General features: G+C 43.3%; 2 protein-coding genes and 1 long non-coding RNA gene across 3 annotated transcripts in view; 1 reads left to right on the forward strand and 2 right to left on the reverse strand.

The window, feature by feature from the left end:
* The first annotated feature begins 15,409 nt into the window (after positions 1–15,409).
* LOC106096632 (uncharacterized) lies at positions 15,410–117,617 on the forward strand. The gene is made up of 10 exons (XM_025905224.1): positions 15,410–15,490; positions 24,299–24,646; positions 28,121–28,456; positions 28,538–28,636; positions 29,961–29,968; positions 108,223–108,478; positions 113,463–113,517; positions 114,472–114,605; positions 116,925–117,034; positions 117,537–117,617. The coding sequence occupies exons 1-10, from the start codon at positions 15,457–15,459 to the stop codon at positions 117,615–117,617; spliced, it is 1,461 nt and encodes a 486-aa protein (XP_025761009.1). The 5' UTR covers positions 15,410–15,456.
* LOC106096633 (uncharacterized) lies at positions 24,714–25,373 on the reverse strand. Its single transcript, XR_001223026.1, has 2 exons — positions 25,033–25,373; positions 24,714–24,873 (listed from the first exon to the last, which is right to left on the reverse strand). It is a non-coding gene; the product is annotated as an uncharacterized LOC106096633 (long non-coding RNA).
* Positions 117,618–141,895: 24,278 nt separating the features above from the next.
* Positions 141,896–144,179, reverse strand: part of LOC109196960 (zinc finger MYM-type protein 1-like) — a 2,521-nt gene continuing 237 nt past the window's right edge. Inside the window, exons 1-3 of the mRNA XM_019351660.2 lie at positions 143,497–144,179; positions 142,958–143,072; positions 141,896–142,750 (exon numbers count right to left, since the gene is read on the reverse strand). The exon at positions 143,497–144,179 is cut by the window's right edge and continues 237 nt beyond it. Coding sequence (XP_019207205.1) covers positions 142,223–142,750; positions 142,958–143,072; positions 143,497–144,179 — 1,326 coding nt within the window. The 3' untranslated portion in view covers positions 141,896–142,222. The remainder of the gene's footprint in view (positions 142,751–142,957; positions 143,073–143,496) is intronic.

Below are 144,179 nucleotides of genomic sequence, written 5' to 3' on the forward strand. Positions count from 1 at the left end.
AGCTGTTAATCGAATTTATTTCCTCTCTCTCCTCCTTAAACATGTTTTTAATGTTAGTTATAATTCAGAATTGGCGACTGAAACACGTAGGACACATACGAACATCAGGAAATAACACCCCGATAAATATAACCTCAGAAAAAGAAGTCAGTGTCAGCGGGGGTTATTGCAGCTGTGTACCGGGGCCTGCGCTTTGTCGGCGGTAACAACAGCTCGATTGCTTGCGAGGCGAGCGGGTCTATCCCACGCTTTGCCGTGAGACTGGGCAGACATCTCCGAAATCATCGAAGCACTTTTGCAAAGAGGCTGTATCTTGACAAACCGATCAGACATATGAAGATTAAACCACTACATTCTCGGCTAAAAAAATATTAAAACGGTATTTGGTGACACACAAACAGGGTTTTTCAAAGTTCAGTTCTGCCGGTTGTTGTGGGCTAAAAACAATGGCCACCAGGCCAAAGCAATGGTTTTGAGTCGATCAGCGTTAACCCCGCCCCCTGAGTTTGATGGGTGAGGCTGACAGATAAAATTAATTCATGATGAGAGCCAGGCGCCAGGACTGCCAAAATGAAATAAATAAATATATCATGAAATAATTAATTAAATGTGTCAATAATTAATTAAAATGTGAAATACATAAATAATTAATTAAATGTGTCAATAATTAATTAATTAAATGTGTCAATAATTAATTAAAATATGAAATACATAAATAATTAATTAAATGTGTCAATAATTAATTAATTACATGTGTCATAACTATTTATTTAATTAATTAATTCCCATTTTAATTAATTATTGCCACATTTAATTAATTATTTAATGGTGTATTTAAGTAATTCATTATGGCAGTCCTGGCGTTCCATACACCTAAGGATTTACATCCCTGATAAGCAAAGGGAGTCTCACTATCTGTGTAATGTCTCCCACTACAATGGCCTCACTGTGTTAACATTACACATGCATGTAAACTAGTAACAGGAGTGCTCTTACTATAGTAAAGTGAGAAAGTGATATAACTATAACTAATGTGATATGATTAAATATGTGATTAATACATGAGAAAAGAAATCTGCCACCACAGCAGACAAAAAATACATATATCGATGACCTGGATCACCTGTTGAGAAAGAAAAAAGAAAACAAGCAGAAGAAAACGAGAGTAATAGAATAAACAACATCACAATGATATATGGGAATATGACAGTAAATACTAAATATTAAACATTATTGTGCAGCACGTAAGATTGACAGCGCACAGTCTGCTTTGAGGTAGGAGCCAAAAAGGGTGTAGTTTGTGTGTGTTATCACCCATGTGTACACCTGTGAGCATGGACGCGCTTGTTTTTAAAAGGTTCCTTCATGTAATGATCTGCTAGAGGGTGTGGGGAGCCACTGCCCTGTCCTCCAGGGCATGAAGCAGGTATGGAGGAGATCAAAACTCCAGACATCCAGAGGTCCCCAGAACACAAGAGACCAAGGAAGACCAACAGAGGGGTAGCCGCGCCACTATCCCAGAAAGAGCTGAGGAGAGTCCCAGATGAGGGGTCACTCAGCAGCCGCGGAGCAGAAGCCAGGGGGGGTTGCAGTGACGTGCCCGTGAGCTCCGCCGGCAGCCAGCTGTGCCAGAGTGACCGAGCCCCAGGCCGAGAGGCCGAGGGCACCCCACCCCCGAAGTGGCCCAAGAAAGCCCCAGGCTCCAGGCCCCGGCAAGCAGCCACCAAGGAGTGAGCCGGTGTGTACCTGGACGCCCATCCCCGGACACACAGAACCACCAACGCACCGATGTCTGAGGGCGTCCGCCACCGGCAGGGGAAGTGGTGGGGGGAGATAGACCTCCAAACCTTGGAGGGCCTGAGATGTCCCCAGAGAGGTAGCGCCTGATACCCAACCTGACATATAGACTCAGACATACAGGCACACACAGATATACAAACATCCATTCCCACCCTCATGCTCTCATAAGCAATTACTCCACACTCAACCAATGTGGAGACAGACATAAAGAGACACTGTACACACAATCACACTCCCGAAGCGTACTCTAAGAACCGGGTCTAGGTACCCTTGCCCCTGGAGGGGGAAACTGCACCCAGACCCTGGCAGTGTTACCCTTTTCCCTGCGGTGGGGAGAAGCAGACCGCCCCGACTCCGCATCAGCAGGGAGGCCCAGACCCGAGTCGGACGGCCAACTCCTTCTCCTAGCCCCCCCGCTCCAGCAGGCCGCAGAGAATGGGGGTGTGAGAAGACTCCAAACCTCCCTCCACCCGCTCATATGTAGTGTTGATGCATGTGTGTTCTAAGGTGCATTTAAAACCTAGGAGGGCATGGAGCTACCTGCCAGAGAGCAGCAGGTAAGTGCATAGCCCCTCCTGCTAGCCCTCAATATCTACGTGTATTTAAAATTGAGAGGTGGGCAACGACGCCAGGGGTGAGGTTGTACACCCTGATGGTAATTTGGAGTCCGTGTTGCGTGCCCACCCCCAAGATCCTATATGTATGTGTTATGAGAGTGTGAGTAATGTGAATGTCTAAGTTGTGAGATAAAATTGAGGCACAGGCAGCAAGAAGGGGACAGAGGGGGGGGATGCCTCCTCTGCACCCTGGTGACACACCCCTACCCCAAGGCCCTGCATGTGTGGGTGATTGTGGTGGAGCGGGAAGAGGGAGGCAGCTGGAGATGGGGAGGGGCAAGTGACCCCTCCCTGGGGCCAGCTCCCCCGCTGACCCCAGTAGGCACCCCCATACTCTGCAACCCGCCAGGGAAAGGGGGCCCAGGCCCACCCGGACCGGGGCCCAGTGCAGCAGCGCCGCCCAGCCCCACAGAGCCCGGGACAGCCCACCCGACCCCACCGCAGAGAAAACTGCACCCACCCCATCATCCACTCATCTTCCAGACTACACAAGACAATAGACGCCCAGGCTGAGAATCTTCCTCCACCTCTCCTGTATCTCCCCCTCCTGCAGAGAGAGTTCCTGAAGAGAGGAGAGCTCCTGCAAGATGTAACAACCTCCCCCACCAGTTGAAGAGCATCCCAGGTGGCTCGATGCCACCTGGGATGCTGGCGGCACCCTGCGCCAGGGCTGGGCCCCCATACACCCACCCGCCCACAACCCCGGCAACACACCAACCAAGACCGAAGCCCCCGAGGCCCGGCCAGGGTCCCAGCCCAGAGACGGAGCGCCCCCAGAACCTCACGCCCGTCCCGGACCCACCCAGGGGCAGCCAGGCTACCAGGTCAGTAACCCACGTCCGTCAGCACAGACCCTCCCCTAGCCCTGCTGCACGCAGCCACGAGGAAACCGTCACCTAAGAGCCAACAGAGCCCTTAATTGGCCATGATCGCTACCCCGGGTTGAGCCCCCCAAGGAAGATGCTCCCGGGGAACCCCCGACGCCCTAAGCCTGTCCCTACCCCCACACCAATCACAACAGTGAAGGCGGGACCAAACTATGACCCCCCACCCCCACTAGGTGATAGAGCTGATTAAAGGAGCCCAGAGCAATTGATCTGATGTAGTGGCAGAGGCTGTATCAAGACTAATGTAATCTAATAGATAATTTCTATATTGGTTAGAATTAAGATTATTTTTATTTTTCCAGTTCATGAGGACTGTTTTCTTGGCTATGCATAGGGCAATGAAAACCATATGGACTATATTCTTTTCTGTAGTGACATAATCTAAGCTGCCCAACAAACACACTAAAGGGGAAGTTGGAATGTTACATTTCAGACACTTTGATAAGTCTTCACATATCTCGCGCCAAAACTTCTGAACTGGTGGACAGAACCAAAGAGCGTGGATATAATTGTCCAGTGAATTGGTTTGGCAGTGTGAGCAGTTGTTGGTAGACGTAAAGCCCATCTTGAACATCCGATGACCTGTATAGTGCACTCTATGTAGTATTTTGTATTGAATTAATTGAAGACTGGGATTTCTAATTAGATGAAAGGTTTTTAAGCAAATCTGAGACCAGAAGTTTTGGTCTAAGTTAACTGATAAATCCGCTTCCCATTTTGCAATAGGAAGTGATATTGATTCATCTGTTTTAGAAAGCATTCTGTAAATTTTGGAAAGCAATTTGGGGGTTTTAAGAGTAAGAAATTGAACCACACTTGGTGGTGTTTGTAGTTCAACTTGACCCGGTTTAAATTTCTTTTTTACTATGGATTTAATTTGTTGATATTCTAAAAATCTTTTCTTGTTGATCCCATATTGTGTAACTAGTCTATCAAATGAAATAAATTCTATTCCTTCTAGTATATGTTCTAAATATTTGATTCCTTTACCACTCCAATCTGAAAAGTTTATCATATTATTGTTTTGTAATATGTCAGGGTTGTTCCAGATAGGTGTACGTTTGCATGGGATTAATGAAGACTCTGTCAACTTCAGAAACTCCCACCATGCTGTCAGAGAAGAGCTAATGTTGACGCTTTTGAAGCATTCATGTCGTTGGATGTTTGAGCTGATAAATGGTAGATCTGAAATCTCTAGATTATTGCCAAGTGCTTGTTCTACATCTAGCCAAGGTTCATCTAAGAGGGTATGTTTTAGCCATCCTGAGATAAACTGAAGCCTGTTGGCTAAGAAGCAGTGCTGAAAGTTAGGTAGTTCTAATCCTCCTTTATCCTTGGTCTTTTGTAGTGTTTTTAAGCTTATACGTGGGGGCTTATTTTTCCAAAGGAATTTGGACATATATGAATCAAGAGATCTGAACCAATCTTGTGGCGGTTTAGTTGGGATCATTGAGAATAAATAATTTATTTTTGGTAATACCATCATTTTTATAGCGGCAACCCTTCCCATGAGTGATAGTGTTCTGACACAAGCTGTTGGGGAATTATATAATATTTTTAACCAGTTGATGAAAGAAGATCCAAAACCAAATTTGTGTAAAGTTGCAAATAGAAATTTCCAGTTAACTCTGTCAAACGCTTTTTCTGCATCTAAAGAAAATATTATAGTTTCAAGGTTTTTACTGTATGAGTAGTCTATCAAATTAAGTAATCTATGTGTATTTGTTGATGAGTGCCTACCTTTTATGAAACCAGTTTGGTCAGGATGAATTAAAAGGGGGGTTATTTTCTCTAGTCTCTTTGAGAGAGCTTTGCAGATTATTTTAAGGTCTACATTTATAAGGGATATTGGACGATAGCTTGAGGGATATACAGGGTCTTTGCCTGATTTTAGCAGGAGATTAATGTTTGCAGAATTCATATTTGATGGAAGTCTGCCCTTTTCTTTGATTTCCAACAACGTTCTGTAAAAAACTGGTGCTAGAATCGTCCAGAATTCTTTGTAGAATTCTGCAGGAAAGCTGTCTGGACCTGGAGCCTTATTATTGGGCATACTTATCAGGGCTTCCTGGAGTTCACCTGATGTCAGTGGCGAATCCAGTGCCATTGCTTGAGAGTCTAATAATTTTGGGAGAGTTATGTTGTCTAAAAACTGATCAATTTCCTTTTTAGATGGGTTTATTTGTGGTGAATACAACGTTTTATAGGAATCCCTAAAAATGTTGTTCATTCTTTCAGGGTCATATATTGTGTTCCCAGATGAATCTTGAACAGCACATATAGTTGTTTTTTCTTTATTTATTTTTAGCTGTTTTGCTAGAAATTGACCGGATTTATTGCTATGTTCATAATTTTGTAAGCGTAGTCTTTGTACTAAGAATTTTGTTTTTTTTATCAATTATCTCATTTAATTCTAGTTTTGGGGACGCGTAGGCTTCTTCTAGTGATTTGATGGTTTTTTCTAATTCCTGAATATTTTTGTTTTCTTTTTTCTTTTTATGTGATGAGAAAGAAATTATTTTACCTCTCATCACAGCTTTCCCTGCTTCCCATAGAACAGAAGTTGATGTTCCGGGAGTGTCATTAAAGTCTAAATATGAAGTCCACTCTTTTTTAAAATATTTAATAAAGTCTTCATCTTTAAGCAGTGATGTATTAAATCTCCAGTTTTTACTTGGCGTAGATAGTTTAATGATTAAGAATCTGCCCTCTGGATCTATAACTGTATCGAGTACTGTGAAATTAATTTTTTTATGGATTAAAATTGCTACTCCCCTTTGCCTAGAATTATAACAAGCTGAGAACACATTAGGAAATTCAGGTGTTTTAAGTTCATTCGAACCTCTAAGAGGTCTGTGGGTCTCTTGTAAAAGGACAACATCTGCCTGTAGTTTTTTGAGTTGGTTAAATATTTTTAACCTCTTTTCTCTGGAGCCAGCTCCATTTACATTCCATGTAACGAATCTTAGTGCACCCATAGATGTCTGTGTATAACTAGGGATGTATGCTGTGTGTGTTGCTTAGACAGGTGGAGAGAATACATCACTTGTTCGTAAATAAAGAGAGGTTCAATTGATCTTTCTGAGTTCACTTCAGTAATTACTTCCTCCAAACCATCAACGTGTCTTTTAGCAGCGTTCTAGACTAACTTTTTGCCATGGTTGCACTGGTGCAGCTAACTTTTTTTTCATAGGTGCACCAGCACAAACGTTCGGCACATGCAAATTGATGTTCATACAGACAATACTAATTTGTAAATGATTAACTAACAATCTTGTGTTTGTGCTTAAAGTGCTTTGGCACTCTTTGGCAATATTGTAGACAATGTTAAACTTAATCATCATCTCGGCCTCCTCTGACGACCTGTTTGCTGCTGCCTGCCGCTGAAAGGCAGTGGGGAGAGGATACACTTGGGCATTACATGTTATCACAACATATAATGTGTTTTCTGGATGCACTGTGCTTTTTCAGTTTTCAGAGGTTGATGGCTCGGTGTCAGAGCACTGGCTATTAATTTCAGATGGATCAGGCCTTAACTTAACAAAAATGTTATCAATCATTCTTTTCATCTTTTCTCATTACCCACAGCAACATTCACTTCTGTCGTGCCTAGGCTACTCACTAGGGCTGGGTATTGTCACTGATTTCTATAATCCATTCAATTCCAATTTACAAGGTCTCGATTCAATTCAATTTTGACTCAGGCAGTCAGAAATATTCCAATTCTGATCAATTATGAGTAATTTGGCATAATAGTTTGCATTTCTTTTGCATAGGACTACAGGAATATCTAGACCACGGGCAATCAGAGAGGTCCCGCCCCATGTCATATGGGCATAATATATGTCTGTTGTTGACCATACGGCGACTTTCAGTGTTGCTTAGACTTTTTTGTAGTGAATGGCTGGTCGCACTGGTGAGACCTAGGATTTTTTTTAGTTGCACCATTGAGAAACTAAGTCGCTTATGCGACCAAATTGGTTGAACTCTAGAGACCTGTTTAGTGCCCATTCCTACAAAAACTGCTGTAAGAAGTCCTGCCATTAATTAATCCTCTTAAATATGATCAACCTATCTCTAATAATCAGTTTTGTACCACAAGCCTTCAAGCAGGCAGTACTTAAACCATTACTTAAAAAGCTACCTCTAGACCAGCGGTCCCCAACCTTTTTTGCGCCATGGTTTATGCCCGACAATATTTTCACGGACCGGCCTTGAAGGTGTCACGGATAAATACAACAAAATAAAACTAGTACCGGTACCGAAAAAAAGAAGATTTATTCATAACACACGTGAAAACACCCAGGAAAACCGAGTTAACGATAAAAACAATAACAAAATAACGCTGAAAACCGATAAAAACACCTGAGCCTCAACTCTCGCGGCCCGGTACCAAACGACTCACGGACCGGTACCGGTCCGAGGCCCGGGGGTTGGGGACCGCTGCTCTAGACCCAGCGGGCTTAGTTAATTATAGCTAACTGATCACCTGCAGAGGAATGGCTTATTTGAAGAGTTTCAGTCAGGTTTCAGAGCTCATCACAGCACAGAAACAGCTTTAGTGAAGGATACAAATGATCTTCTTATGGCCTCTGACAGTGGACTCAACTCTGTGCTTGTCCTGCTAGACCTCAGTGCAGCGTTCGATACTGTTGACCATAATATCCTATTAGAGCGATTAGAGCATGCTAAAAGTATTACAGGTACTGCACTGCAGTGGTTCATATCATATCTACCTAATAAACTCCAATTTGTTCATGTAAATGGAGAGTCCTCTTCACACACTATGGCTAATTATGGAGTTCCACAGGGTTCAGTGCTAGGACCTATTCAACGCGCATGCGCCAACCAGCATGCTGCATGCTGCACCTGCTTTTTCTTTTTAGTTTAGTTTTTTTTCTTACTTATTCTTTTTTTCTTTCTTTACTTGGACTTTTGTCTGTTTTATATCTTTCTTCAATTATGTGGATTAAGAGAGTTTTTCTTCTGCTTATGGACATGGATTTTTTACTTTTTATTGAGGAATGGGACCGGAGCACAACTGCTACATACTGCATGGGCTGTTTACTCGAGAAATCAGCTGATTGTTCTGATGCCAGCTGTCACATTGGTCAGACCCACAGACATACCTGCTGAAATTTGGAGGAAAACACATTGAAGATGCAGAGATGGAGGACAGACGAGGAGAAGGAACGAGACAGTGAGATAGCAGAGGCTCAAAGTAAGGAGGAGGTACAAATCGTGTCTGCCTTCTCTTATAATGGGAAATGTTTGGTTGTTAGCAAATAAAATAGAGGAGCTGACAGCGCACCGAGTCAGAGGAAATACCGGGAGTGTAGCTTGATGTGTTTCAACAAATCATGGATGCACCAGGATATTGCTGACGACAATGCATCTATAATTAGAAATATGAGCGTGGTGAAAGTTGGGCAGCACACTAACGTCTTTTGTCCACTCTGTGTGCTCGTAAGGGTCTAACCCTTTCACTTTTTTCCTCGTATCTTTTCTTTGACTTTTCATCAAGTCTGTCTTTGTACGGACCGGCATTGTTCTCCTTCGTTTTGTACATAACTTTTTGGGGGGGCAAAGAAAAAGCAAGAAGGTATTGATGCATTGCTTTGATTGTTTTGCCACGAGTACCCGGCATGCAATGCGTGAAAGTCACGTGGTCTGTCAATCTCTATTGTGAGGAGGGAACTTGTGACCACGAGGAGCATTATGAGATTGTCAAAGGAGGCATTAGCAGAACTACAGGGCTGTTTTGAGGTGACTGACTGGGAGACACTCTGTAAGCCTCATGCAAAAGACATCAATGGGCTTACTGAGTGTATCACTGACTACATAACCTTCTGCACCGACACCATTGCTCCAGCTCAGACTGTCCATTGTTACCCAAATAACAAGCTGTGGGTGACTAAGGACATCAAAGCTCTCCTCAATGACAATAAGAGGGCTTTCAGTGGGGGCAATAAAGAGGAGGTAAGAAGTGTTCAGGTGTTACTGAAGGACAAGATCAGAGAGGTGAAGGACAATTACAGCAGGAAGCTGAAGTGGAAACTCCAGCAGAACAGCATGAGAGAGGTGTGGAACGGCATGAAGACCATCACTGGATTCAGGCCAACCAACAGCAGGGGAGCTGGGGGCAGTGAGGATAGAGCTAACGAGTTGAATTTGTTTTTCAACAGATTTGACACTGCAGTGAATGCTCACACCCCTACAACCTCACCTGCAGTCAGCCTGAAATCCAGAACCACTCCACTGTCTCTCCCTTCCTCTCCACATAGCACCGTTGCCTCCGGTGAGAATCCTGACACCCGTCCCGCACCTATCACTTCCACGCATGACCAGGTTCAGAGGCAAATTAGGAGACTCTATTAAGGCAAGTCTGCTGGGCCACTGCACAGAGATCTGCCATCTTCAGAAGTTTTCTGATGACTCCACAGTGGTTGGATGCATCAGTAGGGGTGATGAGTGAGAGTACCAGGCTGTAGTTGACTCCTTTGTCACATGGTGCAAGCAGAATCATTGCGGCTCAGTGTGGCAAAGACCAAGGAATTGAATGTGGACTTTAGAAAGACCAAGAAAACCTTGACCCCTGTTTTGATCCAGTGGGTCAACATGGACATTGTGGAGGACTATGAATACCTTGGAGTACATATTAACAATAAAGTGGACTGGGTTAAAAACACTACTGCACTTTACAGGAAGGGCCAGAGTCGTCTCTATTTTCTGAGGCAGCTGAGGTCCTTCAACATCTGTGAGACAATGCTCAGGATTTTCTATGAGTCTGTTGTGGCCAGTGCTATCCTCTATGGTGTTGCATGCTGGGGAAGCAGGCTGAGGGTTGCTGATGCCAACAGACTTAATAAACTGATCTGCAAGGCCAGTAATGTGGGGATGGAGCTGGACTCCCTTAAGGTGGTGTCGGAGAGGCGCATGTTGTCCAAGACAAAGACAATGTTGGATAACACCTCTCAAGCACTCCATGAAATGCTGGCTAGCCACAGGAGCACGTTCAGTGAGAGACTGAGATTACCAAAAAGCACCACTGAATGACACAGAAAATCATTCCTGCCTGTGGCCATCTCCCTGTAAAACTCCTCCATCTAATACACTGTAAACACAGCAATAGTTACACCCTTTTTGGGCACACTCTTTTCTACTCAGTAATGTTGAGGTTTACATTCTTGATATTTATTTCTAATCACCTCTGTCAATCCTCGATATTTATTATTGAGTTATATATTAGTTGTATATTTTCAACACGTTCTCACTCCTAACTCGTCAAATGTGCGACGCATAGTCAGGCTCCCTCTGCTTCAGTTATCGATTTGCCGGGTACCACCCTCGCGTCAAGAATTGACATGGGGGCAATGTTCCCTCTAATTTTTCATGTGTCTGAGCGATCGCACAAACTCCCTGAGCGATCCCTTGGACCACTGTGAGCAACAGCAGATGTGTGCACTGTGGTCACGCCAGCATCGAATCCATCCAAGTTACATGGTTTATTAAAGTAATCAAATTACAGCATTTACATTTATGTTACACTACTTTTAATTATCTGCTTTAGCCACTTACAATGAAAATTTAAATAAATGTTGTTCATGACCTGTGTAGTATCTCAACACTATTGGAAGTAAAAATAACTTGAACTCCAATCTTGAAAACACCTTTTTTTTTTTTTTTTTAAATAAAGCTCTGACTTATATCATGAGTATGAGTCTGTGGTCTGGGAGACAGTCCTGTAACTCTGTCTGCAAAATACAGTATATAATGACCAATGCTGGGCAATAAATATATAGTTACTTCCAGTGGCGGTCCTAGCCTGTTTGGAACCCTGGGCGAACACTCCCTCTGCCCCCCCCCCCCCCCCCCCCCCCACACACACACACACACATATGAAGAGAGAGAGAGTATGCATAGTATGCAAACGGCTACCAAACAGACACCATAATTCGTCATACAATGAGAACAGGACAAATCAACAATTGACAACGACTAATTAATATTATATTATTGTATATATTGTTTGGAGTTTAGTCTGTTACTGTAACTATTTTTACCATTTCTTCTTGGAGGAACTGTAACCCACATATTTTCCTCAGGGATTAATAAAGTATTCTGATTCTTAATGTTTTAGGATACATGACCTGCCATTATCCAGTGACACATGTGCTTACCTGTACCTTTTGCTCATTTCTCCTTGTAGGAGCCATAATTAAATGTTTTGAATTTTAATGATCACTGGGTTTTCATTTGTTTGGTTGCTATGGTGATGTGTAACTGGAGTCACTTGGGTGCTAGCGGCGACATTAAGAGGGCGTTGTCAGTGAGTCTTTCACTGGTTTGATTTTGACAGAGAGCAGGGCTGGGTAGCCGTAGTTTTTGTTGACCGCAGCCAATGAGTTTCCCCTTGTTGCATTAGAGCCTGTGACGTTTTAAGAGTTTGAATCGCGAGCCGATCACAATACTCTGTAAACTTTTCAAGCACTTTAATAAACAAGCAAGCAATTCCACCTCTCGCATTATTGCGTAAAGTTGACAGCGCGTCAGGCAAATAGGCAGGCTCAGTCCCCGGCCTCTAGCGACTGTGGAAGTCGCTGCACTCCTCCTCTTTTCTCTTTTTTTTAAACTTTAAAAACGGGTTGTGTGTGAGACTTTAAATCAACAAAATATAAAATATACATTTTAAATTGTTATTGATCCCTTTACCCCGAGTCCTAAAGTGTATATTTATTTTTTTACTCTTAAATATTTATTGTTCGTTTACTTGCACTGCTGTAACTGGAGCCTCGTCATCTCGTCTCTCTATATGCTGGACTGTATGTAGCGCAGATGACAATAAAGTTTACTTTGACTTCAGCAGCGAGCAGGCACACCGAGGGCTCTCGCGCTCAGTTTTCACGTATAGAATTTTGAAAAAACATCGGTGCAAATTGTAAGTCTGTATTATAATGTCTGGTGTTTTCGTGTTTGTTGGTTTGTTTTTATTTTGTTTTATTTTGCGAGTTGGTTATTAGATGCTGCTCCAGCCAGCCAGAGAATCCCCCGCCGCCCCACCCTCTCCTCCCTGTCCCGCAAGCAGCAGGCGCACCTCGCAAACGCCCTTACTCACAGCAAATGGGAATAGAAAACCGATCGTTGCCTATGATATTCCCAATATGCGCTGGCATGATGTCGGGGCAGCATGAGTACGAGCAATTTTTTTTTGCTGATGCCCGTGATGCTGCCCCCCACCACGATGCCGCCCCGGGCATCCGCCCGTGTCGCCCGTATCTAAAACCGCTACTGGTTACTTCTTCAAAAAAGTAACTGAGTTATGCAAACAACAAAGATTTTTGCAGCTGTTTACCTAAAAATGCAGCCAAGGCGTTTTTTTAAATAAATATTTCAAACTATTTACAGAACAATCAGCTGTTCTGCATCAAATTTGATGCAACACAAATTATTTGTGCCACTCCAAAAAATAATTTCTGTCCACTATGAGATAAAGCAGAACAACAGCCTGATACCTGCAGGCCTGACAACGGGAGATGTATCACTCCTGTAACACCTGTAACATTCAGCAGTCGCCTCATTGTTCTGACACACACAACAAAACTATTGACTACACTACACACTAACTACACAAGATTTGCGCTAAACGTCTCAAATCTCTCACATCTCAAAACACCGCCGTCACTCCTAAAACTTCCCCCTTCCTAAACAACTAAATGCCTTGTTGCCATATCCTTTTGTGATTGGTCGACATGGTACATTTTTCGACCAATAGGAAAGGGTGGGGTTTTTTTGGTGTTGTTTTTGCTCACAGGCGGAGAGTGCTTTTGAGCGTTTTCCTTATAAAACGCCATTTTTACCGTTTCTTCCCACAGTAAATATAAACAACGATAGTATTCAGGAAGAAAACCAAACATTGCAGATATTTTTATCATAACTCTGGTTTTACGTGGCCTATCAACACACTTTAAAAACTGGTATAAAGTCCACACTTTTTCCGTCAATTGTTCCGTCTGTCCTGCTCACATCTCCAATGGTTGTACACGTTGTCATTAACGTGGCTTCACTCCACATCAGCCACGCTGCTTTGCTAGCTAAAACACCGGTGTTGGCACATAAGGACGCTGTCATAGCCTGTCAATGACGTTGATTGGCTGCGTATATACGAATGTGAATCGCATCATTGGCTGGACTATGGGATAAGGTGGCATCGTTCTAATCCCATACGGGAGCAGCCAGTCACTTACTGACTAACACTGCAAAACAGAATTGCTAAAGTTTTAATTTTAATTTCAATTCAGGTTAGTTTTTTTTTTCTGTGTGCAACACAGATTTTCTGTGCGCAGAGACCGTGCCAGCAGTGCGCAATTATGCACGCGCAACTTAGAGGGAACGTTGCATCGGGGGGTACTCCAACAGAATACTATAGCGCTCCCTAAACTATGTTTATTAACGACAAGAGATTCCCGTGGAAGAGCCTGTTGTCCGTATATTTATATATTTCTGAAATCACATTGTAGTGACATATACTGAACACAATATATTATATAATGTAAACAACTACCTGAAAAACAGCAGATAAATTAAATACAGGCTATTACTGTTGTATCGCTTACACGTTTATGGTGGGAGTGATGTATGCTGGGGAATGTCACAGCTAGCGACTGGGTGACTTTATTCACCCGCTTCGGATGTTATCAGTCCATTCAATGGGCGTTATTAGGAGAAATCAGTCCCATAGATAAGGGCTGTCTCCACCTGCTAGATTGTTCAGAAGGTTGTTATCATCCATCCAGATGGAGGATCACTAACAGGAGTGTGGGAAGACTCCAGTGTCATGGTCCTGGGTCGGTGACCCAGTGTTTTTGGTTATGTATTTTTACTTTTGATAGTTTTGTATTATGACTGTTGTTTTGGGTTTCCTTGGGTTTAGTGGTGTTCCCTCTGTTTGGTGTCTTCCCTGCTTGTGCATCCCCTTAATGTAGTAGGTCTCTGTGTTTAGTCCGCGTCTCTGAGTCTGTGTCATTATGTGTGTGTCTTTCCTGTTTTACTTTGAAGGTCTCTGTCTTATGTCAGTGTGTTCTGTTTACGTTTCCCCTGCCTCGTCAGCTGTTATGTCTCCCAGGTGTGTTTCCCTCCTGTTTCCCATTCCCCGATTACTGGTGTGTAGTTATAGTGTGTGTTCACTCGTCCTCGTTGCTGGTTCGTCTGCGTTATTCCCCTCCGTCATTCTGTGTTTGTTCCTCCGTCTTCCTGGTCATTCTCCCTGCAAGGTACCCTCATTCGTGTTCTGGTTTTGTGTTAAGTTTTAGTTTTCCCAGTTTAGAGTATTTTCGGTTCTGTTCCTCGCCCCCCTTTTCTGTTGTGTTGTATTTCACCATCTGTTAATAAAGCTCACTCACTTCCGTAGCAGTCTGCATCTTGGGTCCATTTATATTCACACAGCCTGCCTCGGCACCCCATGACACGAAGCAGGTGATTAAAGTCACCCAGTCGCTAGCTGTGCCATTACCCAGCATACACCACTCCCTCCATAAATGCAATAAACGATACAAAAGTAATGGCCTATAATTAATGTATCTGCTGCATCTGCTGTTTCTCAGGTAGTTGCTTACATTATATAATATATTGTGTTCAGTACACGTCACTACAATGTGATTTCGAAAATGTATAAATATACGGACAACAGGCTCTTCCGCGGAAATCTCTTGTCGTCAATAAACAACGTTTAGGGAGCTTTAAAGTATTCAATAGGAGGACCCTGCACGTCAATTCTCGATGCAAGTGGGGTACCCTGCGCGTCAATAAGTGAAGCAGAGGGAGCCTGACCATGCGTCACACATTTGACGAGTTGGGAGTGAGAACGTGTTGTGCATTCACACAAGAAAGCAGTGCAGTGTAAAGCATCAGTGAGTGATCCATGCATTATAAGGTGCAGTGTGATCAGTGATATTACACCTTGAGTAAGGGAGGGGGGGGGTATGTGAGTTCCACAATCGTTAACAGCCGACACACACCATTAGCATCACTGATTGTGTGACTCACACCGACACTCCCGGTGAAACCGAAACTACGCTGCTGTCAGAGTCACAGCTGGAGGAGGAGCAAGAGTGTGTGGGAGCGCCTCTGTGGGGATTTCACGGGACTAAAGGAGGATGAAGATGCTCCGGCTACTGCTCCTCATCAGCGGTAAGAACCTCTCTGTTTAACCCGCAGTTTGAGCCTCATCACACGGATACATGTCGTTTTTGATATGGGCGGCATCGTGGGCATTTTTATTTTTTACTGCCCGACATATATGCGGGTGAGTGCTGCTGCTGTGCTGAAGTCTCACACACACCCTGTCGGGGGGGGGGGGGGCAGGTTTTCCTGGGTTGTGTGAAATCGCTGAAAAAACGTGGAGGTCTGTTAATTTATGGTGATTCTCAGGTGGGTGCATGGGTGTTCATACATAAGTCCAAAATGAACATTGATGGAAGATGGATAAGTAAAGGTCAAAGCCATCAGGTGCTCAGTTTAGAAAAAAAGAGAGAAGAAGAGAAGGAGAAACGAGCAAAAAGCTGACGAATCCACAGGGAAACATTTGGCATCCATGATTTTAAACAGGCTGGAAGAGCTGAAAATTTCCTTTTGAGATCTGCAGAGGTCAGTCATATGACAAAGAGACCAGCATGAAGGGAACAAACAAGGGCATTCATGCTCGGCTTCTGGAACTGAATCCTAGAGTTTTCTTTGTTCCCTGTGGAGCTCATACTATGAATCTGGTTGTGGCTGATGCTGCAAAGGGATCTATTGATGCCACAAGTTACTTTGGGATTTTGCAGAAACTCTAAAATTTGTTTTCATCCTCCAATCAGAGATGGGCCATCCTGAAAAAACATGCTAACATTACAGTGAAGAGGTGGTCTGAAACAAGGGGGAAAAATAAGATCAGCAGCGTTGAGCCCCTGAGGTACCCATCTGCAGTGAGAGACCACACCAAAGACTCAGTCATAAAGACTGAGGCCCAGTCTTTGTCTGAGGAGGTGGGATCATACAGGTTCAGCATTTGTACAGTGGTGTGGTAGGACATCCTGAACCAAAACCGCCATGTGAGCAAGCTCATGCAGTCTCCCAACATGCACGTGGATGTAGCGGTCAGTCTCCAACTACAGGGAAACAGGCTTTGAATCTGCACAAATGTCACCCAAGGATATGTGTGAGGACATGAATGGACAGACTGTTCTGCAACAGAAAAGACTGAGATCAACAAAGAAGCACTTCTCTTACGAATCAATGAGCCATTGAGTGATGCCCTAAAGAAGCTGGAGGTTGTTGATGCTGCAGTGTCTTCCATCCAAGAGAGATTCACCACACTGAAAAATGTGGGAGAGAAATTTGGAGTAATGAGACAATGACAGTGTTATGTTTGACGTGCACTCAATAAAGATAAGGATCAATTCAAATAATAAATAATAAAATTTTAAGAAATAATAATGTATCCCAAAAGTTCTGAAATCCCTGTGTTACGGTATCAAAGCATTGAACACAACTGATAAGAGCATAATTTGAATAAAATAGAAAATAACATTAATTGTGTACCAGCTGCTTTCAAACATGCTGTTGTGCAATCCATTATTAAAAAGACAAATCTCAATCCAAATGTTCTTTCTAAGTACAGGCCAATTTCTAAACTCTCTTTTATGTCCAAAATGTTGGAAAAGATGTTTTTAAACAACTTCAGACCTTTTTAGACACTTGGGGCATTTGTGAAGAGTTCCAGTCTGGTTTTAAATCTCTTCACAGTACTGAGACACCACTTTTAAGAGTTTTTAATAATCTTCTTTTCACTAGCTGGGACCACATCCTCAGTAACGATGAGGGATGAAGGATGAGGAACTATGGGGAAGGCCTCGAAGGGGATTGGTGACTGCTCCCGGGCCAAGCAGATCCCCATGTACTAACGAGAAGTGAATGAAGGAAAGGAAAAGAGGAGAAGAGAAGGAAAAAATTGGGTAATACTCCTCTTCCTCTCCCCCTATTTGCTGTGGTGTGCCTCACGGGTCTGTTTTGGTCCCATTGGGTTCTCCTTAAACATGCTGCCTTTGGGATCTATTTTCAGGAAATACAACATTTCCTTTCACTGTTATGTTGATGACATCTGTTGCGACTTTCATCCATAAATAAAGCCGCGGCCGGCTGAGTTGGTTGTGTCCCTGTGACGCGCCTCCAATAATCCATAATGAGTCGTACTTGTACTTTGCGCATTTATTTTAAGAACAAAACAAAAACAAACGTTTGTGCTTTCAATCAATTTACAAATAGCGCATGGATTAACTGGTGTGCCAAAAAATGATGGTCAACAGAAAAGTTTGCCTACAAACCACTCACCCAACACACCTGCTGCGAACACCGACATCAGGTAAATAGACTGTGACCACACCCACATGCCATCACCTGAGATGCAGGTAAAGCTATACACCTGTGCCACCATAACAAATAAGCAAAACATAAACATTGACTTTGGCTCTTACAACATCCAAATTGACTTCCTTTTAAAACTGGATGTCTCTGTCCCACTGCAGCCTCTGCATAACTGTCTATAATATGTTAAAGACTGGTTAATACAGAATTATCTCACCCTAAACGAAAATAAGACTGAAGTTATTGTTAACTGTTAACTGTTAACCTTGGTCCTCTAGCTTGTCATCATTCCCCACTTTAAGAAATCTCTGTCTGTTTTTAGATAGCTCTTTTAAATTAGAGAAATGTCCACAGTTGTAAAAACCAGTTTTTATCAGTTACGTGAATTTGCCAGAGCAAAGCCTGATCTTCCTCCTAAAGACCTACAAAACTTATTCTTAGAATAGAATAGATCTTTGTTGTCAATGTTACAAGAACAAAGAAAGAAAGTTTGGTATCTCTCCATTAGCAGCATGTAGATTTTTTACTTTAAAATTACTTAACAAAAAACAAGAGAAACCAAAAAATAGAATTAAAGTTAAAGATGTAGCTGCACAGGAAATGTATGTAATAAAGTAAGTATCTACACAGTAATATAAAAGTTATATACAAGTTATATATGGTATAAGGTGCAATATAAGGAGCAAGTGATCAGTGCAATATCAGTGGTAGTGCACATTAAGTAAGAGGTAGAGACTAGAGGTAGGAATGTTGGTTTCATTATACTATAATAAAGACGGTTTATAAATACAGTGAAAGTATCCATAAATGTTAACAGCACAGTTATTCTTCAATCAGGGTGGAATTAGGGCATGTGTGACAGCCTGTGGGTAGAAACTTTTATTGAGTCTGTTTGTCTTGATGCCTTCATCACCTCTAGAATGGACTACTACGTCTTTTAACAGATGTTAGAAGGTATGAACACATTTATGGGATTAGATTTATGTCATAACAAATGCACCAGCAAATAAATAATCCAAGCAAGTAATTTCCATTTATGTTTCTGCTAGTGAGTGTGCGTCACTCAGTGAACAGCTGTACACATCTGGCTGCAGAGCTCCACTGTAATAGTTCATCTAGATAATATTTTTTTTATTAGATTCAGCGTTTTCTACAGGGAGTGCAGAATTATTAGGCAAGTTGTATTTTTGAGGAATAATTTTATTATTGAACAACAACCATGTTCTCAATGAACCCAAAAAACTCATTAATATCAAAGCTGAATGTTTGTGGAAGTAGTTTTTAGTTTGTTTTTAGTTTTAGCTATTTTAGGGGGATATCTGTGTGTGCAGGTGACTATTACTGTGTATAATTATTAGGCAACTTAACAAAAAACAAATATATACCCATTTCAATTATTTATTTTTACCAGTGAAACCAATATAACATCTCCACATTCACAAATATACATTTCTGACATTCAAAAACAAAACAAAAACAAATCAGCGACCAATATAGCCACCTTTCTTTGCAAGGACACTCAAAAGCCTGCCATCCATGGATTCTGTCAGTGTTTTGATCTGTTCACCATCAACATTGCGTGCAGCAGCAACCACAGCCTCCCAGACACTGTTCAGAGAGGTGTACTGTTTTCCCTCCTTGTAAATCTCACATTTGATGATGGACCACAGGTTCTCAATGGGGTTCAGATCAGGTGAACAAGGAGGCCATGTCATTAGTTTTTCTTCTTTTATACCCTTTCTTGCCAGCCACGCTGTGGAGTACTTGGACGCGTGTGATGGAGCATTGTCCTGCATGAAAATCATGTTTTTCTTGAAGGATGCAGACTTCTTCCTGTACCACTGCTTGGAGAAGGTGTCTTCCAGAAACTGGCAGTAGGACTGGGAGTTGAGCTTGACTCCATCCTCAACCCGAAAAGGCCCCACAAGCTCATCTTTGATGATACCAGCCCAAACCAGTACTCCACCTCCACCTTGCTGGCGTCTGAGTGGGACTGGAGCTCTCTGCCCTTTACCAATCCAGCCACGGGCCCATCCATCTGGCCCATCAAGACTCACTCTCATTTCATCAGTCCATAAAACCTTAGAAAAATCAGTCTTGAGGTATTTCTTGGGCCCAGTCTTGACGTTTCAGCTTGTGTGTCTTGTTCAGTGGTGGTCGTCTTTCAGCCTTTCTTACCTTGGCCATGTCTCTGAGTATTGCACACCTTGTGCTTTTGGGCACTCCAGTGATGTTGCAGCTCTGAAATATGGCCAAACTGGTGGCAAGTGGCATCTTGGCAGCTGCACGCTTGACTTTTCTCAGTTCATGGGCAGTTATTTTGCGCCTTGGTTTTTTCACACGCTTCTTGCGACCCTGTTGACTATTTTGAATGAAACGCTTGATTGTTCAATGATCACGCTTCAGAAGCTTTGCAATTTTAAGACTGCTGCATCCCTCTGCAAGATATCTCACTATTTTTGACTTTTCTGAGCCTGTCAAGTCCTTCTTTTGACCCATTTTGCCAAAGGAAAGGAAGTTGCCTAATAATTATGCACACCTGATATAGGGTGTTGATGTCATTAGACCGCACCCCTTCTCATTACAGAGATGCACATCACCTAATATGCTTCATTGGTAGTAGGCTTTCGAGCCTATACAGCTTGGAGTAAGACAACATGCATGAAGAGGATGATGGGGACAAAATACTCATTTGCCTAATAATTCTGCACTCCCTGTATTCATTATCACTGCGACCCCTTGGTAGTGTGCTATACCTGGGCAATGGGTTTCTTATACTCCCTGACAGGAAGAGGGTACAGCTTACTCCCCCGGTCTGCCCAGCCTCTGCTGCAATGTCTGCCTACACCTCAGACACCCCTGCATACCCACCAGCTGAGCAGTGAGGAGCCTCTGGTCCAAGAACAGTGAGGGGCTGATTCCTCAGCAGCAAGACAGTTTATGGCAGGTACTGAAGGAGTTTAATGAAATTTTTGCCCTTAAAGAAAGATGTCCCACCAGGAGGAGGCCCCGGGGCAGACCCAGAACACACTGGAGAGATTATATCTCTGCTGGCCTGAGAACGCCTTGGTGTTCCCCCGGACAAGCTAGAGGGGGATGCCGGGGAGAGGGAGGTCTGGGCTTCTTTGCTTAGGGTGCTGCCCCCGCGAACCAGCCCCAGATAAGATGGATGGATAGATGGATATAAGCTGTATTATTTACGCTTTATGTGGAAGAGTTTGGAATCCATACAAATGTGTGTTTAATGTATGTAATGTGTGTTGGTTAGGCTCACAGGCTTCTTATTACAGTTTTTTCTGATGGCTTGATTGACATTTTTTGTAACTATTGGCTATTTTTGCAAAACTCTACACACAAATAAGAAAACTCTTCACCCAATCAGCAAAACATTGTAGTTTTCTTGTAAAAGCGAATAACTCTTGCTTAACTCTCCACACCTTTGTAAAAATGGTATTTTTGTATCAGACAGTAAACACAAGCCATCATATTAATAAGCACACAATGCACCAACTGCACACTGATGGTATGAATGAAAAACACATCTGGCTTTTGCTTTCTCTGTGCACAAGGTAGGCTATGTCAGTTTGAGCTCATACTTTTGTCATAGATCCGTAAGCATAGAGGGATCCAAACTTCAAGTACTGGTGTTTATTCACACACATCAAAACAAACACAAGTGTTTATTTCCAAGTCAAAACGAAATAGTAATTTCACTGAGGAAAAAAAAGAAATCAGTCTACATTGTGTCATCTCTGTGGATCTGGCCATAAAATTTCGTCTACATCACATGAAATGTCCTCTAGTCCAGCGGTCCCCAACCTTTTTTGTGCCACGGACCGGTTTATGCCCGACAATATTTCCACGGACCGGCCTTTAAGGTGTCGCGGATAAACACAACAAAATAAAACTAGTACCGGTACCAAAAAAAAGAAGATTTATTCATAACACACGTGAAAAGACCCAGGAAAAACGAGTTAACGATAAAAACGATAACAAAATAACGCTGAAAACCGATAAAAACCCTGAAAACCATACATTTCACACCTGAGCCTCAACTCTCGCGGCCCGGTACCAAACGACTCACGGACCGGTACCGGTCCGAGGCCCGGGGGTTGGGGAGCGCTGCTCTAGTCCAAGGCACAGGGGAAAATATCTTCTGGAATTTTACATCTATGGTACTGTTGTGTTTCTCATTAGCATGGCAGTGCTACAAATCTTAGTGCAGAGTGACTGTACTAACCGACTCTCATTTCAAAATGTCCTTATGATGCTTGCTACAGTGTAGCGGCTCAAGTTAGGCTGGACCCGTTGGCCAGCTTCCCTCAGGGTCACTCCATGGTTGATTACATGGTCCACTATTGTAGCTCTGATGTCATCAGCAATTCTATTTCTTACTCTTCTTACCCTTCCTCTCCCCCCTCCTCGTCTTCCTCTCCCCCCTCCTCGTCCTCCTCTTGCTCCTCCTTGTCCTTGTTGTCCTCTTCGTCCTACTTCTTCACCTCCACGTCCTCTTCCTCTGCCTCCTCTACTTCTCACTCTTCCTGCTCCCTCCACTGTACTCCACACACACAGCTTACCTCTATTATAGTGCTTAGGCTGATTGCAAAGTGAACTAATTATCTAAAAAAGTTTTCACATATGACAGTGTGCCAGACAGTTGGCAAAATAGTGTAAATAATGGCCATAAATGTGTATAGTTTTGCTAGGAGTGTGTTGATCCTTTGCAAATTGAGTGTAAAGCCGTGAGTTGTGTTTACAGTTCTGCAAAAAGAGTGCTGTGCAGTGGATTGTAGCTACAGGTTTGCAAAGTGTGTGTTACAAAATGGCAAACTGAGTGCAAAGCAATGTTTGTGCTTTTAGTTTTGCAAACTCAGTGAGTGGTTTTGCTATAAATATTAATAGTTTTAGAAATTTTGCTATAAGAATCACAGTTAGGGTTTAAGCATTCAGAAAAAACTGTAACGTTTTGAAGTGTCCTTCATTCTTTTCTTTAATCTAATTGTCATGTACTAAAGCTCTGGTGGCTCCAGCCAATCCAGTGATAGTTTCAAGTAGAGGTGTGAGCTGTGTACTTTATTTGACCCGGTGGACTGTATGTGTGACACCCTGCTGGCGTCCTTGACGCCTTTTCTGTCACCTGTCCCTTTGAACTATCCGGATCCATGAGTACTGATATTTGCATGTGGCTTTTATTTAATTGCATGTTTACAAGGGAAGTGGCCACTTGGTTTTAGGCCACAGCACACCTTAGCCACAACCCAGGCAGGCAACGGGGGGTTTATTTTCAGACCTTTAGAGACTGTTGCAATTAAACTGTGTCTGTGAAAGTGTGTGGGCCCACAGTAGTGTTTAATTTTTTATTCATTTGGTATTAGAAACCGTAGTGAATGAACAGTAATGAATACCACTTTATCAGGGCTACATATTAATTTACCACTAAAACCAAGTGAATTTATTTACATTCTTTATTTTTTCCTGAAAATCACCAACTAGAGTCAAACTGTTACATTTCAGATGAAGTAACCTAAACTGTAGAGACCCAGGCCTCACTCACAGGTACATTAGACAGGTGTTACATTTATTAAATAGATTGGAACCACTTTAATTATGGTTGCCATGCAGATATGACTGGGTCAAGTCTCTCAGTGAAGAATTATCCTGAGCAGAATAGACTGTTTGGAGTGCACCTACAGACTGGACAGTGTGGAGTCACCTGACAGCACACACAGTACTCTGCTTTAAAGGGAACAGTACATACTGGGGAAGTATTAACAGAATTAAAACACTAAAATAAAATAATTGACAGACCTTTCTGCTCCCGGTTCAACAGCTTTGCAGTTGCAGCGTTTTAGCCTTCCTCTCTTATTAAATCTGTCTCAGAATAAGAGAATATTTTAGAAGAACGGTGCTCATCCCTCCTCACACAAGCAGTGCTGAGGAGCACTGAAGCTGAGCTGGAGGCTCACAGAGTCCCAACACCTTACTGAAACACGTCATGTTGGTTTTTAAGTTAATTTATCACCAGTCTGTGTTTTCTCTTTTAAATGGTTCATGTTAGCCACAGTTATTTATGTTTTTTGCATTTGTCCTGAAAAACATGTTGGCTGTGTTCATGTGACTCATTCTGGCAGTTGGTGGTTTAGTTTGGTCTGTCTCAGAGAGATGGACCATGAGAGTGCAATCAGTTCAAGTGAACATGAGGTTTCAGTACAATTCATCATGAAGGCAGACAGTCACAGTAAACAATACAGAGAGACCAGGAAACCTTCAGGTCTTCAAACATTTAACAAACAGCAAAAGATACAGTAGGGTTTAAAGGAAGTGCTTAGAAAATAAAGCAAAGACCAGGAAGAGTCACATTTTCCAACATTTACTGTAAACTCAGTAAAATACACTAAACTTAGGCTGTTTCATGAACTCAGACACACTCAGTTTAATCTGTCAGGTCTTCACAGATTAAATGTTCACATTTAATAAATAAATACATTAAATTTGAGTGCCTGACCGTAAAACTGGTCTCTGTGTCCTGCTGATAAATGTGGACTCTAAGACAAACACACTGCATGCAGTTAATTTGTGTTTATGTGTCCTCAGTTTCCCAGCATGCCCTGGCTGTGGTGGTGGAGGTGAATGAGGGGGAAACATCTGTACTGTTGCCCTGTCAGCACTCAAGTATTATACCTGATGACCTCACAGTGATGTGGAGTCGCTGTGATCTTCATCCCAAATCTGTCCACCTACAACAAGAAAAAAGAGATAACCTTACAGGACAGAACCAGCATTACAGAGGGCGCACATCAATGAGGCCTGATGCTCTGGACACTTTAGACTTCAGCCTCACTCTGAGAAAACCACAACTGACTGACAGCGGCAACTACACCTGCTCCATCAGTGATGGGAGAGAGGAACAGAGACTGACAGATATACAGCTGCAGGTCAAAGGTCAGTCAGACCTTTGGGTGGGTTAGAATGCTCTATGTGGAGTTTCAGAGTAAGAGGTCAAACTGAGAGTGTGCTGCCCTCACGACACGTGACCATGTGAAGCTAGACAGCCAGCGAACAAAATAGATGAGATCTTCCACACAAGGCTTGCTTTTCTTGCTTTTAATGAAGATCTTTTGAAGCCTTATCCTCTCTCAAGGCTTCTCCTTTCTATTTCTTATTTGTAACTGGAATATACAAAAGGTGAAAATAAATTGCTAGCTAATACACATCTTAATAGAAGAAACATAAAGATTAGCCTAGCTTAACACGTGCGTTACATTAGCATCACAGTTAACTCCAGGTAAACACATATAAAAGTCATTTCTGAACACATTAATACTTACAAAGACGAACGTTTCCCAAGGTACAAGCGTGTAGGGCACTTATAGCGTGTACATGAACTTATTCACTGTTTTAATACTGCCGAAGCACTTTTCACAGCGTTCACGGAGAAAAAACGTCAAAGATAGGCAAAAGATCAGAGCGCTCCCTCGCTCCCATTTCCGCACATACAATACAAAGATAGCTTGCGACTAAGACGTCTCACTCTGAGCAAATTTCAAACACACACATCTTAACTGTTTTAGCATGAATTACTTATATTTCTTAACTTTGAACTTATTTATCACCTTAGTTACGTAACTTAATCAGATTATGCACTAACTACTGACTTTTGACCAAAAGGCATAACAGAGAGGTATGTTTGCTAAAATTTTGTGGCTCACCTGAAGAAACCAGCAGCAACATGTAGCTCAGAGCTAACCTCAGTGGAAACAGGATCTCACTGCTACAACAGCTGCAGTCTTTACTGCACGTAGAGCTTTACGTTCACAACATTTACACACTATAAACAGTGGAGAACATGAGCTCTCTAAGCCTCACAGCTCACAGAGCACCAGGAAGTCTCCTGATCTTGTACAGACTCAGAGGAGGAGCTGCTATGAAACAGAGACAGAGCTTTGTGCAGCAGAGATGGACTATCATGTTTCATCCAGCTGGTCCTGATGGCAGGGAGACTCTCAGCTTAATAACTTCTGTGTCAAGATATGTAGTCTGAATCATAGTGTGGTTCAGGTAGTGAGGGGACTGGAGAGCTAGTTACACAGAAACAGTAAGATTGATGTTTGTATTTTGATATTTTTCTGCTGTGGTGAATTTAAGTTTGTTACATTTGTCAAACACCATCTCAGACAGCTGCTGCCTGACAGAAAGACTTGAATTTGCTTTCATAGACTAGACTTTCTGTCACAACCGGGCGGCTAACACAGGGAAAAAAGACTCAAATGCAGACACCACACAGAGGCTTGGAGGTACAGTGAAAAGTAAGATTTTATTTTGGCACGTGAAAGTGACACGGGGAAAAAGGTAAATGCAAAAAAAACACTAAAAATGAACTAAAGGCGAGAGGAAATAAACCTAACTTCTGGAGTTGCTCAAACTGAAACACTAAAGCAATGCACGAAACTCAGGGGGCAAAGAAACTTTAAATTAACTCATTATATGGCTGGCGAGAACTTCAATATTACTAGATACTATACCAGAGGATTACTATTGCATACTGTGAACAAAAGCAGAAATATAAAGCACTAATCTCGACTAGTCCCAAAAAGTTGATTCTGTTCATCTGGACATAGCGTTTTCAGTAAGAGAAATGTTTCATCACTCATCCAAGTGAGTTCTTCAGTCTCAGCTGACTGCAGGTTTCCCCAATCTTATAAACAGTACATTTGCATAATGACTGAAACCAGCCCACTGAATGAAAAACAGCCTGGGAGGTCAGTTCCTTGATCATTAGTATGCAAATTCTAGAAGTCCCTTGGACGAGTGACGAAACATTTCTCCCACTGAAAACTCTACGTCCAGATGAACAAAATCAACTTACTTACAAAATTACTTACCTGGATAATTGAGCATGCATCAAGACGTTTTACCGACTTTGGCAAGGACTGGCTAAAGCTTGTACGTCAGTATGAGCAAACAGCATGTAAGATGGCCGATTACAGGAACCACCTGAGATTCAGCCTCAGATGCTGACGAAACAGGATTACTCCTAAAAGTATACAAATGAGCTCTTCATTTAAGGGCTTCCGGTCAACAAAAATCCTCCAGAAGGTACAGCACCAGCTGATTAATGAACAGGTGAGGCAACCAAATTTACCATCGATAACAATGGTTAGCTCATGTTTTGAAAGAGGAGTATTTGAGAGCCCTGGTCTTAAGAGCATGTCAGCTGATTACACACAGGTGCAGCGAATGAGAGGAGGTGTTGCAACTCTGCTCAGTGGGGGATTCACTGGCACGCTGGAAAACCCAGCACTCACCTGGACCATGACACTTTCCTGTAACACGACAAAGTATTTACTCCTTTGAGAGACATTTGTCAGAAAAAAAATAAAAAAATAAATAAATAGAAAGCATGTTTTTCAGTGGACTGGCAGTGCCAGAGAAAGATGTAGTGAATGTTTTATAAAACCATTCAGGAAGATGAGCAAAAGATCCCAGACACAATCTCTATTTCTAAGATTAGACTCCAAACTTTCCTTTTTGGATAGAGATGATAGTTTTTAGCCTTATAGGGCTGGATTAGGAGACCCTGGTGACCCATCCTATAACTTCTTATAGGACTTCTTTTTCACTCATGTGTTCATACAGCACTGCTGCACATTCTCTGTGTGCTATCCTGTTTCTCTTCTATCTCCTGTTCACCTCCAGCCAGTCTCTCAGACGACTGCTCCTCCCTGATCCTGGTTCTGTTGGATGTCTCTTAAGTTCTGGTCATGAAGGTTATTTGATTGTTTAGGTTCTCTCTAATATTGTTGGGTGTCTACCTGAGACTGAAATAATTTAGATTTCTTCATATGCGTGCCATATAGATAAATAATAATACTGACGTTCAATGTAGTCTCAAATGCTGTGTGTTATTGCAACTAAAGAGAGTGATTATTATTATTACTATCATTAATAGAAGCTTTATTATTGATCGTCTTGTGCTGCTCTGACAAAGAATCTCATCGGTAATGATTTTATGTCAATAACCTATCCACATGCTTCTGAGTGTCCACAGGTGGTGCATGTGCTATGTTATCCCACCTGTTAGTTCATTTAGAAGAAGCAAGGCATTCTTGCTTCATTCAGGTCCTTCATGTTTGCCAGGTGGCTGTCTGGTTTTTCCTTTTTACACAGAATGAATGTGCAGACGTGCGTGTATGTGCTCCACGGCGAGGCTCAGTAGTTTGTAACCATAGCAACATCTCATTAGTTCCACTTCAGTTACCAAAGAAACACAAAGAGCCAGAGAACATTATAATATATGATGACTGTTACAGGACAGAGTCAGAGGTCAGGACTGTAGATACTCAGCTGTGCTTCAGTTACCATCAGTGTGACTGCTGCTGCTTCTACACCTGATATTGTCGTTTATTGTCACCTCAGACCAACAGGTGGAGGTGAAGGTGGAGGAAGGCTCAGAGTCTGTCATCCTGCCCTGCAAAACAACACCTAGCCTGCCTGAGGACACCACAGTGAAGTGGACTCACTCTGACCGAGAACTGATGGTGGTCCATATGTATTCAAACAGAAGTGACCACCTTAATGACCAGGATGGTTTTTACAGAAACCGAACGATGATGAACAAAGACCTGCTGAGAACTGGAGACCTCAGTCTGACCCTGAAACACCCCACAGAGAGAGACAGTGGAGGATACATCTGCACCATCTACAGGGACAAAGACATCCTGAGACAGAAAGTAGTGCTGCACCATGTCAGAAGTCAGTGCTGTAGATTTAGGTCAGAGTTCAGAGGTCATGTTGTTGTTTTTTTTATACTTTTTGCACTTTGTTTCTCCACAGAACCATTTCCATCCTGGGCCACAGCTCTCCTCGTTCTCCTGCTTCTTCTGTTGTTTTCTGGAGGTCTTTTGTTTCATTTCCGGCACTATTTCATGTCAGGTGAGTGTCTCCTACTACACTACCCATAATGCCGATGGTTAGCAGGTGTCCTCTGGTGGCTCCTTGACTGTGGCTCACACAAACTTGTTCCAGAAGCTGAAAGAGTTGAGAGTTACAAACAGCTGATACAGAGAGCTGAAGAGAAACTTCCAGGTTTGTTCCAGAAGTCAGAAAACCTCCTTCAGACTCAGTCATTGATCAGTGAAACAGCTCCACAACATGACTTTACTAAACAGTGTGTGTGCTTCACTGCATTGATCTGACACAGAGGCTGCATGTGCACTTTATTTATCCCCATAAAAGTCTCACTGAGATTAAAATCTCTTTTCCAAGAGAGACCAGCACTCCACATTGTAGAAAACCAAGTATTGTTTTGGCATCTTACTGTTTTCTAATATTATTACAAGTATAATGTCAGCAGAAATGGTCCCAACAACAAACTCTGTGGAAATCCATGCCTCGCCAGTCCAGAAACCTATCCCCATGAACGAAGCAAGACAATCAGAGCTCAATCGGTTTTACTTGCGCAAGGGAAGCCCAGTCGGATCAGGATCTTGGATCTACAAGCCCCTCACCTGATCCCAGACAACTCCAAAAAAACAGCGTCCCCTCGCAGCCTTTTATTCAGTGACAATGGTACACAAGCACCCATTGTAAAACCCATATGGTGTGTCGTAAAAGCTAAGACACTGTGAGTGTGTATGTATGTGCAAGCACGTGAGTGAATGTGTGTGTGTATGTGTGTGCGTGTGTCTGTGTGTGTGTGTGTGTATGTGTGTGCGTGTGTGTGTGTGTGTGTGTGTGTGTGTGTGTGTGTGTGTGTGTGTGTGTGTATGTCTGTATATGTGACTTCCTGGTTACAATCGTTTAACAACATCTCTGGTCATAAAAGGGTAATCTCCCCTCACCCCCGTAAATGGCTCAACTCCTTTAACGGTCCACCATATACAAGCACAGGTGAGCCCATGAATGGCAGGAAGGAAACATTCTTTACTAAATATGCAATCCAGAACCTTACATGGAATGTGCCTGCAGTTAAACACTATAGCTATAGCACCCCCACCATCCTAGATGTGTAGGGGAGGGACAGAAAAATATCTGAACATGCAGTTCAGGACAAGGTTTACAGTTTTAAGCACAACAATGACAACTTTTAACAGAATCACTCTAACAGTTATGTTGTGTTCTAGTGTTTGTAGTAAATGTTGTGGTCTACACTGAGGTCTAAAAGGAAAGGCACAGAAATAAGTCCTCTGTAACAGGTCATAAGGAGACCATTAGTAACCTTCTCTACAGCTCATGTTGTGCTTTGTTGTCCTCTCAGTCCCCTGGGTGGGGGTGGATTCAGGGGTGGAGTCTGTCCAGCTGATCTGCAAAAACATAGATTGCCTGCCTAAAGATGCTAAAGTGGAGTGGAAGGACAAAAACAACAGGAAGGTCCACGTGTATGAGAACGGCTCTGATCAGCCTGAAGAACAGGACAATAAATACAAGAACCGAACAAAGATGAAGAGAAACTTACTGGAACCTGGAGACCTCAGTCTGACCCTGAAACACCCCACAGATGGAGACAACTCCACCTACACCTGCACCGTCTACAGCAGGGAGGGAAACATCCTGCTGAAGAAACAAGTGGAGCTAAAAGTCAGAGGTCAGTGCACTAGATACAGGTCAGAGGTCAGAGGTCAGACTCATAATGGTGGTTCAGCCTCAGTCGGCTCCATCCAATAATGTTGAAGTGTTAGCATGTCTGATGTTTGTGGCTGTTTTGGTTTTTATTTGATTTCCACCCAAATGTAAAAGCTTCAGCAGATGAACTGTAGGAGCAAAGTTCATGTGTGAGACTTCATCTGAAAGGTAACATCTTCTAGTTTCTGAACATGTGTTTGTTTAGCATGTGGCTAAAACACAGGCTAAGCTAAGTCAGTTCAAATGTCAGTAAAAACCTTCTTTGGTCCTCATCTACTGTATTTTCCGAACTATAAGGTGCACTTAAAATCCTTGAATTTTCTCAAAAATCGTCAGTGCACCTTATAATCCGGTGCTCCTTATGCATGAATTTTGATTGTGCTTACTGACCTCGAGACAATTTTTTGTGGTGCACGGCACTCAAAAATCTGTCAAAAAATGTTTTAGTACGACTTCGGTAAGCAGTAGCTGTTTTTGATATGGGCGACATGGGCGGTTGCCCAGGGCAGCGTCGTGGTGGGGGCGGCATCACGGGCATCGGCAAATAAGTTGTTCGTACTCATGCTGCCCCGACATCATGCCAGTGCATTTTGGGGATGGCATAGGCACCTATCGGTTTTCTATCGGCCATCTGCTGGAACTAAGGGTGCCCTCTATTTGCGAGGTGCGCCTGCTGCTTGCAGCACAGGGAGGAGATGGCGGGGCGGCGGGGGATTCTCTGGCTGGCTGGAGCAGCATCTAATAACCAGCTCACAAAATAAAAACAAACCAACAAACACAAAAACACCAGACATCATGATACAGACTTATAATCTGCACCGATTTTTTTTCTAAAGCCTATCCATGAAAAGTGACCACGAGAGCCCTCGGTGCGCCTGCTTGCTGCTGTGCTGATGTCAAAGTGAACTTTATTGTCATCTCCACTATATACAGTCCAGTATATAGAGAGACGAGACGACGAGACTCCAGTTACAGCTGTGCAAGTAAAAAAAACAATAAATATAAGAAGAGTAAGAAAATAAATATACACTTTAGGACTCGGGGTAAAGGGATCAATAACAATTTAAAATTTATAATTTACAGTTTGATGATTTAAAGTCTCACACACAACTCGTCGAAAGGGGAGGGAGACATGCTGCTTCCAAATAGAGCACATTTCATTCATAATGTTGTAAATCCAAGCCCATTATGTGTTCATGATTTGTTCCTGGGTTGTGCGAAATCCCAGAAATAAACCCTAGACAAAGCGAATCTGTGAACTAAGGTGTAGGTCTATTAGGTTATGTTGTGGTGATCCTCGGGTTGGGGGATGGGTGTTCATACTGGAGTGCAATAAATTAAAACCAATGGAAGATGGACAAGAAAAGTTCAAAGACATCAGGTGCTCAGTTTAGAAAAAAGAGAAAAGAAAAAGAGGAGAAACAAGCAAAATATACAGGTAAGCAGATGTGTCATTGGATAATGGCAGGTCATGTATCCTGAAAGAATCAGAATCAGAATACTTTATCAATCCCTAAGGAAATTATGTGGGTTACAGTTGCTCCAAAATAAATTGTAAAAATGGTAACAGTAACAGACTAAACCCCAAACAATACATCGTGTTACAGATTTTACACATTTAAGACATAGCACCAATATATACAGATCACTCAATTATAAATATCAAGGATTAACAGAGGAGCTTATAAATAAATATCAAGGAAATTGAAAAGAATATTACAGAGTAGAAAAGAGCGTGTGTATGTAAGGTAGTGACTTGAATATGTCACAGGGTGTCGCTGTTGAGCTGCATATACCTTGTAGGTTTAAGCAATTTTGACCATTTGTCCTCTACAGGACACCGTAGTTCAGGTTTCTCATTCACGCGGGCGCCATCTTGGCTCAGGGTTTACTTTAACTTGCAAAGGGCCAGCAGCAGAGTTGGAGTGGTTTATGCCCCAGCACCTAAATAAACGGCGCGGTCCGAGCCACAAATTGAACGCCTGTGTCCGACTGTTCTCTCTACTGTGCACCCCAATTCAACATAAAATTATACAATGCAAAGTCCGGGGTGTAGGGAGGCCCCTGCACTGGCTGGGTTACATCTTTGGTGCCGTGACCCGGATTTGTGGCGCTTTGAGACTGATGAAAAAGCAATGCCGACATCCCCCAGCTACGCTGCTGCAGTAAGAGGTTTCGCCATCTGACGGGGTACTGAACTAAGTTACAATTGCCTGTGCAGCTGTATGACTGGGACATTCAACTCCCCAGGCATATCCTTTGAAAGTGGAATCTGGGGGTGTTTTCATTTGAGGGTTTTCTGTCATTAAAAAAACAAAACTTAGGAACTTGAATTTTAGCTAGAATGTTAAATGATGTTCCCTGTCTGTAATGATAATCATTCAATACGGTGAAGCAATTGCTGCTGGTTTGTCTCATTCATAACCTCTGTGCTGAAGATAGAGTTATTTATCTGCACTCTGAGTTTAATGCCGGTTTTACGTGAATTTTTTTTGCATTATGAGATGATAGTTGTCATGCATTTGTACTGTGTTATATTTGACTAGAAATAGGTTGTACTTACTTACAGTTAAGCATACTACAAGTAACACACACACATTTTCTGGTGCGGCTAAATTAGAGGCACAGGACAGTGAAAATGATGAGAGACTATGCAGACACTCCAAAGAGGGCACAGCCTCACCCTCTGAATGAAGGGGCAACAGCTACCACCAGTACAGTGGACCAACAGTCATCAGTGAGGTCGAAGCTAGTCACCCAGTTTCCCAGCTTCACTGGCCAGCAGTTACAGTACCATACCCAAATCAGAAATCTCACTGACTCTGGGCTGAGCATACAACAGACCCCACCACCACCCATGCTTTCACCCCAGACTGATCTTGGTGCTGCTCCGGCTCATGCGCCACCACTGCCAGTCTATGGAGTCCAAATGCAGGTGCCCTCACACCTATCTGAAATTGGCCCAAGTACAGTGCCGACCAATCAGGCAAGGCAGTCCAACCACAGCCCTCTAACTACAGCCCCTCCAGTGTTTCAGCCAGATGTACAGATAACTATGCTCCCTGCTCTACCCCCCCAGGCCAGTGTCCATGGGCCCACTGCTACACAGGCACCCCAGGTTGCCTCACGTCCCAACTACCCAGAGGTGCAAATTACACAACAGCCCACCATGAACCAATCAGTCAACACTCCTTACCCAATGATAACTGCTCCACCTAGCTCCCAAGCATACACCAGCTATCTGTATTCCACACCTGCCCCCCAAGCCACCATGGCGAGCCCCCTAATGCTGCAGGGAATGAGCATAATGAATGATCCCTCTGCAGCCAAGCAGACCCTTGACAGTTCAAAGCATGGGCTGACCCTCCATTTGCCCCACATGCCACTAGCTGCTGTCCATGACCCTCGAGCTCCCCTCCACTCATCTGCTATATGCCCTAACACTGTCACACCCCCCATCTTGAATATGACCCATGGAGGTTTTACAGCCCCACCCGGCACCCATGCCTCAATGCATGTACTGACCTCTGCTTCAGATCCCCAAGTTAGCGGATACCCAGGTACACCCCCCCCCCCCCCCCCCCAACAGGTGCATACCTCTTTAAGTGCCCCTGGTGGGGCTGCAGCCAACCCTAACCCCCCACTGGCTGCCTATCGTGGTTTTATACAGACTCACCAAGTGAAAAATGTCCAAGCCTTCACTGGCAGTGCTGACAGCAAGGTGCTCGTAGAGAACTGGATTCATGACATGCAGTATCTTCTTGAGGCAATAGAGCTTCCCATTCACCTTCGCTTTTCCACTGTGGTGCGTCACCTAACTGGTGAGGCTCGAAAGCTGGTCCTGAATCTACCTCCCCATGACCAAACACCTGAAAAGGCATTTGAAGAACTGAGAGCAGAGTACGGCCTCCAATGGAGGGAAACACTCACTCAGCTCAGCCTTTAAACAGATAAAGCCCATGGTCACCGGGGCAACCATGGGCGAGCAGCAAGTCCCCACACTGCAGGTGAACAAAACTAGTGACAAAGGAGAGCACACTCCCCTAGTGGGTCCCAGGAATAAGGGGGAGGTGGAAGTCAACGGAATGAAGTGGAGGGCACTCATCAACTCTGGCTCCCAGATAACCAGTATTACGCACCAGTACTGGCGCAGCCACCCCACCCTCCATAAACAAAAGCTACAGCCCTCTAAGTCTGTGAAGGTTCTCAGTCATCCAGGTCATCATAGTCAAAGGAGTTTGCAAAGAAAAGAACTGAAGAAGCTTCTCGGATGAGAGGTGAAATGTCTTCAAGCAACTTAAAGAAGTCCAGACGCTTTTCTTTGCAAACTCCTTTGACAGCCCTCTAAGATACCCACAGAAGGTGCAGGTGGGGACTTCCGGTTTTGACAAGCATGGAGTAGTCACACTTTCCCTTAGCTCCCACAACTTTTAGTTATTTGAGTGAGCCCAACTAACTTATCTTTTGAGGCAAATATCTTGGTGGTTTGGTGAAGCCGTCGGAACATTTGATGCCCTGTCATGTCGCCTAAACCTGCGAAGTCGAATGGCAAAACAACCGAATGCGCGGCTGCTAGCGTTCATGCGAATGTTAGCAAAGCCGACATAACAGCACTGCTAGCGGAGCACCGTTCGACTTTACTGGCGGAGCTAAAAGTCAGCTTTTTTGATGACGTGAATAAAAAGCTGGACGGACTACAGAAGGCATCGGACAACCATGGTGAGCGCCTAGAATCTTTGGAGGAAAGTGCCAAAACACTCGACCAGCGCCTTGCTAAAGTGGAGGATAGCTGTGAGACACTACGGGTCGCTAATGAAAAGCTGAAGGCTAAGCTATCTGACATGGAGTCGAGAAACAGACGCTGCAATGCCCGCCTTATCGGCCTGGAGGAAGGGATTGAGGGTCCACAACCCTCTAAGTTTTTCTCACGGTTGTTGCAAGACATTTTTGGGAGAGACATTTTCCCCTCTCCCCTCCCCGAACTGGATTGTGCACACCGTATTTCGGCCCCCGAACCGGCCCCCGGAGGCAGACCGCGGCCCATCATTGTCTGTTTTCACCGCTACCAAATCAAGGAGCTGCTAATACGAGAGGCTAGGAGGAGGAACGACCTGAAGTATATAGATAAACCATTCCGGGTCTACGAGGACTACAGCCCTGAGGTGGTGAGCCAGCGGAGAGAATACAGGTCGGTGATATTGATATTGATTGATATTGATATTGATATACCTTTATTAGTCCCACAAGGGGGAAATTTCATAAGGCTGCCGACCTATTGCACGCAATGGCGGCGCCATCTTACCCTCCGACCATACATACATTACACAAAACATCACATGGGGAAGACAGGTCAGAGGGGTATAACATGGAAAAGCACAACATGAGGAAAGATAAGGAGAAAAAAAATAACTCCCCCCAGACTGCGCTCCAACAGGGAGATCAGTTTGGGAACAGAAAAAAAACACCTCTGCACATAGCACATGAAAAACCTCTTAATACACCAAAGAAACACATGACAAGCAACAGGGGCGGGTAAAGGGTGAGAGACAGCCGATTTAGACAGTACATCCGGGCCTGCAGCCTATGCGCTGGTCTCCATGATCCACCGTCAGCATCGGAAGGGAATAAGCGTCGAAGGCATTTGGAAAGGGAGGGGGGATGAGTGTGTGCATATCAGTGTATATGTATGTGTGTGCGTGTCCAGAGTTCAGCTGAGACAGTGTCCTTCGCCCTGCAAGGCTAAGTAAACAGTCTACCAGCCAACACAGGTGGCCTTGCATAGAATAGGAAGGAACAGACTAAACACAGTCTGTAATCAGGGTGTTGTTGTACAGCTCCAGCCTTGCAACCGCAGCTGGCGCCGAGAAGGTATCCGCATGAAGTGAAGGTGCTTTTTACTTTAGTGCGAACAGCTTATATGAATTTCAAAGCAGTTCTACAGTCCAACACTGGTCTCTCAATCTCCCGATGGAGAGCCGCGAGCTTCGCCATACCTGCGTTCTGTGATGTTGTCATTCTTGTGCTCAAGGAGCCGATTCTGAAAAACTCACGACAGTGTGCCTCCCCGAGATGTCATCCAATTTACGCTCAGAGATGTTATGCCGAGCGAGCCCTTCCGAGATGTAATCCAGTCTGCACTCAGAGATCTTATTCTGAGTATTCACAGCAGCCGTAGCCTTTCCAAGATCTTATCTGTGCTGCACTCAATGAGCCCATTTTGAGAAACTCACGCCTCGTCCCATCGTTTCAATTCCAGCGGGCAGCCTTGTGGAGGTTTGAACAGCCAGTTCCGCTTTCTTAATTCTTCGATTAGCCAGGGCCAAGTCAGCTCCGATCAGCCAGAACCCTGTTATCATGGTTCCGAATAGGTAGAAATCCTCAGCAGTCAGGCTCACCCAAGCCCAGACTTCTCGTTGAGAAAGGGGTGTCAATTGCATTCAGAGACCAGTTGATCAAATCCATAATTCCTCTTTTAGGTTTTAGAAAACAGACTGTGAGAGATTGTTCCAGGGAAAAGTCATACAAAAAACACGAGACTAGACAAGGACATAAGAGGCTAAGCAGGGAAGCTAAGGGAGAGGAGGAGGAGGAGAGGAGAAAAATGCGACCGCCTTCGTCAAGAGCAAGAGCATGTATGAGACCTAATGATCATTTTCTTCATAAACTCCCACCCTTACCTCCACTGATGCTTCTTTTTTTTTTTTTTAAACTTTAGTATTACTGTCTGGTTAGTGTTTCCTTCATCAGAAAGAATAAATGTCACGCTTGTATGAGATAGGCCTGAAACCATCACTGCTATACCCGGCGCGACTACGCATTGTTAAAACAGATGGTGTACGCCTCACATTTGGCTCTGTGGCTGAGGCCGAAAGGTTTGTGCAAGACTCCATGGAAGACTGAACTGTTTTGAGGCGCGTGGAACACGGGTGTCAGGGTCCTGGGTCCCCTGACCCAGCATGTTTAGTTCTTTGTGATTTTGTATTATTGTACTCGTGTGAGTTATTCTATCGTTTCTAGTTTCGATCCCTTGCCCTTCGTGTTTCTCTGTGTCCCCTCTGTTCTGTGTAAGTCTGTCTGCATGTTTGAGTTTCCCTCTGTGTCTTTCGGTTGTTAGAGTCCTCTGTCTCATGGTTTGTCTCTGTGTTTCTTAGTTGCTATCTCCACCGTGTCAAGTTCGCGTCTCTGTGTCATACTTCCTGTTTTACTTTGAAGGTCCGTGTCTTATGTGAATGTGTCCTGCTTTGCTTCCTTGTCTCGTCAGTCCTGATTTCTCCCAGCTGTGCCCTCCTTCTGTGTCTCATTCCCCTCATTACTTCCCAGTGTATTTAAACCCTGTGTTTCTCTGAGTCAGTGTCGCGTCGTCCCTCATGCTGTGTGGATCTCCTGGTGTCTCCCTTAAGTTTAGTGTGTTATTCCCCAGTTTAGTTTACTTTGTATGCTTTCCCAGCCCGTGAATAAAGCTGTGGTTTTGAGTTCATCCCTTGTGTCTAAGAGCCTGCATTTTGGGTCCAATTCCTGCCTGCCACACAGCGATTCATGACAACGGGACTGCTTCGGACAACTGTTACGGCATATTCATGCTTCCTATGTTGATTTTCAGACATTTAACTTCATTTCTTTTTCTTTATTATTTTTTGGCGTGACAGTGCAATTATTTGCACATATTTTGAATGGTGGACTTCACCAGTGTACACCTGGCGGGTCTTATTCCAACCTTTACACTATGCGGGCTTAAGGAGCTTTAGGTAGGATAGTTATGGAAGTTTTTCAGTTAGTTGGGTAGGTGTGCTGTTTGTTCTGACAGCTAGTGTCACCTGGGGGTTCAGGGGGTTTCTGGGAGGGTTTCTGTGTTTGACTGTCCAAGTTAAGAACCAAGTGTTTTATGTTTCTTGTCTGAGCAACCAGCTAAAAGTTTTGATATATTTTCAATAGTTACCTCTATTGACTTAGTGACCTGGAATGTTAAAGCCCTGAACCATCCTATTAAAAGAAAGAAGGTTCTCACTCACTTGAAAAATATGGGTGCTGATATAGCCTTTATCCAAGAAACCCATCTTAAAATGTCAGGTAATACTCGTTTAAAATGTAGGTGGGTGGGGCAGCTCTTCCGCTCACATTTCACAGCGAAGGGAAGAGGTGTAGCAATATTGGTAAATAAAAGGGTTCCTTTTACCCCTTCTTCGACTCTGGCTGATTCAAACGGACGATACGTAATAGTGACCGGATCAAATTTTAATATTAACGTTACATTAGCAAATATATATGCCCCAAACTGCGACGACCCCAATTTTCTTTCACGCGTCCTCGGCCTCCTGCCTTCTTTGACTACCCATTTACTTATTATGGGTGGGGACTTTAATTTGTGCTTGGACCCTGGGATGGATAGATCGTCTGTAAGAACTGGATACTCGACAACAAAGTCAGCTTCTTATTTACAGTCCTTTTTTTCAACCTACGGCATCTCGGACATTTGGCGTTTTTTACACCAACAAGACAGACAATATTCCTTTTTTTCAAATGCTCATCAAACCTACAGTAGAATTGACTATTTATTTACTGATAACAAACTAACCTCTCTTGTTAAGTCATGTGATTATCAGCCTATTGTAATATCTGACCATGCGCCCTTAATATTGACACTGCATACACCCGGTATGGAGTCTCCTAAACGGATGTGGAGATTTAACTCTCTTTTGTTAAGTGATGAAAAGTTTATAGAATTTATTTCGGATCAAATTACCTACTTTTTGGAATTTAATTTAACTCCAGATATTTCCATCTCGTCGGTCTGGGAGGCTCTTAAGGCTTATCTTCGCGGCCAGGTTATATCGTTTACAGCTAATAAGAAAGGCACTTCTACTTCTAAACTAAAGGATTTGGAAAAGCAAATAGCAGACTTGGATACTAGGAATTCTCAGAACCCCTCACCAAAATTATATAAAGAACATTTGAAACTGGGTGCAGAATATGATGTGCTCGCCTCACATTCTATAGAATATTTATTGTTAAAGAACTGCAGTGATACCTATGAGCACGGAGATAAGGCGGGAGAGATTCTAGCAAGACAGTTGAAATGCGCAAGAGCCAGGCAAACTATTAATGGGGTCGCAACCTGAGATGGTGGAACTGTTACAGATCAACAGGGGATAAATGATGCTTTTCAGCATTATTAGTATAAGTTGTATAGTTCCGATAATACCAATGATTCTAACCTCCTCTTTGATTTTTTTAGAGACCTAGAGATTCCAACATTGTCCCCAGACGAGGTTTCCACCCTGGATGCACCTCTGCAGCAGCAGGAGATCATAGCGGCAATAAAATTGTTACTGTCTCGCCGATCACCAGGCCCTGATGGCTTACCAACTGAGTTTTATGACGCCTTTGCTGGAAAACTAGCCCCTGTGTCAGCTACGTTATATACTGACTCTCTTGCCAAAGGTGTTTCGCCTGATAGCCTAAATCAAGCTTGTATAACATTACTTCCCAAAAAAGATAAGAACCCTTTGGAATGTGGATCCTACAGGCCGATTTCACTCCTGAATTCAGACTAAAATACTAGCGAAGGTTTTGGCCAACCGATTGGAAAAAGTTTTACCCAACATAATCTCTTCAGATCAGACTGGTTTTATTAAAAACAGGCACTCCTTTTTTAGTATTCGTAGACTACTCAATATACAGGGAGTGCAGAATTATTAGGCAAGTTGTATTTTTGAGGAATAATTTTATTATTGAACAACAACCATGTTCTCAATGAACCCAAAAAACTCATTAATATCAAAGCTGAATGTTTTTGGAAGTAGTTTTTAGTTTGTTCAGTTTGAGCTATTTTAGGGGGATATCTGTGTGTGCAGGTGACTATTACTGTGCATAATTATTGGGCAACTTAACAAAAAACAAATATATACCCATTTCAATTATTTATTTTTACCAGTGAAACCAATATAACATCTCCACATTCACAAATATACATTTCTGACATTCAAAAACAAAACAAAAACAAATCAGCGACCAATATAGCCACCTTTCTTTGCAAGGACACTCAAAAGCCTGCCATCCATGGATCCTGTCAGTGTTTTGATCTGTTCACCATCAACATTGCGTGCAGCAGCAACCACAGCCTCCCAGACACTGTTCAGAGAGGTGTACTGTTTTCCCTCCTTGTAAATCTCACATTTGATGATGGACCACAGGTTCTCAATGGGGTTCAGATCAGGTGAACAAGGAGGCCATGTCATTAGTTTTTCTTCTTTTATACCCTTTCTTGCCAGCCACGCTGTGGAGTACTTGGACGCGTGTGATGGAGCATTGTGTGGTCGCAAATTTTGAAGCCATTCTGATAACCTTCTTCCACCAACGATGTGGAGATCCAAATCCAATTAAAACCAAGACAGTCAAAAAGATGCTCTGTAAAAGAGTAGAATTCTTGGAACAGAGTTTAATACACTGAATCATATGAACAGCAGGAAAAATACATACAGACATTTAGCAAGAAAATTACAAAGCAGAAAGCAAGCAAAGCAAAACCCCGGGGTGTACAGCCTTAAGCACAGACAGCAGAGCAACACGGAGACGGACAGGTAGCAGCAGCAGGAGGAAAAGAACCCTGGGGGCGTCCTCTGGTCCCCTAATATAGGGACCAGTGTCGCCGCCCCCTGCTGCTGGGTAACTTTCCCACACGCCCAGCACAGCTGCTGGGGTCAGATAGCGGCCAGAGTTCACACCTGGCGCTGGCTGAGGGCCCGGTCCAAAGTGACACCAATAGGTTAACCCTTTGCTTTACCCTCTGACAATAGGTCACAACATGGTCAAAGGTCACACATTAATCCTAATTATTAAATCTTATACAGCAAGTGGCACAATCTTATAACATATAATACACAGGTTACATGCTTAAAAACACTTCAGTGTGGGTTCAGAGTGTGTGTGTGTGTGTGTGTGTGTGTGTGTGTGTGTGTGTGTGTGTGTATTTTGTATGATATTTTATCGTGATGTGTTCAGGATCTCTATTACAATGTTACTGTTTTGGTTGTGCTGCATTAAAGACGTTAAATTAATTAATTATTAAGTAAATTATTCAAGAGAACTCTCACCCTACATTAACTGCCCTGTTACAGTACCAACTTAATAAACCTCGGTGAAGCAAAAATGTCTTGTGCTTAAGACTCCACATGAAAGTTAAAATATATATGTTCAGTGCACATAGATATATGGTGTATATAGTTACATAGTTATACATATCACACAAAAATCCACCACATTCCCCCCTGTGGTACCTAGAGGTACCACCTAAAAAGACCCCATAACTAAAGAAGAACAAAAATTGTGAAAACTAATGCGTGCGCTGTTTTTTTGCTAACATATTTTAAAGCAAGCTCTAAATAGAACATAAGAATTTGTATAAAGATCCCACACAGTTATTGCTCAAATGAATAAGCCCTTCCTTCCACCAAAACCCTCATAGTCATCAACATAACATTCTCCCAACATTCCATTTCTCTTAGTCAATTAATTTAAGACAAATTGATTCATCTTCATTTGCAAATCATACTCCACAGTATCCTAAACAGAATACTCAAGAAACTTAAAAATCAGCCTAATTACAGGAAAATGAAAGTAAGGCATAAAACACATCAGCAGAGACACATAATACATACATGGCTTACACAACACCATAAATGACATGAAAAATAATACAATTAAACAATTAATTCCCAATTTTGGATTTCATCTTGGTCAGGTGCAACTTCTTCTGAACAGACTTCTCAGTGTGGGCTTTGAAATGTCCTTTGATAACTTCAAGGTTGACATTTCTCTGCAGTCAGCTTCAACCTTTACTCAACTTGTGTCCCTTTTTCAGTCCCATATTTCAACCAATTTATGAGTCCGAGAAAAGTCTCTCTTGGTACTTCTTGACTGCTGGATCTTGCATAGCTTCTAAGAATACTCGAGAGGACTTGGTCCTACTCTTGATTAAAGTCAGGGTCGGCGATGGGTAGTAGTTGATCTTGCACATCCATCATTCGGAAGCCGGTTTGGGCACTGTACGGCTCCACCTGGGCTGTAGGCTCTGCAGCAGGTTCAGCAGCTACTGGATGGGTCATGGCTCAGCTGTCTGGAGCAGCCTGTTTCACCCCGTTGTTCCCTCGCACTCGTCATCAGATTGCCAGCACCTGCTCCAGGACCTCTGCATCTCCATCTGCCATCCAGAAGCCATCTCCATCTGCAGAAAGATAACTTTGCAGAGTGCATTAGTTTTGTTCACAGTTACCAATACAGGCCCTTTATGAGGACTTATCTATGGACCTTTGTGAGTATGCCATGCAATGTTAGTTGTTTTAGTCTTGTTAGTTCACAACTGCATGCACCTTAGTACTAAAGTTAATATTTGTACCCAGTTGACCTCTTCCTTAACAAATTCCAATTCATTGCTTTATTTTGTGAAGCACTTTGAAATGTTTGTCTCAAATGCTGTTATAAAGAGAAAGCTTTACTTATCTTTACCTAGCTATCAATTTAGGAAGTGCATAGTAAAGCTCTAACATGTTGTTTCATTTAGGTATTAATGTGTCTGTTTTCTGGTGATCAAGACATCTAATCACAGCCAAAGCACCAGGGAGCTTTAGGGCGACTAGTAGCTGAGTTACTGCTTCTTCATACAGTATTGGGGCTCTGTTGGCGTCTCTAAGATCTTCTTTGTTCTTAAACACTATTGAGCACATGTCAAATTTATATGCTGAATTTGGATAAACATTAACTCTGTCACCGGCCAGTTCACATTTCATCATTAACACTGTTAGCCCTCTACTTAGTGTTGCTGGCTATATGGCTGATCAAACTTCCCACACCTCCATAGCCACAGAATTGGAATTTTCAAAGCTAAGTTAGACAATGCAACATTGACCACACAGTTCTTCATGTTGGCAGTAGTTAAACCATCACTCAAAAACCATCACTTGACCCAACTGTCCTAGCCAATTATAGGCCTCCAACTTTCCTTTATGTCAAAAATCCCCACAAGAGATGCTGTAAAATAGCCACAGAGGAATGCCTTATTTAAAGAGTTTCAGTCCGGTTTCAGAGCACATCACAGTATAGAGACAGCTTTGATGAAAGTTAAAAATGATCTTCTTAAGGCCTCTGACAGTGGATTGATCTCTATGTTCGACACTTGTGACCATAACATGTTATTCTAAGAATCCTCCCACATACACAAGACTAACCATTGAGCTTCACAAGGTTTCACACCAGGATCTATTTCTATTTACATAACACATGCCTCCTTCAGGTAACACCACAAAAGACACAACATACCTCTGCCGTGCTGATGACACCCTCTCTCTCATTCATCCATGAAGCCAAACAACACACACCTGTCAGTCAACCTAAAGGAATGCTCTGAATGGCATTACCTTGGTCTCCATTAACACTGTGAGGTTTCTTGGAGTAATTTTTAAATCCCAATATGCACTAATATGTGCTTTTTCAGGACTGCTTTCTTCAATTTCTGCAAGATCTCTAAAGTCCTGTCCCAGAGTGATGCTGGAAGACAAATTCATGCATTTATTACTTCTAGGCTGTCCCACTGTAATTTGTTTTTATCAGGATGTTGTAGACATTGTAACTCCTTAAAAAGCATCCATCTACATCAAAATGTTGCAACATGAATGCTGAAAGGGACTAGAATGACAGAGTACATTTCTCCTATTGATTTCTCTTCATAGGCTCCTTGTTAAATCTGTTTTTTTAATTACCATCCTGCTCCTATAGTACTGTATCTCCCCACTTGACTCTCGAACTTTAAGCTTACTAGAATATTTAAAAGTAGAATGGGAAGCCAGGCCTCCAGTTTTTAGGTCTCTCTTTTGAGTTATTATTAGTTATTAGTTATTATCAATCTCTGGCTCTCCTACACAGCATGTTTTTAGTCCTGTCTCCTCCTCCTTACTCAGCTGGTCACAGCTGATGACCACTCCCCCCTGTGCCCAGTTCTACTGGGCATTTAGTCCTGTTAAAAAGGGAGTTCCTCCTCTCCAAGTTTCTTGCTAAAAGGGGGTCAGATAAATAATCGTTTTGTAATGTTTTAATTTTGCAGTTTATCCTTAGATAATAATGTGCCTTTAGATGACTGGCATCATAATTTCATGCCTGTTCAACCTTGAGTTGAATACTATACAGCTTGACAGCCTTTGTTCTTATAGAAAAATAGCCATTGAAAAGCTAAAACAGCTGTATTAGACTATTCATACAAATTTTCATGCATGGGTTGTTCATAGACAGTAATCATAAGAAATTCCCTAATTGAACCTTGTTACACAATTTGGTGGTGGACTCTGAGGCAGACAATTACTTCACACCCCATTTTCCTTAACTTGAGTGATAGTAAATTTTGGACCGTAAATAATACATGTAATTGGCATTATATTTACAATACACCTGGATGGCCATGATGAACACTGAGACCTCCTGAAAAACAAACAGTTTTAATTGCAGGGTTAAAGGTCTACTTCAACTTTTGTAAATTTGGATTGTACTAGGTCAATAGTTGCTTACCTATTGAGGTTTAATCATTCTGACTCAACTCTGCCTTACCTTAATCTTCTCAGTTTGTCCCATACCAATGAAATGTTCTTCTCTTTCCTTTTGGTTGCTAAGTGCCCGGTCAGACTGCATGTCCCTCCTCAGTGCTTCAAACTCTACCTCTTCACACTGGAACTAGAATAGAACTAGAATAGAGTCATTTAGCTCTGCAGTTTTTGCTAGAGTAAGCATTTGAGTAATTTAAATATGTCAATCCACAGACAACTGGACCCTGCCACACACAGGAAAGATAATTTAGGCCCCATTTTTCTAAATTGAGGTTTGCTCATTTTATAGGGGATCAGGCTTTAGCCTCTTTCCCTCCAAAATATCTGATAATTTAGATTTTCTCCTTTTTTTGTTTGGTTCATTCTTTGGGAGAGTTAACAATTTAGCTCTGCTAAGCTATATGTTCCCCCCTTTTCCCAATGCAGTTAAGATTATGACAGAATCCTTCACTGCTTTCTCCTCCACACTGCATTCATTTTTATCTTTCTTCCATTTGAAAGTAACTACAAATTGCACACACACTGAATTATCGCACTATGGATGGTTTAGTGCTGCACGTTTAGAGCTAGCATCTTACTATTAGCTTCAACACAGGAACAGAGGTAGCTGCCACTGGTCTATATGTAGCTGCACTGAAAAAGATAAAAGACAGATTATTTGTCATATCTGCATACAGATTTACATGTGTACACATTTGCACCCACACAGTTACATACATGTCAGGAGGATACCCAAGAGCAGTGTACCAGGGTCAGAAATAGCAGATGTTTAAATTTCTCATTTCGTGTTACCAGGGATCCTGAGTTTCATCATTACCCCAACTTTTAGTAAATCCCCATGTGTACGTTTCATCCCTTCAATAATGCAATGCTCATAAGGTGATTAATAACTTCTCTAAGTTTACTTATCTGTCCCATGCCCTACTGGGGTTCTAATGCCCTGTGTCTGTTCTAGTGTCAATGAGAGTCATGTCTGCGCCCTTTATGTATTAAACTATCCTAATCTTAAATAATATTCTAATGTAAGAGTGTTAGTAATGAATATATTTCTAATAATCTCCCATCTAATGCTTTCATGTGGCCTAGTTCTTATTATATGTGTTCTTTTTCTACTGGGAGAGTAACACAAGGGGTGGAGCCCAGGGCTTTAAACTTATTAGTTTGTTGGGAGCATTACTGATGCAGCTGCTTCATGTTGTTCACTGCAGATATCATGCATAGTTAGTACTCTGGTATCAGTCACAGTCCATGTACTGAGGATTTCTCTTGGCAGTAAATTCCTTGTTGTTACGGTGCTGCCCACAATCCTCTTGGCGTTCTCCAGGAACATCCACACAGAGAACATCCCAGATGCAGACAATGTTGGTTCTTAGAGGCCACTCAGCAGATTGATGAGTATGTCAGCTGACTAAAAGTGTGTTTTAATACACTTTTCCAGCCCTCTGCAGATACAGTCTTTCATTGGACTCAAGGAGACTCTGTTTCATGAATTGTGGATCTTCACTTGGACGCTCCTCTCTGGAGTTCCTGGGCTTTCACACGTGCCAACCATTGGATGTCGTCATACAGCTGACTCCTCCTCTCCACCTTTGTGCAGGCCTCATCAGTGACGTAGGCCTTCGCAGTGCCAGTGTTGCTCTTCTCCACAGGCTCATGGCCTGCTGTCTTTCACTGGTGCTCTGTGTTTCTCCCCCTCAGTTGGTGAGCTCCTTCATCTGTAAGGAGGTATTTCTTTTTCCCATAGCAGGAGAGTCGTTGTTTGAAGTATGTGCATACATCAGTTAGTAACTGTTTTCATTTGCTCCACCTTTTTTTTTTCTTTTGCCTGTGAGCTCGACCTCACGTTACTCTCCATTATCTTACTCCTGGTCTTTGAATTCTCCTATTTAGCTTCCTTTCCTCTGACTCACAACTTTCTTTGTCCCACCTATCTAATCACTCTTCACTCTTCGGTTCCTTAATCTGACTTCCTACATCTCAAACTTTCTCGTGTTTACTTCTCCTCTTCTAAGCCATAATCACTTTTGTCATGGTTTTTGTTTTTTTGTTTAGTTTTTTTAGTACAAAGGCTCAACTTTTGATTTCTCCTTATTGCATTTTAGGTTAATGTGTTTTATTTCTAATTACCAGCTTTTGCTGGAACAAAGGCTCTGTCATCCCCTCCAAACCCTGCTCCTGTGTATTTCCCCCCTGCACGATGCACACTGCTTATTTAGGGAGCTTTCTGTTTCCTACTGGCAGCACAAATTTATCTATATTTGCTTCTTTATTTTTCTTGTAACACTAAAACAAGATCATAGGGGCTTTATTATCATATACAACAGTTTTATGTTTTTCTGCTCAACCTTCCTGTAAGTGACAAGATGCAGCTGTGGGATTAACCCTGTCACTATTCAAAACCCTGATTCCTGAAACAATTACCCCCAAATTTTGTCACAATACTTATTAAACTTGACAAATTAAAAGCAATAGTAATTTTGCATATGTAAGAATTACCATATTGCATTTGCTAAAGACAGCATTTTGCAAGTTATTCCTTAAATGTATAAAGTGCAATTTATTTATTTATTTACTTTCTTGGATGGTAAAAAGCACTCTGATGTTTTGGGACTCTTAAAACTTAAATGCTTCCTGATTCAAGCCTGACACTCGAGGCCCTAAAGGGTTAAGGCCCTCTTATGTCACTCACCTCTGAAGCTCGTCTAAATGTTATTTCTCTCATAGCTATAGAAGAAGAATTACACACAGTCTGACCAGCATCAAGGCGAGTGTTTTAGATACCAATGATCCCTTTAATAATCCCTTCCCCCATACAATATCTAATCATGCTTTTATTTTATTGATCAGCAGTTCTAATGATCCACAGCTGCAGGTTAACCAGCCATGCATCCCACAACTTTATTTCTGTTGTTTCTTTTCCCAGCCAAATATTCTTTTTCTTTAAATTTTTATTCTTTTTTTCTAAAGTGCTTGACTGTGATCACTTTTCATTCGTACCTACTCTTCCTCTTATTTTACTATTACACTTAATGGCATTATTTATTACATCTTTCTAATTATTGTTTTATTATTGTTAACATTACACTCTAATCAGTTACTGTTATATTTAAACTTTTTGTTTACTCGCTGAATTATTATTATTCTCAATTCTTTCCACTGCTTCTCTACTGTTATGTCTTATGCCCCTCTGTCATTCAGTTCTGTCTTACTTCCCTTTTCTTATTTTAATAGTTTGTTATATTTATTTTAATTTACATGAGAACCAGTTTACTGGCCTTATTATTTTCCTCCCAGGTGTTTCTTCTAATATTTTATTCTCAAATTTAGAGCTTCTTTCTTCCTGTTCCTCACTCTAATGGGCACTATTCTTTTTACATTTTTGTTGTTTTTTGTTCATAGTACTCAGCATTTGATCACTTGTTTAAGCATCTTAACTGATGTGGGCCGCAAACTTTACAAACAAGTTACATCTCTTTTTTTTTCTCTTTTTCTTTTTTTTAAGCAAACAATTTTGCTTCCTGTCTCAGGTGACTCCTCTGAGCTTGCACAAGCTCCCCATAACAATAACCTCTTTGAGACATGCAGGTCAGTCTTTTACTCTTCTTCTCACACACTTGCATTTGGCTTAGCCTGTGCACTGTGCACTGGTCAAGGACACTCTTGGCAGGATGTCGGGGCCCACCCCACACACTCCACAGTCAGAGCAACTTGAGCCAGCTACACCCTGTGACGCTGTTTACGGGCCGCCTCCTGCAGCAGCGGCTCAGCTGATGTGAGCTCTCTCAGTACAACACTTTTCCTTTTTCCTCTGCTACTGTCTCCCTCTGCCACACTCAACAGGCACTAAACTTACTTTAAATTGTTAAGTCACAATCTCTGACTTATTAAAACACCATTTCCAACAAAACTCTTCTATTTCACTTCACTATTTTGCATCCAGTGATTTTAGCTCTTATGCTCTGGGTTTAATACATCAGTTAGTTGCATTTAAACCTGTCTACCTTTTTTTCTCTTCCCAGCTACTTATTTGTGATGGCAGCATTTTAAACAGATCTCTAGCAGGTGTCTCTTTTTGTTAATTTGTTCATTATTCGTCCTCATGACCACTTCACCCCACATGTCAGCCTGTTTATTCTGAACTCCTCTAAGCTTCACACAATTTATTTCCAACAATCATTCATTTCACATCATATTACTCAGGTGCCTCTTGCACTCTCTGTATGCTTTTGGGTGAGTTTATGACCCCTCGGCAGAACTTTCTACAGCATTATTTACTATTTCTTTGGTGAGTGATAACAAACCCTCATATACATTTCACATGCAAACTCTGAGACATTATTAGATTCTTTTACAACTCCTGCATTTTACTGAGATCGATTTATGGATGCTGTTTTGACTCTCTTATCTCCGTTGTAGCCCAAACATGTTCTTTTTATTTGGTCTCTCTCATTCCTTACTAAGATGTTCAGCTGTTCTTAGATCATCACCACTACCGTCTATATTTCTCCAAACACAACACAAACCTCCCTATTTTCATTTATTATTTGTTTGTGTGATTTATTTACTTTTCCTTTAATTATTTTAGGCCTGGGTTTTATCCCAGCTATGTTTTATTATTAGAATTAGTTTATAGTTCTCATTCTTACTGTTATTAGTTTGGATATGTTATAATTTAGCTCTAGGTTAGGTTATCCTTTTTTTTTTTAACTTTAGTCAAACAGCTCTATTTCCAATTTATTTAACTTTTGGTCATACTTTTATTAAGCTAATAATCCAAAAAAGTGCCGGCAATCCCTAATTACTCATTATCCCTATTTTGGCAATTAATATCTTCTTTTACTCAATTTTACCCACAAATTTTCCACCTTATTGCTGCTTGACAAATATTATTTCTACAGATCTTTCTGTTTAAATTCCTTAAACAACAGCATTATATTTCAGCAGCAGTGTCTATTTTCCTCTTTATATTCAACAACTCTTAATTTTTGCAGACTTATCTCTTTTAACTGCTCTGATGCTCCTCTCACTCCTCCACATACCGTAGGGATGATTCACAAACTGCCTGCAGACACAGCGCTCTGCAGCACAGAGAGCTCAGTTTTTTTAAGTCTCTCAAATCAGTCCCTCTACAACTTTTTACTCATCTACCTACTAACTTCCCTTTTCCGTATTTATTTATCAAAACCCACCCCTTACGCGTATTCCTCTAACTCTTATTTACGGCAAGAGTTATTATAAGCAATATTTACAGCAATACATTGTTATACTCTAGACTACTACTTAGCAATATTTACAGCAGTGATTATACTTAAGGGTTAGTAACAGCTATTTACATATTTACACTTTGGCCGAAGGTGTCGCCTTTCATACAGCGACGCGCGCAGTTACCCAGCATGTCCAGACCGGTGGACTCGAAAGCCCTCAGAATCCCACTGCGAGCCCCAAGCCCCCGCGTTACGTGCTGAGTTCTTATTTCCAAAATTCCCCCAAAGCCCGAGCAGTCCTGACTACCTAGCAATTCACTTGGGTTAACTAGGTTAACCAATTAAATGGTTAACCTAGTTAGCCTGTGTCACCTTATCTACCTAAATGGATAACTAGGTTTCCAGCGGTAACCACCTTGAGGGTGCCGACATATATTTCACTTTTCATCACTTTTCATCACTTTTCATCACTTCAACTTTTTACTTCTGCGCAATCTACGCCTATTCTTCAGATGCACTAAAGAATAGCGGAAAAATAAACCCAAACTCCCCCAACACAGCCCTGGAGTCATACTCCAGCACAGGGCAGAGCAGCCTCTCACACACAAAAACCCCAAATACGCACACACACATACAGCGCTCACTCACACTACCCCCGCGGGTCACACAAGTTACAGGAATAACACACACACATATGATGCAGTATTAAACTCCACTCCTTCAGCATCCGCAACATTATTTTTACAGTGTAACACTTTATCACTTAGAATAACAGCGACCATTTGATTAAAGTCCTTTTCAAGGTTAGGTGAAATCTACTAGGAGCCAAGGTGGAACCCCCCTTCTGCACTCAGACAACACCAACATTGAGCAGAAAAAAAAACTCTGCTTACCTTATTGTAGCGGCCGCTTGGTGTTCTCTGATGTGCAAGGCTTTGGCATTCCCCAAGGCTCCCAGCAATCACCTTAATTCCTTGTCCCTTCGTACGTCGCCAATTGTGGTCGCAAATTTTGAAGCCATTCTGATAACCTTCTTCCACAAACGATGTGGAGATCCAAATCCAATTAAAACCAAGACAGTCAAAAAGATGCTCTGTAAAAGAGTAGAATTCTTGGAACAGAGTTTAATACACTGAATCATATGAACAGCAGGAAAAATACATACAGACATTTAGCAAGAAAATTACAAAGCAGAAAGCAAGCAAAGCAAAACCCCGGGGTGTACAGCCTTAAGCACAGACAGCAGAGCAACACGGAGACGGACAGGTAGCAGCAGCAGGAGGAAAAGAACCCTGGGGGCGTCCTCTGGTCCCCTAATATAGGGACCAGTGTCGCCGCCCCCTGCTGCTGGGTAACTTTCCCACACGCCCAGCACAGCTGCTGGGGTCAGATAGCGGCCAGAGTTCACACCTGGCGCTGGCTGAGGGCCCGGTCCAAAGTGACACCAATAGGTTAACCCTTTGCTTTACCCTCTGACAATAGGTCACAACATGGTCAAAGGTCACACATTAATCCTAATTATTAAATCTTATACAGCAAGTGGCACAATCTTATAACATATAATACACAGGTTACATGCTTAAAAACACTTCAGTGTGGGTTCAGAGTGTGTGTGTGTGTGTGTGTGTGTGTGTGTGTGTGTGTGTGTGTGTGTGTGTGTATTTTGTATGATATTTTATTGTGATGTGTTCAGGATCTCTATTACAATGTTACTGTTTTGGTTGTGCTGCATTAAAGACGTTAAATTAATTAATTATTAAGTAAATTATTCAAGAGAACTCTCACCCTACATTAACTGCCCTGTTACAGTACCAACTTAATAAACCTCGGTGAAGCAAAAATGTCTTGTGCTTAAGACTCCACATGAAAGTTAAAATATATGTTCAGTGCGCATAGATATATGGTGTATATAGTTACATAGTTATACATATCACACAAAAATCCACCACAATTGTCCTGCATGAAAATCATGTTTTTCTTGAAGGATGCAGACTTCTTCCTGTACCACTGCTTGAAGAAGGTGTCTTCCAGAAACTGGCAGTAGGACTGGGAGTTGAGCTTGACTCCATCCTCAACCCGAAAAGGCCCCACAAGCTCATCTTTGATGATACCAGCCCAAACCAGTACTCCACCTCCACCTTGCTGGCGTCTGAGTGGGACTGGAGCTCTCTGCCCTTTACCAATCCAGCCACGGGCCCATCCATCTGGCCCATCAAGACTCACTCTCATTTCATCAGTCCATAAAACCTTAGAAAAATCAGTCTTGAGATATTTCTTGGCCCAGTCTTGACGTTTCAGCTTGTGTGTCTTGTTCAGTGGTGGTCGTCTTTCAGCCTTTCTTACCTTGGCCATGTCTCTGAGTATTGCACACCTTGTGCTTTTGGGCACTCCAGTGATGTTGCAGCTCTGAAATATGGCCAAACTGGTGGCAAGTGGCATCTTGGCAGCTGCACGCTTGACTTTTCTCAGTTCATGGGCAGTTATTTTGCGCCTTGGTTTTTCCACACGCTTCTTGCGACCCTGTTGACTATTTCGAATGAAACGCTTGATTGTTCGATGATCACGCTTCAGAAGCTTTGCAATTTAAGACTGCTGCATCCCTCTGCAAGATATCTCACTATTTTTGACTTTTCTGAGCCTGTCAAGTCCTTCTTTTGATCCATTTTGCCAAAGGAAAGGAAGTTGCCTAATAATTATGCACACCTGATATAGGGTGTTGATGTCATTAGACCACACCCCTTCTCATTACAGAGATGCACATCACCTAATATGCTTAATTGGTAGTAGGCTTTCGAGCCTATACAGCTTGGAGTAAGACAACATGCATTAAGAGGATGATGTGGACAAAATACTCATTTGCCTAATAATTCTGCACTCCCTGTAATGTACACCCCCAGTCAAGCTGCTTCCGAATGCCTTCTCTCCATGGATGCGGAGAAGGCTTTCGATAGAGTAGAATGGGAATATCTATTTGAGACCTTACAAAGATTTGGGTTTGGAAGTTCCTTTTTATCCTGGGTGAAATTACTCTATGCCTGTCCTTCAGCTATGGTACTCACTAATAACCATTATTCTAAACCATTCTGCTTACATCGTGGAACCCGTCAGGGCTGCCCTCTCAGCCCCCTCCTTTTCGTATTAGCTATTGAACCATTGGCAATAGCTATAAGAAGTAATCATGCCATTCTAGGCATTTCGCGATATGGAACTGAGCATAAATTATCTCTCTATGCTGATGATCTCCTGCTGTTTGTATCCAAGGCTGAGGTAACAATTGAACTTTTTGATACATTTGGGCTTGTGTCAGGCTATAAATTGAATCTACACAAGAGTGAATTACTGCCTCTAAATATGCCTCTTTCCACATTAGCAAACATTACTGTTCCCTTCAAGATTGCAACGCACAGTTTTGTCTATCTAGGCATAACTGTGACGAAAAACTTCAGTGATCTCTTTAAAGAAAATTTTACTAAGTTACACCTCAGTATGCAACAAGACTTGTCAAAATGGTCGCCACTTTCTCTCTCGTTAGTTGGGAGAGTGAATGTAGTTAAAATGTCTGTATTACCCAAATTTCTTCATCTGTTTCAAAGCCTCCCTATATACATTCCGAACGCTTATTTTAAGAAATTGGACTCTGTAATTACATCATACCTGTGGAACAATAAGAAACCACGTTCGCATAAAACACATCTGCAAAAGTCAAAGCAAGACGGGGGCCTGGCTCTACCGAATTTCCGTTATTATTACTGGGCCTCCAATTTACGCTGTCTGACAAACTGGATGCACTATCAGCATGTCAATAGAAAATTGTATTTTTTAGTCAGTATAAGCTTTTAATGATATAAGTTTACTTGTGATAGAATGCTGCATGATGATCATTTCCTAGCTTAGAACTGATTGTACTTTTCATTGTTTTGGACTGATTGTTCTTTATAAAACGTGTTCTGATATTTGTATCTGAACCTTCCCACAGCGATAGTAAGAAGTCAAACAAGAAGTTCTGACCACACACACACACACACAATCACATACGCATATGCTCACGTCACTGAACAAATGTATTCATTTTTCTTGTGTATAAATAAAGGCAAGTGCAAGAGCAGAGCGCGCACTTCACAGGGCCCCCACTCTGATGTGAGCGCTCTGTGAAACGCCCTTGCAAGTTAAAACTGCAGCTTCTGTGTGTGTCTTCACTCTTAGACTCTCAGCTGAAGAAGTGTCATTTAGAATAAATCTCTTGACATTTATTTTGGTTTCGAGTTATTATTATTTTAAATTCTCCTTTCTCAAAAACAGAAAATGAAATTGTAGTTGTTCTTGGCTGAGAAACACAAACCCCCCCCCTTTTTTTTTTGCTTTTGTTTTTTTGACGTGTTGCTTGAGTGAGGAGTACTGTGACTTCTGAAGTAGTTCTCACCATGCGACCTTGATGATGATAAGTTCAGAGCCAGCTGAGAGCTGGGTTGTCTGCTTTGTTTTAGGTGATGAGGCAGAAAAGTTAAAACTTAGTTTCTTGTCTTGGGGGAAAAAAAGAAAAAAAAAGCAGGGGTTTTGTGTTTCTCAGCCAAAAACAACTACAATTTCATTTTCTGTTTTTGAGAAAGGAGAATTTAAAATAATAATAACAACAATAATAATAATAATAATAATAATAAAACAAAGAGTGATGTTTTGTTTAAGTGGTGAAGAAAGCTAATACTGCAAAATACCGTCTAGTGCATGATCTGCGAGCAATAAATGAAATCATCTTATTTATCTTTAAATGAACTCTAATTATGGAGACCTGAAGTCACATACTTGGGGCACACCCTCTCAGGCGAAGGCAGAAAGCTACTAAACAAAAGAAAAAAAGCCATACAAAATGCACCACAGCCACAAAACTAAGCATTTACATTCTTTCTGTCAGTGAGCCTGAGTTATGACCTTGGCTGCCTGTTTTCTGCCCCCGTGCAATGTGCTCTGTTGTCTCTACAAAAAAAAAAAAAAAAAGAGGCGCTGCATGCAAGCGTACTAACACACATACATACAATGAAGGACAGCTTATACTATAGCACACACTATACATGCGCCTATATCTCTCATTGGTGTTAAAGCAGGAAAAACTTAACAGAGTTTTGTTATCAAATTCTGAATTTATCCACTGCTGACATTTAACTCTCCAGCTTGCAGGACAATAGGTGAAACGTTTGTGAAAACAGAGAAGAAAAAATAAAGACACAGAGAGAGTCTGGTATGACCAAGCAGTAATCAGACAATAAATTTAGTTGGTAATACAATAAATTGTGAGATGCTTTCTGTTTGATTGATGCAGCACAAGTAATTTACTGTATGGAGGAAATTCTCTTTTGTGATAATATTTTGAACGTGCATTTCTGTTGAAATGCCACTCCAACTGCCTGCAAAATAGCGGAGAGACCCTCCTGGATACATCAGAGCCACATCAGAGCCACTGCCAAAAGGTTGAGGTCCCCGAGGATTCCACTTCCTTCACAGAAATCAACTAGTAAAGGAAAGTCTCACTCGCGCTTGGTTGCTTCGGGGGTGAGGGGGGAAGTGCCGATTGGGCCCCCGTAGGGTAAGCCCGCACTCCAATCTCCATCCGATCAACTTTAGGGCAGCCAGGTGCAGGTGTGTACAACCATGGGAAGGTGGACCCTCTTGGTTACCTTGACTACGACGCTCACCCTTACAGGACCCCAGCTGATGCCAACAACAGCTGAACCACGAGGCAGACAGAAAAGATGGACGCACAACAACTCCCACCTAAGAGATATGATGCAAGACCACATCCACCCTTGGATGAACAATGCCTGGTACCGTTATATCCACGACAGGAAAGGTGGAAGGCGGAATCGGCAAATACAGACTGTTATGTCTGTTCTTATGTGCCCAGCACATCGACACACCCCACACTATATGGTGAATATATGAACAACACTCAAGCAAAGTGTGCAGCCAGCTTCGCTGGCATTGGATCCCAACACAGCCGAATCATCACCAACGACACAATCCCACATGCTGTTGGACTTAGTAATAGAACATGTGATCAACTCTTCTGGATCGATTTCAACGTGACAAACCGGAATACATCCATCCACTTCCCAGTGTTTCTGGACCAACTCCCAGGGAAGAACCACTCCATGTGTTATCAACAAGAGAAAGGTAACACACCCGTTGGAAACACCACAAACTGTGTCCAAACTACAGGCCTCGGAGAGGGCGCCCCTGTGAATATGAGTGGACCTTCTAACGGCACGTACTGGGTGCAAGGAATGGCCTGGCTATGTGGACAATGGGCATATTTCATACTGCCCCCAGGCTGGACAGGAACGTGTGCTCCTATATTCCTGTCAGACCACACTTTCAGGATGACCGCAGTAAACACCACTTCTACAGCACGCCGGAAAAGAAGATCTACTTTCCCTAAACTTCAACCACATGACCCAATATGGGGAAGCAACGTACCCAAGGCATTCAAACTGTGGACTACCGGACAGAAAGTACTCCACACGTTGTTCCCCTGGGTGGGAACCGGAAAAAACATGCTGAGGATCGAAACTCTGGACTACCGCTTTGGACTCTTCTTGAACGCTTCGTGCAAGATCAACGAACAGCAGAATCAGGAAATCAATGCATTACGGATCGCAGTGATGCAACATCGAGTAGCTTTGGACATGATACTCACAGAAAAAGGGGGACTTTGTGTCCTCTTCAACAACACCTGCTGCACTTACATACCAGACAATGTACACTCATCAAACATGACTGACGCCCTGAACGCCTTGAGACAGATTCAGCAGGCCCAAAATCAGGACTATGTGAGTAATACAAGTGACTGGTTTTCTTGGCTTTACACTGGCTCCTGGCTACAGGTGCTAAAAGGACTACTACTGCCTTTTCACTGTGCAATACTTTTTGTTAATAACCAACGGTGCAATAGACTTCAATACTTGAAATACTTGAAATACTTGCAATTCCCTTGTATTCTTATTTATTCTATTTATCCCTTTTGTATACTCTTATTTATATATGTCTCTGTATTTATATATGTGTATATATAGTATTCTGCTCACAACTCTGTAACTTCTGTCGGTGCTGTGCTTTTGGAAACCGAATTTCCCAGAGGAACCCACCCGAGGGATTAATAAAGTTTTATCTTATCTTATCTTATCTTATCTTATCTTATCTTATCTTATCTTATCTTATCTTAGATGGGTGGTGACCATGGTAGCCATTTAGAAGTTGGCCATCTTGGATACAACTTTTGTTTTTTCAATAGGAATAGGGCCACGTGACACATCAAACTGTAATGTCACAAGAAAAACAATGGTGTGCTTGGTTTCAACGTAACTTTAGTTACGGCTCTCTTGGCTCTTGACGGAGGCGGTCGCACTTTCTCCTTCTCCCCTCTCCCTTTCCCTTATCTTTCCTGCTTGGCTTCTCATGTCTTTTGTATAGTCTCGCTTATTCTCTAACCCTAAGAGAGTCTCCCAGACTTGTTCTCTAAAAGCCTAAAGGAATTATGGATTTGATCAACTGGTCCCTGAATGCAATTGACACTCTCGAGAAGCCTGGGTTCGGGAGAACCCGTGACAAGACATTGAAGACACCTTTTCGGAACCATGATAAGAGGGTTCTTGCTGATCGGTGCTGGCTTGGCCCTGGCTTATCGAAGAATAAAGAAAGCGGAAACGGCTGTTCAAATCCCGACAAGGCTGCCTGCTATGTTGATTGGAACGATGGAGCGAGCTGTGGCTTCTCAGAATGGGCTCTTCAGGTGCAGCATGGATGACATCTTGGAGAAGCTTGCGGCTGCTGTGAGTACTGAGACCGACTGACAACATCTGACAACATCTCGGAGAGGGTCACGGCTGTCATGAGCACTCATGCCCTATGACCAAACTGGATATCATCTCGGCATGGATGGATAACATCGTGCAGAGGCTCACAGCTCTCCAATGAGAGACTTGTGACCAGTGACGGACATTAGACAACTGTAAAATTGGAAGCAGTTTGTTCGCACTAATCAAAACGGCTACCATCTTCATCTCATGCGGCCAGCCTGGCGCCAGCTGGTTGCTCAAGGCAAAAGCTGACGGGAATAACAAAATTCTCCCTTAGATAACAAGACTGTGTTGTGACTTTCTCCCTCCTCATTCAAGGCCACCCACGTCGACCAAAGACTGTTGATTTTTGCCTAATCGGGTGAAGGGACACTTTCTCTCGGTTGAACACGGAACACACTCACACACACACATACGCATGTACACTGACACAGACCTACACTCACCCCCCACCCCTTCCAAATGCCTTCGAAGCTTATGTCTTCTATGTTGTGAGATGTGCTGATTCATGTGCTATGTGCTGAGGTGTTTTTTTCTCTGTTCTCAAACTGATCTCCCTGTTGGAGCTCAGTCTGGGGGAGTTATTTTTTCTCCTTGTTTTTCCTCATGTTGTGCATTTTCCATTTATACCTCTCTGACCTGTCTTCCCCATGTGATGTTTTTGTGTAATGTAGGTGCTGGTGCTGCACATCTCGTATCTTCACACCATAGACAATTGCCTTCAGACGACCCCAAAGATAAAAGACTCAGGGGGTCAGATCGGGAGAACTTGGGGGCCATTCAACTGGCCCATGACGACCAATCCACTTTCCAGGAAACTGTTCATCTAGGAATGCTCGGACCTGGCACCCATAATGTGGTGGTGCACAATCTTGCAGGAAAAACTCAGGGAATGTGCCAGCTTCAGTGCATAAAGAGGGAAACACATCATCATGTAGGAATTTCAAATATCCAGTGGCCTTGAGGTTTCCATTGATGAAGAATGGACCCACTATCATTGTACCCCATATACCACACCAAACCCTCACTTTTGTTGTTCCAACAGTCTTGGAGGGATCCATCCAATGTGGGTTAGTGTCAGACCAATAGCGGTGGTTTTGTTTCTAAACTTCACCATTCATATAAAAGTTTGCCTCATCACTGAACAAAATCTTCTGCATGAACTGAGGGTCCTGTTCCAATTTTTGTTTTGCCCATTCTGCAAATTCTGTGCGCCGATCTGGGTCATCCTCGTTGAGATGTTGCAGTAGCTGGAGTTTGTAAGGGTGCCATTTGTGAGTAGCTAATAACCGCTGAAGGGATGTTCAACTAATGCCACTCTCCAGTGACATGCGGCGAGTGCTACGCTGTGGGCTCTTGCTGAATGAAGCTAGGACAGCTACTGATGTTTCTTCATCAGTGACAGTTTTCTTGCGTCCACATTTTGGCAAATCCAACACTGAACCAGTTTCATGAAACTTAGCAAGCAGTTTGCTAACTGTAGCATGGGAGATGGGTGGTCTCGTAGGGTGTCTTGCATTGAAATCTGCTGCAATGACCCGGTTACTGCGTTCACCAGATATCAACACAATTTCGATCCGCTCCTCACGTGTTAAACTCTTCGACATGTCAATGGCTGTGAACAAAGAGAAACTTGTAAATAACTCATGAAAGAATAAAGTTACGTTGAAACCAAGCACACCATTGTTTTTCTTGTGACATTACCAATAAGTTTGATGTGTCACATGGCCCTCTTCCTATTGAAAAAACAAAAGTTGTATCCAAGATGGCCGACTTCTAAATGGCCACCATGGTCACCACCCATCTTGAGGAGTTTGCCCCCTCACATATACTAATGTGCCACAAACAGGACTTTAATATCACCAACCATTCCCATTTTATTACGGTGTATCCATATAAATGGCCCACCATGTATATATACATGTGTGTATATATATATATATATATATATATATATATATATATATATATATATATATATATATATATTCTAGACAGAATGAAAAGTAGACTGATATATGAAATATTCCTTTATTGGGTGAGAAAATTAGACCATGTCATAACTGCTTTAAGTCATACAGAATAGATATCAGAGCCTTAAACAGGCCAACTTCTGCTAAATGGGTCAAACTGGGCAGAAACTATACAAACACATAACATCCTTATAGAATATGATGTAACACTATAGATCAACTTACCTCAGAATATATAAAGCATATAAACAATTACAGCAATATGATGCAACAATCTGTGGCAAGATCTGAAAACTGCTGTTCACAAACGCTGTCCATCTAATCTGACTGAGCTGGAGCTGTTTTACAAAGAAGAATGGGCAAGGATTTCAGTCTGTAGATGTGCAAAGCTGGTAGAGACATACCCTAAAAGACTGGCAGCTGTAATTGCAGCAAAAGGTGGTTCTACAAAGTATTGACTCAGGGGGCTGAATAATTACGCACACCCCACTTTGCAGTTATTTATTTGTAAAAAATGTTTGGAATCATGTATGATTTTGCTCCACTTCTCACGTGTACACCACTTTGTATTGGTCTTTCACGTGGAATTGAGTGGTATTACGTGGTACTTTAGGTTTCTGGACATTAAACTTGTTGCTGCCTTTCATAGTGTGTAACTTGAAGGCCCTGAGTACTTTCTCCCACACTGAAAACACTGGAATGATCAAATTATTTGAATATTACCTAATAAGACTGATTCAGGACAGACAATTAGTTATTTTAAATGTTTCTAGCAGTCCTTCACAAACAGGGAACAGTCTGTCTGTTCTCTCCATCTGTCAGCTGCTGCTGGCTCTTCCTCCTCCTCTTCCTCACACACCGCTGAGTTTGTCCTGGTGGATCATCAGGGGTGCAAAGCCTCAGAGATGATGTGCAGCAGTGGGTCCCTCAGTCTGTCCTCACTCTGGACACTTGCAGTTGTCACACATGGAAATCAAATGTGTGATAAGCTGCAGGATTCAAACACAAGTGTAACTTATAAATACATGTTCATACTTTTATTCCACAATCAGAGAGAAAGAAACAGAGAGAGAGTGCAGGACAGACAGACAGGTGACAGTCTCAGGTGTACACACTGCTACAAAACAGCACAAGAGAAGGAGGATTTAGTGTTTGTGTTATTACGAGTGCTAAACAAGAAGAGTTCCCAGATGGTCCAGTGGACACATGTGTGACTCCTGTGATTAAAGCATCTTTCTTTCAGCTTAACGAGTGAACCGTCAGCTCGTTCAAACACACGTTAAAGTCCGTTTGGCTCAACACCACCGAACAGAGGCAGCAATATAACATAGCTAACATTAACAGTGCAGTGAATCCTGCTTGTGCCGTGATATTCAGGACTGCAAACCGAGCAGCATCACTGATTTTCAGCTCGTTGTGTTTGTGGATATATAACTGACTTTAATTATCCATAAAATCATCGCATTCTCTGTAAGATTAAGGTCGACTATATATATATTTAGAAGTAAAGGCAAACATTACAAACATGTTTGCCTTTACAAACATGTACAAACATCACTAATGTCACATAACTTTCCCGACATGTGACCAACAGTAATGTTTTAATGTTCTTAAACATTCGCACATAAATAAGTGACATAATATTCAGTACTTACTTTTGACAGTTCACTCTTTGGCCGCTCCCTTCTGACTTATTTTGCGGCAAAATTATCCACACCCATTGCCGCGCTATGGATTGTGGGATATATGGGACCACGAAGCGTGCACCGGACCACGCTTGATATTTGGGGAAATCGACGGCGCATTTGGAGTATGCATTTGAAGTGCACTTTGAATTGGGACAGCCGTCGTCGCGTGGCGGTGACGTACTCGCACTTGAAATGCGTACTTCAAGCGTGCATACCCTGAATTGGGACACAGCCCATGTATGCCCTGCCTGCTAGCATCTTGCACCCTGCTGTTATGTGCTGGATTGTCTCAGGGGCATCTTTACACAGCCTGCACCTGGGGTCTTGCCTGGTGTGATAGACCCCAGCCTCTATGGATCTTGTACTCAGAGCTTGTTCTTGTGCTGCCATGATTAGTGCCTCTGTGCTGTCTTTCAGTCCAGCTTTGTCCAGCCACTGGTAGGATTTCTGGATATCAGCCACCTCCTCTATCTGCCGGTGGTACATACCGTGCAGGGGCCTGTCCTTCCATGATGGTTCCTCGTCTCCCTCCTCTTTCTTGGGTTTCTGCTGCCTGAGGTATTCACTGAGCACGCTGTCAGTTGGGGCCATCTTCCCAATGTATTCTTGGATGTTCCTTGTCTCATCCTGGACTGTGGTGCTGACACTCACCAGTCCCCAGCCCCCTTCCTTCCGCTGAGCGTACAGCCTCAGGGTGCTGGACTTGGGGTGAAACCCTCCATGCATGGTCAGGAGCTTTCTTGTCTTTATGTCAGTGGCTTCTATCTCCTCCTTTGGCCAGCCTATTACCCCAGCAGGGTACCTGATCATGGGCAGGGTGTTGGTGTTGATAGCCCGGATCTTGTTCTTACCGTTCAGCTGACTCCTCAGGATTTGCCTGACCCTCTGCAGGTACTTGGTGGTTGCAGCTTTCCTAGCGGCCTCTTCATGGTTCCCATTCGCCTGTGGGATCCCCAGGTACTTGTAACTGTCCTCTATGTCTGCAATGTTGCCTTCTGGTAGCTCGATCCCCTCAGTTCTGACTACCTCCCCTCTCTTTGTTATCATCCGACTACACATCTCCAGCCCAAATGACATCCCGACGTCAGTTCGGTATATCCTGGTAGTGTGGATCAGTGAATCGATGTCTCGTTCACTCTTGGCATACAGCTTGATGTCATCCATGTACAGGAGGTGGCTGACAACTGCTCCGTTCCATAGTGGGTATCTGTAGCCAGTCTTGTTAATGATCTCACTGAGGGGGTTCAGGCCTATGCAGAACAGCAGTGGGGACAGAGCATCTCCTTGGTAGATCCCGCACTTGATGGTGACTTGTGCTATGGGCTTGGAGTTGGCCTCTAGTGTTGTCTGCCACATCCCCTTTAAGTTCCTGATGAAGGCTCTTAGGGTCCTGTTGATCTTGTACAATTCTAGGCATTCCAGTATCCAGCTGTGGGGCATTGAGTCATAGGCCTTCTTGTAATCAATCCAGGCAGTGCACAGGTTGGTCAGTCTGGTCTTGCAGTCTCGGCTGACTGTCCTGTCTACCAGTAGCTGGTGTTTTGCGGCTCTGGTATTCTTGCCAATCCCTTTCTGTGCCCCGCTCATGTATTGACTCATGTGCCCCCCTCATGTATTGACCCATGTGCCTTTTCATCTTAGCCGATATGATGCCTGACAGGAGCTTCCATGTAGTACTGAGGCAGGTTATTGGTCGGTAGTTGGATGGGACCGGTCCCTTCTTGGGGTCCTTGGGGATCAGGACCGTCCGACCTTCAGTTAACCATTCCGGGTGTCTCTCGTCAACTAGCAGCTGGTTCATTTGTGCTGCCAGACGCTCGTGGAGTGCAGTCAGCTTCTTCAGCCAGTAGGCGTGAACCATGTCGGGGCCAACCTTTCTCTTTATTTCTGAGCTTTTTCAGGACTTTAACTGATGCATCAACCTTTGAAAATGGAAAGAAATCAGTCAGATTCATGGCTGCATCAAAGTGTCACATGTAGTTCTCCCACATCAGCTGGGTTATATCTATAGCAGCAAACAGCAGCTGATACACAAATCTTTGTCTCTGTTAATAAAGTTGGATCAGTTCAAATAGTTTGTTGCTCTGCACTTGAAAGCAGCAGTTTTTCTAATGCACCACCTTCATGTTTCATTCATATTTGAATCCCCCTGTAGATACTGACATATAACCATGTCACACAGAGCTCAAGCCTTTGAATCCAGCTGTGATTGTTGATTTTCTATTGAATGGGCTTTTTCAAATCCAGCTGTAGGCCTGTGTTTGTGAGCTCATTAACAGCTGTTTATTTAGAGATACGTGGTCCTCACAGGACAGCCACTACAAACATATGATTTTATAGAATATGATGCATTACTGCAGATTCAACATAATAGAAAGGATTTGAAATGAGCTCAGCCTTAAACGTGTGCAGCAGTAATATTGATCCATAGACACTGATGGGAACATTTTTCTTCACAACAAGTACTTTGACTTTTCATACTTTATGGACAATTTGCCAGTACTGCAGTTTTGTGTGCAGTGAGGTGTTTTCATGGTGTTTTATTGGTGCTTTTACTAAAGGAAGGCTTCTATCAAATTCTTCCAAATGTTGTCAAACTGAGCTGTGTGATGAAGTGAGTGTGACAGAAACACTCAGACTGTGTTTCTCTGCTTCATCAAGTCAAATCTGGTCCTCAGAGACAGAATAAAGTCCTGTCCCACTAACAGCAGCTCCAACAGTCTGTTCACTGCTTTCTTCCTGTCAGTCTTCATCTTTCTGCTGCATCTCCTCTTCACACTGACCACTTTCTATCTAAGATAAGATAACCTTTATTAGTCCCACACGTGGGAAATTTGTTATCTTATCTTATCTTATCTTATCTTATCTTATCTTATCTAACAGTGAGCTCCCAGTAAAGCAGCAGCATTCAGCCTGTTAGAGTCAACACAAATGTCTCCACCCAAGCTCATGTTGTGCTTTGTTGTCCTCTCAGTCCCCCAGGTGGAGGTGGATTCAGGGGTGGAGTCTGTCCAACTGCCCTTCAAAACCACACTTCACCTGCCTGAAGACGCTAAAGTGGAGTGGATGGACAGATACAAGTTAAGTACTAGACTACTCAGCAGGAATGTCCACGTGTATGAGAACGGCTGTGACCAGCCTGAAGAACAGCACCAGGTTTACATAGACCGAACGAAGATGAATGAAGACCTGCTGAAAACTGGAGACCTCAGTCTGACCCTGAAATACCCCACAGATGGAGACAACCACACCTACACCTGCACCATCTACAGCAGGGAGGGAAACACCCTGCTGAAGAGAAAGGTGGAACTGAAAGTCAGAGGTCAGTGTAATAGATACAGGTCAAAGGTCACAGGTCATGTAAGAGTTTATTCTCTAAAAGCTTTTAGTTTGAATCTATTTTCAGTTCATTCAAGCAATATAAATTTGTTGATGTTTTGATCTTAAAGCCAAAAATATAAGGCAGATCAACTGTGATTTTAAATGAACAGACTAAGAAGATGATTAAAAATCTAGTTGAAATTATCCTAACTTCAAAATAGAAGCCTCTGGCATAATTTGAGTTCGGATCAAATCAATACTTTTCTTTGTTTAGTCCAAATATATGGCACAATAAATGTGTGCCAATGGAGGCACCAAGAAATTGACCAATCCATCATGGATTATGGGAAAGATCATCAAAACAGTTCCAGATAAAAAGGGTCTCGCCCCCCAAGTCCGGATAATGACAAAGACTAATGTTTTGGAGAGACCCATCACCAAGATTTGTGTGCTTGTGGAATCTGAGTTGGCAAGTGGTAAGGACTAAGCCCCTATGATGAGCCATGTGATAGCAACCTCTGGTTCTTTCCTTCTTTCTCTCTTTCCTTCTTTTCTTTCTTATACTTTTTCATCTGTTTTTTGTGTGGAAATGGAGAGACACAACCTTATTATGCTTTGCAAAGCATAATAATTAACGTGCCTATTCACAGCATTTTTGTCACGGTCTGCAGTGGCAGACCGTGTGGAGAGTGTGTGGAGAGTGTGGACCTTCAAAGGTCCAAGGTATAAGGTCCAAAACAAGACAGTTCTGGAGGTTGATCTGGAGGGCGACAGCGCAAGAGTCCATAACCACTTGGTTCCGGAGGGTGACCCGGAGGTCGGCAACACCAGAGTCCAAAACAAAACAGTTCCAGAGGCCGGCCGCATGGAAGGCAGTGGCGCCGGCTGAGCAGGTCCGGAGGCCGACCGCAAGGAAGATGGCGGTAACAGAGTTCAGGAGGCCGTCCATGACACCAATGATGTCCAGCTGATGGCCCGGAAAGTGTCCTCCCGGACCAAGCTGCTGGACGTGGCCGCCCGGGCCGAGCTGCTGGACGTGGTTCAGACGGCATGGCAGCCGCAGGACCAGACAAGACAGGACCAGACGAGGGCATGGCAGCCACAGGCGACGGATCTGGTGGCGTTGATGGTGGCACTGATGGCTGAATGAGCCCCTTGGCTCATGTCTGTCCAGCATCATGTCTCATCAGCTGGAGGGTCTGAGTCGTGTCTCGACTCGGATCCTCCAGCTGACGAGACATGGCGCTGGCTGGGTTCTCCTGAACCCCCAACTGACCAGACAGACAGCGGCGTGGGTGCCACGGGGTGCCGGATTGCCTCACCCGAGTGTCCAGCAGTAGCAGATGCAGGACGAGCAGTTACGGAGAACCCTGGCAGAACAGAGATCTGAACAGGAGGCTGAGCTGCTACTCCGGCAGAGGCAAGATGCTGCCGACTCTCTGAAAAACTTAATGTAATATCACACAATTCACCTCCCAACAGATTGCCCCTGAAAACATTGTTCATTAGTTCACCGTATGTTTTTGAACCCAGAATTGAAATGTCCATGGCAGACTGAGAAATAGTAGCTTCGCAGTCATGTACTAAGTGAGTTTTCCCTTCAGAGACCAGCCTGTCATAGCCCAAACTCATATTTTCATTTTCTTTCACAAGCATAAATTCAGAGTCTTTATTCTCAGTCTTTGGTTCTTTTAACTCAGAAGCAGAAAAACACGAACTTAAACTGGCTGTCTCACACTCACCAGAATTACCTTGATGACTCTTGGGAACACAGACAGAATACTCATCGTAACAGTCCCCAGAACTGTTATAGTCTCAGAGTTCACAGAAAGAGAGTTAGTGATCAAGGTGGGGCTGGTTTCAAATGTCCCTGGCCTCTGAACACAGTTTCTTTCTTCTGGACCAGAAAAACAAAACACAATGTCTTCAGACCCAACCCGTGGTAGGATTTTAAAGTCCAAATGGGCTGGTTTGGCCATGTGAACATTATTCATAACCGAACTGTTTAAGAAAACATGACTTGAATGTCCCTGGCCAGGTTCCTGGACTTTCAGTAACCCATCAGAGCTAGTCATAGAAGATTCACAGTCATTAATTCTGCCGTCATGTGATGGATCAATGAACTTATCAGAGCTTAAACCTTCCTATACAGCAGTTATATTTACCTCTGACGGGGAGGCTGCCGCCAGGTTAACGCTATGAGTCTGAATGAACTCGTCTGTAATTGGCTTGACAGAGCCATTAGCTTTAGCAGTAACCACATTAGTCAAAAACAAATTAAAAGTGATGCTGTCAGAGGGGATTGAAGCCTCATTATCCTCTGACTGACAGGAATCATGGGGCTCGACCTGGTATTTGGCAGTCTCAGTCATGCATTCCCGAGCTAGCTCCCCACCAGAAGCTGACTTAGACAGAGATTTAACACCATTATTTATGAAGGAGGCTGCAGTTAATGCAGTGTTTAAAAGATCTGTGGCTACGAGTGGTGGTGCAGACTGTCAATTTACTATGTCAGCATTACTCCCCACCAACACCCCATCCTGAAATGATTTAAAACAAACAAAAGAGTATGATTCCAAATTTACACAAACTGAAGGTAAAACATGATCATTACAGACAGTATCGGAGGCCCAGATCTCAGCCTCAGCATTCACTGCGCCCTGAGGGGAGCTGGAGCTACATGGTTCAGACATGTGTCCCCCATCTTCTTCTTCTGGGGGGCACAATTCACTCTTAGAGTCCAGAATATAAACCACATTGCCTTTACTGTTCACTTGATTGGGTACACAAAACTCAGGTGAATTGTGCTTGTTGAGTAAAGGAGGGAGAACTTCACTCCGAGATTGCTCTGAATTATTCTCCTCTGGTTTACACAATAACTCGATATTACACATTTCATAACTTGTATTAGAGTCACCGGATGAATTATTTAAGGAACAGTCAACTTGATCATCAGGTACAGGCAGGGTGTCATTACTTAATTCACACAGCTCATGACCAGAGGTTATATCTCCACCCTTTACACCAAACATGAGTTCTTGATCAACATTTTCATCATTTATTAAGGGAATGGGTGGTGTTACCTCACCGCTGGTCTGCAGAAAAACAGGCTTTAGTGAGGAGCTCTGGGTTGCTATCGCTTCTCCAGTACATGTACAAATTGTCTTTATCTCTGGAGCATCTACAGACCTTTCATGACTGTCACATTCCTGAAACTTAGGAAGAATTTGAGGCGAAAGATTGTCACTAACGTCCGGCTACTGCATGGAGCGACGTCGCCGCGAACGCTGCTTCCTCTTGGCAGCGGCAACAAGACATGGCAGAGGACTCCTCATCCTCTGCCCACATCCTCACCACAAAGAAGGCAGGTGAAGAAAAGTCCGAGCAAGGCGGTGAGGGTGAGCAGCTGGTCCAAGGCGGGGTGACAGGTGAGAGCTCCTCCTCGGGAATGAGCCAGGGCTTCCAATGGAGCTCTTCCTCCCGGAAAGCTTGTAACACCTGCTGCCGCTCATCGTCGCCAAAATCTATGGCCTCCACCATCTCCTGGTCTGTGCAGCTTGACTGTGGTGGAGATGAGGAAGCCGATGAACGGTGAGGCGATGGCGGAGCAGTGGCGAGCATCAGCGTTCTGGCTCTGACTGCCTCTGACTCACAAGGCAGCGGCGACAACACCCCTTTGCGGGGTGGACTTGTGGGTGCTGAAGCGGCATTCAACAGTCTCTGGGCCAGCGCATGAGCGCGAAGCTCCTCCTTCAGGTGGGCCAGAGAGTCGAACACCTCAAAAAGCTGGGGAAACAGCCGGGGCTGCGGTGCCTTCTGGAGGATGGCGTCTATGGCCACCAACCCAGTGGCCACCACTTTGGGGTCCGCACACCCACAGATGCGTGTCACAATCCAGCTGACCCGCTGCAGCTCCTCCCCTATCTCGTCCTTACAGTCCGCTAGCACCGACATGGTCACGGTCTGTGACTGTGAAACTATGATTGAACTAAGACACTAAGACCACTATGACAACTATGAACTGAACTATGATTTCTATGACAAGGGGAAGATACACAGACGACACGACACATTGTTGCCCTGGCTTTATGTTTAGGGTCATTTTCCTGCTGGAAGGTGAACCTCTGCCCCAGTCTCAAGTCTTTTGCAGACTCCAAGAGGTTTTCTTCCAAGATGGCCCTGTATTTGGCTCCATCCATCTTCCCATCAACTCTGACCAGCTTCCCTGTCCCTGCTGAAGAGAAGCACCCCCAGAGCATGATGCTGCCACCACCATATTTTACAGTGGGGATGGTGTGTTCAGAGTGATGTGCAGTGTTAGTTTTCCGCCACACATAGCGTTTTGCATTTTGGCCAAAAAGTTCCATTTTGGTCTCATCTGACCAGAGCACCTTCTTCCACATGTTTGCTGTGTCCCCCACATGGCTTGTGGCAAACTGCAAACAGGATTTCTTATGGTTTTCTTTTAACAATGGCTTTCTTCTTGCCACTTTTCCATAAAGGCCAACTTTGTGCAGTACACGACTAATAGTTGTCCTATGGACAGATTCCCCCACCTGAGCTGCAGCTCGTCCAAAGCCTCTTGGCTGCATTTCTGATCAGCGCTCTCCTTGTTCGGCCTGTGAGTTTAGGTGGACGGCCTTGTCTTGGTAGGTTTACAGTTGTGCCATACTCCTTCCATTTCTGAATGACCGCTTGAACAGTGCTCTGTGGGATGTTCAAGGCTTGGGAAATCTTTTTGTAGCCTAAGCCTGCTTTAAATTTCTCAATAACTTTATCCCTGACCTGTCTGGTGTGTTCTTTGGACTTTATGTTGTTGTTGCTCCCGATATTCTCTTAGACAACCTCTGAGGCCATCACAGAGCAGCTGGATTTGTACTGACATTAGATTACACACAGGTGCACTCTATTTAGTCATTAGCACTCATCAGGCAATGTCTATGGGCAACTGACTGCACTCAGACCAAAGGGGGCTGAATAATTACGCACACCCCACTTTTCAGTTATTTATTTGTAAAAAATGTTTGTAATCATGTATGATTTTCATTCCACTTCTCACGTGTACACCACTTTGTATTGGTCTTTCACCTGGAATTCCAATAAAATTGATTCATGTTTGTGGCTGCAATGTGACAAAATGTGGAAAAGTACAAGGGGGCTGAATACTTTTGCAAGCCACTGTAGTTGACGAGGTGTCCATAGTGGGATAGAAGTCGAGATATCTAACTTATGTGACAGGATACGTCAAAAACTGTGACTATGTGAGCAGAGCTAGAAACTATGCTGGAATTGCTGCCAAAGGGCACGTGATGTGCCGAATTTCTTGCATTCTTAATGGGGTTGAGATCATCAGTTGTGTTGTGCAGAAGTCAGGTTGGTACACAGCTGACAGCCCTATTTGACAACTGCTAGAATTCATATCATGGCAAGAACCGATCAGCTAAGTAATGAGAAATAACAGTCCATCATTACTTTAAGAATTGAAGGTAATGTCAGCAACATCACCTCAGATTAGAGCCTAGATAAATGCCGCACAGAATTCCAGTAGCAGACACATCTGTACATCAACTGTTCAGAGGAGACTGCTCGAATCAGGCCTTAATGGTCAAATAGCTGCTAAGAAACCACTACTAAGGAAAAGCAATAAGCAGGAGAGATAAATACACGGTATGGACACAAGGTTCTGATGAGTCCAAATTTGAGATCTTTGGTTCCAGCCGCCATGTCTTTGTGCGACACAGAAAAGGTGAACGGATGGTCTCTAAAAAGTTATTTATCAACTTTGTGTTGTTATTTTGGTTTTCCTCCTGTATCCATCCCCAATATTTTGAACCCGTGACACTTTGTTACATAATTCTATTGTCACAGGTAATGGGAAATACGGACTGGTCGCGGAGCTCTGGATGCAAAGCAGACAGTGCGTTTATTTACAGTGCTCAAAAACAGTCTCAAACATGAAAGAAGTGTAATTGTCCAACAGTGGTTTTCTCTAAATTCCCAGTGGCAGTGCAGGTGAGTCTCCCCAGTGGTAATCCGAGTGTGCTTCTCCTTCTCTGTAGCGAGCCCTTCTCTCCAATCCTGTTTGGGGGTGCATTTGTGTGACCTCCTGCTCACCAAAGGGTCATAAAGGCAGGAAATTTACTAAACAAGAAAACAGATCCTTCACATAGGATGTGCCTATAATAAAACACTACAGCCTCTCCCACCATTCAACAGGCTGGGGAGGAATTCAGAAACAAAGGAATATCTTTGATCATAGAGTTTGAACCAAGACTTACAAATTTAAGTACAATAATGGCAACATTTAACAATTTGACTCTAACACCCCCCCTGAAACTGGAAGCCCCTACCACGGCGCCTGGCATCCATTATGCGAGTAATGTTATATGCCGGGGCGCCAGCAATATCCCAGGCGGGTGGCGGGGGCGGGCACAACGGACTGGTCTGGACCGGCCTAAGTTGAGAAACATGAAACACATTGTGCACCTTCATGTTGCACTGGAGGGCCAGCCGGATAGTCACTGGGTTCAGGATGGCTTGCACTGAAAAGGGTCCAAGGAACCGGTGGGCCAGCTTCTTGGACTCGGTCCGCAGGGGAATGTTCCTAGATGAAAGCCATACCTGCTGGCCCACCCGACAGGCCGCTGTAGGAATGCGGCGGCGGTCAGCCAGTCTCTTATTTTGTGCTCTCGTTGCCAGTAGGGCCACCCTAGTCGCTCGCCAGAGGCAGTGCCTCATGTGATGTTGGACGGAAGATACAGCCACCTCTCCCTCCGTGATAGAGAGAAGTGGAGGTTGATACCCCAGGGAGGCTTCGAAGGGAGAGACACCTGCTGCGGACAATGTGCTGGTGTTATGGGCGTATTCGGGCCACGCTAACTGCTCACTCCATGATGACATGTTGGAGGAAACGACGCAGCGCAGCATGGCCTCCAGCTCTGAAGGTGAAAAACATGCTGGGTTAGGAGCTGAGCAGTCTTTAGAGTGGTGGGTATTTTGGCAAGGGCAACAAAATTTTAGTTTTAGTTTTACAGCAGACCAAGATGGCGGCGCGTGAACAACGCGAGGCTCAGTGTCTCTCCAGAATCTGCTGTTTAGCGTTTTTTTATCCGGCTAAAGCACTTCTGGATGGATGCAAACTGCATTTCGTTGCCCTGTACCTGTGACATGTTCAATGACAATAAAGTTGAATTCTATTCTATTCTATTCTAAAATGGGCAGCCTTAGAAAAACGGTCAGTGATGGTGAGTGTCACAGTATAACCAGAGGATGGAGGGAGACCGGTAATGTAGTCCAGTGTGATGTGCGACCATGGCCAGCTGGGGACGGGGAGCGGTCTGAGGAGTCCGGATGGAGGTGAGTTTGACGTCTTATTCCGGGTGCACACAGGACATGCCGCCACATACTCCCGGACATCCTGAGAGAGAGATGGCCACCAAAACAACCGTTGTAAAAAGGTGCAAAAAACAACGCCCACCTGGCTTGTCGGACGTTCAGGCGCTTAGCTGCTTGGAGGTAGACAAGATTCTTGTGGTCTGTCCAAACAACAACAGGATGTTCGCTCCCCTCCAGTGCCACCACTCCTCCAGTGCCAGCTTGATGGCAAGAAGCTCCCGGTCGCCCACGTCATAATTCCTTTCGGCCTGAGAGAGACGAGGGGAGAAAAAGGCACAGGGGTGTAATTTACCTTCTATGCGCTGAGAGAGGACCGTTGTTCGCTTCGGCCAAATGCTTATTGAGCTGCTGGAGACCACAGGAAAGTCTGTTTGGGTGATGTGAGTTGTGTGAGAGGTAATGCTACCTTACCGAAGTCCTGGATGAAACGTCTGTAAAAGTTGGCAAATCCAAGAAAACTTTGTAACTTCCTCTGGTTTCCGGGCATATGCCACTCCAGCACAGCTTTGACTTTAGCTGGGTCTGCTCGCAACCGGCCCTGTTTAACGATGAAACCCAGAAAAGAGACAGTTGAGGCATGAAACTCACATTTCTCCGCTTTTCAAAACAGCTGATTCTCCAGCAGATGGCACAACATCCGTCTCACATGCTTAACATGCTCTGCTCTGGACCTGGAGAAAATCAGGATATCATCGAGATAAACAAACACGAAGTGGTTCAGAAAATCTCGCAGAACATGATTTACCAAAGCCTGGCAGACAGTGGGGGCGTTGGTGAGACCAAACGGCATTACCAGGTAAAGTGGCCAAGTTGGTATGTTGAAGGCTGTCTTCCACTCGTCCCCCTCACGGACGCCAACCAGGTGATAAGGATTACGGAGGTCGAGTTTGATGAACATGGTGGCTCCTTGAAGGAGTTTAAAGGCTGAGGCGAGCAGAGGTAGAGAATATTTGTTTTTGACCATGATTTTATTTAGTCTCTGGTAATCAATGCAGGGGCGTGAGGTTTTGTCCTTCTTTTCTACAAAGAAGACGCCTGCGCCCAAGGGAGAGTGGGAAGGACGGATGATGCCAGCTGCCAGGGAGTCCATAATGTAGCGCTCCATAGACTCGCACTCAAGCTTCGAGATGCTATAGAGCCGGCTAGTGGGCAAGGGGGCGCCAGGGAGCAAATCGATCCCGCAGTCATATGGACGATGGGGAGGCAGCGATTGGGTCCTGTCTTTGCTAAAAACTTGACCCAGGTCGTGGTAATCGGCAGGCACGGTTGAGAAGTCAGGGGGAGTTGGCGGCCCGGCAATGTCAGTAGACATGCAAACTGGCACCGCAGAGCATAAACACTGCTCGTGGCAACGAGTGCTCCACCCTGTGATACACCCCTTAGCCCAGTCAATCTGTAGATTGTGTTGCTGGAGCCAGGGAAATTCCAAAACTAAGGGTGTGTTGGGTGCTTTGAAGAGAAACAAGTAAATCTGCTCGGTGCGGTGAGTGACAGAAGCTAAGTGTTGGGTCTGTGTTTCCACATGCCCCGCTAGTTTAGAGACTTATTCCTCATGAAGAACGGAAAACAAGACAGAACATCTTCAACCGGTCTTTTCACTCACTAACGAGGGAAGTGTTGGGCAGAACCAGCTCTTGGAGCTCACGCTCCTCACCTGTCTCTAGCCCAAATCCTTCAAAGAGTAGCTTCCCTCGCAGCTATTTATTCCCATGATAGTTACAGTTTACACAATACAACACAACACAGCACAAGCACTTCCCACCGTAAAACCCCCCTTGGATACAAAGACAAGGCTGTGTGTGTGTGTGTGTGTGTGTGCACGTGTTAAGCACGTGTGCAAGAATGTGTGTGTGTGTGTGTGTGTGTGTGTGTGTGTGTGTGTGTGTGTGTGTGTGTGTGTGTATGTGAGAATGTGTGTGTGTGTGTGTGTGTGTGTGTCATGGGGGTGTGTTTCTGTGACCTCCTGATCACAACTGTTTCTAACAACATCCTTGGTCAAAAAGGGGGTAATCTCCCCCACACCCAATATATGGTTCAATTCCTGTATTGGTTCACCATACACAACACAGTGAAGCCATAAAAAGGGCAGGAAGGTTACCAAACATCAAACAAACCTTCACAAGGGATGTGCTTGTGATAAAATACTACAGCCTCCCCCCAGAACCTCGAGAAGCTGGGGAGGGGGACAAAGGAATTCCTTGATCACAGAGTTTGAAACAATGTAGAGGTGGTAAGCATAAAAATGACAACATTTAACAATTCACTGTAACACTAAGGGACTGCCATTAAGCGCCGGAAATTGAAGCGCTTCAGGGAGAGGAACAACAGGCAAACCCATCTTGCCAAAGCCTCATCCACAAAACTTTGTTCGACTCCCGAGTCAATTAGTCACAGGAATGGGTGCAGGAAAGAAACAGTAATTTAGCGGGGCAGCTGAGGTGGAGGAATGTATTAGCAGGTGCACCCATCAGTATCCCCACCTTTACTGATGGGCGGAATCTTTTAACCGTGAGGGACAGGCGTCCGCGAAATGCCCCTTCTTCCTGAACACAAAGCACTCACCCACCAGTTGTCTTCTCCTCCGGGTGAATTTAGTCCGTCCCAGCTACATGGGTTGCTCCGCTTCAGCAGGTGAGTCAGGTTCCTCCTCTTTCCACTCTAGAGATGGAAGTCCAGTCGGAACTCCTACGCCCCCCGCTGACCGTCACCCATCTCTAGTCCACCTCCCAAACTCCCGCATATGGTCGTCTAGACTGATCCACATGTTAACAAAGGCACTCAATGATTTAGGAAGCTCCTTAGTAGCCAACTCACGTTTGATGTTCTCCTTTAAGCTGTTTAGGAAGGCTCCTCGGGGCACTTTCTCCTCCCAGCCTGTCTCCTAGGCCAGTATCCAAAAGTCCACGGAAGTCCGCCACACTCCGCTGGCCCTACTTCAATGTAAACATGTGATGAGCAGCACTGTCAGGGTTAGATCCTTTGTCAAACACACATTGAAACTTGCTCAAAAAATCACTGTATGAGATGGAAGGCCTTTCTCTCAAAAAGAGCAGATGCAGTTGAAAAACCGTCCTTAATATTCTCGGTCTTTAAATTAACAGTCCTATTCATAGTAATTTCATGCTCGGAAGAAGCAGAGAGAACACAGTCCTTCCTATTCAATGTGGGCTCAGAAAGGGCAGTCTTAGTAACCCCTGAATAAACAGTCCTATTGTCCAAAAGAGAAAAAACATGAGAAAGGCAAAAGTAACAGAAACCAAAATCCTAGGACTAAACATATAACAAGTGGAACCAAAAGTTATGAGTAACAATAATTGAAGAACATAACTAAAACACACAAAAACACTGGGTCGCAGACCCAGTATCATGACAGTTTCCTTCAGCAAGATCAAGAAAACCCACCAAGATAAAAGCAGAAAAGCAGCAATTATACTCTACAAAAAGTAAAAATACTGAGTCAGTCACTGATTATAGTAAAAAAATCAAAGTACTGAGCTGATTTCTACAGTAACCTTTATAATTCAAGTGTAAATACTTGTGCCATCAAACTCTGTCTTCGCTGTGACTCTTACCTCAATATGAATCAGTTTAATGACGTTATTGTGACAGATCTCATTCTCTGAATGAAATGACTAAGGCTGTGAAGCAGCTCAACATGAATAAATGCTCTCAGTGGCGCCCCAAGCGAACACCCCCCACCACCACCACAAACACACACACACACACATACATATGAAGAGAGAGAGAGTATGCGTTGTATGCAAACAGCTACCAAACAGCCATCATAATTCGTCATACAATGACAACAGGACAAATCAACAATTGACAATGACTAATTAATAAAATCTGTAACATAATGTATTGTTTGGAGTTTAGTCTGTTACTGTTACTATTTTTACCATTTCTTCTTGGAGCAACTGTAACCCACATTATTTCCTTGGGGATTAATAAAGTATTCTGATTCTGATCGTTTCAGGATGACCTGCCATTATCCAATGACACATCTGCTTACCTGTATCTTTTGCTCGTTTCTCCTGGCGTTCTGGTTCGACTGAGACGGCGCACTAACAGACCACCGTTACCCAGTTTATTACTGGCTAATGTGCAGTCTCTGGAGAACAAGCTGTGCGAGCTTCGGGCACGGATCTCATTCCAGCGAGAGATGCGGGACTGCTGCGTGATCTGCCTCACAGAAACCTGGCTATCGGACAAGGTACCGGACTCCGCAGTACAACTACCGGGGTTCTCTGTGCACCGCGCGGACAGGTCACAGGAGCTTACTGGGAAAAGCAGAGGCGGTGGTGTGTGTTTCATGATCAACAACAGCTGGTGTGATTATGCAACGTGCACCCGGTCAAATCCTTCTGCTCACCGGACCTGGAGTACCTGATGGTTAAGTGCCGGCCATTCTGGCTACCGAGGGAATTTACAGCAGTGATTATTACGGCTGTTTACATTCCCCACAAGCCGACACTGACCGAGCACTCAGGGAACTGTACAGCGCGATCAGCAGTGAGGAAACCGCACACCCAGAGGCGGCGTTTATCACGACCGGGGACTTTAATAAGGGTAACCTGAAGAAAGTCTCGCCAAAACTACACCAACACATCCATTTCAACACTCGTGGAGACCGGCTTCTTGACCACTGCTACACCTCTTTCCGGGATGCGTACAAAGCCCTCCCCCGCGCCCCATTCGGCCAATCAGATCACCGCTCCATCCTGCTTCTACCCGCCTACAGGCAGAAGCTGAAACAGGAAGCTCCAACCCTGAGGGCGGTGCATCGTTGGTCGGACCAATCGGAGTCTACGCTGCGGGACTGTTTTGATCACGCGGACTGGGAAATGTTTCACGTGGCTGCTAAAGACATCGATGAGTACACAGACTCAGTCTGTGGATTTATCAGAAAATGCGTGGAAGATGTCGTCCCATCCAGAACAGTTAAATCCTTCCCAAATCAAAAACCCTGGATTAACAGAGATGTTCGCACGGCGCTGGCGGCACGGAGCACCGCTTTTGCCTCCGCGAACACATCGGACTACAAACACGCACATTAACAACTCCGGAAGACGATCAAAGCAGCCAAACGTGAGTACAGGGACAGGGTGGAGCAACAGTTTGACAACCCTCGGAGTATGTGGCAGGGACTAAACACAATCACAGACTTTAGAGGGAAAACCAGCACACCGCAGACCACGGCCTCTCTGTGTGAGGATCTAAACGTATTCTACGCTAGATTCGACACAGCGAACACCATGAGACCGGACAGTGTGCGCACCGCGGATGACGTCAGGGCGCACACTGTGTCTGAGGAGGATGTGCGGAAGTGCTTCAGGAGAGTGAACGCACGCAACGCTGCTGGTCCGGACGGGATTCCCGGCCGCGTCCTCAAGTCATGCGCGGCTCAGCTGGCTGGAGTGTTTACACACATCTTCAACCTTTCCCTCTCTCTGTCTGTAGTCCCAGCCTGCTTCAAAATGGCCACCATCGTCCCTGTACCCAAATCCTCCACCATCTCCTCATTGAACGACTGGCGACCTGTAGCCCTGACCCCCATCGTGAGCAAATGCTTCGAGAAGCTGGTCAGGGACTTCATCTGCTCCGCACTACCCGACTCACTGGACCCTCTACAGTTCGCATACCGCCACAACAGGTCCACTGATGATGCCATAGCCCTGACACTCCATGCTGCCCTGTCACACCTGGAGAAGAGAGACACGTATGTGAGAATGCTGTTTGTAGATTACAGCTCAGCATTCAATACCATCATTCCCTCGAAGCTGGACAGGAAACTGCAGGATCTAGGACTGAGCAGCTCCCTCTGCAGCTGGATCCTTAACTTCCTGTCTGACAGACGCCAAGTGGTCAGACTGGGCAGCACCACCTCATCCCCCATCACACTGAACACTGGTGCTCCACAGGGGTGTGTACTGAGCCCTCTCCTGTACTCACTCTACACCTACGACTGCACGGCCACTAACAACTCCAACATCATTGTGAAGTTTGCGGACGACACTACAGTGGTGGGTCTTATCACCAACGGTGATGAGACGGCCTACAGGGAGGAGGTCAGCGCCCTGACCCACTGGTGTCAAGACAACCATCTCACCCTCAACGTCGCAAAGACAAAGGAGTTGATAGTGGACTTCCGGAGGTGCAGAGGAGTACACACCCCCATCACCATCAACGGCGCCGCTGTGGAGAGAGTGAGCAGCTTCCGCTTCCTTGGTGTGCATCTGGCTGAGGATCTTACGTGGTCAGTACACATAAACAAAACTGTGAAGAAGGCGCAGCAGCGCCTCTTCTTTCTCAGGAGACTGAAAAGATTCGGCATGAGCCCCCGCATCCTCAGGACCTTCTATCGCTGTGCCATTGAGAGCATCCTCACTGGATGCATCACCACCTGGTATGGCAACAGCACCGCTTACAACCGCAAAGCTCTCCAGAGAGTAGTGCGGTGTGCTGAACGGATAATTGGAGGTGAGCTTCCCTCCCTCCAAGACATCTACAGGAAGCGGTGCCTGAGGAAAGCAGGGAGGATCATCAAGGACTCCAGTCACCCCAGCCACAAACTGTTCAGACTACTTCCATCAGGAAAGAGGTTCTGCAGCATCCGGTCCCGTACCAGCAGACTGAGAGACAGCTTTTTCCACCAGGCCATCAGACTGCTGAACACGTCATAGACACCTCACCCTCACTACTGGAACTTCAACATTATGCACTCCATACTGTACATTAATGCCACTGTTTTGCACATACCAACCTCTGTATATTTTATATATCTTATTTTATTGTTTACTTTATTTCATTTGTAAAACATGTATATACACACTATATACACACTCACACACACACACATGTAGAAAAACATATTTAGTATACACATTCAGTAATGTATATACCTTTATATATCGTACATATATTTATTACTTTTTAGATTAGCCATTTTTATATTTTGCTTGTTTTACGTTATTGTATTTTTGCACAACTCTGTTGCTTGTGAAGCTCGCACACAAGAATTTCACTCGCATGTACTGTACCAGTGTACCTGCACATGTGACGTGACAATAAAAGTGATTTGATTTGATTTGATTTGATTTTTTCTCTTTTTTCTAAACTGAGCACCTGATGGCTTTGAACTTTTCTTGTCCATCTTCCATTGGTTTTAATTTTCCACTCCAGTATGAACACAAATCCCCCAACACGAGGATCACCACAACATAACGTAACAGACCTACACCTTAGTTCACAGATTCACTTTGTCTAAGGTGCATTTCTGGGATTTCACACAACCCAGGATTCAAATCATGAATACATAATGGGCTTGGATTTACAACATTATGAAGGAAATGTGCTCTGTCAGTCTGCCCCAGGGCAGCTGTGGCTACAACTGGCGTTTGCCTCCACCAGTGTGTGAATGTGAGAGTGAATGAATAGTGGAATTGTAAAGCGCTATATAAATGCAATCCATTATTATCATTATTATTATTGTTATTTGGAAGCAGCCGCCCCCCCTCCCCTTTCGACGGGTTGTGTGTGAGACTTTAAATCATCAAACTGTAAAATATAAATTTTAAATTGTTATTGATCCCTTTACCCCGAGTCCTAAAGTGTGTATTTATTTTCTTACTCTTCTTATATTTATTGTTTGTTTACTTGCACTGCTGTAACTGGAGCCTCTCGTCTCTCTATATACTGGACTGTATGTAGCAGAGATGACAAAAGTTTACTTTGACTTCAGCAGCAAGCAGGCGCACCGACTTTTCGCATACAGAATTTCGAAAAAACATCGGTGCAGATTATAAGTCTGTATCATGATGTCTGGTGTTTTCGTGTTTGTTGTTTTGTTTTTATTTTGTTTTATTTTGCGAGTTGGTTATTAGATGCTGCTCCAGCCAGCCAGAGAATCCCCCGCCCTCTCCTCCCTGTGCCGCAAGCAGACGCAAACGGAGGGCGCCCTTACTCCCAGCAAATGGGCGATAGAAAACCGATCAGTGCCTATGCCATTCCCAATATGCGCTGGCTGATGTCGGCGCAGCATGAGTATGAATAATTTTTTATTTATTTATTTTTTTGCCGGCGCCCGTGATGCCGCCCCCCACCACGATGCCGCCCCGGGCAACTGCCCGTGTCGCCCGTATCAAAAACCGCTACTGAATGCTCTGCAGCAGAGGCTTTACTGCTGAGTTTATTAATAGTCTGACCACATTTTACAAGCTCTCTTAAAAACGTTCAATATTTAAAGTCTCTAAAGTCTCTGTTTGGTCTTTATTGGATAGCACAGTAAGAGAGAGACAGGAAAGCAAGAAGAAAACAGGGAGACAGACTGAGGAGTGGCAGCAAAGGGCTGAAACTAAAGCCAGGCTGCTGCTGTTGGAGCTTCGCTCTGCTACATGGACACATGTTCTACAGGCTGAGCTACAGCACCTCTCGTCCTAACAATCTTTTTTAGTATGAGAGGGAGGGGGGAGGTGTTTGTTCTGCTTTGAGATCCTGCTGCTCCATTCTGACTTAATATGGCTCTGAGTTTTTTTATTGCACCTTTCAAAGTTTCACTGAAACTGTGTTGAGCCCTCTGCTCAACACAGAGTTCAAGCCTAGGAATCCAGCTGTGATTTTTGATTTTATATTGAATGGACCTTTTCAAATCCAGCTGTAGGCCTGTGTTTGTGAGCTCATTAACAGCTGTTTATTTAGACAAACTGAGCTGTGTGATGAAGTGAGTGTGACAGAAACACTCAGACTGTGTTTCTCTGCTTCATCAAGTCAAATCTGGTCCTCAGAGACTGAATAAAGTCCTGTCCCACTAACAGCAGCTCCAACAGTCTGTTCACTGCTTTCTTCCTGTCAGTCTTCATCTTTCTGCTGCGTCTCCTCTTCACACTGACCACTTTCTATCTAACAGTGAGCTCCCAGTGAAGCAGCAGCATTCAGCCTGTTAGAGTCAACACAAATGTCTCCATCCAAGCTCATGTTGTGCTTTGTTATCCTCTCAGTCCCCCAGGTGGAGGTGGATTCAGGGGTGGAGTCTGTCCAGCTGCCCTTCAACACCACACTTCACCTGCCTGAAGACGCTAAAGTGGAGTGGATGGACAGCTACATGTACAACAGGAGGGCCCACGTGTATGAGAACGGCTCTGACCAGCCTGAAGAACAGCACCAGGTTTACAGAGACCGAACGAAGATGAATGAAGACCTGCTGAAAACTGGAGACCTCAGTCTGACCCTGAAATACCCCACAGATGTAGACACAAACACCTACACCTGCACCGTTTACAGCAGGGAGGGAAACATCCTGCTGAAGAGAAAGGTGAAGCTGAAAGTCAGAGGTCAGTGCTGTAGATACAGGTCAAAGGTCAGAGGTCATGTAGGAGTTTATTCTCTAAAAGCTTTTAGTTTGAATCTATTTTCAGTTCATTCAACTAAAATAAATTCTTTAATGTTTTAAACTAAAAGCCAAAAATGTCAGGCGGAGCAACTGTGTGTTTAAATGAACAGACTAAGAAGACCATTAAAAATGGAGTTGAAATGATCCTCCCTTCAAAATAAAAGCCTCTGACATTATTTGAGTTTGGATCAAATCAATAGTTTTGTTAGTTTAGTCCAAATCAATGTAAATGTATAAATATCAATAGTTTTAAAGCTGCTGAGATCATTCAAACACTTTGATCCAGTCATTTGGATGTTGTCAAATGTCAGGGTGGAGCAGCCATAAATATGAGGCTTTTATTGTGAAGTGAAAATGATGAGTGTGATGATCCAGAGGAGCCCATGGGGTGTTTGTGGCTGGATGCAAAGGTTTGTAGGTCTCCTTGTAAAGAGAAACAGCTTGAAGCTACAGAGGAGCGTCTGCAGAAGAAGACAGGGGAAAGAGGAAGAAGCTGAGGCCGCTGGAGAAAAGACAGGAAAAGAAAATCAGCTTTATTTGTTGGAGGCCGTTTGTTCATCACACTGAAATATTCCCACTTTAGAGACATGAAACAAAGTGAAGTGTGGATTGATGTTTGTCTCAATGATTTGGGCCCTGGAATCATTTCTTCATCTCCCACTTTAAGACATATTAATGTCAGCCTCACATGTCCCACAGTGGACAGATTTCTATTTCTAGATGATATTTGGAGGATTTTCATGTGTTTCTCTGCTGTCACAGCTCTTTGTGATATTTGAGCGCAGCTGTAATGTTTGTGTGGTTAAAGCCACCAGACTCCACTGACAAAAACTCTCATTTTAGCCGGAGAACACGGGGCTGCTGTGGGACTTTGTGTTTGCAAAGATTTCTATTGGAGGCATTTTTGCCTTTATTATATAGGTGCAGAGAGTAGACAGGAAAGTGGGGAGAGAGTGAGGGACACACAGGCACCTGTAGTAAGCCCCGCCTTCAGTCCACCTGCTCAGCCAGGTGAGCTATAGCGCTGCTTTAACATGTTAGTGTGATTGAGAGTGAATGAAAGTGAGTGATGGAGGCAGCAGGAAACTAACAGGCTGTTTGTTCTGAGAGGTCACATGACTGTTTTTCTCAGCAGAGTCTGATGGATTTGATGAGACCATGAGAGCGGCTTCAGTTCCTCATCAGAAAGAGTCTGACAGAAGCTCCTCCCTCTATACCCCAGTAGACTTCTATTAGACTGCTCCAGATTCCTGAGAGTTCACACAGAAAACTTTACAAACAGCCAAAGAAAAACTATTGAAAAGGCTTCAAGATGACAAAGAGCTCTTTCACAGCACATATGAGCCATTAAGAAGTGCACATTTGTGTTTTCCATAGTCCATCATCCAATAATATCAAAGCACAAACTGTGAGGTAAAAAGCCTTCAGCTCTTTGTGAATGAAGCAAAAAGACTTTGGTCCTGAGAGATGGTTCAAAACACAATTCAGACCTACCAAAGTATTATTGGTGCCAAACACATGAAGCCTTCAACTTTGTATTTGTCCAGTCAGTGTGGCAATAGAAGTCACTGTGAGGATTTTCAATGTGCTATCAAAGAGCATCCAAACAATCAGGTGAGAATGAAGAGAATTAGTGTGGATGGACAGAAAATCCATATCCAGTGTGATTTAGGAGCCGTTCATATATAATGAGTGAAATGGAAGAAGAGCACAGACAGTAAGAACATGAGTGAGCAGACATTTTGGAGCTGCTGATCCACACAGGGCTGGATGGAAGGAGTGGGAGTCCATGATGGCTCAAAGTCTCTGATCCTAACTGTTCCTGAGCCTCTCCCCCTGCCTCCTCTTTGGATCTTCTCCTCCTCTTCTTCCTTATCTGCCTCCTCCACCACTGCTCTCTCCTCCCTCATCTCCTCCTCAGCTGAACTGAAGTCAGGGCTGTAACATGAGGAAACGTGCAGAAATGACTGAGTCAGCATGTTGTTGAAGTGAGTTGAGTGATTGTGAGCAGATTAGATGTGCGAGCCTCCCCTGTAGAGAAAAGCAAATCTTCTCCAGAGTTTCCCACCTCATGTTTTCCTGTGTCACGGCTGATTGTCAAATCCTGGCTGTCACTAAATGAGTGGTCCAAAGGTGGAAGGAGGAGCACAGTTAGATTGTTCACCTCCTAACCTGTGAAATCAATCAGCTGAATGAAAAACACTGTGATCCTATGAGCTGACACTGTGATCCTATGAGCTGCTATCAGGGCTGCTCCATTCTCAGGATTCTCATCTGGATGATTGAAGCAGATTATTGATGAAGTCAGCAAACAGCTTTCAAAATGACTCTTTTTCCAGGGGAACTCCCTGAAATGTAAATCTCATGGAAATGAAGAAGAAGTCCAAAGGCGTCGTTAGGCATAATCTCATGGACCAAAGGCTCTCTGTGTCATCTTGGCTCCAGCTGAAATAAACTGAGAGTGGATTTGGGCTTTTAGGGAGGGGTGAAAGCAGACCGCTGCAATGGAAAGGGCTGTGACTGGTTCATAACATATCTCATTTCTCAAAAAACAAATCTTGATACAAAATTTGAATACCTATTAGGAATGCATTTCATTATTTAATGCTATATGATAAATAAAAGCACACCTGGACAAAGGGGTAACATATATATACAGTGATACTTTTAGGTGTTCTAATGAAACACTTGATGAACGTTTAGATATCTTCTCTCTATATATATAAATGTATGTTCTGAAGCTCAGCTTTGTGCTAACAGCCACATTATTCAACATCTGTATTTATGACAATGGATAACAAAACTCATCTCCATGGACACTGCCAGCTCTGTCTCTGCATTCCATTACGCAGAGGATTTCCCACAATCCTTTGCCTTTGCTAGTCAGTACAGGGCAACATTTCAGATAGTAGGAGGTGTAATTTTCCTTTTTTAGGATTTAACTTGAGGCTTTTATAATATATAAGTAAGATTTTCATATTTGACCATAAATAGTATCTTAATTTAAAGGAATATGAAAAATACAGTACCTTTGTGTGAGAGCAAAAACACTGCAGAAATGATCATTAACAACTAAATGTACTTATGTGTAAAAGTGCAGACATTATTGGGCTTCAGGTTGATATGCAGTTACGTTTACAATCATGCGTTCATCTATGCAGTAGTGGTCCTATCATAAGCTGAAAGGGAGAGATACAGAAAGTGACTGTCCTGGACCAACTTGATTATACCATCTATGTTACTGTACCTGTTGCGTTTATCTAAACACAAACCCTCCTGGAACAATAAGACAACCAACCGCAGCACCAAAACAAGACACAAGACAGAGCTCTTTGTGTGATTACTCGCGAGGGAAGCCAACTAAGGTCAAGCGCTGTTCCTTCCACTTGAATCCCGTCAACCAACGTTCTTAACAGACATATATCATTTTTAGACCAGTTCTGCAGTATACAACCAAAAAAGATTGTCTTCATGTCCAGAGGGAATGTACAACCAAAAATGCCTTGTAATGTGCCATGAATGTCTTTCCAGTAGGTCCGTAACAGAGGACAGTCCCACATAATATGGGTGTGATGTGCTCGTTGGTGTCCACAGTTTCTCCAACATACAGGAGGATTCCCATCATAATGAGCCTTTTGACAAGGAGTAATAAAAAACCTTATCAAAGACTTCCATCCAAATTCCCTCCAGCTGCTGGAGGAAGTACTCCTCCATTGCCATTCCCACATCTGAGTCCATTCATCCCTTGAAATACACACCCCTCCCTCCTTTTCCCATAACATCTTCACATAGTTGAGTGGGGAAGCTTTTTTATAAGAAAATTATATAGAAAAGAAATGAGTCTTTTATTGACATTCCCACTGTATGCCTGTCTAAACAGAGTTACCAATTCCACATTAGTGTTTGACATCACACCGATTATTGTCTTTATATAGTGTCTTATTTGCAAGTATCGATAAAAATCCTGTTTTTCTAGATTGTGTTTCTGTTTCAGTGTGTCAAAACTAATTAAGTTCCCATCCTTAATCAGACTATCGAATGTAGTTAACCCTTTAGCAGACCATCTTTTAAAACGTGAGTCCAATTTATTCGGGACAAAGTCAGAATCATATGCATACCATTTAAATAGAGCCAAATCCCGTTCCAATTTAAATTCTTTCACGACTTTTCTCCATACAGTAAGTGTGCATGACACCGAGGGGTTGCAAATCTTGTCAATACATTCACGAATGTTTGAATCCATCAGGACTGCTTGTATTGGAGAGGAAAACATACTCTCCTCAATGGTCTTCCATTGTGCTTGGTAGCTTATATCACACCAATTGACCACAGTCTTCAACTGAGCAGCCCGAAAATAATTTTTTAGTGATGGCAACCCCCATCCTCCCGCCTTCTTATGTAGTTGTAAAGTTTTAAAACAAACCCTCGGCCGCTTCCCTCCCCATATAAACCGCGATATTATTTTATCCCATTCGTTCAATCGACTTGAATCAATAGGTATTGGTAGTGTTTGGAATAAATATAATAATCTTGGCAGAATATTCATTTTAATAGATTCGATTCGTGAATGTAGAGAGAGAAAGGGGATCATGTTCCATCGTCTAATATCATCCACTATTCTCCTTTGTAGGGAACCAAAGTTCTCCTCAAATAGTTTAGTTAAATCCTTAGGAATTACAACTCCTAAATATTTCAGTGATTTTGCTTGCCATCTCATTGGATAGCGAACAACCAAATGAGCCGGAGGGCTATAGTTATAACTGAGAATTTGAGTTTTAGACATATTAATTTTATAGCCAGAGAGTTTCCCAAATTTTTGGCATAAATTCATCAACGAAGGAAGGGAGTTAGTGGGCTGATCTAGGTATATCAATATGTCATCCGTGTAGCAAGCAAGCTTGTGTTCCTGTCCCGCAATGGTAATCCCCTTAATATCTTTGTTTTGTCTGATTGATTGTGCCAAAGGTTCTAAATACAAAGCGAACAGAAGCGGGGACCGAGCACAGCCTTGTTTATTTCCTCTTTGCAGAACAAAGCAATTATATGTTTTTGTGATTATATGTGATTATATGTTTCTAAGTACAAATGACAATCTTAAGTTATCACTCTCACATGTCCCCTTTCAGTTTATTCTTAAACGAATCCCATATAATAAGAAGAAAGAAAACAATTTTCGAAGAAACACCAAACTCTTTAATGATACAGTTGGACATTAAACAGGAAAGTCATGTTGACTGAAATACTGTGTTGCTGAGGAAACTTCTTGTTACATCACATATTAGAAACTGATCAGTCTATTGATCACACAATATTCCATCAATAGAACTGATTTGACTTTGATTTGTGTAACAAAGTGATTTCCACGTCTCCTTCATGATGTGACAGTGTCAGAGCTGAATGCACTTGTAGAGTATCATGTTTTTATGGCTCACATTTAAAGTGTTCCAGCTCTAATGTACAGCTGTCATATTAGAAATAGAAGCAGCTCTGATTTTAGTGCTCAAATAAATCTATGAAGTGATGAATTCACACATGAACAGTTTTCTGCAGCGTTCCTCTCGGCCTTATTTGCAGCTCCACTCTTGTTTTTGCTCTAATAATTATTTCTCTCCATGAGCTGTTTCTCTGCCTGAAGGAGGCGCCACTCCATCGCTTCATTTAGTGCAGAACAAGAGTCACATGATGCTGCTCTGTCAACACCAATCACACTTTGTACAGCTCATGTTGTGTTTGTTGTCCTCTCAGACTGCCAGGTGGAGGTGGAGGAGGGGGCGGAGTCTGTCCAGCTGCCCTTCAAAACCACACAAAACCTGCCTGAAGATGTTAAATTGGAGTGGATGGACAAAAACAAAAGGAAGGTCCACATGTATGCGAATAGCTCTGACCAGCCTGAAGAACAGCATCAGGTTTACAAAGACCGAACAAAGATGAATGAAGACCTGCTGAAAACTGGAGACCTCAGTCTGACCCTGAAACACCCCACAGAGAGAGACAGTGGAGAATACAGATGTGAGGTCTTGAGCAGAAAACTCTACAGATACAAAACAGTGCAGCTCAAAGTCAAAGGTTTGTGTGTGTGTGTGTGTGTGTGTGTGTGTGTCTGTCCCTGTCTGACTGTCTTGTGTCTCCTCTGCAGGGAGAGTTCAGGTCCAGGATCAAACAGGGGACATCAGGAACAGAAGCAGCTCCATTGATCCGACTCCTCTGATGGCTGATCAATCAGTTTGATCTGTGTGTTCCTTGATTATTGATCAGTGAGGTCAGAGTGGAGTCAGTGTGATGTTATTGTTGTGTGTTTGAGACTTTTAGTGTCCATGAAGGTCTCTGCTGCCGTAGATCCTCTGAACTGTGACAGAGGTCTCACTCTGGAGGAAACTCTCAGTACTACAACAACGATATGTAAAATAATTAGACCATAAAGATAATTTGCTTTTCTGTTATTTAAAAGAGTTATTAGTTTATTTTATTACAACCTGTAATTGATTGCAGGGTGGTCTGCAAAGAGAGCTATAAGATGCTTCCTCCCACTGTCCACTGCATTGTCCAGCCACAGGGTTTGCAGGGCTGGCTCACTCGACAGCTGCCACCACTAAGATGTTTTCAGAAATATGCAAGCAGGAGATGGTGGATGCTTTATTACTACTAGTATAATACTTGTAACTTTGTAGGAGACAATGGAGAGACATTTCTGGGTACATTTTCCAAGTTTTTCCACTGTGGCGCTGGCAACCAGGAAAACATGGATGCAAGGGTGGTAAGTAAGGGCTAGAAGCCTGTCCAATTTTACAGCCACTCACTTTTGCTGGAAGCTTTACAACACAGTGCTCTTTGGTGACATCCGGTGGACAAAATACGAAGAGCAGCTTGAAGCTACAAATGAAAATGAACTGCTTCATTATGATTGCCCCATGTCATGTTGTTTTATAGAAATGTACAAACTCAGCATCCTGTCTTTATCTGCTGTGTTTAATACATCACAGCCACCGGCACACAGCCCACACACTCTTTACAGCCTTTAAGTCAGTCACACCTGTGCCAGCTGAGCCCTACATTGTGTCACTGTGGTGCCCCCAAGTGGTTAGGTTTGTCTCCTCCAGTTAGATGACTGAGTGGGTTTCCAGCAGCAGGAAGTCATTTTTCCAAAGTGTTTCCATTCTTGTGACTGAGCCTCAAGTCAGTGTGACAGTAAAGGAGCCTGGATGGATGCTGCTGTCATGATGAGTCACTATTATAGATGGAAATGTGTGATGAAGTTTCACCGCGGGCTCACCTCAGTCCCTCTGCAGCTGCTCTCCCTCATCTCCACTCCTCTGCCCACACCTGCCATCCTCACAGTGGCCACCAGGCAGGGCTGGACTGGGACAAAAAATCGGCCCGGGCATTTTGACTAGAGACCGGCCCACCAGGATAGAGATTGAAAATGTGACGTCATTCAGGGGTAAAACCGCAAAGGATTATGGGAACTTGAGGCAAGCGGCACTAGCGCACGCAGGCTTTCAATTGAACTCAGTTACACAGCGATAAAAAGAAACACAAAAAATGGCAAGAAGCTGTTGTATTATTAACTGCAATAGCCGGTCGCATGACAGCCACGGGAAGCCGACGGGTAAAGAGATCCTTTTTTTTTTTTTTTTGTCGGATTACGTCATTGAAGAGAAATGTTTTAAGCCATGTTTCCGAAGTAAGAGCCGACGGATGGTCTGGATATACCAAATATAACGTCTCAGAACACTCCAGCTCACATGTTAGTCTGCTCCAAGCATTCCCACAAAGGTCAGTGTTTTGTAGTAGTTAATACGTCATTTTTCATAACATAATTGGTGATATAGGTTACAAGCAAGTCTTGCGCTGAACAGAAATTGTCGCACTATGCTCCTTTATTTATTGTGCATAAATAGTGAATTGTCCTGACACAATATTGCGTTTCGCTTCTGTTATTACCATGGTACATTGACAAAAACATATACTTTTATTCACAGGATAAAACAGTTGTTTTGTATCACTAATTGCCCAGTGCGATTACAACATACAATATTATTGTTACTGCTACATTTCTGTAATGTACCAGAAATTATTTCCACTACTAATTAATTACTGTTGAGCTCAAAGGTCCTATTAATAAAAGGTTAACGAATGTGTATTTATGACAACGATTTGTGAGACTGGTAAACTTACCTTTGTTTGTACGATGGTCTTTCGTTCTACACGGTGCATTTCAAGGTCCTGTACCCATCCGTTGGTAAACTGTACCTGGGCTTGTTGCAGTGACCTGAAGTTACTAAACTTCATGAGTGTATGCACTCACTCCAAGAACCGTATAATTATAAATCTGAGCGTGGTGAAAGTTGGGCAGCACGGTAACATCTTTTGTCCACTCTGTGTGCTTGTAAGGGTCTGACCCTTTCACTCCTTTGATTTTTTTCCTCGTATCTTTTCTTTGCCTTTTCGTCGAGTCTGTCTTTGTACGGACCGGCATTGTTCTCCTTAGTTTTGTACATTACTTTTTTGTGCGGCAAAGAAAAACCAAGAAGGTATTGGAACCGGAGAATGAACGTTTTGCGGTGCTGCAAATGCTTGCATTTGATGCAGTACTTGGATTGTTTTGCCTCGAGTTCCCGGCATGCAATGCGCGAGAGTCACGTGATCTGTCAATCCTATAGGAAAAACCTTAAATTAAGACCAAGAACACTAGAGGTGAGACATGATCATTAATTAATATTAAAATTAATAAATGACAGATTTAGTGATATTTTCATGAACACCTCCTTTCCTTTTTTTGTTCTCCATTTTCTTTAGTTCGTCTATAAGATTGCTAAACAAGGGGGAGGGTGCATCCGGCCTCCTCGGCTGTAATTGGTCCAGCCCAGAGTCGATCATGACCAATTGGCCAATCCAACACCTTTCATTATATATACCCTTCCTAAAAAAAAAAAATAATAAATCCATCGGCCCGTAAAAACAAAAATCGCCAGCGGCCCACCGGGCAAATGCCCGGTATGCCTGATGGCCAGTCCAGCTATGACAGTTTAACAAATCAGCAGTTCAATGATTTGACTCCAAAGAGGAGACACAGCAGACCTGCAGACACAGGTGGAGACCTGTGAGCAGAGATGGGCAGTAACGCCTTACTTTGAGTTTGATTCCATAAAAAGTGACAAAAACATTAGTGTCCACTGTTCACTGCGTGGGAAGAAAACTTGTTTTTACAGCGAAAAAACCCCCCTAAACTTCCAAGCAAGCACCGAGTGCGCTACGACTGTAATGTGAAATTCACAGAGAAACTCGTGGATTCTTCCACTGACCGCTGCGGCACACCTGCACCAGGGTAAACCTCCGCCTAACCCACTCCTGCTTTACAGGTGAAAATAGAGCAACTAGCCTTTGACTTTATTTATTTTCTGCTGTGTTTTACTTGCATCTATTTGAAAGACTGAGTGTAAACACAAAAAAATATTTTATTTTTTGTGCTGGAATGTGCAGAAAATAGGTTTAAATGTTAAACAAATTTCTTCCAGTCAGAGAATGTTGCATATAATTGAATTTTTGCTTGATGCATAAAGTTAAAAGATTAAAACTAATAAAACAAGTTTTAAAAAGAGACATTTCCATTTGATTACATTTTGTATGATGGATTATGCAGAAAAAGTAGAATTGGGCTGAAAGATCGATCACTTTATTACCTATTCAGGTTGTAAATCGTGTTTTTAAAAAGTAACTAAGTAACTAAGTAATTAATTACTTTTGAAAATAAGTAATCAGTAAAGTAACGGGATTACTTTTGGGGGGAAGTAATCAGTAATTAGTTACTGATTACTTTTTTCAAGTAACTTGACCAACACTGCCTGTGAGTGAGCAGGCTGAGGTGGTGTATAGTCTCTAACGTGTTGTCATGTTGTCCTCAGTGATCTGCATTCAGGGCCCTGTGATGACAAAGTCAGCTGAGTTTTAGGAGATTTTCTACATTTATGAGAAAGAAAAACATGAAGCAAACTATGCGAGGATGTTCGTAGTGAGGAATAAGGATGGGGTGTGTCCCTGCAGCACAAACAGTAGCAGCATCACACACCACCTCTGCTAAAGTGTGACAGCGTGGCTCAGTTTCGGACCTGCTGTGTGCTCCTCCATCACCTCCATGCTTTCTACTGCACTGAAGTGTGGCAGCAGGAGGAAATAGGCCTCCATCACCGGCAACAACACAGGAAGTGGACACTTCATATATGTGAGTGAAGCAGCAGCTGATGGAGTTTGAACGCAGCCGCTCGGTCACATGACGTCAGTGCACAGAGCCCAAAGATGATCTGTGGCTGTTACATTTCTCGGGGCAAGATGGCGCCTGTGTTTGGCTTTGCTGCTGCCACTGCTACAGCTCGCTGGAGGCGACAGTGTAGTTTTTCACTGTTGTCACTCATTGTTTGCAATATAATTTTTACTCTTTTGTATTCTGACTTTGCTTCTGCTGCTTTAATTTATGATGGGGATACATTGTTAAACATCAAAGATTCAATGGAGAGCTACTGTGACAGCTGGGACAGCTACAGAAAAACTTTTCCTCCTACTCTGGTATGTTCCTTACCTGAGTGCACGCTACTGTGCACAACCTGCGGGATTTCCACCCTCAAGTGACAAAAAAAGGGGAAAAAAGGCCGGTGTCCAGGTGATAGGGAGAAGGTACCGGAGGCTAGCTACTTGGCTGAGGGGTGACTCTCCATGCCTGCGACCAGTTCCTCTCCTGTCGTTTGCTGGGGATGTTACTCCACTGCCTTGGACCCGAGCCCCATGGCTCAAAAGCAGTTTGCTCACTCTGTGTCCATCATCCATTCTCCGTTTTGCTGATGACAGCTACGTCTGCTCATTGATCAAGGTTTTTTCCAGCTCTGGAGTCGCCGCCCTGCCCAGCAGGTCCACAGGTGTGCACAAATGTTTAATTCAAGTGCCGCTGCAGTCAGCTGTAGATTTTGCAGATAAACCGTAATCAATTTGGTTCGCCCTGCTTAGTGTTCGCTCTATAACGAACAAATCATTTATTCTAAATGGTCTTTTTATTGAAGAGTCTTTAGATTTTATGTGTCTGACTGAGACGTGGCAGCAAAATAAGGATCATGTCCACTTGAATGAAATTGGAACTGTCATTGGAACTTTTGGAGGACTTTCTGCTGTTTACCAGGACAGATTCACATACAGACTGATGACCTCGGACTCCTTTTCTACATTTGAGTCACAGATGATGAAGGTCGGTTCTCTGAAAACCTTTTATTGTATTTTAATCTATCGACCTCCTGGACCTGCTGGGGTCTTTCTAACTGAATTTAATGACCTTCTGACATCGTTCATTAAAATGGAGAAGGTTGTAATATTGGGAGACTTCAACCTTCATATTGATGACTCTTCCTGTAACACTGCTGCTGAGCTCATCGCTATCACTGAGTCTTTTAACTTTAAGCAGCATGTTTCTGGCCCCACACATACAAAGGGCCGCACAATGGATCTTGTTTTCTCCCTGGGTTTAAATATACATGATGTATGTGTGGAGGATGTCCATGTGAGTGACCACAGCTGCATATTCTTTAATTTTTCATTTTACTTGGATCCTTCACCTCCTAAACTGATGATCCAAAGGCGGATTATAAACCAGGATGCTGCTGAAAGGTTCTCTACCATGTTTGACCCTCGCATGGCTCAAAATGACGTGGATTCACTTATTTTTGTCTTTTCACAATCAATGTAAATCGATTTTAGATACGGTGGCACCTCTGAAACAAAATGTTGTCCATTCTTCAAATTTCTGTCACTGTCCCTGGTGCTTCATGCTCAGCATCATTAATAGCATGAAGGTCTGAGGAACACTCTGCTTCCTGTTCTTTAAAGCTCACACACACGTTTACCGTAAAGGGGGGCGGGGCCTCAGGTAGTCTCACACGGGTCACAAGTGTGCTGATGGAGAAGTGGGAAAATGTGGTGCTGGCTATTTCTGTGACGTTTGTAGTCATGTTTTCCATATGATAAAATTCTACATGACTCTCCAAACATCAAACGCAGGAAAGGTGTGCATTATTCCACTACAAACAACACAGAGAGATGCGAGAGTTTCAACACTTCTCTAGTCATGATTTTATTAAAAAAAATTACTTGTGCAAACAGCCTGCAAATGTCACGACTACTTCACTACAAATATTTTCATGCACAGTCTGTGTGGCAGCTAGCCTGGTTCTTATTGTGACACCGATTCTGACTCTTCAGAAACCTGTGCATTGGATCCTCAATTCCCCATTAAATATAACACTTACAGCTGTAAGTTCCATTGTGATCTCTACTGCACAAATTCTGACACATCATCTAAAATTCCAATATTTTTTGGTTACTCCATCAGGTGATGTTACTAAGCCTCCAACACCATTTAGAATAGAATAGAATTCAACTTTATTGTCATTGCACATGTCACAGGTACAGGGTAACGAAATGCAGTTTGCATCCATCCAGAAGTGCTTTAGCCGTGATATAGTTATATTACAATATATATTAGCAATAATATAGATATGTAAGTATATTACAGAAATGGGTCTATTATGGTAAGTTATAATGTACACGGTATGAAGTATGTTATGAATATTCTATAACTATAAGTATGTACAGGCTGTAGTGAGTACAAGCTATGTACAGGATATGAACAGGATATAAATATGAAATAAAAAAAACTATACAGAAATATGAACTATGCAAGTTATAAACAGTTGTAGGATTAAAAATTATTGTATGTACAGAATGATTATTTACACAGAACTATACAGTAGTGCAGTTAAGATAAGTGAGATATGTGGATAATTTCTACAGAGGCTAAACAAAGTGCTAGTGGTTGTGAGTGGTGGTTCAGTCCATGTTATTATTGTGTGTTTGAGGGTACAGTTGTCCATTGTGTGTGTGTGTGTGTAGGTGGTTGTGGGTGTGTGTATGTTCAGTCCATGTGTTTAACGTGGGTCAGATGTCAGGAGGCAGAGTTCAGGAGTCTGACAGCTGTAGGAAAGAAGCTGTTCCGGTACCTGGTGGTCTTAGTCCGGAGGCTCCTGTAGCGCCTCCCAGAGGGCAGGAGGGTGAAGAGTCTATGTGATGGGTGACTGGGGTCTTTGATGATTTTCCCAGCCCTTTTCAGACACCGCTTCCTGTAGATGTCCTTTATGGCAGGAAGTGGTGCTCCGGCGATGCGCTGGGCAGTTTTCACGACCCTCTGCAACGCCTTCCGGTCTGAGGCAGAGCAGTTCCCGTACCAGACTGTTATACAGTTGGTCAGGATGCTCTCGATGGTGCAGCGATAGAAGTTCACCAGGATGTCTGAGGACAGGTGGTTCTTCCTCAGTCCTCAAGAAGAAGAGGCGCTGGTGAGCCTTCTTGACCAGCTTGGAGCAGTTGGTCGTCCAGATGAGATCCTCGGAGATGTGGACTCCCAGGAACTTGAAACTGCTCACACGCTCCACAGCCATCCCCTTAATGTAGATGGGTGGATGTGGGTCAGCATTCCTCCTGTAGTCCACGATGAGCTCCTTGGTCTTCTCAGTGTTAAGCAGCAGGTTGTTTCTGTCGCACCACTCAGCCAGACGATCCACCTCCTCCCTGTAGGCGGCCTCATCGTTGTCACTGATGAGGCCAATCACCGTGGTGTCATCTGCAAACTTAATGATGGTGTTAGAACCATCAGCAGGTCTGCAGTCGTGGGTGAAGAGGGAGTAGAGGAAAGGGCTCATCACACAGCCTTGTGGTACACCGGTGTTCATTGTGATTGTAGATGAGCAGCGGTTATCCAGTCGGACATGTTGGGGGCGGTTGGTCAGGAAGTCCAGTAACCATTTGCAGATGAGGGAACTGATGCCCAGGTCTGTCAGTTTCCTGATGAGTTGTGAGAGGAGGATTGTATTGAATGCTGAACTGAAGTCTATAAACAGCATTCTGGCGTAGGTGTTGTTGTTGTCCAGGTGTGAGAGGACAGAGTGCAGTGCGATGGAGACTGCATCCTCTGTGCTCCTGTTCTGGTGGTATGCGAATTGGTGGGGGTCCAGGGTGGGGGGGAGACAGGATTTGAAGTGTGCTAGGACCAGCTGTGCTAGGACCACCCCCATCAGCACTTAGTGATGATGGGGGTGAGTGCTACTGGGCGGTAGTCATTGAGGCTAGATGGGTTGGAGTTTTTGGGTATCGGGACGATGGAGGTGGATTTGAAGCAGGCCGGTACCACAGCGTGGGCCAAGGACAGATTGGATATGTCTGTCAGGACTGCTGCAAGCTCCCCAGAACACGCTCTGAGAACACGCCCGGGGATGCCATCAGGACCTGCAGCCTTGTGGACATTGATCCTGCTCAGCACCGCTCCTACATCGGTGGGGGAGAGAGTCAGAGGTTGGTGGTCTGGCGTCGTGTCTGTTTTGGTTGTGGTTGTGGGGTTCCCTCGCTCAAAACGAGCATAAAAGTTGTTGAGCTCGTTGAGGAAGGAGACATCAGAGAATGTGGGGGAGGGTTTGGTGGTCCTGTAGTCTGTAATGGTCTGGAGTCCTTGCCATATGCGTCGGGGGTTGGAGTTGGAGAAGTGTTCTTCTACCTTCTTTTTGTAATGGTGTTTGGCTTTTTTGATGCCCTTCTTTAGATTAGCCCTGGCTGTACTGTAGGCGTGTGCATCTCCTGACCTAAAGGTGGTGTTGCGGGCCTTCAGGAGGAGACGAACATCCCGGTTCATCCAAGGCTTCTGGTTGGGGTACATGGTGATCCGTTTCTGGGTGGTGACACTGTCTGTGGTTTCGGAGATGTAATCCAGTACAGATGAGGCGTACTGGTCCAGGTCTGTGTGGGTGAACATATTCCAGTCTGTGTTTTTAAATCTGTCCTGGAGCACTGCGTCTGTCCCCTCTGGCCACACTTTAATTGTCCTCACAGCAGGTTTCACACGTTGGATGAGTGGTGAATACCTAGGTGTGAGGAACAGGGAGAGATGGTCCGATTGTCCAATGTGGGGGAGGGGTGTTGCTTTGTAGGCTCCAGCCAGGTTGGAATACACATGGTTCTAAAGTCTTGTCTCCTCTGGTGTGGCAGGAGACATGTTGGTGGAATCTGGGGAGGACTGTCTTTAAGTTGGTGTGGCTGAAGTCGCCAGCAACAATAAAAGCAGCCTCGGGGTGTTTATTCTGGTGTTTGTTAATGGCTGCAGAAAGTTCTTTCATGGCCACATGAGCCACACACAGAATGTACTTTTTCCTTCAGACCTAAATGTAACTGATTGCTTTAAATCCTCCATGGCACCACTAGATGGATACAGTAAATTCTAATTGTAAGTGCCTCTCTGTTGTTCAAAGTCATAGTGTTATTGATGCAGGGCTGTTATCAAACTGATTATCTTACTACAGTAAAAATGACAAAAGGCTGCATGACCTGTGACACTGGACAGATAAACGCCTATCTGTCACTCTGAGGTAAAATCCAAATCAAAGTGGCTGATATATGGTGGCTGTGTGGAAATGCATAGTTGTTCCAGGTTTTATCACAAACCTGGAAAGGCAAGTATCACAGTTAAATGAAATCAACAAACCGTAATTTATCCACAGGTTCAATAGCAGCACTATCCCCTTATGGCCATTTTAATGGTTCCAGTGACATCTTTGAGGCTGACTCTAAAGTGTATATGGCTGCTATAGGTGTCCCACGATGGGGTCCCTGATGAAAATAAATGGCTCTCTTGACCCCCATTCTTTGGACATGTGATAGAAACCAATAAAAACACAGAGGCGATAAAATTACATCTATTATAACCAGCAAAGATTCACTAATGTTTGCTGAGAAAGGAGGGTGTGTTTAATGTTTGGTGATGCATGTTGCACCGTCATCCCTAAAAATACAGCAACTAATGATTCTTGTACAGAAGCCCTCACTAAATTACAAACATTGGCTGATGAAAACAGAATCCAGGCAGAGAGTTCCATGTTTATATGGTTTGACAGGATTTGGGGGAAATAGACGGCCTTCATATTGTCGCTCATTAGAAGAGTCATTGTAGCTGTAATGCAAGGGCGTAGATTTGGCATGGACGGAAGGGACATGTCCCCACCAATATCCAGCGATTATTGAATTGTCCCCACCAATAATTTGATCTCTTCGAGTAAAGAAAAACAAACCCGATAGAAAGAAAAAAAAAAGATCTGTCATCGTCTCATTCACCCAGCGGTGCAGAAAGAGTTAAATTACGTTCTCTACTGGAGTCCTACCTCATGTGACAAATATGGCCACTGTGATTGGCTGTGCCTTTCAGGGAGCTCTGTTTAGTTTTAGCAGCGGCAAGCCTGCGCTGCGAGGACCTGCAAGGAGGAGAGGAGGATGGCAGCAAAAAGGAAGAACCTGGATATAAGAAAGTATTTTTCAAAGAAACCTGTAAGTCACTTAAAGTCAAGTTCACTCATAAAATGTGTCCGTCACAATAACGTTACAGGCTATGCTAGGCTTTGGCCCACATCAGTCTAAAATTGTATGTAACCATGAATAATGTGTTTTGTAAACTGCACAACAGGCAGCACTATTAGTTCTCTCAGTCTCAGAGTAGCATTTCTAATTTTGATTGAAACTGTCAGAGAAAATGGCAGCCTCGAGCAAGCCAGGATATTAGTTTACAGAGGCTGTTAAAATTATATGTCTAATGTTAAAATGTTGGTGACACAATAATTTCATCCTAATGGCACTGACATATTCATAGGGTTTATATCATGAGGTAGTCATGATTTTGCAAATATTCCACCTTGTAGTGCAGTTTGCACAAATTGTTTTAAAAATGCACTCACCCTACAAACATTACTGATGAGTCAAGATCTGCACAAAGTGACAGAAACACTGAAGCAGCTACACATTTTATTCTTATTGTCATGTATGTCCTATTTGTCAGGTGACAGAAGAACCAACACAAAGCTCAGAGAGTAATGGTGATACAAGATCACGACTGGGTGGTTCATGACTGTATTTGAAGCACATGTGTGACTGCATATATTTGGAATGTCTCACTGTTATTTATCAGGTGGCAATATATCCTAGTGCAGTCAGAGGGGAAGAGCCAGGACCAAAGGTGAGGCACATAATAATAATTTTGTGGTAATCTTAGATGAGTAGTTTTATGGACAAAAACCACCAGGTCAGTCAGTGTTCCCTTAGTGCTAATGTATCAGAGATGTTGGTGTACTATAACTGAAGTAATGTTGTTAAGTCCTTAAAGTCATATTCTTTTATTGTCATGACTGTATTTTTTTATTTTTGTATGATACCTGATTTATATGGAATATGGCTGAAGTAAACTAAAGTCTAAAATACTTAGTCAGTCATTTGTTTAATAGTAATTTAACATTATATAATTCACATATAAAACTATGAATTGTAATTTTAAATGGTTTAAAAGCATGTAGAATAGCATATGTAGGCAAGTATATTTGTCCTTTTTTATCAAGAAGCAAAGACAAAAAGGAAAAAAAAAAAGAAACAGGGCAGAGTTCAGTGGTTGAATCATCCGTCCCCACCAATGCCAAAACCAAATCTACGCCCTTGCTGTAATGGTCTTAACACTGTGCGGTTGCTGCGTATGAACAACTGGATTTAAACCCTGTATCCTAACTGGATACCTCCTTATGATGACAGTGATGACGATGTAAAATCCAAAGACCATGAACAAAATGAAGATGAAGTGTAAATTTAAAGGCTCTTCACAATTTCTATATTTTGCTAAGCAGCTGAGGCTATTCCACCCTCCAACTCATGTTTTTACTTAAGTTTATTGTTATTATTATCACCACTGCATCACAATTACACACAAATTTTATACTATAAAAATTATTTTAAATAATCCAAGAGTGGAAATGTGATGGAAAATTTGTTTCACCTGATCTGTGCCAATGACATGTAAGCTACTGACTGTAACCTTTGTTTAAGAGCATGGCACACTTCATTATCAAGCTGCTACACGATGGTGAGAATGAATGAATAAACTCCCAACTGCTGAACAGACAACGAGTATATCCACTCAACAGCTATAAATGAGCTGTTTGAGGACACCTGGTGGCATAGCTGGACTGGCCATCGGGCATACCGGGCATTTGTCAGTCAGACACAGAAAATCTAAAGACTCTTTAATAAAAAGACCATTTAGAATAAATGATTTGTTCGTTATAGAGCGAACACTAAGCAGGGCGAACCAAATTGATTACGGTTTATCTGCAAAATCTACAGCTGACTGCAGCGGCACTTGAATTAAACATTTGTGCACACCTGTGGACCTGCTGGGCAGGGCGGCGACTCCAGAGCTGGAAAAAACCTTGATCAATGAGCAGACGTAGCTGTCATCAGCAAAACGGAGAATGGATGATGGACACAGAGTGAGCAAACTGCTTTTGAGCCATGGGGCTCGGGTCCAAGGCAGTGGAGTAACATCCCCAGCAAACGACAGGAGAGGAACTGGTCGCAGGCATGGAGAGTCACCCCTCAGCCAAGTAGCTAGCCTCCGGTACCTTCTCCCTATCACCTGGACACCGGCCTTTTTTCCCCTTTTTTTGTCACTTGAGGGTGGAAATCCCGCAGGTTGTGCACAGTAGCGTGCACTCAGGTAAGGAACATACCAGAGTAGGAGGAAAAGTTTTTCTGTAGCTGTCCCAGCTGTCACAGTAGCTCTCCATTGAATCTTTGATGTTTAACAATGTATCCCCATCATAAATTAAAGCAGCAGAAGCAAAGTCAGAATACAAAAGAGTAAAAATTATATTGCAAACAATGAGTGACAACAGTGAAAAACTACACTGTCGCCTCCAGCGAGCTGTAGCAGTGGCAGCAGCAAAGCCAAACACAGGCGCCATCTTGCCCCGAGAAATGTAACAGCCACAGATCATCTTTGGGCTCTGTGCACTGACGTCATGTGACCGAGCGGCTGCGTTCAAACTCCATCAGCTGCTGCTTCACTCACATATATGAAGTGTCCACTTCCTGTGTTGTTGCCGGTGATGGAGGCCTATTTCCTCCTGCTGCCACACTTCAGTGCAGTAGAAAGCATGGAGGTGATGGAGGAGCACACAGCAGGTCCGAAACTGAGCCACGCTGTCACACTTTAGCAGAGGTGGTGTGTGATGCTGCTACTGTTTGTGCTGCAGGGACACACCCCATCCTTATTCCTCACTACGAACATCCTCGCATAGTTTGCTTCATGTTTTTCTTTCTCATAAATGTAGAAAATCTCCTAAAACTCAGCTGACTTTGTCATCACAGGGCCCTGAATGCAGATCACTGAGGACAACATGACAACACGTTAGAGACTATACACCACCTCAGCCTGCTCACTCACAGGCAGTGTTGGTCAAGTTACTTGAAAAGAGTAATCAGTAACTAATTACTGATTACTTCCCCCCAAAAGTAATCCCGTTACTTTACTGATTACTTATTTTCAAAAGTAATTAATTACTTAGTTACTTAGTTACTTTTTAAAAACACGATTTACAACCTGAATAGGTGATAAAGTGATCGATCTTTCAGCCCAATTCTACTTTTTCTGCATAATCCATCATACAAAATGTAATCAAATGGAAATGTCTCTTTTTAAAACTTGTTTTATTAGTTTTAATCTTTTAACTTTATGCATCAAGCAAAAATTCAATTATATGCAACATTCTCTGACTGGAAGAAATTTGTTTAACATTTAAACCTATTTTCTGCACATTCCAGCACAAAAAATAAAATATTTTTTTGTGTTTACACTCAGTCTTTCAAATAGATGCAAGTAAAACACAGCAGAAAATAAATAAAGTCAAAGGCTAGTTGCTCTATTTTCACCTGTAAAGCAGGAGTGGGTTAGGCGGAGGTTTACCCTGGTGCAGGTGTGCCGCAGCGGTCAGTGGAAGAATCCACGAGTTTCTCTGTGAATTTCACATTACAGTCGTAGCGCACTCGGTGCTTGCTTGGAAGTTTAGGGGGTTTTTTTCGCTGTAAAAAGAAGTTTTCTTCCCACGCAGTGAACAGTGGACACTAATGTTTTTGTCACTTTTTATGGAATCAAACTCAAAGTAAGGCGTTACTGCCCATCTCTGCTCACAGGTCTCCACCTGTGTCTGCAGGTCTGCTGTGTCTCCTCTTTGGAGTCAAATCATTGAACTGCTGATTTGTTAAACTGTCATAGCTGGACTGGCCATCGGGCATACCGGGCATTTGCCCGGTGGGCCGCTGGCGATTTTTTGTTTTTACGGGCCGATGGATTTATTATTTTTTTTTTTTAGGAAGGGTATATATAATGAAAGGTGTTGGATTGGCCAATTGGTCATGATCGACTCTGGGCTGGACCAATTACAGCCGAGGAGGCCGGATGCACCCTCCCCCTTGTTTAGCAATCTTATAGACGAACTAAAGAAAATGGAGAACAAAAAAAGGAAAGGAGGTGTTCATGAAAATATCACTAAATCTGTCATTTATTAATTTTAATATTAATTAATGATCATGTCTCACCTCTAGTGTTCTTGGTCTTAATTTAAGGTTTTTCCTATAGGATTGACAGATCACGTGACTCTCGCGCATTGCATGCCGGGAACTCGAGGCAAAACAATCCAAGTACCGCATCAAATGCAAGCATTTGCAGCACCGCAAAACGTTCATTCTCCGGTTCCAATACCTTCTTGGTTTTTCTTTGCCGCACAAAAAAGTAATGTACAAAACTAAGGAGAACAATGCCGGTCCATACAAAGACAGACTCGACGAAAAGGCAAAGAAAAGATACGAGGAAAAAAATCAAAGGAGTGAAAGGGTCAGACCCTTACAAGCACACAGAGTGGACAAAAGATGTTACCGTGCTGCCCAACTTTCACCACGCTCAGATTTATAATTATACGGTTCTTGGAGTGAGTGCATACACTCATGAAGTTTAGTAACTTCAGGTCACTGCAACAAGCCCAGGTACAGTTTACCAATGGATGGGTACAGGACCTTGAAATGCACCGTGTAGAACGAAAGACCATCGTACAAACAAAGGTAAGTTTACCAGTCTCACAAATCGTTGTCATAAATACACATTCGTTAACCGTTTATTAATAGGACCTTTGAGCTCAACGGTAATTAATTAGTAGTGGAAATAATTTCTGGTAGGCATTACAGAAATGTAGCAGTGACAATAATATTGTATGCTGTAATCGCACTGGGCAATTAGTGATACAAAACAACTGTTTTATCCTGTGAATAAAAGTATATGTTTTTGTCAATGTACCATGGTAATAACAGAAGCGAAACGCAATATTGTGTCAGGACAATTCACTATTTATGCACAATAAATAAAGGAGCATAGCAGCTACAATTTCTGTTCAGCGCAAGACTTGCTTGTAACCTATATCACCAATTATGTTATGAAAAATGACGTATTAACTACTACAAAACACTGACCTTTGTGGGAATGCTTGGAGCAGACTAACATGTGAGCTGGAGTGTTCTGAGACGTTATATTTGGTATATCCAGACCATCCGTCGGCTCTTACTTCGGAAACATGGCTTAAAACATTTCTCTTCAACGACGTAATCCGACAAAAAAAAAAAAAAAAAGGATCTCTTTACCCGTCGGCTTCCCGTGGCTGTCATGCGACCGGCTATTGCAGTTAATAATACAACAGCTTCTTGCCATTTTTTGTGTTTCTTTTTATCGCTGTGTAACTGAGTTCAATTGAAAGCCTGCGTGCGCTAGTGCCGCTTGCCTCAAGTTCCCATAATCCTTTGCGGTTTTATCCCTGAATGACGTCACATTTTCAATCTCTATCCTGGTGGGCCGGTCTCTAGTCAAAATGCCCGGGCCGATTTTTTGTCCCAGTCCAGCCCTGTAAACTGTGTATTTGAGTTTTGGGTTTTCTTCATTTGTGTAACTTTTATTAAAAGTTGGTAAGCTAGTGAGGTGTGATTGTGGATGCTCCTAGGGTTCATCCTCTTCCCCTGCAGCAGCACCACAGACCACACCCCACCACAGTTTAATTTCTGTCATAAAACCTTCATCTGTTTCTGATCTTAAGTCCAGAGTTCAGAGTGTTTGATTTCATGTGCAGTTAATCATTTCTTCTTCCTGCTGGGATCCTTTGTCCTTTATTGCTCTGTCGTTCCTGATTGTAGAGCTGAGGTAAACATAAAGCACCACTTCTGTTTCCCTTCTGTCATTTGCAGAAGAACATGTCAGCATGTGTTTCTGAGCAAAGTGTGCTGTGATAGAAACAGCCTGGTTTACATGTGAACACTTTAATGACAGATCTAGAGCTCAGTGCATGAATCTGAAATAATAACACACATGTGCATTTCAGCCTTTGTGCAAACACACAGTTTCAGTGAGTTTTGTTGGTCTTTGAAACAGTTGGTTGGTCTATATCAGATGGTGTTTGGTTTCTTAGTGCTCCTGTTTGTGTTGGTGGAGGTCAAAGCTGTTCTCAGTGTCTCTAAATACAGACTGAAATCACAGGAGTGTGTGGCATCTCATAAAAGGGCTCAGGCTGAAATCACCACATTAATCCCATAAACACTGATGTACAGCACAGAGTGAAGCTTCATGTTGTTTGTGCAGTGTGTAGCATCCATACTAACATAAACTCAGTGAAGCACGAAATCTTCACGTTTCAATTTTATTGTGTTTGATTCATAAAGTTGCTGTGGGCTGGTTGTAAATGACAGTCATGTGGCAGGACTTTGAGCTTTCTGTGTGTCGCTGTAATCCTGGAGCAGTTACATGAGGAGACTGAACGTCCTCCTCTTTCCTCAGAAGTGATCTGTGGCCGGCCGGACTTCATTCCACAGATGTGCTTTAACAAAGTGTGAAGCTGAACTCTGAGCTGTGACAGTGTGAGCAGTGTGAGAGTGTCAGTAGATGATCAGCAGAGGAAAGTGAGAGCTGCTGTGAGCTGATGTCCTGAAGGGCTTTTAAAGAGTCTCTGAGTTTGACAGGAACATGAAGATGTTTGTGGTGTTTGTGATCCTCCTGCACGGTAAGTACACCTTCCTCTCTCTGCTCTCATCATCATCTCTCTCTCTTTAATGTGTTGAAGTGCAGCAGGAGGAGATTTCCATCAAACACTGGATTCTGATTCAGATCAAACTAACAATCCAAAGCAGCAACTTTCAAATCACTGGATTCTTCTTGGTGGCTTTCAGATGAGCTCATGTTACAATCAGCTGCTGTGTGTGTTGTTGTGTAGCTGAAGCTCTGACTCACATTTCATATGTGACCAAAGGAAACTTGGTGCTGTGTGACACACTTTAGATTCTCTGCTGCTGCTACACGTACACATATGAGCACAGCTGGTCTCCATGTAGTGAACACAAAGAGTCTGTGTGAGCTGAATTCACACCAGTCTGTTTGTGTTCCTGTTATTTTGACCCTTTGATAAAGTAAAATGTATTTAAGATTAAATGAAAGTGCACTTATAAAAGTGCAGTGACATCACAGTCCTGCTGATTTTCCTTTTGTGGAGGCCAAAACTTCTTTGGTGAACACCAAACATTTTTATCTGCAGGTGAGACTCTGCAGTGACCTGAGCGTGTGCTGTTCTCTGGCATCTCTCTGAGTAATGTTGAAATGCTTGATTTTCTTAGCAATGGGCCAGACACCCCATCCTCTATGAGTATGGGGTGTCTGGCCCATTGCTACAGGCCATTCAGTCCTTATATCACCGTTGCAAGAGCTTGGTCTGCATACCCAGCAATATGTCGGACTCCTTCCTGGTGCCTCCACCAGTGCTGCCGTTTGTCACCAATTCTGTTTGTAATCTTTATGGACAGAATTTAGGCGTAGCCAAGCAGTGGAAGGCTTTCAGATAAGTGGTCTCAGAATCTCATCTCTGCTTTTCGTGAATGATGTGGTTCTTTTGGCTTCATCTGGTTATGGCCTCCAGCTCGCATTGGAACGGTTCAAAGCCGAGTGTGAAGTATTGGGAATGAGAATCGGCACCTCCAAATCTGAGGCCATCAGGGAGCTCTCAGAGCCTCTAAGATAATTTCAATATGTACATGGAAATCTGTCCTTGATGAAATCGCCCCTTTGAAGGTAAAACATCTGAAATATAATATCAATCATGGCTCAGTAGTGGTCACAGCAGAGGTTTGGAAACACAGAGCAGAAGAGCTGAGGGGAGCTGGGAGAAAGATGAACAACCCCAGGGTTTATTTCCAGGTAGTAAGACCTCCTGGACCTTCTTGACCCTCCTGTCTGAGCTCATCCTGTTTTTATCTCATACTTTGAAAGGTCTGCTGCTTTTCAGTTAATTTAACAAAGTTAAAGTTACGTTAACAAGAACAGCAGAGAAATTTTTTGAAATCTCTCTCAGGTTTGTTTCCCACAGTACAGAAACAGTTCTGAACAAGTGATCAATGATTTATTGTTGCTGCTTGACCATTAATATCATTATTAGACTCTGGACTTCCTGCCTCTTCCTTATTTATATGTGTTTGTTAAAATGTTGAATGTTTCTGTCGTTCTGTCTCCTGGTTTCTGTAAATGTGTTTAACATGATTTTTACCTCAAAGTGACACATGGAGTCTTTGTCTCTGTCCTCAGTTTCCCAGCATGCCTCAGCTTTGGAGCTGTATGAGGGAGAGTCGCTTGTCCTGCCCTGTGAATTTCCCACTTTTGAACTGGACAGCCCCACAGTGGTGTGGAGTCGCTCCGACCTCAGTCCTTCAACCGTCCACCAGCGTCAGCTTCAAGGAGACGAACTGAAAGATCAAAACCAGCGTTACAGAGACCGAACATCCATGAAGAAGAAGATAGAAGATGAAGAAGATAATTCTTTATTGTCATTGCACAGTCATACATAGTACAGTAGTACAATGAAATTGGAAAAACTGTCCTACGTCGGCACTACATATAACACAACACGACACGATATGACACATCACAACGCAACACAAACAACACAACACAGTATATTAACTTAGAAATAAAAAAGAAGAATAAGTGTTATGTGTATTGCACACTGTTATTATTGCACATTAATTATTATTGCACCTTGTTATAAATATAAATATTATTATTGTTATTGTTTTAAACATTGTTACCTCCCCCTAAAAAAAAAGTCCAGGCAGGTAGCCAATCAGGTCAGCTATTTGCATTGATTAGGGCTATTGCCCTGTTGTAAAAGCTGTCCTTGAGTCTGTTTGTTCGGGACCTCAGCAGCCTGAACCTCCTGCCAGACGGCAGCAGCTTAAACACCCGGTGTCCTGGGTGTGTACAGTCTCGTAGGATGCTGCGTGCCCTCTTGAGACAGCGAGTGCTGTACAGGTCCTTCAGGGAGGGAAGAGGATGTCCAATGAAGACTGACGCTCTGGAAACTGGAGACATCAGCCTGACCCTGACTGACCTCCAACTGTCTGACAGCGCCACCTACACCTGCTCCGTCAAAGACACGATGATAGGACAAAGGAGAGTGACAGATGTACAGCTGGAGGTCAAAGGTCAGCAACAGACACCTGCTGTAGGCACATCTGACATCACTCAGATAAAGCTTTATTATTTTAACACTGTCAGAATAAACATGATGAATCTTTGATTGAAGCATAGGCCTATTCATTAAATTCATGAATTTCATTGAGTCAGAGGTCAAAAGTCATGTTGTTACTTGTGTTTCTCCACAGAATGGTTTCCATCCTGGGCCAAAGCTCTGCTGGTTCTCCTGGTTCTTCTTGTGGTTTCTGGAGGTCTTTTATGTCATTACCGCCAGTATTTCATGTCAGGTGAGTGTCTCCTACTACACAACCCTTAATGCCGATGGTTGATTAAACACCATAATCCTTTCTCAGATCTCAAGTATGCGAGTCCGTGCTCGTGTTCTCAGCAAGTCTGGACTTGCCGAGGACAGATGTATGAAGTTAACACAGCTACATTCTCGCCTGAAAATAACTCAAAAGTTTATTTTGTGACCCAGAATAAGTCATCTTTAAAAGTTCTTAGCCGCGCTCCTCCGCCATTGACATGTTTGAATTTTGGACAAAATGCATTCTGGGATATTTAGCTGTACCAAGTATACACAAGTCACCACCGATGCATGCTCGATAAAATGGGTGGAGCAAGAACACATCCGGGAATTTTTCTCATTCTCGGCTTGATGCGTACTTTGAATTGGGAAAGTAGTTGGTCTCCGACCGATGATGTAACACAAGTACATCAGAATGCAAGTACGCACAAGTACGCATATTGAGACAGGTCCCATGTTTCTTAGATTTTTAAAGTCAAGTACAAAAACCACAACTTTGTCTGAATTTGGGGGGAAGAAAGAAAGAAAGGATCTGAAAGAAATTCAGATCCTTCAGATTAACTGGTTGGTGTCATCCTTCATCATGACTAAATCTATCTTCATCTGTTTGGCAATGACAATGTAAGCAATAGAATAGAATACTGCACTAAGGTGAAGAAGCACAGAAATAAGTTTACTGTGAGGAGGCTATAAGAAGATCAATATTAACGTTCACTACAGCTCATGTTGTACTGTGGTCATCTCAGTTTACAAGGTGGAGGTGGATTCAGGGGTGGAGTCTGTCCAGCTTATCTGCAAAACCACAGTTTGCCTGCCTAAAGATGCTAAAGTGGAGTGGAAGGACAAAAACAACAGGAAGGTCCACGTGTATGAGAACGGCTCTGACCAGCCTGAAGAACAGAACCAGGATTATAAAGGCCTAACAAAGATGAAGAGAAATTTACCTGGAGACCTCAGTCTGACCCTGAAAAACCCCACAGAAGAAGACACCTACACCTGCACCGTCTACAGCAGGGAGGGAAACATCCTGCTGAAGAAAGATGTGGTGCTCTACGTCAGAGGTCAGTGCTGTAGATACAGGTCAAAGGTCAGAGGTCAGACTCATGATGGTGGTTCAGTCTCAGTGGGCTCCATCCAATAATGTTACAGTGTTAGCATGTCTGATGTTTGTGGCTGTTTTGGTTTTTATTTGATTTCCACCCAAATGTAAAAGCTTCAGCAGATGAACTGTAGGAGCAAAGTTCATGTGTGAGACTTCATCTGAAAGATAACATCTTCTAGTTTCTGAACATGTGTTTGTTTAGCACGTGGCTAAAACACAGGCTAAGCTAAGTCAGTTCAAATATCAGTAAAAACCTTCTTTGGTCCTCATCTATAATCAGTCATATCTGAGTCACAATAACTAGAAGATGATTTCTAGCAGAACTGTGAAAATCTCCACATCCTTTCTCCATGTTATCATCCAAAGCTGTGTGAAGTTTCAGAGCTCTGCAGCTAACAGAGACTTTCAGTTTGCTGCTCTCTTCCTCTGACAGCTCCATTCTTAGGGAGCGTTAGTTCTCTGTTTCACTTTATTCCACTTATTCAGTCTGATGTTCTCTGATCTGTTTCTCTTGTTTAGTGTCTTAAATGCTGCCAGTGCCTCTCTTTGCTTTAACCAACCTTTCTCTTTATTTCTGAGCTTTTTAAGGACTTTAACTGATGCATCAACCTTTGAAAATGGAAAGAAATCAGTGTCACATGTAGTTCTCCCACATCAGCTGGATTATATCTATAGCAGCAAACAGCAGCTGATCCACAAATCTTTGTCTGTGTTAATAAAGTTGGATCAGTTCAAATAGTTTGTTGCTCTGCACTTGAAAGCAGCAGTTTTTCTAGTGAGGTGTTTTCATGGTGTTTTATTGGTGCTTTTACTAAAGGAAAGCTTCTATCAAATTCTTCCAAATGTTGTCAAACTGAGCTGTGTGATGAAGTGAGTGTGACAGAAACACTCAGACTGTGTTTCTCTGCTTCATCAAGTCAAATCTGGTCCTCAGAGACTGAATAAAGTCCTGTCCCACTAACAGCAGCTCCAACAGTCTGTTCACTGCTTTCTTCCTGTCAGTCTTCATCTTTCTGCTGCGTCTCCTCTTCACACTGACCACTTTCTATCTAACAGTGAGCTCCCAGTGAAGCAGCAGCATTCAGCCTGTTAGAGTCAACACAAATGTCTCCATCCAAGCTCATGTTGTGCTTTGTTGTCCTCTCAGTCCCCCAGGTGGAGGTGGATTCAGGGGTGGAGTCTGTCCAACTGCCCTTCAACACCACACTTCACCTGCCTGAAGATGCTAAAGTGGAGTGGAAGATCAGTTCATACACAAAGGTCCACGTGTATGAGAACAGCTCTGACCAGCCTGAAAAACAGCACCAGGCTTACAGAGACCGAACAAAGATGAATGAAGACCTGCTGAAAACTGGAGACCTCAGTCTGACCCTGAAATACCCCACAGATGGAGACAACTACACCTACACCTGCACCGTCTACAGCAGGGAGGGAAACATCCTGCTGAAGAAACAAGTGGAGCTGAAAGTTAGAGGTCAGTGCGAAGGATAAACTACGCTAAATTAGCGTTTTTGCTAACAGCTACTATAAGCATAAAAGTTACTGTACGGCTATCATTTGTTAACATGACGCTTGTTTTTATACATGTAATACATTTATTACCAACCTGAGAGTTTATCTGCTGGTCATTCGACATGACGGATGACTTCTGAAGTCTTAATTCTGCTCAAGATGCTGTAGAGTCCCGTCAGTAACACTTTCGGTCCGCTAGAAAAACATAGTTCTATTAATCTGCGCTCGATTACTCTTGAACCGGAACTAGATATAAGTCCCAAAAAACTGAATTATAGAAGTGAAACTGAATGGTGAGAATTGAATCCGAAATAATTCGAGAGCTAAATTTTTATAGGATAAAATACAGTTTCAAAGCAAAGGAATTCATTTTCAAAATATAAAATTCAATTTCAATTTAGTGATGATCATTTTCAAACCAATAAATTGAATTTCAAATTCAAATTCAGTTTTTAAAAGCATTTATTCAAGTTACACTTCAGATTCAATCCAAGCAATTCAAATTCGAATTTAACTTATTCAAATTAAGTTTCTGATGGCACAGATTTCTGCCCATAAAGCTTCTGTTTTAAACATTTGATGTACTCAGCTGCATGAAGAGCACATGAGATTTTCTCTGACACAATTAAATAAAACACGATGAAGGTCAAAGGTCGTCACCTGTATGTTTTTTAGTAGATAGTGTGTTATTTACCATAAAGTGATTCAGAGGTATTCATACCAGAGTAACCAGAGAGGATAATATATTTTTAAATATATAACTTTCTGCAGCACTGAATATAATATCTTCATGTAAAAGTCCAGAGCCTCTGAGGATTATCCAAGTATTTATAACATTATTCACTAGCTGGCCCCATGTCCTCATTTTAGGTTTGACAGCGTTTTAGTAGGTAAAAGTGAATGCTTTGACATGAATTGAGCTGCGGTTTGCGGAAGGCCTCCAAGGGGACTGGTGATGGTTCCTGGGCTGGCAGATCCCCATGTACTAAATAGAAATGAAATGAAGGAGTTAAAGAATTGAGAACAAGGAGGGAGGGGAGGGAGGGTAGGGCACGTGAACGAGAATGAACAGCTCACAGAACTGGGGGTACTATTAATATCAACACTTCACCGAGTTCTTTTGATTCCTCAGAGGCATCCGATGGAAGACAAAACACTTTATTTCACTTTCACAATACTTCTAGAAGGAAGATGCGTCCTGCAAGACACGTTGCCGCGGATCTCAAAATGGTGACTGGCACCTGACAATTTTATTACCCTATTCTAGTCTAAATAACACTATTTTTCAGTAAGTTTCCACTGCAAGATGGTTCCCTCTTATTTTCTACAGGAGTCAAGTCAAGTCAAGTCAAGTTTATTTATAAAGCACATTTAAAAGCAACCAAGGCTGACCAAAGTGCTGTACAATAAAATACAAATATAAAATAGTATAAAACACAGGAACATAAAATACCTCACTGATAAAACAATAAACTAAAACAATAGGTTAAACCTTGCTAAAAGCCAATGAAAAGAGGTGAGTTTTAAGAGCAGTTTTAAAAGTTCCTAGGCTTGTGGAGAATCTGATATGAGGGGGTAAACTGTTCCACAGTCTGGGTGCAGCCACAGCAAAAGCCCTCTCTCCCCTAGTCTTTAATCTATACCTGGGAACATCTAAAAGCATCAAGTCTGCTGACCTCAAAGATCTCCTGGGGCAGTAAATGCTAAGAAGCTCTGCCAAGTAAGGAGGTGCAGTACCGTTAAGAACCTTAAAAACCAGCAGTAAAATTTTAAAATCAATCCTAAAAGCAACTGGGAGCCAGTGGAGAGAGCAGAGGACCGGAGTGATGTGGTCTCTCTTTTTGGAACCGGTCAGCATGCGAGCAGCAGCGTTCTGCACCAGTTGGAGGCGATGCAGACAGGAACGATCTAAACCAACATAAAGGGAGTTACAGTAGTCCAGCCGTGAAGTAATAAAAGCATGGACCACCTTTTCTAGATCATTCCTGCTCAGGTAGGACTTGACTTTAGCTAAAATCCGTAGGTGATAAAAAGATCCCTTGACTACGGAGCTGATTTGTTTATCAAATTTAAAAGCACTGTCAAAAGTAACACCGAGGCTCTTAATGGAGGACGTACATTCAGAAGTTAGGGGTCCCATAAAATCAAAGGAAGGGTTGGAGTCTTTAGGAAGCCCAAACACAATGACTTCAGTTTTACTTTCATTTAGATGTAGAAAGTTAAGAGCCATCCAAGTCTTAACGTCAGACAGACAGGAGAATAACGGCTGCAGAGAGTCCTTACAGTCTAACCTCAGAGGGAGGTAGATCTGAATGTCATCAGCAAAAGAGTGGAAGGACACACCCTATGTTTACGCAGCACATCGCCCAGAGGGAGCAAATACAGAATAAACAGCAGGGGGCCTAGAATGGACCCCTGAGGTACACCACAAGTTAAAGGAGCTCTGGGAGATGACAGTTCACCGAGGTGAACAGAGAAACTCCTGTTATCCAGGTAAGACTGGAAAAACTTTAAAACAGTACCTTTCAAACCGACACAGTGTTCTAAGCGGGATAACAGTATGTTGTGATCGACAGTGTCGAAAGTTGCTGTCAGATCTAATGTTACTAGGACAGCAGCACGACCAGAGTCAACAGTTAAAAGCAAATCATTGAAAACTCTCAGTAAAGCGGTTTCAGTGCTGTGACGAGCTCTAAAACCAGACTGAAACTTCTCATAGAGACTGTTGTTGTCTAAAAATGACTGGAGCTGCCTGAAGACAACTCGTTCCAATACTTTGGACAGAAAGGGCAGATTGGAAATGGGCCTATAATTAGAGAGTATAGATGGATCCAGGTTAGGCTTTTTGAGAAGAGGTTGAACAACAGCATGCTTAAAAAGTGTTGGGAAACAACCAGAGCTGAGACAGGCATTGATCAGGACCAGAAGGACAGGTCCAACTGAGTCCAGGACCTGTTTCAGAAGACGAGAGGGGATAGCGTCAGTGGAACAGTTGGTAGACTTGACCTTGCAGACTATTTCATGCAGCTGAGAAAGAGAAATTAGCTCAAACTGATTAAAGGCAGATTGGCATGGGAGAGAAACACAGGGATTGAAAAGAGAAGGTGGAATGGCAGACTGCAGGGAGGAAATCTTATTAACAAAGAAACATAAAAAGTCATTACAAAGGGTAGCAGAAGGTGTGAGGCAAGTGGACGTATGAGGATCAACAATGGAATTTAGAACACGAAACAAAGTCTGAGGTTTATGAACATTACTGCTAACCAGGTTAGATATGTAGGAGGACTTAGCCTCTTTAGCAGCTTTCTGATAAGTTAAAAGAGAGTCTCTCAGAATATTGAAAGAGATTTGCAGCTTGTCCTTTTTCCACTTTCTCTCAGCACACCTGCAGGAGCGCCTGAGAGCGCGAACAGAGTCTGTGATCCAGGGTTCAGCGTGAGCTTTAGGACGGAGTGATTTTAGGGGAGCGATGGAGTCCAGAATAGAAGTGCATGTTGAATTAAAAAGAACAGTTAAATTTTCTGCACACAGGGAGTCAATCCAGTTCACTGTGGAGAGCTCAGAGTTGTTAAAAGCAGCAGAAAACTGGGATGGTACATGAGTATTGATGATCCGGTGGCGACGTGAAGGAGCTTTAACTGCAGCAACAGAACAATGTACAGTGGCAGAAAACAGAACAGGATGGTGATCAGAGATACACGCACTCTCACAGATTTCAGAGACGTGGATACTCAGGCCATGGGACATGACAAGGTCCAGTGTGTGACCTTTCTCATGTGTGGAGCCAGACACACACTGAGTCAGGTTAAAGGAGTCCAGCAATGATACAAAGTCTCTGACCAGAGGTTTAGATGGACAACACACATGGATATTCAGATCGCCAACAATAAGAAAATGATCAAAATCTACTGAAAGTCCTGATAAGAATTCCCCAAACTCACTAATAAAGTCCTTATTGAATTTGGGAGGACGATACACTACTGCACACAGTAAAGGAATAGATGAGTTCAGTTTAAAAAGCTGTAGTTCAAAGCTGGAAAAGGAGAAAGATGAAATTTGATGACAGTCATAAACTGATTTAAAAACACAGGCAAGGCCTCCACCTTTACCAGAAGACCTGGGAGAGTTGAAAAAACAACAGCCTGGCGGAAGAAGCTCAGAAAAAGCCACAGTCTCACCAGCATGAAGCCAGGTCTCAGTCAGGAACATAAAATCCAGTTCATGAGAAGAGAAAAAATCCTTAAGCAGAAACGTCTTATTGGAGAGGGAACGAGTGTTGATCAAAGCCATAGATAAAATGAGATCAGTAGCTGTCATCGGGATTGATGTGCGGCTGAGTGGGCAGAGGTTTGAAATAACGGTACTAAATCTGCGGATCCGTGGCTGAAGAGGAGCCGATGACCCAACACCCGGAGCAGGAGCAACCAGCGACGTACTAGGAGAATCACGCAGGAGAGGAGCAGGCATCAGGCACGGGCCAGAGGTGGAAGAGAGTCGCTCACCTGGGCAGAACACCACCGCCGGTATGGCGAGGAGCGAACCAGACGACTGAAGGAAGCGCAGGCCGAAAAGCGGGCCCACCGGTGAAACAGGAGCAACACCAGGCGGAGTTGGAGAGACAGTGCGGACCCAGGGTCCTCTGGGTTGGAGTGAGCCTCTCACGGTAGCAGAGTAGCAAAAACCCATTTGTACAAGGAGAGGATCAGCCAGGCAAGAAAGTGACAGGAATGCCTTTGTACGAACCAAAAGACCACTTCACTTCCCTCGTCTTCTCCAGCATTTTCTCCAGTATAGCTTGGGAAGGAGGAACCAGGTGCGACGTAGATAAGGCGGAATGCCATCGAGCGGTGGAGGGGCACTGCTTGTTTGCCCATCAAAAACAAGGGACAAAGGTGCTGTCACTGCTGAGTCTCGGATAGTAAGAAGAGTTTTTCGGTCATAGGTCCGGAGCGAATTAATTTCCACAGTTAAGGCAATGAACAGCAAACAGAAAACCAAAAAACAGGTGGAGTGACGGCGAGCCAAACATACTGGTGCCATCTTGACTCACAAGCCTGTGATTGATCAGGAAAACATGGGCGAGAGCCTACGACTGAAGGGCACCTATTCTAATGCCTTTATTATTCAGGGCTGTGTCCACTTAACACTACTTCTATATGATTATATGGCAGTTTTGATTAATATGAGATTAATATAAGGCACAGTAATAAAGCACTTCAGGTAAGATCATTCCAACTTCCTCACTTTTGGTCTGCCCCCATAGCAGACCAACACTACTGCAAGTCATCAAACATAATATCAGCGGATTGACCCTCCCCAGCTCCCAAAAGTGGCACCATTTTATCTGCCTCGGCATCAGATCCTCCAACAGCCTGATTAATCACTCTTACCAATAATGCTCTGAGGCAAGGCACACAACAACAGCCACACGTTACCAGAATAGCTGTAAAAGTAGATAAAGAAACCAAAATACACATAATAACTTTAATAACTCTTCCATTGCCCAAAGACAGAGGTCATCCACTCTCCCAACGGATTATTGACTTATTGTTTCCAGAACAAAGTGATGAAACTGGTGGAAACAGACAGAAAAAAAATCTAGAAACATAAAAGATGAAATGACAGAACCACACACCCGAATGCTCGTGCATGGAATTAGACAAAATCTTCAGGCCTTACAACGCTCAGGTCACAGATCCATCAGGGACTATATTATTAGGAATAAAAGTGCAGCACATATCGCCAAACATCATGCAAGTGCCACCTTTTACCGCCAACAACATATCTAATGCCATTCGATTCTGCACAGTAAGAAGAGAAGTGGGTCCTAATTGTTCTGCAAACCCTCCTACAGCATCACCAATCTAAGAATATTATAATGGACGTAGTTAATACGATCCACATTCTTATTTGGAGTAATTGGAATAATTCCCGCAATCAAAGGCAACTTCTCAAACCCAGCCGCAATTGGGTTGGCCAACTTATAGTGGTCTGGCACCCATCTGGGCACACCAATGCAATCTATATACGTTGGTGAACCTATAGAAAGGTCAAATGAGCTTGTCGAACGCTTCTTCAAAACATCACGTCTACGTCTGCTGTTAGCTGGGCAGTGCCAGGTTTACCCAGTCGCACCCTCTTTTCACCCACCAGTATTAACGGGGCTCCCAACTGCACTAAGGCACACAAGCCAGATGTTCCCTTTGGAATTCTCACAAACAACTGATATTCGCCACTATAATAATACAAACAAGATTGTGCCCATCAACCAATATATGTGTCCTTCTCCCGTGAGACGTTCCCCCTGACTGGAAAAATTTCGACACACCAGTCAGCGGGAATCTTGCCTGTCATAGTAAAGGCCTCCGAATTCACATATGCCACCACGCTATGCTTTCAAGACCCTTTGGATAGCTTTAGCTACTCCAGCCACATATTGTGTGCATGTTGGATGCCTCCTCTCCACGTTGTCTAGTGCAATGCTAATGTACATGAGCACATGTCTAGCTCCCCCTCTTTTCTGAAACAAAACTCCATTCACTACCCCATTTGTTTCAGAAACATGTAAAAAGAAATCTCTGTTTTAGTCCGGAACCACAAGGTCAGCGGTGCGTGATAGATCTTGTTTCAATGAAATAAAGATCTGTTCTGCTTCAGCAGTCTAATTCAATTTAGCAGTGAGGTAAATATAAAAATAACCACTGCAGCCAAAAAGAGTGCCTGACGAGCCCAGTTGTAAGTAAGCTATTAAGACTCGACTGTACACTGTGTTCGTGTTTTCCTCCGAAACAATATAGTTCTGCTGGAGCAGCCTTTTAATGCCTCTTTCTGTCTCTCGCTAGTAAAGTTGACCCAGACAGTAAAGCTAGTTCCCGGCTACGAGCCTGACATGGAACCCAAAGTAGTGGTAGAGGTTTCCTTACCACGGTTCAGAGCTGCGGACCTGCCCAAGGTAACAAGAGAGTGCAAACATGTTGAGCGATTGGCTGTGTTAGTTTAGTGAGAGATTTATTTGGAAAGAAAACAATTTTCACTTGCAGTCACAAACTAATGTGTACGCTTATGCCTGCATTTTTATTTTGTTAAATACAAACAAAATTGTAGCAAAAGTGCTTCCTCGTGTCTGGCCAGAAAGAGTGTACCAGAAAGAGCTGTTTATTTGGTAGTTCAATGAAACTACTGTACTGTACTGTACTATACTGCTGAGTGACTGTCTTCTGCTTGTCAAATACATTTCATTGCAATGCTGACCCTGTGCTAACTTGCATATGACAAATGAAACTGAAACTGAAAGGCTTCAGATAGTTAAGAGTGAGAAAAAAATTGCATTTGTATTTGCAATTTTGTCTTGTTACACAATATTTGGAATTAAATTTAAAAAAAAAACACTACATTTTAGGAAATATTAGTGGGTGTTTTTGTGTTTGTTTTTTTGTACTACTTGGACACTAAAGCGGCCCTCCAATGAGATGACGGTGCCAGAAGTCGCCCGCGGCTCATATGAGTTTGAGATCCCTGGTCTAGAGGCACTATAGCCAGCGAACATAGCCTGTGATCTAGATTATCAACCGAACGAACATGGCCCCATTGCAACATAAAGACAATTGAACGAATATACACACTCACAATCTAAAACCACTGTAGCAGGAATCCCAATTCTTAGCTCGGAATCGAGCCGGCGAAAGAACTTGGGCCCACATGCTTACAGTGTAATAAACTGTGGCAAATTTAGTCACTCGATTTCAATCGAGACACGAGTCGCAACCTCTCGCGCTTCACATGCACACACACAGCTTAGAAGTGCTGCTGCAGAGACGCCACTCATGAACCTCCGCGGCCCATCTGTCCAGCGGAGTATGTGGGGGCCTATTCTCATACAGACTTCAACTGTGGCAGGATCCCCGACCCTGACTGTTTCTTTAAGATGTCCTCAAGTTCAGTTTACCACTCTAGTCCTCCCGTCCTACGGGTCTCGCCCTCGCGTCCATGAGCGACTAGGGCAGCCAAGCCCAGAGCAGTTACTCTTATGCTATCACTTTCAGCCATCATCCGCAACAACCAATTAGTTTACTCGGCTTATTACACCCCAATTTAGTTGCTCTAATGCACTGGGACGGATCACACACCAACTCTTTTTCTACTGCCGCAAATTGACACTAAGAATTAGATCAACTTAGCGAACAGACAACTTAAATAAACTCCAATATGCACACTTACAGGTGGTGCCTACCTTTATTTTAAGATGACCCGAGTCGCTGTTCGCTTCGCTGGTCGAACCCCCAGACCGCCCAATCCGTCTTCCATAGCCTCCTATTGGAATCCCGGACGAGCCCCCAATTATTAATACCAACACTTCACCGAGTTCTTTTGATTCCTCAGAAGCATCCAGTGGAAGACAAAACACTGCTCAGTAGACCATTTAACACTTTATTTCACTTTCACATTATTTGCGTCCTGTAAGACACGTTGCCGCAGGACTCAAAATGGTGACGGGCATTTTATTACTGGGCACCCTTTTCTAGTCTAAACAACAGTATTTTTCAGTAAGTTTCCACTGCAAGATGGTTCCCTCTTTTCTACTGCTCTACAGGAAAACATGGGCAAGAGCCTATGACTGAAGGGCACCTATTCTAATGCCTTTATTATTCAGGGATGTGTCCACTTAAAACTACTTCTATATAATTATATGGTAGTTTTGATTAATATGAGATTAATATAAGGTACAGTAATAAAGCACTTCAGGTAAGATCATTCCAACAGTACCTATATAGATGACAACCGGAAGGAGTGTGTTTGGGGGCGTGGTCCTGCTCCTGAAATTCCGATTCCTAATCTCCGATTCACAAGCTGGGCCCACGTCCTCATTTTAGGTTTGACAGCGTTTTAGTAGGTAAAAGGGAATGCTTTGACATGAATTGAGCTGCAGTTTGGGGAAGGCCTCGAAGGGGACTGGTGATGGCTCCCGGGCCTGGCAGATCCCCAAAGAAGGCATTACCTGAAAGCAGTACTAACTGTGCATTACGAAGGTTGGTGACCTCAGCGAGAATAATTCGATTTTAAATTCAACTTATTTATACAGCACCAAACCACAGTGACAGATGCCTCAAGACCCTCTGATGATGTCTAGAGGAAAAACCCAACTATTGTATGACCCCCTATGAGCAACCACTTTGGCGACGGTGGGAAGGAAAATCTCCCTTTTAACATGAAGAAACCTCCGGTGGAACCTGGGTCAGGGAGGGGCAGCCATCTGCCATGACTGGTTGGGGTGAGAGAAGGTGAACAGGACAAAGACAAGCGCAGGGAGAGCGAATGCCAAGTGACCTTGCCACCCAGGCTAGCGAAGCTGAACAGCTCTCAATAGTCGAGGATTCCATGGAATGGAGTGGATCTTATAATGTATATGTTTTCATTTTGTGAATAACTTGAAAATCTTAGCTCAAACAGAAACAGACTGTGTTTCTCTGCTTCATCGAGTCGAATCTGGTCCTCAGAGACTGAATAAAGTCCTGTCCCACTAACAGCAGCTCCAACAGTCTGTTCACTGCTTTCTTCCTGTCAGTCTTCATCTTTCTGCTGCGTCTCCTCTTCACACTGACCACTTTCTATCTAACAGTGAGCTCCCAGTAAAGCAGCAGCATTCAGCCTGTTAGAGTCAACACAAATGTCTCCATCCAAGCTCATGTTGTGCTTTGTTGTCCTCTCAGTCCCCCAGGTGGAGGTGGATTCAGGGGTGGAGTCTGTTCAGCTGCCCTTCAACACTACATTCCACCTGCCTGAAGACGCTAAAGTGGAGTGGAAGATCAGTTCATACACAAAGGTTCACGTGTATGAGAATGGCTCTGACCAGCCTGAAGAACAGCACCAGGTTTACAAAGACCGAACAAAGATGAATGAAGACCTGCTGAAAACTGGAGACCTCAGTCTGACCCTGAAATACCCCACAGATGGAGACAACTCCACCTACACCTGCACCGTCTACAGCAGGGAGAGAAACATCCTGCTGAAGAAACAAGTGGAGTTGAAATTCACAGGTCAGTGCTGTAGATACAGGTCAAAGGTCATGTAGGAGTTTATTCTCTAAAAGCCTCTAGTTTGAATCTACTTTCAGTTCATTCAAATAACATAAATTATTTGATGTTTTGATCCAAAAGCCAAAAATGTGAGGTGGAGCAACTGTGTGTTTAAATGAACAGACGATTAAAAATGGAGTTGAAATGATCCTAACTTCAAAATAAAAGCCTCTGGTATGATTTGAGTTTGGATCAAAGAAATTTTTTTTTCAGTATATTCCAAATCAATGTAAATGTATAAACAGCAATTGTTTTAAAGCTGCTGAGATCATTCCAACACTTTGATCCAGTCATTTGGATGTTGTCAAATGTCAGGGTGGAGCAGCCATAAATATGAGGCTTTGATTGTGAAGCGAAAGAGTAATATGTCTGTGAAGGTTCTCAGTCATCCAGGTCATCATAGTCTAAGGAGCTTGTAAAGTAAAGTGTCTGGACTTCTTTAAATTGAAGACATTTCACCTCTCATCCGAGAAGCTTCTTCAGTTCTAGGGTCAAATGGTGGAGAGTCCCAGATTTAAGCCCTGTGGGAGTTTCTCCCCCAAGAGGGACAATGGACCCCCTATTGATCCTCTACCTAATTGCACGAGCCAAGCTGTGAAAATGGATGTAGGTCACAATCAGCCAAGGTTTCAGCTGAACTTGAGGACAAATGGCCCAGGATGTGATTGGGCGTTAAGGCATCTGGGAAGGGATCTCAAAACTGGATTATAAATGGCAGACAGTTGGTGTCGTAACAACTGCCTCTGTTCAAAGATGGTCGTTCACAGTGGACATAGATGGCTTCTTTCACTCCTCTTTCAAACCATCTGTCCTCTCTGTCCAAAATGTGAACATTGGCATCCTCGAAAGAGTGACCTTTGTCCTTTAGATGCAGATGGACAGCCGAGTCTATTGATCACACAATATTCCATCAATAGAATTGATTTGACTTTGATTTGTGTAGCAAAGTGATTTCCACGTCTCCTTCATGATGTGACAGTGTCAGAGCTGAATGCACTTGTAGAGTATCATGTTTTTATGGCTCACATTTAAAGTGTTCCAAATCTAATGTACAGCTGTCATATTAGAAATAGAAGCAGCTCTGATTTTAGTGCTCAAATAAATCTATGAAGTTATGAATTCACACATGAACAGTTTTCTGCAGCGTTCCTCTTGGCCTTATTTGCAGCTCCACTCTTGTTTTTGCTTTAATAATTATTTCTCTCCATGAGCTGTTTCTCTGCCTGAAGGAGGCGCCACTCCATCGCTTCATTTAGTGCAGAACAAGAGTCACATGATGCTGCTCTGTCAACACCAATCACACTTTGTACAGCTCATGTTGTGTTTGTTGTCCTCTCAGTCTGTCAGGTGGAGGTGGAGGAGGGGGCGGAGTCTGTCCAGCTGCCCTTCAAAACCACACAAAACCTGCCTGAAGATGTTAAAGTGGAGTGGTGGGAGGTGAGTTCATACCACAAGCTTCACGTGTATGAGAACGGTTCTGACCAGCCTGAAGAACAGCACCAGGATTACAGAGACCGAACAAAGATGAATGAAGACCTGCTGAAAACTGGAGACCTCAGTCTCACCCTGAAACACCCCACAGAGAGAAACAGTGGAGAATACAGATGTGGAGTCTACAGGAAAAACATCTGGATCAGAGGGAAAACTGTGCAGCTCAAAGTCAAAGGTTTGTGTGTGTGTGTGTGTGTGTGTGTGTGTGTGTGTGTGTGTGTGTGTGTGTTTGTGTGTGTGTGTGTGTTCTTGTCTAGCTATCTTTGTGAGGACCGAAATCTGCATTCTACTATACTTGTGAGAACCAGCAGTCACTTGTGAGGACACACAACCCGGTCCTCACATTTTTGAAGGCATTTAAAGCCATTTTTGAGGCTCAAAACGTGGTTTTAGTGTCAGGGTTACAATTAGGTTATGGTTAGGTTTAGGGTAAGGGGCTAGGGAAACCATTATGTCAATGAGGGTCCTCACTAAGATAGCTGAACGGGGTTGTGTGTGTGTGTGTGTGTGTGTGTGTGTGTGTGTGTGTGTGCGTGTGTGTGTGCGTGTGTGCGTGTGTGTCTGACTCTCTTGTGTCTCCTCTGCAGGGAGAGTTCAGATCCAGGACCAAACAGGGGACATCAGGAACAGAAGCAGCTCCATTGATCCGACTCCTCTGATGGCTGATCAATCAGTTTGATCTGTGTGTTCTTTGATTATTGATCAGTGATGTCAGAGTGGAGTCAGTGTTATGTTGTTGTTGTGTGTTTGAGACTTTTAGTGTCCATGAAGGTCTCTGCTGCCGTAGATCCTCTGAACTGTGACAGAGGTCTCACTCTGGAGGAAACTCTCAGCACTTTCCAGCAGCTCCTCCATCATGGAGGACGTTCCCTCACTGTAACAGGTGGAGGACAGAGGAGAGGAAGCACAGGTGGATCCTCTGAGGAAGAGGAGCGTTCATACAAACCACGTGACCAGAGGACAAGCATGTGTAGAAACACATTAAAGTCAGCCTGTAAACACGTTTGTGTAAATTCTAGTCGTGTTTTTCTGTTACATTCAAATAAAAGCAGAGAAAGCAGAACAAATGCTGAAGCTGTTTCTGTGAAATAAAGGAGTTAAAGTACTCACACACACAAACACACATCTGTCTCCAGCAGCTGTCTGAGCTGCAGTCTGTATTGTGTGTGTGATATCTTCATATGTTTCTAATATTACAGTTTTATCTTCAGGTGTAAAATCAGCTGCTCTGCTGTCTTATCCCCTGATCCTGTGTGATTGATTAGATCCTGCAAACGCCACAAATTTCATTTCAACTGTTATTTAAAAGCCAGAGAGTAAACGGATTAGTGATAGTTTTCAGAGCGATGCCAAAGCTTGGGTTCCTCTCCTACAGCAGCTTTTCTTTTCTTTCTTTTCTCTCCCTGTGAAATACAGCAGCTGGACCTTTAGCTGCAACACACTGTGAGACAAACTGCACACAGTTTGTGTGTTTGCTGATGTTTGTTGAGCTGATAGAAACGCTGCATTTGAAATGAGCTGACACTTCAAAAACGTTCCTCCCTTTATGCTCGCTCCTCTTCAGCAGGGCTAGCTAGATGCTAAATTAGCGCTAACACAACTTACAGACACCTGCAGTCGTTCAGGTGTTGTCCCAAAAACATATCAAATAAAAACATGGCCCACTTTAAGTCCTGACTGTGACTCACAGTTTTACTCCTTGGTCTGTTTTTATGTGATTAATAAATGAACAGGATTTCCTTTCATGTGTTTCATTCCTCTCCGTGAATCGCTACCTTATCGTGGTGGAGGGGTTTGTGTGTCCCAGGGATCCCAGGGGCTATGTTGTCTGGGGGCTTTTGCCCCCTGGTAGGGTTTCCCATGGCAAATTGGTCCTGGGTGAGGGACCAGACAAAGAGCGATTCAGAAGACCCTTATGAAGAGAACATCGAGGGAACAGTTTACCCTGCCCGGGATAGGGTTACCGGGGCCCCGCCCTGGAGCCAGGCCCGGGGAGGGTGCCCGAAGGCGAGCGTCTGGTGGCCGGGCCTTAGTCCATGGGGCCTGGCCGGGCACAGCCCGAAGAGGAGACATGGGCCCATCCTCCCGCAGGCCCACCACCAGCAGGAGGCGCCATAGGGGTCGGGTGCATTGTGTGCCGGGCGGCGGCCAGGAGCGGAGGCCCTGGCGGACTGATCCCCGGCTGCCAAGACTGGCAATAGGGACATGGAATGTCACCTCTCTGGTGGGGAAGGAGCCTGAGGTAGTGCGTGAGGTTGAGAAGTACCGGCTAGATATAGTCGGGCTCACCTCTACGCATGGCTCGGGCTCTGGAACCAGTCTCCTGGAGAGGGCTGGACCCTGTCTCAGTCTGGAGTTGCCCCTTGTGAGAGGCGGCGGGCTGGGGTGGGTATTCTAATATCCCTCGGCTTGCTGCCGGTACGTTGGGGTTTTTCCCGGTGGATGAGAGGGTTTGTTCCCTGCGCCTCAGGGTCGGGGAACGGGTCCTGACTGTCATCTGTGCTTATGCGGCGAGTGGCAGTTCAGAGTACCCAGCCTTCTTAGAGTCCCTGGGGGGGGGGTGCTGGAAGGTGCCCCACCTGGAGACTCTGTTGTCCTGCTGGGAGACTTCAATGCTCACGTGGGTAACGACCGCGAGACCTGGAGGGGCGTGATCGGGAGGAACGGCCTCCCTGATCTGAACCCGAGTGGTGTTTTGTTATTGGACTTCTGTGCAAATCACAGTTTGGCCATAACGAACACCTTGTTCGAACATAAGAGTGTCCATAAGTGCACGTGGCACCAGGATGCTCTAGGCCGCAGGTCGATGATCGATTTTGTAATCGTATCACCAGACCTGCGACCATATGTTCTGGACACTCGGGTAAAGAGAGGGGCTGAGCTGTCAACTGATCACCACCTGGTGGTGAGTTGGATCAGGTGGCGGGGGAGGACGCTGGACAGACCCGGTGCACCTAAACGTGTAGTGAGGGTGTGCTGGGAACGTCTAGCAGAGGCCCCAGTCCGCAAGATCTTCAACGCACACCTCCGGCAGAGCTTCAACAGCATTCCGAGGGAGACTGGGGACATTGAGTCCGAATGGACCATGTTCAGCGTCTCCATCGCCGAAGCTGCTGCATTGAGCTGCGGTCGCAAGGTGGTTGGTGCCTGCCATGGTGGTAATCCCCGAACCAAATGGTGGACACCAGAGGTGAAGGGAGCCACCAAGCTGAAGAAGGAGTCCTATCGGGCTTGGTTAGCCTGTGGGACTCCGGAGGCAGCCGACAGGTATCGACAGGCTAAGCGGAATGCGGCTCGGGCAGTGGCTGAAGCAAAAACTCGGGTGTGGGAGGAGTTCGGAAAAGCCATGGAAAAAGACTTTCGGACTGCCTCGAAGAGATTCTGGCAAACCGTCAGGCGTCTCAGGAGGGGAAAGCGGTGCTCTACCTGCACTGTGTATAGTGCTGGCGGAGCGCTGCTGACGTCGACTGAGAAAATTGTCAGGCGGTGGAAGGAATACTTCGAGGACCTCCTTAATCCCACTGACATGTCTTCCGAGGAGGAAGCAGAGTCTGGGGATGAGGGGAATGACCCGCCAATTTCCGGGGGCGAGGTCACTGAGGCAGTTAAACAACTGCTTGGTGGCAGAGCCCCTGGTGTTGATGAGGTCCGCCCCGAGTTCCTGAAGGCTCTGGACGTTGTGGGGCTGTCTTGGTTGACACGCCTCTGCAATGTTGCGTGGAGATCAGGGGCAGTATTTGAAACTCTGTTTCAAATACTGAGCCTCAGTAAAGATTCAAGCTGCATTTATTTATATTTCCTGTCACCTTAAATCATCACTCAAAGACAGGTTCCTTTGACACTGTATATACAACTGTGTTATATATAAGACACAAATATTGTTCTTTTAATATGTTGGCATTACTAAATTTGTCTCAATCCTTGATTTAATTATCCATAAAATCATCACATTCTCTGTAAGATTAAGGTGAACTATTGAATGGCGTATATTTTAAAGGCTTTAAAACCAAGTTAGTACAAACATCCCTAATGTCACATAACTTTGCCGACATGTGGCCAACAGTAATGTTCTTCGTTATTAAACATTTGCACATGAATACGTGACATAATATTCACTAGTTACTTTTAAAAGTTTACTCTTCGGACGCCCCTCTTCCGCCGTTTTTTTTTTTCCGGCAAAATTATCCACACCCACCGCCGCGCTATGAAGTCTGGGATATGTTAGGCCATGAAGTCTACACCGCCACATCCTTAAAATTCAGGGAAATGAAGGACGCATTCCGAGCAGCCTTTGAATTGGGACAGCCTTCATTGCGTCACTGTGACGTAATCTGCCTTAAAATGCGGCCTTTAAGGCTGCTGACTCTGAATTGGGATACAGCCTATGTGGAAGCTGAATGCCTCCTCTTTCCTCAGAAGTGATCTGTGGCAGTCTGCCATGAAATCTGGCTGCACACAATTCAGTTCAATTAAATTTTATTTATACAGCGCCAAATCACAACAACAGTCGCCTCAAGGCGCTTTATATTGTAAGGTAGACCCTACAATAATACATACAGAGAAAACCCAACAATCATATGACCCCCAATGAGCAAGCTCTTTGGTGACAGTGGGAAGGAAAAACTCCCTTTTAACAGGAAGAAATCTCCGGCAGAACCAGGCTCAGGGAGGGGCGGGGCCATCTGCTACAACCAGTTGGGGTGAGAGAAGGAAGACAGGATAAAGACATGCTGTGGAAGAGAGCCCGAAATTAATAACAAGTAATGATTCAGTGCAGAGAGGTCTATTAGGTCATAGTTTGGTCCCAACTTTGCTGTTATGATTGGTGTGGGGGTAGGGACAGGCTTAGGGCGTCGGGGGGTTCCCCAGGAGCATCTTCCTTGGAGGGCTCAACCCGGGGTAGCGGTCATGGCCTATTAAGGGCTCTGTTGGCTCTTAGCTGATGGTTTCCTTGTGGCTGCGTGCAGCGGGGCCTGACCTGGTAGCCTGGCTGCCCCTGGGTGGGTCCGGGACGGGCGTGGGGTTCTGGGGGCTCGCCGTGCTGGGGCCCTGGCGGGCCTCGGGGCTTGGGTCCTGGTTGGTGTGTTGCTGGGGTTGTGGGCGGGTGGGTGTATGGGGCCCAGCCCTGGCGCAGGGTTCCGCCAGTGCATCGAGCCACCTGGGGGGCTCTTCAACTGGTCGGGGAGGTTGTTACATCTTGCAGGAGCTCTCCTCTCTTCAGGAAGTCTCTGCAGGTGGGGCAGATACAGGAGAGGTGGAGGAAGATCTCACACTGGGAGTCTATTGTCTTGTGTAGTCATGAGTGGATGATGGGGTGGGTGCAGTTTTCTCTGTGGTGGGGTCAGGTGGGCTGTCCCGCGCTCTGTGTAAACGGAGTGTGACTACCCGCGATTTAACCAAAAATGATAAAACAAAAGGACCCCACTAAAAATACGAGAGCAGAGTTTTATAAAAGTACAACTACTGATGAAATGATAAAACAAACTGTGATTGTTGAAGGTTGAAATCTTATTTGGAATCAAAGTGCAGTCACAGAAATAAGAGAGTGGATAACAATGATTTACCTGAGCTGTGAGATATAAGGCAGACACCGCAGCAAACTCCTCACTTCACTCTCTTCATGTGAGCAGATTCTCAGCTCCACTTGTTTCTTCTCTGGTTGGAGTTTCAGCACTTCCAGGAGGATGGAGGTCTTTCTGTCTGAGAGCTTTATGGACCAGACTGCAGGAGCTGACTGGAAAACTGACTGTAATGATGGAAGGACACTCAGACCTGTTTTAGTCTCATAGTCCTTCACATGGGAGTACAGATCCAGCAGGAAGTCAAGACGATATTTGTCATTGGAATTAGAATGAAGAGGAAATGTCTGATAAGAGCAGACTGGTGATAGCATGTTGAGGATCTTCTCTCCTGTCCTCTGTTCTCTCTCTGCTGCTCCAGTGAAGAGATTCATCAAGAACTTAGTTTGATCTGAGAGATTTCCTGATGACTGACAGAAACTGGAAGAACGAAAAGGAAACACGATGTGATGATTTGATCTGAGCAACATAAACAGAAACAAGCAGCACTCACTGATACCGTCCTAGAAATGTCTCAGATAAATATCTGCATCACTCTGAAACTTCCAGAGTTTCAGCAGCAATGATCAGCTCTCATTTCTTTCTGGATTCACACTTTAGCATTTATGGAAATTATTACTTAAAGAAGAAAAACACGGTTGACGTTTTACAAGTCAAAGATGGAGAAACTCAAAGACAACAATCCAGGGGTGTCAAACATACGGCCCTTGGGCTGGATGAGGGCCATGAGATGAGTCACCAATAGGGGTGCAACAATACTCGTATCATATTGAACCGTTCGATACAGTGCTTTCGGTGTGGTACGCATATGTATCGAACAATACAACATTTTTAATTTATTTTATCAACTTTTCTTCTGACGATGCTGTCTGTGTTGAGCACTCAGTGGATCTGTGTTCGACTACTCCGCCTAGGCTGCACTATCGAGCGCAGATCCACTGAGCACAGCACAAGCTAGCAAGACAGAAGCTAAGCTTGTTGCAACATGGCAACTGCCTCAACGCTAGCTGAAATTAAACCTCCCCCACCCTCATTCAGATCTGGCGTTTGGAACTATCTTGGTTTTCATGTGAAGTATGACCCTGATGGTAAGCGCGTCATAGACAAAGGTAAAACAGTATGTCGGATGTGCCACGCAATGCTCAATGGGTGGGAACTAGTGCGTTAGCGCAGTTAGCTTGTTAACGTGTTGACGCCGTCCAGCCCCACACATGGGGCGCTCCGCTGTAACTCGTTAACGGAGATTTGCCGCGTTATGGCATTAATGTCATTTTAACGAGATCAACGCTGACAGCACTAGTGGGAACACAATGAATATGACTGCACATTTACTCCGACATCATACTAGTGCAAAGACAAGTGGAAGCAGACAAAAACAACAAGCACGCATGCTACAAACATTACCCGAGTCATTTAGACAGCCGTTAGCACATGATTCTCCTTATGGGGACCTGATATGTTTAATATGCTGCTGAGAATATAGCCCAGAAGAAGCGTATAGTATAGCTTTTATTTTGGAAAGAGCCATTTCTCTGTAATAAACTCTCTTTTCCAAAGATGAGTGATTTCTTGATCAGATAGATTTATTTTTTTATTACTTTGTTGTTTCAGCAACATTAAAAACTGTACTTTTGAGTTAAAATATATATTTATAATTTTAATGAATGACAAATTAAAAAGGCATGAACATTTTTTTGTATCGAAAAAATATCGAACCGTGACACCAAAGTATCAAACCGAACCGAACCGTGAATTTTGTGTATCATTGCAAACCTAGTCCACAGGTCATTTATTAACGGCCCGTCAGGATGTGGGAGACAAATCTTCAGCCCTGCTGAGACTCCATGAGGCAGGGGTGGGACTTTATTTTGATGAGCACACTATGCACCCGGAAACCTGGCTGATTGTGACCTACACCCGTTTTCACACCTTGGCTCATGTGATTAGGTAGAGGATCATCAGGGGGTCCTTATGTCCCTCTTTTGGATGCTCCCACTGGGTTTAAATCTGGGACTCTCCACCATTTGACCTTAGAACTGAAGAAGCGTCTCGGATGAGAGGTGAAACGTCTTCAAGCAACTTAAAGAAGTCCAGACACTTTTCTTTGCAAACTCCTTTGACTACGATGACCTGGATGACTGAGAACCTTCACAGACAATACAAACCAAAGGAATAAATGGCTTTTATATAGAGTTATATAACTGTGTGTCATGTTTCCGTTGCACTTGCATTTATGCAGACCCACTCTGAGCTGGACCCATATTTCGGGGGCTTATTCCATTCATTTTCAATGTACAAAAATATTTGTGCCAGACTTTGGTAAAGTTGGAGAAATATCCACAGATTAATTCAACTTGATAATGCACAACATGCTCATTTTGATCAGGACAAGTTTTTCTCTGAGTTAAACTAATCAGACTTTTCTCTGTGTGCAGCAGCTGTGAGATGAAGGCTTCAGGATGTCTACATAGAGTTTAAATATTTCTGAATATTTCACAAGTTCAACCTCAGGAATGAAGCTTCACCACAATCGTTTTGACAGCTCTGGTCTCTGCTGATCAAACTACAACTCTTAGATTAGAACTACAGATGTCTAAATATGATTTTAGGATTATTATTAGTTTTATTATTATTATAATAATAATTATTATTATTAGTTATTCTGACAGGACAACATGAAACATTGTGATTTTAAGTCTTTTAGTAATTATTATTTATTAATGACTCATGTCCAAGAAGTAGATAAAAAGAAAACAAAGAAACGAGACAAAAATATTTAACTTAATCATTCACTGCAGTTTTACTCATCTATAAGATAAAAGTATTTGAAACATTGCTGACAGCATCTGCTGTGACGTCTCTGTGCAGCAACTATAAACATCTGTGACTCCTGATTGTTCACATCAGTTTGAGTTTGTTTGATAAGCGTGCATGTGCATGTAGGTTTGGTTTGTTCCTTGCAGGTTGTTTTGGACATTAAACAGAATACATTTGTGGTCAGAGACACTGATAACATTGCATCACATAGCGTCTGAGACAAGACTGAATAAAGAAGTCTAAGGAGCTTGGAAAGAAAAGCGTCTGGACTTCTTTAAGTTGCTTGAAGACGTTTCACCTCTCATCCGAGAAGCCTCTTCAGTTCTAAGGTCAAATGGCCGAGAGTCCCAGATTTAAACCCAGTGGGAGTTTCCCCCCGAGAGGGACAAAAGGACCCCCTGATGATCCTCTACCTAATCACATGAGCCAAGGTGTGAAAGCGGGTGTGGGTCCCAATCAGCCAGGGTTTCGGGTGAGCTCATTGTGAAACCTGGCCCCACCCTATCATGTGATTTCCTGAGGTCAGATGGCCCAGGATGTGAGTGGGCGTTAAGGCGTCTGGGAAGGATCTCAGAACTGGATTATTGATGGCAGACAGTTGGTGTCGTAAACCACCGCCTCTGTTCAAAGATGGTCGCTCACAGTGGACGTAAATGGCCTTTTCTTTCCAAGCTCCTTAGACTACGATGACCTGGATGACTGAGAACCTTCACAGACACTGAATAAAGAACTGTTAGGATTTGGCTCCCTAAGCATTTGGGATGGACTCTGTGGGTTCAGGGAAAAGGAATGATTTGACAAACAGATCAGGTGTGCATATAAGCTGTGTTAGCAGCTCTGTACTTGTAACGTGCAGTGGAGATGAAGCTGGCCGTGGAGGTGTGCAAGTGGATACTGAATGAGCAACAGCTTCTGACTGTCCACAAGTTCTCATTTATTTAAAATATCAAAAACAAAAGTGCTACCTCTACCACACATTACTTGGAGCACGTTAGTCCGGTTACACACGGGAGAAACCATTATAGGGAGAGAAGAACAAAAAGAGGATCTGGACGCCTCCAGTGTTCAGATACTCTGTTGTCTCTCTCCCAGCAGGAGATGAAACAGAGCGTTCACTGGAAGTGAGAGAGTCCCAGGTATGGAAGGGTTGCATGTTCACAACATGATAAAGCCCTGCGTCCACATCGGAGTCCACCCAAGTGAGTCTGTAATTAACACCACTGACTCTGAGACTTACACAATGCTCCCTCAAACAGTGGTGCAAGTTTAGCAGTAAAGTTAGACGTTAGACTGAGCATCTGACCTGGGGTGCGTCTTAACTCTCACATGGTCACCAACAAGAAAAGTAGCATGTCAATGTCTCACATCATAGTAATGTTTTTGTCTGTCATGGCTATAGTCAAGAGCCGCTCTGGCATAGTCATGAGCTTCCTGTAGGGAGGCTCTAAGAGTCTCAGGGTAAGGTACCCCCGGTTGATCAACACTTGCCGTAAGAAGGCTGAGTGATAAGGTCAAGCAGGGTGTCTAACTCACGACCATAAAGCATCATGGCAGGAGTCATACCAGAGCAAAGCAAATCTGAGGGAGAAACTTGGTGCTTATCACCTACATAAGTGCAGATTACAGTCTTCAGAGTCTGGTTGATGCGTTGTAGCATTTGTCTGAGGGTGATATGCTGTAGTGAGTCTGTACACCGAGCCTAAGGCAGAAACAGCATGTTCAAAAAGCTCACTCACAAAAGGAGACCCTCTGTCAGAAATCAGGTAAGTGGGTGTACCAAGTCTAGCAAAAATGTCAGTGACAAATTTACCAGCTGCTACCTGAGATGTACAGTCGTGGCCAAACGTTTTGAGAATCATATATGTATTGGAAATTGGAAAAGTTGCTGCTTAAGCTTTTATAATAGCAATTTGCACCTTTCCACTGCATTTCATTGGTGTCATTCAAGGACCTGCTGAGATCATTTCAGTAATTGTCTTGTTAACTCAGGTAAGGTCCTGAAAAAGAAGGGCCAACACTGCAAATACTGAGTCTCTGCATAAATGTCATGTAAATGACATTGAGCTCCACTCATACTTATTGGAAACCAGGTAAAGACCATTCCGCAACACAACACACATACCTTAGCCGCCAGACGTAAAAGACACATTTCGGCAAAAAGAGGGACCCAGGGTACACACGCATATGATCCTCGGCTGAATTCACCAACTTGGATAGACTCCATAGGAGTGCCCAGGGGAGTTCCAAACGAGTATAAGCTGGCAGACCAGGTAGCTTCAGGATTTGAAAGTATATTCATTTGGGTAACGCCTAATAAGAATGTTGATCGCATTAACTATATTCATTACAACTTGCTGAGACTCTCTAACCTTACCAGGGACGCCATGGAAGGGTTTGCAGAACAATTGGGTCCGAGTTCGCTGATGGGAGTGCAAAATCGAATGGCCCTTGACATGTTGGTGGAGAAAGGAGGCGTCTGTCCCATGTTCGGAGACATGTGCTGCACCTTTATCCCCAATAATACTGCCCCAGATGGCTCAGTAACCCGAGCTCTGGAGGGCCTGAAAACCTTGTCTAAAACCATGCATGAGCACTCAGGTATCGGAAACCTGCTGGAGTCCTGGGTGGCATCCGTGTTTGGACGGTGGAAAGGTTTGGCCATGTCGGTAATGCTTTCCCTGGCCACACTTTTAGGGATACTGGTCATCTGTGGTTGTTGTGTCATTCCTTGTGTCAGAGGATTGTTGGTAAAGATAATGGCAAGGGCTGCGGACCCCGGACGGGTGGATTCAATCTACCAGATGAACTTAGAAGCCATAGAGTGGGGCAGGGAGTGATACAACACAAGATGTGGTGACATTCCTTTTTGGAATGTCAAAAGAGGCAAATGTGGAGATACAGAAATTCTTTTATTGCTGCCAAATAACCTGCATTATTATAATTGCATTAATAACATTCTTTACAGCATTATTCCATTAATAATATTTCTTACAGGGTTGATATTGTATTAAAGATGTTTGTCATCATATTAACCTTTTCTATTACAGGTGTAGTTATGATCATTTTACACACATTGCATATTTGTGCTTATTCAGAGTTGATGTTCAGTCTATTAAAGGTCTTGAGCTTTGTGAAGCGTTATGACTTCACAATCCATGGTGTGGGTGACTTAGAACATAGAAGGATAACTGCATACATGCTTACAATACACATAATGTAGGAACAGGCCTGAGCAAAGGCCCAAATGTATTCAGCTTCTTGTTGCAACCTGTTGCACTTTAGTCTACTTGGTGAGAGATTACCGGAGTCAACAACCAGCCCTCAGAGACCCTGAGGACTTGAAGTTTATTGCCTGGTTTGGAAGGTGTTATAGAAATGAGAAGTTCTATGTCTGTTTATAGCCATCTAAGATGTACCGTTGACTGTAATCGATGTATTTTAATCTGTAATTGACGCACAAGGGGGCGTAAACCCCGATGCTATAAAATCATCATCCAGTGTATTTTTATCAGAAGACATATGCTGATATTTCTTCTCCTGTGTGTTAACTCTTTAAAACCGGTCAGAGCGGGCACGCTCCGTTTTGCGCAACTACTTTTAAAATTCCGGTAGCACTGCAACCACGTAAGCTAGTGCAATAATTTTTTTTACATATGAAACCGGAGGAGTTGTACTTACATCTTATGCCATCAGCTTGTCCTAGGTCACAGTTTCCTTCCACATATAGCTTTGCAAAAACTGCATAAAAAGCACTTGCAGCAACAAAAACATAATATTCCAGAAACACGCTTTGCCGATCCGATCAGCTGTTCATAACACTCCCTATGTTGGAATAGACCTCAGCGCGAACTATCGCATGTCCGCCATGACCTGCCCAAAACCGGAAGTGACGTCATATTCGCGGAAATGTAGTTTGTTTTACCATCAGGGCCTCATCAGCCTATACTGGTGTTTTTAAAAGTTATCTTTGACTTTATGACTTTCTGTGTCGTTTCTGGGATGCTTAGAACTCAAATTGCACTGCTGGAAATAGTTTATTTTGATGCATATGCTGCTTTTTTGCAAATTTGCACTATAGTATTTATTTTCGTTTTTCCTACAGTATATAAAAATTGGTATATTTCAAAAATAAAACTATGAAGACACTCAAAATAAATTTCCTGTGGTGGGAAACTATTTTGTGCAACTTTTTTGTATTTAAAGCCTCTTAAATTTCTCTAACTAGAAATATATGTTAAAAAAAACAAAAACGATTTTTAATTTTTTTGTAGTTTATTGCAATTTTTTGCAATTTATGTAATTACTATGCACTTAATGCATACATATTATTAAAATTTAGGCTGTAATGGTTGTATTGATGTATAGCAACTTGAAACGCTCCCAAAAATGGCACTACAGCATGTAAAAATATAATATAAGCTCAGTTCTGAGTTCCTTTTGTGACTGAGGACTACCAGTTCAGCCCAGGACCACATGTGTAGGTGTGGAGGATGAGGACACCCTGGAGGGTGTCACTGAGACTGTGTGTGCATCAAGTCTGTGAAGCTTTCATCTTCCACTGATCAGAGCGATGACCTTTAAGCTCTGCAAACCTTTGTTTGCTTTCTAGAGCAGTGTATCATCCTCACAGTGCACAGCTGGCATGTTTCTGTTAGCTTAGCCACCACGCTAAAGTCAAACTACACACTGCTAGCAGCTGTTTCTATAATAGTTTAGGATCCAGATGTGTGACGTCTAAATTTTCACCTCTGATTAAAATAAATAGTTAAAAATAGCCAATTTTGTCCAAATGTGTCTTAAAACAGATAAACTGACAGCTACAGCTGAGCCTGTTTGTCCTTGGACACTCCTACAGAGATGCATTTTACATCAGACAAGAAACTGACATCAGTTCATGTTACTAACAGCTCACCTCTCTGCAACTTTAAAACTATTGGGTTCATCTTTAGACGCGTCACTCTGTAAGGACACAGAGCTGGGTGGAGGTCCAGGTGGGTTCCTGTGAATAATGATGGAGCAGTGATGTGAGTGCTGAGCTGTGACATGGAGAAGAGTCATGGACAGTTAGAGATGGTCATCTCACCTCTGAGCTTTGGTCTGGCTCTCATGTTCCCCACACAGAGTGCTTTTAGAGGGAGGGACTCCCTCCTCTCTGTCCTCACACTGATCCATGCTGCTCAATTTACATCAGCTCACACACACTTTCTACCTTCACCTGCAGAGGAAACAAATCATTCATGTGCACATCAGCTGAAATCCTCCTTTCCATCATGTGTGCTGTCCAAATATCAGCTGCTTCTTTCCTGCTTCATTCTCAGTGTCAGCTGAGAGAATGACAAACCCACTGTGTGTCAACATTTGATGGATGATGACACAGAAATGTGAAATGATATTGACCTAAATCTGTCCTGATGATAAAGAGAAGCTTTGATGAGTTGTAACTGACTGAGGTGTTACTAGGATGTAGAAACACTGGGGCTCAGCCCTGAAATCTTTGCTATCTTCACTTGATAACAGCAGCTGTTTAAAGTTACTGAGTGTGTCTGACAGTAAATGAATGTAAATGTGAGACACTGTGTGCTCACAGCTAAAGGCTGCAGTCAGCTGTGTTAGCGCGTCTTTCACACAATGATCCTTTAATAAACACTCAGAGCTCCGTGTTGATGAAGTAATCATGTGTGCTGACATGCTGACAGTGTGAGTTCAGAGCTTCTATTGAGCCATAATGGCTCCTTTAAACTGGCTCTGATCTGTCAGACGCTCACCTCTTCTTCACTGTCTCATCAATCTGCTGCACTCTTCATCTCCTCTCTCTCCGCTGTCCTGGATGGAAAAACAAACCAATTAGCATGAGCCAATCAAACTCTGTCCAGATCCTGCAGCTACAGGCTGATATGTAATCAAAATCTTCATCAATCAGCATCTGCTGCTGTTTATTCTGCTGGACTCTGAGCTCTTTATGACCTCTTTCTGCACAGACACAACGCTCCCTTTTCATTTTGAATTCAATATTTTAATAATCACTGTCCTATTACAGTGTATTTGTGTACATCTGATTTATTTCACACAGACGAATGTGTTGTGTCTTCAAATGTCCAAAAGAGTTTAATAACATACAGTGAACAAGGAAAAAGTCCATGAACCTTTAAATGTCTCCTTCTTTAATGCAAGCTTTGAATAAACACGCATCTGTGTGTCTTTGAACAACACAAAGACACAATCTTAAACTGGGGAACAATCGTATATTTTTCATCCAGTACGACAGAAATAAAGAAAGTGAGGTTGTTACAGTCCCATCAGTGTAATGTTTACAATTACTTTAAAAATTAAATGATCATAAGATGCTGCTTATATCTGTAACTCAGATTAACAAAACAAGGGGAAACAGTTTGTCTCGTGTCCATAACAAAGAGCAAGTGTTTCACACAGAGTCTAAGGCTACGTTTACACTGCAGGTCTTAATGCTCAATTCCGATTCTTTGATCAAATCTTATTTTTTTGTCTGCTTGTTCACACTACAAATAAAATGCGACAGCAAACGCTCTCCAGTGTGAACGCTCAAAGCGGCTCGCATGCACAAAAGATGTCACACACAATGCGTTCTGTTTAGACCCAGAGCAAACAATATTGTTTTACTGATGGCCCTTAAAATAAAGACTTCGGACTTTACGTTTCACAATGTTTGCTTTAAGTTATTTTGTTATTTACATAATAATGTATATAACCTAATAATTATCCTTATTGCTGTTTTAGAGGAGCGGTGCTTCAAAGGATAGTTGCAGATTTCTGTCAGAATCTGCAGAAAATACAGTAAAAATAAAATGTTCACGTTTCTCCAACGTTGTCTTCCCAACAGTTTCACTGACATCTACACTGGATGGCCAGGAAGCGTTCGCGATGTCTTCTCGGGGCGCTGATAATCGGCGTCTGTCTCGTGTCAGTGACGTAAAAGATGGATTTAATGCAACCTGACCGTTCAAACAGCAGTCGCTTTCTAAAACATCGGATATGTATCGGATTCAGTACCACATACGAAAGTGACCCACATCGGATTTGAAAATATCGGATTTGTGTCGTTCACACTGTCATACCAACAAAACAACTGAATCCTTTTAGAGGTGAATCGTTGTATCTACAGCCTCCGAGGAAACCGGTGACTTCACGTCACTTGTAATGAAGCACAGATTTCTACCAACTGATGGTTCCTGTATCACATCTGTACAAAATTCAATAAAAGTCAAATTGCTAACTGTTGTCTGTTGTCTCCACATATCTTACATCTATGCAGTTCTTATTGGCCATGACAAAAATACATTTGAGTGCAAAGGAACCATGGAAAGTGTCTCACATGGTGTGTTAGCTGAAACTACGCAAGTTAGCCCAGAGAGCACATGTGGATACGCTAGCATCCATTCACAGGCTAACACAGCTAAGAAATCATTAGCAGCTTCTACAATCACATTTCCAACAAAACATCGTATCCTGACTGGTTTTATAACTCAGACACCGGACTGTGAACACAATTCACTTTGCAAATGAACGAGATTCACCAGGATCTTCTTCACAGAATAAACTCTGTGGTTCAACACGTTACCGGACAGAAACTTTGACAACAGCTTTGTGCATCTACAAAACAAAATCAGGGCTCAAAACCTCGTTTCATGGAGCTAAATAAACACAGGCTCTATATACAGAGAAACTCACCCTGCTCCATGCACACAGATGCAGTGAAATCATCAGTAGTAGTGATGTGTCGGTCGGAAACGAAACGGCTCTTAGAGCCGATTCTTTGCCGTGAACGACGCGAGCCGGCTCCTTATCCGAGCCGTGTTTTGTTTTGTTTTTTTCTTTCTCTCACCCTCTCTCTCGTATGGAAGCCCGTTTCCGCCACTAAAAAACCCCCCCAAAAAACGATACTTAACTCGAAATTTCGAGTTATCTTTCTGGAAATTTTGACTTCGCAACTCGAATTTTCGACTTAGCAACTCGAAATTATGAGAAAAATAACTCAAAATGTCGAGAAAATAACTCAAAATTTCGAGTTAGCTCTGCCAATCAGTAATCTACGTGAATAACGTCATTTCCGTGTTACCCGGAAGCTGAAGCCCTCAGCTACAAATGCTACAGATATGCTAACAGTATTACAGATACGGATCATGAATTTACACATTGCTGAGTATTTTAACCGTGGCTTCACAAATGAGGAGATTCTTGCGTTATTAGTTGAATCACATGGTATTACTATCAGCCTTTGTACACTTGAAAGGATTTTACACAACAACCGACTTTGGCGCAGAAAGAACAAAACAGAGGTGGGAGAGGTGGCAGCTTTTATACAAGCACAATTGGCAACCTCAGGACAGTGTCATGGGTATCGTTGGATGCACCAGAAGTGTTGGATGAATGGCATTGTTACTGACAGAGAAACCGTTCGTCTTCTGCTCCGTTTATTCGATGGAGAAGGTGTGGATTTGAGGTCACGTAGACGACTGCGGAGGCGAGTGTATCATAGCAGAGGCCCCAACTATGTGTGGCATATCGATGGCTACGATAAGCTGAAGCCATTTGGGATTGCAATCAGTGGATGCATTGACGGCTTTTCAAGGAGTGTAATATGGCTAGACGCTTACAAGACAAATAATGACCCGAGAGTAATTGCTGTCTACTTCATGGATGCCGTGATTCAACAAGGTGGTTGCCCTGATCGAGTGAGATTAGATCTAGGAACAGAAAACGTCCATGTGGCTCACATGCAACGATTTTTGCACTTTACAGACTGTAATAGAGACCAGGGGTTCCATTACCTTGTTTGTATTGTTAGTAATTAATTGATGGATTGGGAATTTAAATTAGTATAATAAAGAAAAACACATTAGTTCTTATGAATTCTTTATTAGGTTATTTGACATGCAGTTAATCATTTGTCAACCTAAATATATGTGAAATGAGAACTTTAAAGGTACTCACCTGTCCGGGTTGCTTCTTACAGGATGTGGAGCAAAAGGGTGAAAGCAGCTCAATCACCTGCTTAAGAGCTCCTGGAGCAGACCAGTGTGCCAGGTTAGGGAGTATGGATAAAGAGGGTTTTAATTTATATAGTAATGGGTGAAGCTTATGTTATTGGTTTGTTTATAGTACGTGTTGGAAATATGTATATGTTTGTGATGTGCTTTAATGTTATTGTATGTTTCTTTGTGTGGAGGGTTATGTTTTCATTTTGATTAGTTAACCCCCATACTTGGGCTATTCCGGATACTTACCTGAAAAGGTAGAGTATAAAAGGAAGCCATTTTGTTTAGTTGTAGTTAGTGTTTTGTGCTGTTATCATGCTCCTTCTTTAATAAAGTGCCAATCCATGGATGTATTTTACTCCAGTCTCGCGTCATATTATTGGACAGAACCTATGACCGCCGGCCAAAACTGACATTAATATTTATTCATCTGGGAGAAAAATCTGAGGGACATTAAAAATGTGTTTTTCAACAGAGACAAGAACATAAATATAACAGAACAGGTAAATGAACATATTTCAAGTAAACAGCTGGACTGATCAGGTCCAAACACAGAGTGATAAACTTGTCAAACAGCTGTCATATCTTTATATATAAGCTCTTTATAAATCCTGTTCACTGCAGTCTGTTTACTAATAATGTCAAACTGTTAGAAACAGAAACATCAGAATTGTCTTTGTTCACATAAACCTGTCTGGGATCCTTTGTTGTTCTTTTGATGCAGAGTTACATTATAAATATAAAGAGTTATTTCAGAGTCTCATCAGTTTTCCTGCATGTCTTTATTGAACACATCAGCAGGGCTGAAGCTCTCATGTTAAACACACACTGATCTATGGACACGTTCATGTGTTTCTAACAGCATCATAACCAGGCTGTTATCAGCCTGCACTAACATGATGTCACACACACTGAATGTAACAGTGACAGTTTACATCATCACACAATCAGCTGTGATTGTTTCACTGTCATCAAACTAGTCAACAGGAAGTAGAATCAATAGAAACCAATCATTTACTGACAGCATGTCTGATTGAAATAAGTGCAGATTATGTATGAAGTATAACTGCACACAGTAACTGTGTTACAATAAGGACTTAACAGCGCCCTCTGCTGGAGTGTTTCAGTACTGCGTTAACTAGAATACACCACCTCCTCCTCCTCCTCACACCACCTGCTACAGCTCTACTCTTCTATGACTACAGTCATCCACAGCACTGATGTGAGGTCACATGGTTCATATGTAAGGAGCACAGAGACGTCCTAGCAGCTGACCTCAGGTCAGTTTAATGACTGTGAGCAGCAGCTGTGTTATTGTCGCTGTGACAGGGAGACACTCTCAGACACAGCGCTCATGTCAGCTTGTTCTCATGCAGGAGGATCAGGAGCTCCATGTTTGTCTTTATGTTTGAATCATGATGTGTTTGTGCCATCAGAGTCTGTCATGAGTACTCAGGGTTTCACAGCAGCTCTTCTGAATGCTGACGAGGACTCCAACCTCATGTTTCACCTCTCTGAGCTTCTGATGTCTGTGAACACTCGTGTTTCTTCTCTGGGCTCATCTGGACAAAAACACCTTTCTGTGTTTGGCTCCAGCCTCATTCTGACTGACAGGAAGTGTGTTATCCATGAGCTGCACTTCTTTGTTTCCTGCTGTGTTTCCTGTCTGTGGACAAACACGAGTGTTTCAGCTGAGGACTTGGTTCCTTCCACCTGTCCATACAGGACATCATGCTGTCTTTTCTCTTTAAATGCAGCTCCAGGTCCTTCCACGTGCTGCTCTGTATTTGTGCAGTTTGTAGTCTGTCCTGGGAAACGTAGCACACATGGTGTTCTGCTGTTTCCTCCTTTCACTGAGTGTGAAACACTGACGCTGTGCTGTTGTTCACAGAGGGGAGCTGATTCTAGCTGCAGCTGGACTCTGTCATCTAACTGAATGTGTTGGTGCTGATCACGGGGCTCTGAGGGGGGAGCAGCAGGAGGACGCTGGATACTGACGTCAGTGTATCTGTGGAAGCTCACACAGCGTGTCTCTGTCATTCAATATTGTGCTATATATTGTATCTATGCAAAGATAAACAGACTGTGTGTTCACTGGTCTCTGTGCTGCTGACTGCTTTGCTGCAGCTCTGATGTCATCATCACTCCCTCCTCCACCCTCAGCAATCCCAGCATGCTGCTGTGGTGCACACAGGACCCCATCCTCACTCTACACCTGAGCCATAGACCACACCCTCCACCTCAATATACACCACAGTTTTCTCTGCTATGGAAATGAGATCAGGAGGAAATCATTATTATTATTATTTAATAAATGCTCACATTAATGTGGGCTTATTTGTTTTCATATTAGAAACATTAGTTGAGTGTTTTTAGTATAAAATGGTGAAAGTCCCTCTTTTTGCTCCTCCCCTCACCTGTGGATGGACGGTGCTGTTACCATGGTGACAGCTGTGAGCTTGGATGTGTTTCAGTCCTGCCTGGTTATCACTGCAGGAATCTTTCACATTTATTACAGGTAATAACTCTGATTTTTCTGTGTATTATGAACTAAATGTATCCTGATACACACAGAGATGGATGAGCAGAGGTCACATGATGAAAGAAAAACATGGAGTCTTTGATTTATTTAGATATTTATTGATGAATGCAAACAGACCCTGACACTGAACCATCGTCGAGCTTTCACAGAACAAACCTGATCACATGACCTGCTGACCCAAACAGTGAAAAGCTCCATGGCAACAACAACAAACAGCCTCACATATGTTAACAGAGGCTGTTAGAAGCACAGAGTCTTTACAGTCTTTCTCCTGTTTGTACACAGATCTCTGCACCAGTGGCGGCTCCTGAAAAAAATCTCAGGGGGGGCAATTTTTATGATATCGACTAAAATGACCCATTTAATGAGTACATCAAACAACACAATTTTAATTTAAATTTAAAATGAACAACCATATTCTGGCCATTTGTATAGATTTGTAAAAATGAACAACCATATTCTGGCCATTTGTATAGATTTGTAAAAATGAACATGAACAGATTTTTTTTTTTTTTGAATGAATGAAAAATAACTATTGAAAACAACAACTGTAAACTGATTGGGGGGGTGGGCTAAAGAGAGAAAGAGAGAGGGATGGAGAAAGAGAGTAAATATGGTTAAGGGTTCTTATTTGTACAAGAACTTTGCTCGTCTGTCTTTCTGAGTGGCAAATTTCTCGATGACCCTGGTGTTGAAATCAGGAAGTTCTTGTGTGAGTTTTTTCTCTATGGACAGCATAGCCAGAGCGTTGAGCCGATCCTGAGCCATATTGTTTCTCAGGAAAGTTTTTATCCTCTTTAAAGTAGAGAAACACCTCTCCGATTCTGATGTTGTCATTGGTGTGGTGATGAGGATGTTAAGAAGACTTACAGTTTCGGTGAATGTGTCTTGAAGGTTGTTTTCCATCAGAACCTGATAGAGCGCCAGCGCACCACTACAACTCTGAAACTCCTCGTTGTCGTAGATCAGGGACAGTTCTGTTTTAAGTCTGGCTTTGTCCAATGAGGGATAGGCTTCCACTGTGGTTTGTAGTGCTGCATCTGGAAAATTTTTGCTGTGTTGTTGGAACAAGTCTCCTTGCAACAGAGTGGCGCTGACAAGGTGCTTGGTGAAAGAAAACCTCTCCTTGGCATGGCTCATAATGGTGTCGCACACCTATCCAATAATATATAATTGGTAAGAGTTAGATTCAGTGGTAAGACTTTGGCACATGTCTCATGTTAATCATTATTCTGAAAAAAAAAATCTGTCCATAACAAAACAAAACAGTCATGACCACTATATCAAATGACATCTGACAGCATCGTCATTAGATTTTATCTGATGATCCGATTTAAATCAGACCAAGCAGCTAGTGCTTACCTCCAGTGCCAAATGGTGTTGCCTGTCTTCCCCCAATGTTCTCTGTCTCTTTGTGGGTGGGTCTTGAACAGGTCCCCTGTACTCCTCATCCACAACCAGATTAGGAAGTGCCTCCCTGATCCAATACATAAGTTTCATTAATGGCTTCTGAAAACTGAATAGGGATATATTAACCAAACACAAACCAAACAAAGGTTGTGTTCTAATTACCGGGAATTACCGGATTTAATTAATAACCGGACCTGGTTTAATGGCTGGGGGAAAACCAGTGCAAGTAAATAAAGGCCCTGGCCATAATTTCAGGAAATAGCCTATGGTATAGGCTACATCAAATCATTACTGGGAATATACTTCATCAAATATACTTAATCAAATATTTTTCATAAAATTACTTCAAAGGCTGATATAAATCAAAATTATCTGAATTCCATTAAACATTTAAGTCACAGAACACAGAATATATGCAGAGAATTTGATAGAATCTATGCATAGATAATTAACATTTATTCTAGGTTACATATTTATGCTTTTATGCCTACCTGATAGCCTGCATGCGGCTGATGAATGTCTGGGTGATCCCTGCGATGGTGACAGAATCGATGTTTCTCTTCTGTAGGTGGTTATACAGCATGTCTACATGTGGCATTATCTTGTGAAACAAGGCCAGGAAAAAACAGAAAGCTTCGTCTTCCAGCATTCTCACGAAACCACCGGCATCTCTCTTTGTAGGGGCATCAAATCCTTCACTGTTACGGATGGTCTGAAAACACCTCACCAGATCGTCTTTATGTTCATACACTGTATTCACAGCACGACTGTTGAAGTTCCAACGGGTTGCCGATGCACTTGGAAGTCGGTGCGCCACCACCTCGTCAAGCACTGCAGTCCTCTTGCTCGATTTAGTAAAAAAAGAAGCGAATCCTGCTATGTCGGAAAAAAAGTGACTGATTTGAGGGATGTGGGAGGTTGCTTGTTGCATTACCAGGTTTAACTGATGGGCATAACAATGTACGTAGTGAGCGTTAGCATAAATGTCCTGTATCTTACGCTGCACTCCTCCAGTGGTACCCCTCATTACAGCGGCCCCATCGTAGGCCTGGGCGATCAACTTTCTCTCTTGTCCCTGGGGGAGGATGAAGCGCAGCCTCTCCGATAAGGCACTGGCTACTGCATCTGCACAAGCATTGGGTAGCTTGATGAATTCAAAAAAACGCTCTTGAAT

The sequence above is a fragment of the Oreochromis niloticus genome, linkage group LG3 (genome assembly GCF_001858045.2).
Source record: "Oreochromis niloticus isolate F11D_XX linkage group LG3, O_niloticus_UMD_NMBU, whole genome shotgun sequence".
Lineage (NCBI taxonomy): Eukaryota > Metazoa > Chordata > Actinopteri > Cichliformes > Cichlidae > Oreochromis > Oreochromis niloticus.

Excerpts from the sequence above, each read along its gene's own strand:
- LOC106096632 (XM_025905224.1), top strand. The coding sequence starts at position 15,457 with ATGAAGATGCTCCGGCTACTGCTCCTCATCAGCG. Across the intron at positions 15,491-24,298 it reads GCTACTGCTCCTCATCAGCG|TTTCCCAGCATGCCCTGGCT; the intron begins GTAAGAACCTCT and ends ATGTGTCCTCAG. Across the intron at positions 24,647-28,120 it reads TATACAGCTGCAGGTCAAAG|ACCAACAGGTGGAGGTGAAG; the intron begins GTCAGTCAGACC and ends TTGTCACCTCAG.